Here is a 121896-nt window from a genome sequence, read left to right on the forward strand (position 1 = left end):
CATTCTGATTGATTGAGTATAATATTGATTGATTGACTGATGATAATTAATAAATGTAATAAATAAATATAAAGATGCATATTTATCATAAATAAATATAAAGGTGTATTTATAAATATTGCTTATAAAGATCGTAAGTATGAAGATTGATCGACTATAACTGAACGCTTATAAGATTGATTAGATTAGAAGGCAAGCTGCAAGGTCCCCTTATTGGTGAAAGGGACACCACAATCTGGCTGCCAAGAGTTGTGGGTGCTCCATCACTGGAGGCTGTCAAGAACAGAGAAATGGAGAACCATTTCACCGGGGCCATGTAAAGTCTCCTGCCTTGAGCAGAGGGTTGGACTAGAAGACCTCCGAGGTCCCTTCCATTCTGTTATTTTTGCATCTCTTTAAGTTCAGCCCTTGGGCTGATTTTTGTGAATCTCTTTCACATTCACACCCAAGAATAAGGAAATTAATTAGTTGAAGTCCCTGTGGGGACATTAACCCCAGTCACCTTAGCTGCGTCTTGCATTCTTAATTACTGTTTAGGCCATTAAATGGGTCGTGCCGTTTGGGAGGGGGCAGCAGAGTAAAGCCTGCATGCTTATTCTGCAAGAACATGGAGTCAGGGGGACCCGGCTGTTATGGGCATCCAACTGGGGGGGGGAGTTCCTCTCTGGTCGATTTCCACTTTCAAAGTCCCAAACCTCTTGGCTGAATTTCCAGCTTTGGAAAAAGGAGACATTCAACTGAGTCAGGGAAAGACCCATTGGCTTCATTCATGCCCCGCTGAGTCGGTTTAATGTACTAGGCAATAAACTGGATGAGTGAGTCACCACGTTAAGCAAGTCATCCAAATGTGCCGGCTGGATTCGTTTCGCGGGCTCAGCCACGAGTGAGCGGCCACATCTGCACAACATACGATACTTGTTTTGTCCCAAAGGTGGTGTTTTTTTTTTCCACAAGGCAACCGGACGTTCTTGTTTTTCTTTGAAGGCGTTTCGCTTCTCATTTATTTATTTTATTTATTTTATTTTATTTAACTTATATACCGCCCTATTTCCATAGGACTCAGGGCGGTTTACAGGGCAATTAAAACCATACAATACAAAAGTTAAAATAAATTTAAAACAATTAATAATAATAATAATAATAATAATAATAATAATAATAATAATAATAATAATAATAATAATAATAATAATAATATAAAGTTGGAGGGGACCTTGGAGGTCATCTAGTCCAACCCCCTGCTCAAGCAGGAAACACTATACCATTTCAGGCAAATGGCTGTCCAGTCTCTTCTTAAAAACCTCCAGTGTTAAAGCCCAAAAGTTAAAAATTAAAACTTTAAAACCCAGCTAAAAACCCCTCAGTCTAGGCCAGACAGCTCAAAGAGCCAAGTTTTTAGGTCCCGGCGAAATGAGCAGAGGTCGGAGGCAGTCCTGAGTTCCATAGGAAGTTGGTTCCAAAGGGCAGGCGCACCCACAGAGAAGGCCCTCCCTCTGGGAGTCACCCGCCGGCAATCCTTCACCGGCGGTACCCTAAGAAGGCCCTCCCTGTGGGAGCGCACAGGACGATGGGAAGTTGACGCCGGCAGCAGGTGTTCCCTCAGATATCCCGGACCCAAGCCATTTAGGGCTTTGTAGGTCATCACCAGCACCTTGAATCTCACCCAGAGGGCAACTGGAAGCCAATGCAGCTCACGGAGAAGAGGTGTTACACGGGAGTATCGGGAAACTCCCATCACAACTCGCGCAGCCGCATTCTGCACCAGCTGAAGCCTCCGAGTGGTCCTCAAGGGCAGCCCCATGTAGAGAGCATTGCAGTAGTCTAGGTGGGAGGTCACAAGTGCATGGGTGACTGTGTGTAGGGCATCTCGGTCCAGATAGGGCCGTAACTGGTGCACCAGGCGAACCTGGGCAAAAGCCCCCCTGGTCACGGCTCCTATATGATCTTCCAAACTGAGCCGTGAATCCAGGAGGATGCCCAAGTTGCGAGCCCTGTCAACAGCCCTCATCCCAGAAGCTTCTTCGGCTCCGTACCGGATGGTGGGGGAAACGGAAAGATTTAGACTCCTTGCAGAGAGCCGGTCATTTGCATCCTTCTAGAGAGTCGTTGAGGCCACCTGGAGGTCTTATCTGTGTCCTCGGGGTCACCTGAGTGGTGAAAATGGGTGTGGAGCCTTCTTGGAGCTGCTAAAAGGACCGTGTGGTAGACCGGAGGTAGATAATGTCGTATCCCTCCCCCTCTGTTGAGGGAGGGGTGTTCAGTTTGGAGATAGATGGAATCTTGGACCCCTCTTTCAAACCAGCGGTCCTCTCAATCCAAAGTGTGGGCTTTGCTGCTGTGGGAAGTAACCCCCCACCCCCCACCCTAGAGAAAGAAATATTTTGGAAATATTAAAAGGCAGAATATTATATTTCCTCAAAGGATCTTAAAGGCAGGAACTCCCCCCTCCCCCAAACAGAAACCAGGTCTGCAGAAACGTAGATGTGAAAATCTTGTCAGAAAGATGGGAATCAGGAAGTTTGGATTAGAAAGACAAAGATCCCTAGAATCAACCATTCCTCACTCCAAAAAATCCGACAGTCATCAATCCACAGCCCCGAGGAAGCAGGATAGGACCCTTGGGACATAATAGGATTAACCCACCACCATCAGAATACCAGAAAGGCCCGCTCAGACTCAGGTCAAAGTTCACGACACAGGAACAACTCCAAACACAAAAGCCCAAGGAGGTATAAAAACCCACCACTCCCTACTACATGTGGTCCGTTTTTTCCCCCAGAGCCCTCTTCCTGTCTGGCTCTCCTCTTCAATAAACTGCAACCATTTTTCTAAAGCAGTCTCCATGTTTTGATCATTCCCAGCTTGGCCTGGATCCTGTCAAAGATTTTTCTCTTAGCACTGCCTTCAGAAGAGCAGCCTTTATCTTTTCAAGGCAGATGGGCTGCTGACTCTTGACCTGATGGGTTTGTTCTTATGTTGTGCTTTGCGTTTGTGAAGTGGTTGTTGTGTTTCCCCAATGTACAGGTCTGCACATGGCTCACTGCATATGCCACTTTAAACCCAAGTTTGTGTTTTATCCTTTATCCTGAAATCAATTTCACCAGTAGCATCACCATTTTACTGACTCCTGAATTTTTTTTTCAGGAATGCTTCAAGATTTGGGTGCCCATCTTTGAAACCATGTCAGTCTTAGCTCCGAGAACATGAAGAAGTCCATTCTCTTGGGGGATTTTTTTTTACTGAATTCAACCAGATGCTGGTTAATAATGTATAATCTGGTTATTGAATTAACTTTTCTACTGTTGCCACAATGGACTGGACCAGGGGTAGGCAACCTTGGCTCTTTTATGACTCGTGGACTTCAACTCCCAGAATTCCTGAGCCAGTCATGCTGAGGGGAAAGGGAGAGGCTTCCAAGCTGAGCCATGCTGGCTGAGGAATTCTGGGAGTCGAAGTCCACCAGTCATGAAGAGGCCATAGTTCTCCCATGCTGGCTGAGGAATTCTGGGAGTTGAAGTCTACCAGTCATGGAGGGGCCATAGTTCTCCCATGCTGGCTGAGGAATTCTGGGAGTTGAAGTCCATGAGTCATGAAGGGGCCATAGTTCCCCCATGCTGGCTCAGGAATTCTGGGAGTTGAAGTCCACGAGTCATAAAAGAGCCAAGGTGGCCTACCCTGGCTTAGGCCTAGGCTGCTTTATGACTCATGGACTTCACCTCCCAGAATTCCTGAGCCAGCCATGCTGAGGGGAAAGGGAGAGGCTTCCAAGCTGAGCCATGCTGGCTCAGGAATTCTGGGAGTTGAAGTCCACGAGTCATAAAAGAGCCGAGGTTGCCTAGCCCTGGACTGGGCCAATGAAACACCTTAACCACAAGGAGCTGTTTCTCAAAGCTTGCTAAATGTTCAAAATTCTTAACCCAAAGTAAGAGACCTCAAACTTAGCAGGGATAAAGGTACATCAGCTGGGACCAATTAAATGTGTTGTGTAAACCATATCATAATGTAATTAAGCAAGCATTGGGTAAATTGTGACTAAGGAGGAACAACTTACACCAATGTTTCTCAACCTCGTCTCTGGAGAGTCTTCATCATCCGTGGCTGCCCCAAAGGGCTTTTTTTTTTCCAAAAGGCAACTGGACTTTCGTGGTTTTTCCTTTGAAAACATGTCGCTTCTCATCCAAGAAGCTTTTTTAGGTTATTTTGGACAAGAAGTGAAATATTTTCAAAGAAACAAACCAACTAATTCTAGTTGCCTTGTGGAAAAAAAGCACCTCTGGGATGTTTCTCAACCTTGGCAACTTGAAGTTGTGTGGACCATCTCCCAGAAGCCTCCAAACAGTGCGTGGGGACTTCTGGGAATTGTCAAGGTTGAGACACACTGGCTTAGACTAATGTACAGCTAGTCCTCAACTTTCCACAGCTTGTTTAGTGACCATTTGAAGTTAGAACATCACTGAAAAAGTGACTTATGACCATTTTTCACCTTACAACCATTACAGCATCCCCCCACGTGATCAAAATTCACAATCCTTGACAACTGACTCCTATTTATGACAGATGCGGAGTCCCGGGGTCACGTGATCCCCTTTTGCAACTTTCCGAGAAGCAAACTCAATGGGGGTAGCCAAATTCACTTAACAATCCTGTTATTAATGTTGAAGGGGGGCAAAAAATCTTCATCAGGGTCCGGTCCAAGCCGGGAATAAACAAACATGGAGACTGCTTTAGAAAAAAGGTTGTAGTTTATTGAAGAGGAGAGCCAGACAGGAAGATGGCTCTGGAAGAAAAGAGAGAGAGCACATGTAGTAGGGAGTGGCTTTTTATACCTCCTTGGGCTTTGTGTTTGGAGTTGTTCCTGTGTCATGAACTTTGACTTGAGTCACTATGTCATGAACTTTGACCTGAGTGTGCCTTTCTGGTATTCTGATGGTGGTGGGTTAATCCTATTATGTCCTGTCTTAGAGTTTGGGTGGGGTATGTAGATCTTAGGGGTCTTTGTCTTCCTAATCTCTTCAGCGTCTAGCTGGAGGTCTCCAACCTTCCTGAATGGATTATCACATCTGCATTTCTAAAAGCTGGTTTCTGCTGAGATGCCTGGCTCTGTGTGTGTGTGTGTGTGTGTGTGTGTGTGTGTGTGTGTGTGTGTGTGTTTGTGTGTAGAAGTTTCTGCCTTTTTAAAGATCTTCTCCATTATTCTTTTGGGGAAATATATTCTGCCTTTTTAATCTTTCCAAAAATATTTCTTTCTCTGGATTGTCCCCCCTCTAATTTAGCACGTGCAGTGATTTACTTAGCCACTGTGGCAGGGAAGGTCGTAAAACGGGGCAAAAGCTCACTTAACAAGTGTCTCACTTAGCCACCGAAAATTTGGGCTTGGTTTTTGTCGCATTTTCAGCACGGAAAAATAAAAATAATAAAATACAGCCTCCACTTTTTACTTTTACATATTCACGCAGCAGTCACTTATATAACAAAAAAACCTTATCCAATCAATAAACCCCAAAATTAGAATTTTACTTTTGTTTTCCGTCTCAAGCCCAAAGTCCAGAAGCAGTTTCCAAGGAGAAACAGACCCAGATATATTCTTTCCTTTAAATTAATTTAATTTAAGCCGTCAATTTGGCCATCTCTCTCTGTCTCTCTGTCTCTGTCTCTCTCTCTCTCTCTCTCTCTCTGTCTCTCTCTCTCTCTCTCTCTCACACACACACACAAACACACACAGTCACACCTTCAGTGCTGTGCAATAGGCAGACTGCCTTCCTTTTCCATGGCAGGTATTTGCTGAGCCGTTTGTGGCTGCTCCTGAGCGGAGATGTTTCTCTGATCTTCTCCTGCAAGTGGAGGCTCCCATATTAAATCCAGATGCTCCAGATGTGGACATCTCCCGCTGCTAAAACTGCGGCAACCAGGCAGAAACATCCCCAGAGGTGGTCTGGGGTCCCCAGAACTGGCCAGCGAGAGGCACAATTCCCTTGGCACAACCTGCAAAATATATAGCGAGGACCCGGAGTTATTTCCTTGCCTCCGCAGCAAAGGTTGCCGTGATTCAGTTGTCACTCGGGACTTTTGCCCTCTCCCATCCCTTTCCCACTTTGAGGGCCCAAGACTGCCCAGTGGGCAGCTTAAGGAGCAAGGCTCGGACTTCAAACCCCGCAACAGAAGAAAGGAGGGGAAAAGCGATGGAGTGAGCGGAGAGGGCAACCGCCACGGTTTTGATTTGAGATAAGAACATCCCCAGCTTTCTTTCTGCTAGGAAACCTCTTCTGGACTCTGTGCTGGAAAAATAGCCAGCTACTGACGGAGGGTTTTGCTGATTAATCTGGTTTCTTGTTATCGGAACGGCAAGTCCTTGCAAAGTTGGTGAAGCAAAAAGCTGAGGTGGTAATTTCATTTGGTATTTTACCACGCTGAAAAAAGTTGGGAGTTGAAGCTTTCCCATTGTTTCCGCTCGTACCTACACGCCTCCCCCCCCCCCCTCCGTCTTCTTTATCCCCTTTCTCTTCACTTCTGCTTTATATTATTACTTTAATAAAATTCTTTTTGGAAGGAAGGAAGGAAGGAAGGAAGGAAGGAAGGAAGGAAGGAAGGAAGGAAGGAAGGAAGGAAGGAAGGACGGAAGGAAAGAAGGAAGGAAGGAAGGAAGGAAGGAAGGAAGGAAGGAAGGAAGGAAGGAAGGAAGGAAAGAAAGGATCGAAGGGAGGGGGAAGGAAGGATGGAAGGAAGGAAGGAAAGAAGGAAAGGAAGGAAGGAAGGAAGGAAGGAAGGAAGGAAGGAAGGAAGGAAGGAAGGAAGGAAGGAAGGAAGGTGCAGAGAGCCACAACTGAAACCGCACTACACCACGCTCACCCAGAGCTGGAAAACAAAACAGGAGATGCAGGACACAACAAGCAAACAAATGTTCTGGGTCACACAAAACTATTTTGTGGCCTCATCTTGCAGCACTGTGCTGACAGGACCCCGAGGGCTGCACCCCGTGGGAAGGGAGCGAGGGTCCCTGGCTGGCAAAGGGCACAGCCTTCATTCCCACTGCTCCGCCTGGTCCCAGGGCGCTCTGTCTGTGCTCAGAGGCTCTCTGAGCATGTACAAAATGCAACCCGGAGGCCAAAGCCAGCGGACTTGAAGACGCAAGGTGTGGCAAGGTTGCCTCTCGTGGTGTGTGTGTGTGTGTGTGTGTGTTTGTGTGTCTCTGGAGAGGGGAGCCAGCCCAGCCTCCTGGCAGAGCCGTGTTGCAAAGGCCTCGGGGGGGACCCCACTTTCTTCCCCTGGTTTTTAATTAATGCAACGGAGAGCCCGGCGTGGGGGGCTCGGAGGGAGGCGGCGAGGGGAAATTGCCCCTCCGAGGGACACACACTGACAACCTTGTCATCGCCGATTAGCGGGTAATGACCTCGCTGACATACGCTGTTATTAATCAAATTAATAAAAGCGTGGCTGCGATTCCCTGCCGATGGGCTGACTCAGCGTCAAAGGGGGTCCCTGGGGGGGGACAGGGAGGGATGGGGGAGCCGGGGGGGGGATTGCAGCTGAAGGAAGGGCCATTCCCCAGCCCTCTCCTGCTTGGGGGGGTTGCTAATTAAAACACATGTTTACAAACAGCTGCACTTGCCGCACAGAAACACAACCCCTGCATGGGGGGAGGGGGGGAGGCATCAGGAATTTTCAGGGGAGGGGGGGCAGAATTAAACTGTTGGCATCGCACCAAGCAGGAATGAGTTTAAACAGGCCCAGGATCAACAGGCGTCCATTCTCCCCCCCCCTCCTCCAAACCGAAATTAAAAATGAAAAAAACAAATCAAATATGAACACAATCGGCAAATTGAAAAGAGAAGAGAAAGAGGGACGGTTGTTAAGCGAGTTTTCTGACCCGTTTTCTGACCTTTCCTGGCCACGGTCGTTAAGTGAATCACTGCAGTCGTTAAGCTAGTCACGCTGATGTTCAGTGAACCCGGTGCGCCGCCTGCCCCCCTCCCTTTGACGTCGCTCGTCGGAAGGTCGCGAAAGGGGATCACGTGAGCCTGGGGACGCCGCCACCGTCATAAATCCGAGTCGGTTGCCAAGGGTCTGAATTTCGGCCGCGTGACCAAGGGGGACGCTGCCACGGTCGTAAGTGTGAAAAACGATTGTGAGTCCCTTTTTCCCCAGGGCGGTTGTAACTTTGGACGGTCACAAAACGAACTGTCAAGAATTATCTGTGTTGTGGCAGGAGAGCGTAGAGATGAGAGGGGGGAAAGAGGCTGGGGGGGGTCCCGTGGGCATCCAGGCCCCTGACTTTGCAGGGTGAATCCCAGCGGGAGGGCTTCCCCAGAAGAGGGGCCGGGGGGGCTTCCCTCGCTCAGACCGCCATCGGCCGGCTGACTGACAGGCCGCGAGAAGAGCGTGGACTGCAGCCCAACGGGTGGAGAATTCAGCCCATTAAGATACGTCTTCCTGCATCTCAGGGCTAATCCTATTTGACTGACAGGAGAGGCACCTTAGGCCCCTCTTGGTCTGAAACCCAGGGGAGGGGGAGGGGAAGGAGGAAGTAGGGGGGGAGGGAATAGGGGAGGGAAAGGGAAGGGAAGGGAAGGGAAGGGAAGGGAAGGGAAGGGAAGGGAAGGAAAGGAAAGGAAAGGAAAGGAAAGGAAAGGAAAGGAAAGGAAAGGAAAGGAAAGGAAAGGAAAGGAAAGGAAAGGAAAGGAAAGGAAAGGAAAGGGAAGGGAAGGGAAGGGAAGGGAAGGGAAGGGAAGGAAAGGAAAGGAAAGGAAGCAAATGGATGGGAAATGAAAGGAAAGGAAAGGAAAGGAAAGGAAAGGAAAGGAAAGGAAAGGAAAGGAAAGGAAAGGGAAGGGAAGGGAAGGGAAGGGAAGGGAAGGGAAGGGAAGGGAAGGAAAGGAAAGGAAAGGAAAGGAAAGGAAAGGAAAGGAAAGGAAAGGAAGCAAATGGATGGGAAATGAAAGGAAAGGAAAGGAAAGGGGATAGGGAAGGGATGGAGAGGAAATAGGGAAGAGAAGGGGAAGAAATAGGGGAAGGAAAGGAAAGGAGGAGAAGGAAAGGAAGAAAGGTATAAGGAAGGGAAGGGGAGGAAATAGGGATTGGAGGGGAGGAAATAGGGAAAAGAAAGGAAAGAAATGGGAAGGAAATAGAGATGGGAAGGAGAGGAAATAGGGGAGGGGAGGGGAGGAAATAGGGAAGAGAAAGGAAAGGAAAGGAAAAGGGAATAGCGGAGGGAAGGAAATAGGGAAGGGGAGGCGAGGGAAAGGAAAGGAAGAAGGGAAGAGAAGGGGAGGAAATAGGGGAAGGGAGGGAAGGGAAAAGAAAAAGAAAGAGAGAGAGAGAAGAAAAAGAGAAGAGAGAAGAGAGACGTAGGAATGAGGGCTGGATCATCACAGATGTTCTTAGCGTGGGCCTTTCCAGTGTATCTTAATAGATTGCATGTTTTAAAACAGGCTGTCTTCGTTCTCTCGTGATCCGCTCGTTTATGATCTCCCCCCCCCCGCTTTCTAACTTCTTTCCAGCCGCTTCACGTTCACAACAGGCAGACTGCCCACCCTGGAGAGGCCAACGCAACACGCTCGCCGCCAACTGCACGCACACCACACTCTTAACCTGGTTTCTCAATTAACCCATGGCCCGACTTTGTGCAACAGATCCACACTGAGAACTAACCCAACAGGTAACACTTTGCACAAAACGCCACGCGGAGCCAGATTAGCTCAGTCTGAAACAAACCGAGTTTGGCATCTTCGGCAAACCACGGAGAGGAGCTCTCTCTCTCTCTCCAGCTTGTTCGATTTCAGGTGAACGCAGCTAATGTGTTCCAAACTGCGCACAGCGGATCTAACCAGAATTGTGGGAAGCTTTGCACCTGCTCTTTCCCCATGGATCTGCAGGAATGGGAAAAGAAATGATTTCGTCTCACTATGGCTATCTCGCGTCTGTAATCTGCGTTTGCGTCAGGGACTAATTCATGCAACTGTGGGAATCGTGGACACGGATGGGATGTACCGAAGGAGGGAATAAGGGACTCTGCAGGGATAATTGGTGTCTTTCTTAGATGGTAAGGACTCTGTTGTCGGATTTTCATTGGCTGACAAAGTTTACAAAGCAGTGCCGCTAACCTCCTAAGGTGTGGCACTTCTGAAGGCAACTGCTGCCAGTGTTCGGATGGCGTTCCCACCCAGGACTCATTTTGATCGGAAACAAAGTGCCGTGCCTTTAAGAAGCTTCTGCTTTTGTTCTCACGACTGGATTCTTACGGTTTCTCAGATCTAAGTAAGGGAGAGTGACCTTACACATTTCAATGGTATTATGTCGTGGGCTCTGATGAGCAGGAATGAAGACGCGCAGCTGAGTACAGAGAAACTCATTCTTTTATTAAGCTGGAACTGTACTGAGGACTTGGGTGCACCCTGCCAGAATATATAGCCAGACCCTCTGGTAGCAACCAATCGGATTAAACCCATGCTTGCCGCCCAAAGTTGACCAATTGCAGGACTGGAGACGTCCTGTCTGGGTTGCTGGAGAACCGTTAGTTCTCCAGCAACGCACGTGGAGAGGTACCACAAGCCCAGTACATAACAAATGGGGCTAAGCATTGGAATGGCAGCAAAATTATCCAATTATAAACCAACTAGAAAAGCTCCTTCTCCATCTGATGTAGGACCGCACCAGATGGGTCTGTAGCTGGCTGGCAAACCGTACTCAGCGAGTAGCCCTTAATGGGACTACAACCCCCACGGAGAGAAGTAAGCAGTGGGGTACCACAAGGCTCCGTCTTAGGCCCAGAACTCTTCAATATCTTCATTAATGACTTAGGTGAGGGAATTGAAGAGGAACTCGTCAAATTTGCAGATGACACCAAGCTAACAGGAGTAGCAAATGCCCCCCCCCCAGAAGACAAGTTCAGGATGCAAAAAGATCTTGACAGACTCAAACAATGGGCCTTATCCAGCAAAATGAGTTTCAACGTGGAGAAAAGCAAAGTCTTACATTTAGGCAGGAAAAACCAAAGGCACAAAGACAGATTGGGTGAGACAGCAACTGTGAGAGGGACCCTGAAGTCACAGTGGACGATCACTTGACAATAATAATAATAATAATAATAATAATAATAATAATAATAATAATAATAATAAGAAGAAGAAGAAGAAGAAGAAGAAGAAGAAGAAGAAGAAGAAGAAGAAGAAGAAGAAGAAGAAGAAGAAGAAGAAGAAGAAGAAGAAGAAGAAGAAGAAGAAGAAGTTGGAAGGGACCTTGGAGGTCATCTAGTCCAACCCCTGCTCAGGCAGGAAACCCTATACCATTTCAGGCAAATGGCTGTCCAGTCTCTTCTTAAAAACCTCCAGTGTTGGAGCATTCACCACCTCTGGAGGCAGGTTGTTCCACTGGTTAATTGTTCTGACTGTCAGGAAGTTTCTCCTTAGTTCCAGGTTGCTTCTCTCCTTGATTAGTTCCCATCCGTGGCTTCTTGTCCTGCCTTCAGGTGCTCTGGAGAATAGCTTGGCCAGCCGTGTGCAGCAGCAGCCGCCAAAAAAGCTAACACAATCCCCGGTTATATAAACAGAGGCATAGAATCAAGATCACGCAAAGACTTAGTACCGCTTTATAAAGCCTTAGTAAAGTTTGCATTATAGTGGCAAACATCTGTAGCTCTGGTGTAGGATGAAGTACATCCCCCAAGCTTGTGGGCTGGTTTCCGAACATTTCATAACCGGGCTAGGTAACATCTTAAACAGAGTTTAGAGGATGCCTGGGTCGGTGTGCTTCTGCCTATAAGGCCGTCAGGTGTGGGTGTGTCGAGTGAGGGTCTTGTGAGGGGTCAGGTGTGGGTCACCAGTGAGTCTTGTGATGGGCCTCGTGATCGCCTGAGTAAGGCCACACCTGGAAGACTGCATCCAGTTTTGATCAACACGTTACCCATTACAGAAGAGAGGTTGAGATTGGGTTCCAAAGAGCAACTGAGATTATTAAAGGCAGGAGATCAAAATATAGGAAGAACGGTTGCAGGAATCGGGAATGGCCAGTCTAGAGCAAAGGAGGCCGAGGGGGTCACCTGATAGCGGTCTTCCAATATTTGAGGGGCTGCCACAAGAAGAAGAGGGGTGGGTCCACCTATTCTCCAAAGCCCCTGAAGGCAGGAGAAGAAGCGACGGATGGAAACTAATCAAGGAGAGAAGCAACCTGGAATTAAGGAGAAACTTCCTGACAGTGAGGACAATGAACCAGTTACGTTGTGGGTGCTCCATCACCGGAGGTTTTTAAGAAGAGACTGGACAACCATTTGTCTGGAACGGCATAAGGCAGGGCTGTCCAACCTTGAGGATTTTAAGATTTGTGGAATTCTGGGAGTTGAAATCCACAAGTCTTAAAGGTCCCAAAATTGGACAGCCCTGGTGTCGAGTCTCCCACTTGAGCAGGGGGTTGGACTAGATGACCTCCAAGGCCTTCTCTGTTATTCTGTAGCCTATAACTCCCAGCCATCGTCTGGGGAACCCCACTAGCTGGGGAAAACGTTGTAAACAGAGCCGAGCAAAATAGGCCAAACTGCCTTCATTTGTCTGTTTTTCTGTTTATTGGATTTTTTCCGACGGCCACAATCTGACGTCTCTCAGAGGCTTAAGGGAAATAGCCCGGCCTCAGTAGAGCAATAGAAGGAATGCAGCGGAAAGGGAGAAAAACACGAGCGTTAATTTCAAATTAAAACCATATTCAAAGAAGCATTTGCATTTCGAATGGCGCTGCGTTAATTAATTTATTTCGAAATCCCCGTGGATCGGCTCCGTTGTGACCAGGGCACAGCACAGCCCCCGTGCCAGGCCTGCGTGCGCAGAAGTGAACCCCAAGTGAACACGGGGCTCCCCCCCCCCGGGGCTGCCACGAGCAACACGGCAGGGAAGGAAAAGAAGGAAATGGATGGAGGGGAGGGAAGAAGGGAGGGAAGAGGGAAGGGAAGGGAAGAGGGAAGGGAAGAGGGAAGCAAAGAGGAAAGGGAAGAGGGAAGGGAATGGGGGAGGGAAGAAGGAAGGGAAGAGGGAAGGGAAGGGAAGAGGGAAGGGAAGGAAAGGAAAGAGGGAAGGGAAGGGGGAGGGGGAGGGGGGAGGGAAGAGGGAAGGGAAGGAAAGGAAAGGAAAGAGGGAAGGGAAGGGGGAGGGGGAGGGAAGAGGGAAGAGGGAAGGGAAGGAAAGGAAAGAGGGAAGGGAAGGGGGAGGGGGAGGGAAGAGGGAAGGGAAGAGGGAAGGGAAGGGGGAGGGGGGAGGGAAGAGGGAAGGGAAGAGGGAAGGGAAGAAGAAAGGAAAAAAAAAGGAAGGGAAGGGAAGAGGAAAGGGAAGGGAAAGGGAAGGGAAAGGGAAGAGGGAAGGGGGGAGGGAAGAGGGAAGGGAAGAAGAAAGGAAAGGGAAAAAAGAAAAGGAAGGGAAGGGGAAAGGAAAAGAGAAAGGGAAGAGGAAGAGGAAGGGAAGGAAAAAGTTCCCTAACATTGTCTGGTGCCTGACATATGGCCTCACAGGGAGACACACACACACACACACACACGTGTGCAAAGATAATTGTCTCCGTGTGTGTGTGTGCGTGTGTCCTTGTCCCAGACCCCCCCTGCGCCAGTCCCAGCGCCCCTTCCCCCTTTTTCCCCAGGGAGAGGCGAAAGGCAGCCGGGCCCCCCTTCGTGCCTCCCCTGGGGGGTGACCTCTCTGCTCCCCCCCCCGTCTCTCTCCCGCAGATGCGCCTCAATTAAATTCGGAAATACATTTTTTAATACGACTTTCACCTCAGCTCCCTCTCGGGCTATTAAACCCATTACGGCAGAGTTAAGTAAAGAACATGCTTTTCTGGGGGGGGGGAGGAAGAGGGGGGGCAGCGAGATGGGGAGATGGGCTGGCAGTTGTCAGCTCGTGTTTATGGCCCCGCCAATGTTGCCTCGATTAAAGATTCAAGAGCCATTTCCGACCGGCTGGACGGCTCAGAGCTGTCCATTAGAGACCGGGCACCGGCGAGGGTGGGGGAGGCTGGGGAGGGGGCTGGCCAGTTACCGTCTTGCTTTGTGGGGGGGGGAAGCCTGGCAGCACCCACAGCCCTTGGCCACGAAACCCCGTGGGGCACAAAAGGGTGGCTAAACCCTCGGAAGGCCAGCAGGCACGGGAGGAAAAGGGACCTCACGGAGATTTTCCTGGAAGGCAGGGCAGGTTACGTCCTCGCTTTACGACCGCAACGGAGCCCCAAATTTCCGTTCGCTAAAGGGGACAGCGGTCGGGTGGGTTTTGCCTCCGCTGACAATCTTTCTTGCCGCAGCTGTTAAATGAATGGCTGCCGTTGTTAAGTCAGACGCACAGACGTTAAATGAACCTGGCCTTCCCCCGTTGACGCTGACCGTGAGAAGGTCGCAAAAGGGGGATCGCGTGAAGCCCGGGGGTGTGGGGGGTGTGTGGAAACCGTCATCAAAGTGAGTCGGTGAGTCAGTTGCCAAGCCTCTTGAGTTTTGACCATCTAACCCTGGGGAGGCGGCAACGGTCGTAAATGTAAACCACATTCGTAAGTCACTTTTTCAGCGCCATTGTAAAGTCGGACAGTCACTAAACGAATGGTTGTAAGTCAAGGACCACCTGTGCTTTGGAGGAAAGACGGGAGGAGGGGAGACTTTTGGCAGTTTGCTTTAAAATGGTTCAAAGCAGGGGTGTAGCAAGCGCACCGAGCCTTACACACCGCTTCACAGTGCTTGACAGCCCTCTCTAAGGGGTTCACAGAGTCAGCCTGTTGCACCCCCAACAATCCAGGTTCTCATTTAACCCACCTCAGAAGGGTGGAAGGCAGAGTCAGCCTTGAGCCAGTCAGGATCGAACTGCTGGCTGTGGGCAAAATTAGCCTGCAATGCTGCGTTCTGGCCACTGCGCCACCTTGACTCTTTCTAGAGTCTCAACATCTTTTTTACATCTTGGTGACCAAAACCGGATGCAGTATTCCAGGTGTGGCCTTACCAAGGCCTTGTAAAGTGGTATTAACACTTCACGTGATCTTGATTCCGTCCCTCTGTTAATGCAGCCTAAGGACTGTGTTGGCTTTTTTGGCAGCTGCAGCACACGGCTGGCTCCTATTTAAGGGATTGTCCATTGTGACTCCGAGATCGCTCTCACAGTTGCTACTATTGAGCAAGGTACCATACTATACCTGTGCATTTGGTTTTTCCTGCCTAAATGTAGAACCTTACTTTTTTCACCATTGAATTTCATTTTGTTAGATAGCGCCCAGTGTTCGAGTCTGTCCAGATCCTTCTGTATCTTAAGCCTATCTTCTGGAGTATTGGCTATTCCTGCCAGCTTGGTGTCATCTGCAAATTTGATGAGTTCCCCATCTATCCCCTCATCCAAATGGTTGATGAAGATGTTGAAGAGCCCTGGGCCTAAGACAAAGCCTTGGGGCACCCCACTTCATATTCCAAGTATGGTCTGACCAGTGCAGTATAAAGTGCTCCTAATGTTTCATGTGAATTCTTAATTCTAGGAGAGCCTAAAGTCCAGAAGAACTCAACAAACCCAGGACCTCAAATTTGCTCTTTCCCTCCTATCAACCCCAGCCGAAACAAGCCATGGAGATACCAGGAGTACTTCCAGAACAGTGTCCCATGTATCTTCTGAAACTCTTTCCAGACCGTTATGAAGGTTTGGATCAGGGATATTTTTTCTCTCTGACATGTCAATCTTTCAGTGAATGACATCTACAAACATTGTAGATGAATTTCTGGGCACTGGATTTATTTCATCCTACGGACAGAAGACCATAAGACCATAAGAAAGGCTGAGCGCCAAAGAATGGAGGCCTTTGAACTCTGGTGCTGGAGAAGACTCCTGCGAGTCCCTTGGACTGCAAGGCGATCAAACCGGTCGGGCCTAGAGGAGATCAACCCTGACTGCTCTTTAGAAGGCCAGATCCTGAAGCTGAAACTCAAATACTTTGGCCACCTAATGAGAAGGAAGAACTCACTGGAGAAGAGCCTAATGCTGGGAAAGGTTGAGGGCAAGAGAAGAAGGGGACGACAGAGAAGGAGGTGGCTGGATGGAGTCACTGAAGCAGGAGGCATGAGCCTAAATGGACTCCAGAAGATGGTAGAGGACAGGAAGGCCTGGAGGAATGTTGTCCATGGGGTCGTGATGGGTCGGACATGACTTTGCAGATTATCTGTCTATCTTATCTATCTGTCTGTCTGCCTGCCTGCCTGCCTGCCTGACTGCCTGTCCGTCCGTCCATCCATCCATCATCCATCCATCCGTCCGTCCATCCATCCATCCATCTATCTATCTATCTATCTATCTATCTATCTATCTATCTATCTATCTATCTATCTATCTATCTATCTATCTATCTGAGGAGATTAACCCTGACTGCTCTGTAGAAGGCCAGATCCTGAACTGGAAACTCAAATCCTTTGGCCACCTAAGGAGAAGGAAGGACTCACTGGAGAAGAGCCTCATGCTGGGAAAGGTTGAGGGCAAGAGAAGAAGGGGACGACAGAGAACGAGGTGGCTGGATGGAGTCACTGAAGCAGGAGGCCTGAGCCTAAATGGACTCCAGAAGAGGACAGGAAGGCCTGGAGGAATGTTGTCCATGGGGTCACGATGGGCCAGACACGACTCTGCAACTAACAACAACAACATAAACCATTTCAAAGACCTTCTCCCTTCCCTGAACGTAGCTGCATGATGGCCACCACCTCTAGGCTGCAAAAACCCAGGTGATCACTAGATCCAGTTTTCTGGAGGTTTTCCCTGGAACAACTAGCGTACAGTGGCAAAACACAACCGTGAAGACCAACTAGCAGGCAGAAGAATTGATGGAAAGACTTTAATTTCACAACATATGGCCAGACTTAATCATAGTTTCAACTGGGAGACGGTGACCATCCTAGACCAAGCCAAGTCGAAAAGCACCAAGGAGTTTCTAGAAGCCTGGCGCTCTGACAAGCCACCAGTACACACCATAGACATGGACAATATCTACACACTGTGCAAAAGAGACAATCGACAAGCCCAAAGGGGAACAAAAAGACCAAAACACCTCCCAGATGAGCAAAGGTTAACTCCCAGATTAACATCAGACCTATAATCAAGAAGTAAACAATACCCCAATCAAGGAACAGCCGAACAAGCCAACAGCAAACACCCCAAACAAAGAATCTGTAAGACCACCCCCAGGGCACGAGAATATGAACTGAGAGCAGACCCCATTCCTTACTAGCACTGATGAGGTTCCCTAGTTGGGTCATGAAGCGTCTGCAAGAAAACCACCCAGCTCAGGGAGCACCAAAGACTCCACAGTCCTTCTTTCTTCCTTCCTTCCTTCCTTCCTTCCTTCCTTCCTTCCTTCCTTCCTTCCTTCCTTCCTTCCTTCCTTCCTTCCTTCCTTCCTTCCCCACTCTAGCACTAATGAAGTTATGTACCTTCCTCTCTGCAAAGCCCACTTCCTTTTAGCACTGATGATGTTACCTACTTGGGTCATGAAACGTCTACAAGAAAACAAACGAGCTCAGAGAGCCCCAAGGACTTCACATCTCTTCTCCTTCTCCTTCTCCTCTCTGCGAGCTGCATTGGCTGCCAGTTGCCCTCCGGGTGAGATTCAAGGTGCTGGTGATGACCTACAAAGCCCTACATGGCATGGGTCCGGATTACCTACAGCAGCACCTGCTGCCGGCGTCAACCTCCCTCCGCCCAGTGCGCTCCCACAGAGAGGGCCTCCTCAGGGTGCCACCGGTCAGAGAATGTCGACTGCTGGCCCCCAGGGGGAGGGCGTTCTCTGTGGGCGCACCAGACCTGTGGAACCGCTTACCGGTTGAGCTCCAGATGGCGCCCAACCTTCGCTCCTTCTGGTGCAATTTAAAAACTTATCTATTTGAACAATCTGGCCTGGTCTGATGGGTTTAGGGTTGGATCTAATTTTAACATAGTTTTAATTATTGTATTATATTGGGCATAATTATTTAATTCTTTTTAACCTCTTTTTTAACTTTTGTATTTATATTCTGGCAGAAAGTGAAGAGGAACTAAAGAGCCTCTTGTTGCAAGTGAAGAAGGAGAGTGCAAAACTTGGGATGAAACTAAACATTAAGAAAACCAAGATCATGGCATCTGGCCCTCTCAATTCCTGGCAAATAGATGGGGAAGAAATGGAGGTAGTGACAGATTTTATTTTCCTGGGCTCCAAGATCACCGCAGATGGGGACTGTAGCCAAGAAATTAAAAGACGCTTGCTCCTGGGGAGGAAAGCCATGGCAAATCTAGACCGCACACTAAAAAGCAGAGACATCACCCTGTCAACAAAAGTGCGTATAGTCAAGGCTATGGTCTTCCCAGTTGCAATGTATGGCAGTGAAAGCTGGACCATAAGAAAGGCTGAGCGCCAAAGAATTGAGGCCTTTGAACTCTGGTGCTGGAGAAGACTCCTGCGAGTCCCTTGGACCGCAAGGCGATCAAACCGGTCAGTCCTAGAGGAGATCAACCCTGACTGCTCTTTAGAAGGCCAGATCCTGAAGTGGAAACTCAAACACTTTGGCCACCTAAGGAAAAGGAAGGACTCACTGGAGAAGAGCCTAACGCTGGGAAAGATTGAGGGCAAGAGAAGGGGACGAGAGAGAAGGAGGTGGCTGGATGGAGTCACTGAAACAGGAGATGTGAGCTTAAATGTACTCCAGAAGATGGTGGAGGAGAGGAAGGCCTGGAGGAACATTGTCCATAGGGTCGCGATGGGTCGGACACGACTTCGCAGCTAACAACAACAACAACATTTATATTCTGATATTTATTGCCCTGTACACCGACCTGAGCCCTTCGGGAGAAGGGCGGTATAAAAATTTAATAAATAAATAAATAAATAAACTTCCCCTCCCTTCTAGCATTGATGATGCTACCTAGCTGGGTCATGAATTTAATTTGTTTTAATTGTTTTTATTTTTTGTATTCATGGTTTTAACTGCCCTGTAAACCGCCCTGAGTCCTATGGGAATAGGGCGGTATACAAATCCAATAAAATAAATAAATAAAATAAATAAATGAAACATCTGCAACAAAACCCACCAAGCTCAGAGAGCACCAAGGACTCCATAGTCCTCCTTCTTCTCCTCCTCCTCCTCCTCCTCCTCCTCCTCCTCCTCCTCCTCCTCCTCCTTGCAACCCCCGCCCCCTTCTTGCACTGATGATGCTACCTAGCTGGCTTATGAAACATCTTCCAGAAGACCACCCAGCTCCGAGAGCACCTGAGCTACAAAGATTCTCCTTGACTGATGACCAGCTGAGTTTCCAGCAGCCCAAAGTTGATAATCAAACTTCTGTTATTTCATGACATACAAGTGAAGCCTGCGCATCGTACGGAATACTTAGTTTTCCCCCTCCCTTTTCTTTCTGTTATCTTCTCAAAGGAAAAAAAATGGGTCCGCTCGTCAAGAACGAAACAATAGATTTGGCCGGGCAAAATGGAAGTCGAACCAAAGAAATGAATGTGCAGCTTTAATGGGCAATAATAATGTTGCGCCGAGGTTTTTCTCGGCGTGCTCAGATTTGAAGGGAGCTTTGCATTTTATTTCCAGGGAAATCAAACGCAAATCAATACTGCTTAGAGCTGAAACAGGAGCTAAAGAAATTCCCCACTGCCTCAAAATTTGATTCTAGCTTCTAGGGCTTGAAATATTTGTCCACTTCTGCGCCAGGTGGACTCTAAAAGTCTCCAATGTTATTTTCTCTGCCCGGGTTAGGCGCCCTGAGAGGCTGGATTGCTCGATTCACATGGAGGGGGGGGACGCAGATTTTCTCCCCCCCCCCCAGCCACTATCATTTAGAAGAGCCGTGAAGGCTTGGCTCTTCACTCAGGACTTTGGCTACGAGGGAGAAGGAGAACCCTTGCTTCATTTCATCAAGCTCTCCATCTTTTATCGTTGTCTTTTGCAGATTTTATTGCAATTCGTTTGTTTAATTGTTATGAGCCACCCAACGTGGCCGACAGTCGGACAGCAGGCTAAAAGGGACGGATGGGCTTAGCAAAAGCCACCCTCTGCGTTCACCCAAGAAGGTTAAGCTTGGCTAGCTTGGCTATTGGTTAGCTCAAGAGCACCCTTGCTCACAGCGTAAGAGTTGTGGAGGGTCCCTGGGGCCTCCGAAGATCTCCAGGCCGCAGAAGAGAATATTGGTAGCTCAAATGAGGGGTCCTCGACGTTCTCTGAGCGGGACTGTTTTCTTGCAGCCGTTTTGTGACCCAACTAGGCAACTTCATCAGTGCTAGAGGGGAGTGGGGTTTGCAGAATAGAGAAGGGTAAAGAAGGAAGGAAGGAAGGAAGGAAGGAAGGAAGGAAGGAAGGAAGGAAGGAAGGAAGGAAGGAAGGAAGGAAGGACTGTGGAGTTCTTGGTGCTTCCTGAGCTGGGTGGTTTTCTTGCAAACGTTTCATGACCCAACTAGGTAGCATCATCAGTGCTAGAAGGAGAAAGAGGAGGAGGAGGAGGAGGAGGAGGACTGTGGGGTCCTGGGTGCTCTCTGAGCTGGGTGCTTTTCATGCAGACGTTTCATGATCCAACTAGGTCACATCACCAGTGCTAGGAGAGAGAGAGAGAGAGAGAGAGAGAGAGAGAGAGAGAGAGAGAGAGAGAGAGAGAGAGAGAGAGAGAGAGAGAGAGAGGACTGTGGGGTCCTTGGTGCTCTCTGAGCTGGGTGGTTCTCTTGCAGACCTTTCAGGACCCAACTAGGCAACAAGGGCGTGGCGTTTGCTCCGTTTCTATACAAGTGGGCTGCCCTGTCAGTCTTGGTGGCGCCTCCTTAACAAGCCTGATCACCCCCTTTTTATTCTCACTCAAACTTTCCAAACCCGAAGGGAGTCTCCAGCTGACCAGCTTCAATGCCTCGAGTTGAACTTTGGAAGCTCACGCACCTCAATCCGGAGCCTGGAGGCCAACGCCAGGCTTCCTCCAGGAGGCCCACCTTACAGACTCTCAAGGCCCATCTTCGCAGGAGGAGGAGGAGGAGGAGGAGGAAGAGGAGGAGGAGACCCCTGACTGGAGGCCACCTTCCACGCAGCAGCTACAAGACGCAAGTCCCCAGCAACGTGCAATTGCCGGCATGCCCTTGTCTTGCAGCTGCAAGGCCAGGGGAGCCAGCGGTTCCTTCCCTGGGAGAGATCCAGAAAGTGATGCGGAAGCAGATGTTGTGGCGGGGGGGGGGGGGGAACGCCTGGCTGAGGTTTGCCTCCCTGCAGGAAAGGACCCTCTCCAAAGCAAGGCTCTGCTGCCCTCTAGAGGCCGCTGCTGGCGTCATGGCTGTATGGCCAGCAGTGAAGGGGAGACCAGCAGATGGCACAACCTAGGACAGGCGTCTTCAAACGTGGCCCTTTTATGACCTGGGGACTTCAACTCCCAGAATTCCTCAGCCAGGATGCTTCAAGACAGGGGACTTCAAACGGGGCCCTTTTATGACCTGGGGACTTCGACTCCCAGAATTCCTCAGCCAGGTTGCTTCAAGACAGGGGTCTTCAAACGTGGCCCTTTTATGACCTGGGGACTTCAACACCCAGAATTCCTCAGCCAGGATGCTTCAAGACAGGGGACTTCAAACGTGGCCCTTTTATGACCTGGGGACTTCAACTCCCAGAATTCCTCAGCCAGGATGCTTCAAGACAGGGGACTTCAAACGTGGCCCTTTAATGACCTGGGGACTTCGACTCCCAGAACTCCTCAGCCAGGATGCTTCAAGACAGGGGACTTCAAACGGGGCCGTTTTATGACCTGGGGACTTCAACTCCCAGAACTCCTCAGCCAGGATGCTTCAAGACAGGGGACTTCAAACGGGGCCCTTTTATGACCTGGGGACTTCGACTCCCAGAATTCCTCAGCCAGGTTGCTTCAAGACAGGGGTCTTCAAACGTGGCCCTTTTATGACTTGTGGACTTCGACTCCCAGAACTCCTCAGCCAGGATGCTTCAAGACAGGGGACTTCAAACGGGGCCGTTTTATGACCTGGGGACTTCAACTCCCAGAATTCCTCAGCCAGGATGCTTCAAGACAGGGCTCTTCAAATGTGGCCCTTTTATGACCTGGGGACTTCGACTCCCAGAACTCCTCAGCCAGGATGCTTCAAGACAGGGGACTTCAAACGTGGCCCTTTTATGACCTGGGGACTTCGACTCCCAGAACTCCTCAGCCAGGATGCTTCAAGACAGGGGACTTCAAACGTGGCCCTTTTATGACCTGGGGACTTCGACTCCCAGAACTCCTCAGCCAGGATGCTTCAAGACAGGGGACTTCAAACGGGGCCGTTTTATGACCTGGGGACTTCGACTCCCAGAACTCCTCAGCCAGGATGCTTCAAGACAGGGGACTTCAAACGGGGCCCTTTTATGACCTGGGGACTTCGACTCCCAGAATTCCTCAGCCAGGTTGCTTCAAGACAGGGGTCTTCAAACGTGGCCCTTTTATGACCTGGGGACTTCAACACCCAGAATTCCTCAGCCAGGATGCTTCAAGACAGGGGACTTCAAACGGGGCCCTTTTATGACCTGGGGACTTCAACTCCCAGAATTCCTCAGCCAGGATGCTTCAAGACAGGGGACTTCAAACGGGGCCCTTTTATGACCTGGGGACTTCGACTCCCAGAATTCCTCAGCCAGGATGCTTCAAGACAGGGGTCTTCAAACGTGGCCCTTTTATGACCTGGGGACTTCGACTCCCAGAATTCCTCAGCCAGGATGCTTCAAGACAGGGGTCTTCAAATGTGGCCCTTTTATGACCTGGGGACTTCAACTCCCAGAATTCCTCAGCCAGGCATGCTGAGTGGGAGTTGAAGTCCACAAGTCATAAAAGGGCCACGTTTGAAGACCCCTGACCCAGGAGAGCAAACCCATCAGGACAAGATTCAGCACCTCCATCTGCCTTTCGAAGATGAAGGCCACTCTTTCAAGGACCGCTGGTTTGAAAGAGGGACCAAAGAGGCCATCCATCTCCAAATGGAACAGCCCTCCCTCAACTGAGGGGGAGGGATAGGACATCCTTTTTTATTGAAAAGTTTTACAATACATTTTTGAATACAAAAAAAACCCCTCCTCCCCCTCCCTTCCCCCTCCCCTCCCCCCTCCCCGACTTCCCAGAGCTGAATACAGGGTATAATAATACAAACAAGCATAATCTAAAATATGCTAACAACAATAATAAAACATTAAATTCTATCACACTTTAACTCTCCATAGTCAAAATATTAATAAAATAACTACTAACTAATTATACGTCATAAAAATCCGCTACTTATTCAAATGCTAAATGAAACTTTTTAGTCCCATATTTATTCTGAATATATTCAATCCATCTTCTCCATTCCACAATGTATCTCTGTTGCGATTGATCTTTCAAATATGCTGAAATCTTTGCCATCTCCGCCAAGTTAGAAACTTTCAAAGTCCATTCTTCTATAGTCGGCAGTTCTTCCTTCTTCCAATATTGCGCTACTAAAAGTCTCACTGCCGTAATTAGATTCAACATCAACTTTGTATCTATAGGGAGGGATAGGACATCCTGTATCTCCAGTGTACCACATGGTCCTTTCAGCAGTTCCAAGAAGGCTCCACACCCATTTGCACCACTCAGGCGACCCTGAGGACACAGGTAAAACCTCCAAGTAGCCTCAACGACCCTCTGAAAGATTGCAAATGACCAGCTGTCTGCAAGGAGTATAAATCCTTCCCTTCCCCACCATTCAGTCGGAGCTGAAGAAGCTTCTGGGATGAGAAGCGAAACGTCTTCAAAGGAAAAACAAGGAAGTCCGGTTGCCTCGTGAAAAAGCGGGATTACTAGGAACCGGATGGTGGAGAATCTCCATAGAGAGCCCGCCAGATTCCTCCTTGGGTGGGGAGACCAGGGAATCCCAGGGCGAGGGACTAGGTCAGAAAATCCAAAAAGGATCTCAGAACAGGCGGCGCCGACTGCATTTACGCTACCCAGACGCTGAGCATTAGCCAAAGAAAAAAGCTAATTCAGTCCTGGGTTGCGTAAGCAGAGGCACAGAATCGAAATCACGTCAAGGGTGAGTAAGGTAAAAGGTAAAGGTTCCCCCGCACATGCGTGCTAGTCGTTTCCGACTCTAGGGGCCGGTGCTCATCTCCGTTTCAAAGCCGAAGAGCCAGCGCTTGTCCGAGGACGTCTCCGTGGTCATGTGGACGGCATAACTGGACGCCAAAGGCTCACGGAACGCTGTTACCTTCCCACCGTAGTGGTCCCTATTTTTCTACTTGCACTTTTACGTGCTTTCGAACTGCTAGGTTGGCAGAAGCTGGGAGGAGTAACAGGCGCTCACTCTGCTACGCGGCACTCGGGATTCGACCCGCCAAACTGCCGACCTTCTGATCGACAAGCTCAGCGTCCTAACCCACTGAGCCACCGCGTCCCTTCAAGTGTGAGTACCGCTTTGTAAATCCTTAGTAAGGCCACACCTGGAATGCGGCATCCAGTTTTGGTCACCACGTTACAAAAAAAAAGAGGTTGAGGCTTTGGAAAAAAGTGCAGAGAAGAGCAAGCAGGATGATGAAAGGCCTGGAGGCTAAAACATATGAAGAGAGCTTCTCGCGCCCCCCGTGCCCCCCCCAAAAAATGCACGACCCCTGTTATCATCAGCCTGTTACTCCTTTAGCTGAACTGGGGTCTCTCTTGCTCCGGTTTGTGTCTTGCTGCCCTCTTCTGGTCCTTTGCCAACCTCACCGTCCCATCCTGACCCTCGCCCAGCAGTTCCCATCCCCAAACCAGGTCAAGCCCCCATCTGGCTGGACCCAACAGGCACCAGCATCAGTCCGGGCCTCCGACAAAGAAGGCTGTCCGTCACAGGGCATCGTGCCAGGACAGCATTCTGTTTTTTATTTTATTTTATTGCCATTGGCATCTTCTGCGTGAATTCAAGGGGCTGGTGACCTCAGGAAAGAAAGAAAACTAAGCCAGGCTGGGTTTGGATGATATTTGGATGGGAGGCACAACTGTTCTCCAAACAGACTTGTGGACTTCAGCTCCCAGAATTCCCCAGCCAGCAAGTTTGTTCCACGGGTTACGGTAATTGTCCCCACAGTGAGGATGTTTCTCCTTAGTTCCGGGTTTGGTTTTCTCCTGGATGAGTTTCCATCCGTTGCGTCTTGTCCTGCCTTCGGGTGCTTTGGAAAATAAATTCTCTCTCTCTCTCTCTCTCTCACACACACACACACACCTCTTCTTTGTGGCAGCCCCTGAAATATAAGAAGACTGTTATCGTGTCGCCCTACTCCTTCTTATGTCTTCAGACAGAATTTAGACAGGCACACCCAAAAGCCAGGGTTATAACTAACCGATGGTAGCCTGTTGTAAATGTGCAATTGCTAGATCTATAAGAAAGCCATCTGGTTTTGGGAACACAACCAGCAACTATACCGGTAGTCGTTCTCAAGCAGTCAGATTAAAAACCTCACAGGCATATTAATCTTGGTTGCTGTTAACCCCAGGAAGGACAGCTCCATAGCAAGGACCCATTTAGGGCAGGGGTCTTCAAGCTTGGCCCTTTGATGACTTGTGGACTTCAACTCCCAGAATTCCTCAGTTGGCCATTTTGATGAACCTGCAGACTTGGATCCAGACCAGGGGTCTTCAAGCTTGGCCCTTTGATGACTTGCGGACTTGAACTCCGAGTTCCTCAGCCAGGCACACGTGCCTGGCTGAGGAATTCTGGGAGTTGAAGTCCACAAGTCATCAAAGGGCCAAGCTCGAAGACCCCTGATTTAGGGTCTCTAGCCTATACCAGACAGGTGGGTGTCCAATCTCTTCTTGAAAGCTTCCAGTGTTGGAGCACCCACAACTTCTGGAGGCAAGGAGTTCCACTGGTTAATTGCTCTGTTGTCCTAAGTTCTAGATTGCTTCTCTCCTTGATGAGTTTCCATCCATTGCTTCTTCTCCTGCCTTCAGGTGCTTTGGACAATAGCTTGATTGCCTCTTCTTTGGGGCAGCCCCTGAGATACTGGAAGACTGCTATCATGTCCCCCCCCCCCCGTCTTCTTTTCTCCAGACTGGCCAAAAGTCAGAAGGTCGTAAAAGGGGATCACCTCTCTCTCTCTCTCTCTCTCTCTCTCTCTCTCTCTCTCTCTCTCTCTCTCACACACACACACACACACACACACACACACAGGGACACTGCGACCGTCACAAATATGAGTCAGTTGCCGAGCGTCTGAATTGTGATCACGTGACCAAAAGGGGAGGCTGCAACGGTGTGAAAAACGGTCATAAGTCACAATTTTCAGTGCCACTGTAACTTTGAACGGTCACTAAACAGACTGCTGTAAGTTGAGAATTTATTTTTTTGTCTGGAATTGCCCCGCAGAGGGTTAAAAATCTCCCCTTCCCCAAACAAGTGTGCATCTTTCTGCTTTCTTCTCCCGGAGCGCCCTGCAACGCGGATCAGCAGTCAGCAAAACCTAACAAGGAAATAAGCCTCCTCGTTATTCCCTAACTGCCACATCAGCAAAAAGTTCATAGAACCCGTTTCTTTTTTAAAGTTCTTTTTAAAACCCTTTTTATTTATCCGAGGGTGCGCAGGCACCCGGCGTTCGCACAAACAACCCAATAAAAGCGCTTTGCCCCACTTTAAAAGAGGGCACCCAACACGCCACGTAAAAACATGTCCGAGAGACATTTTCAAATACTTCGAATAGGTAATTTTTTTTTTTAAGTCACTGACTCCGGGGGCAACGCCAAATGTTGACAAGTTGCTGTCGTATTTGTGCAAAAGAGGAAAAACAGGAGTTGTAGCAATGCTGCTCTTTTGAACCAACACACATCCCCAGTTGTTTGATTCGCACGCACACACACACACACACACACAGAGACACAGACACACCCTCCCTTCCAAACAGATTGTTTCCAGGCTTAGACTTCAGCTGGCATGGAACCAAATAATTTTTGACTTCTTATATCCTAGAATAGGAAGGGGGGAAACAATAGCTTTTGTGACTTGCACATGGCTTTTATGGCTTGTGGACTTCAACTCCCAGAATTCCTTGCTGACTCAGGAATTCTGGGAGTTGAAGTCCACAAGTCATAAAGGGGGCCATCGTTCCCCACCTCTGTTCTAGAGCAATGTTTCCCCCTTTTCCAGATGTGTGGGCTTCAATTCCCAGCACACTCTAATCCATTGGGAAACATTCAGATGAGTGGACTTCAGCTCCCAGAATTCCTTGCTGACTCAGGAATTCTGGGAGTTGAAGTTCGCAAGTCATAAAGGGGGGCATCGTTCCCCACCTCTGTTCTAGAGCAATGTTTCCCCCTTTTCCAGATGTGTGGGCTTCAATTCCCAGCATCCTCCAATGAACTGGTAAACTTTCAGGTGAGTGGATGTCAACTCCCAGAAGTCCCCCGTCAGCTTTGCTGGCTGTGGCATTCTGGGACTTGAAGTCCACTCATCTGAAAGTTGTCACAGTTGAGATGTTCCAGACATCTGATAAGTAACAAGCAGAGAATTTGCCCCCAAATAGCCAGTTCTGGCTTTTCCAGACCGTGGCACTTTTAAAATGAGAGGTAGACACCAACTCTCCTGTCCGAAAAATTAAAATTTGCAAACAAAAGCCCCCTCCCCAGGCGAGAAAAATCTCGGCCCCTCTTCACCTGACCTCCACGGGCCTGTCCCGCCGGGAGCCCCAATCTCCCACTGCCAACCGATTCAGCCACAGAGACGCCAGAAGCACTAAAAAAACCCCGACAGGTGTAAAAAAAACAAACAGGATTTGTGCGCTGGAGCTGAAAAAACCTTTTCCAGAGGCTAAAACTGCTACCTGCGGGCATTCTTTCCGTCTTACCTGGGGGGGAAAAAAGGCATTTGGTGAACACTGTTAAACAGTCCCTGAAGGAGTAAGGGCAACAGGTAAGAGGCACCCCCTTCGGCGTGCACCTTTCTCGCCTGGTGTAAGCGGCAGGTGAGGCACGCCGGAGCGTGCCAGGCTTGCAAATCCCTCGGGTGCAAGTCAAAGAGTTATTCCGGGGTGAATTGTGTCCCTTTCACATTCTCAACATGAAAAAAAAAATTCCAGCAGGAGAAGAAGACCAGAGTCCAGGCCAAAGCGAGGGCAGCGCCGTGATGCCAGTCTGGACAGCTTCAGCTCCGTCCTCAGCTGCCCGCTTGGTCGCTGGGCCTGGGCAGATCCGGGCAGCTGGAGGACGAGAGATCCTTGATCATCTTCTGCTTCTTCCTCTGGATGAGCTTCCCTCCCGTGAAGCCCAGCACGCCGCCGCCCAGCGCCGCCGCCAGTCCAGCCACTTTAAAGCCGGCCAGGAGCCCGATCGGCCCCCCCACGATTCCCCCCAGGAGGGCGCCGGCCACCGGAAGAGCAGCCAGCTTGTAGGTGGCAGCCTGGAAAAAAGAGAGGGGCAGAAAAGAGGGTCACTTGAAGAGCATCCTCAGACAATCTCACCCTCTGCCCGGCTCCAACGGCTTTGCAGGAATTGGGAGACGAGAGAGGAAATCAGCGGCTGGTCACCTCCGAACGCGGGAACGAAGCGGACAGAGGACAGAGGGGTCTCCAATTGTTCCTACAGGCCAGCAACACCCTTTGACTCAGAGGAGTCCTGACTACAGCCCCAAAGAGGGAAGAGATCAAGCGAAGAGAATATTCGTAGCTCGGGGATGAACTGCGGGCGTCCCGGGTGCCCTCTGAGCTGGGTGCTTTTCATGCAGACGTTTCATAACTAGGGAATGTCATCGGTGCTAGAAGGGAATGGGGTTTGCAGAAGAGAGACAGAGAGAGAGAGAAGAGGAGGAGGAGGAGGAGGAGGAGGGAGGAGAACTGTGGGGTCCTTGGTGCTCTCTGAGCTGGGTGCTTTTCATGCAGACATTTCATAACTAGGGAATGTCATCAGTGCTAGAAGGGAGTGGGGTTTGCAGAAGAGAGAGAGAGAAAGAGAGAGAGAGAGAAGAGGAGGAGGAAGAGGAGGAGGAGGAGGAGGAGGAGGAGGAGGAGGAGGAGGAGGAGGAGGAGGAGGAGAACTGTGGGGTCCTTGGTGCTTTCTGAGCTGGGTGGTTCTCTTGCAGACGTTTCATAACTAGGGAATGTCATCGGTGCTAGAAGGGAGTGGGGTTTGCAGAAAAGAGAGAGAGAGAGAGAAAGAGAGAGAGAGAAGAGGAGGAGGAGGAGAACTGTGGGGTCCTTGGTGCTCTCTGAGCTGGGTGGTTTTCATGCAGACGTTTCATGACTCAACTAGGTACCATCATCGGTGCTAGAAGGGAGTAGGGTTTGCAAGAAAGAGAGAGAGAGAGAGAGAGGGAGGAGGAGGAGGAGGAGGAGGAGGAGGACTGTAAGGCGAGGACTGTCTGCAGTCCGTTTGGCTTGCCAAGGAGTCTCCGGGTGAGCGATATGAATCCATGACTGGTTTTTAAAATGATTTGATGTGTTTTTTTGATCTTTGATTGGCAGCCACTTATAACACTGAAAAATGGGCGGCTACACGAATGTTTTACATAAATAAATGAATAAAACAGGTATCCGCGAGCAGGCCTGGGGCAGAAGTGGGCTGGCGATGCTCATGGATGCGCTGGCCCAAACGCGCCAAGACCGATTGGGTCCTGTTAGGAGGAGTAGCTGACTGTGGAAGATGGGTGGCTGAGTCCTCCCAGCTCGCAACCGGAGAGCAGATGGTGCAGACGCACCTTGGATAAGTTCCTGGTCCCCTCTTCCACGTTGGCGACGGCACTGCAGACGTTCTCTTCGATCCGGTCCACCTTCTCCTGCTGGGTCTACAAGCAAAGCACGGACTCATTTATTTATTGAGCATATGGCACATAATAATAGTGACAATTATGATGATGATGATAGTAAAGTTGGAAGGACCTTGAAGGTCATCTAGTCCAACCCCCTGCTGAGGCAGGAAACCTAATACCATTTCAGACAAATGGCTGTCCAGTCTCTTCTTTAAAACTTCCAGTGTTGGAGCATTCACCACCTCTGGAGGCAGATTGTTCCACTGGTTAATTGTCCTCATTGTCAGGAAGTTTCTCCTTAATTCCAGGCTGCTTCTCTCCTTGGTTAGTTTCCATCCGTCGTTTCTTGTCCTGCCTTCAGGTGCTCTGGAGAAATCATACGTTTCATCTGTGGACTTGCAATACACAGGTCATCCTTGACGTATGACCACCAGGCAGCCCAGAATTTCTGTCGGTCAGTGAGTCGCTTGTTAAGTTAGCTTTGCCCCACTTTACTGTTCAGTGAATCACTGCAATTGTTAAGTTAGTAACACAGTCATTAAGTGAATCTGGCTTCCCCATTGACTCTGCTTGTCAGAAGGTCACAAAAGGGGATTGCGTGCCCCCCACCCCGGGATGCTGCAACAGTCATAAATATGAGTCAATTGCCCAGGGTCCCAAAATTTGATTACGTGGCCCTGGGGATGTGAACAATGGTCGTAAGCGTGAAAAATGGTCATAAGTCACTTTTTTCTTTTAACTTCGGTCACTGAATGAACTGTTGTAAGTCCAGGACTACCTGTATGTCAACATTTCGCCTAGATTTTAAAAAATCACAGTAAAATAGGAACGTTATGAAGACCTGTAGTCAGATACCCCCGCCGAGGCCATCCAAGCATTGAAGCACAGCATCTTTCATGTGAAAAATAATAACATGCTGGACCAGTAGATGTCCTCAGCTTACAGCCAGTCACGATGTGATGTACACAACGAACTACACAATCTAGGAGTGACTTGTTCGTAATTTTTCTCCATTCTCTCACTACCAGAGCTGGTGGCGCTAGATGGCTGAGGACGGGAATCTGGCAAGTCAGAGTGGATTTAATACATCCCCTCCTGGTGTTGACTGGCATCAAACTTACTGTAGGGACAGCAGACTTGGCCCCAAATTTTCCGTTGCTAAGTGAGACAATTGTTAAAGAACAGTTGCTAGAATTGGGGATGTCTGGTTTCAAGAAGAGAAGGACGAGGGGGGACAGGATAGCAGTCTTCCAATATCTCAGGGGCTGCCCCAAAGAAGAGGCAGTCAAGCTATTCTCCAAAGCACCAGAGGGAAGGGCAAGAAACAACGGATGGAAACTAGTCAAGGAGAGAAGCAACCTAAAACTAAGGAGAAATTTCCTGACAGTTGGAATAACCAGTGGAACCACCTGCCTCCAGAAGCGGTGAATGCTCCAACACTGGAAGCTTTTAAGAAGAGACTGGACAGCCGTTTGTCTGAAATGTTATAGGGTTTCCTGCCTGAGCAGGAGTTGGACTAGATGACTTCTAAGATCCCTTCCAATTCTCTTCTTCTTCTTCTTCTTCTTCTTCTTCTTCTTCTTCTTCTTCTTCTTCTTCTTCTTCTTCTTCTTCTTCTTCTTCTTCTCCTCCTCCTCCTCCTCCTCCTCCTCCTCCTCCTCCTCCTCCTTTTTAAGAAGAGACTGGACAGCCATTGGTCTGAAAGTGTATAGGGCAGGGGTAGGCAACCTCGGCTCTTTTATGACCAGTGGACTTCAACTCCCAGAATTCCTGAGCCAGCATGGCTAAGCATGGAAGCCTCTCCCTTCCCCTCAGCGTGGCTGGCTCAGGAATTGTGGGAGTTGAAGTCCACCAGTCATAAAAGAGCCGAGGTGACCTACCCCTGGCCTAGCCAGCAAAAGGATCATGGAATTACTGTATGCAAACTGCAAACATTACTGCGATGTCTACATTTTCCCCTTTAAATTATCATTTTACCTGGCAGAGAATATTAAAGCTTTTGGGGAGCCTGGTAGAAAACCAGTTAAGATTCTGGTTCTCTTCTGGTAGAATCCAGAGTAAAATAAGAGAAACAATCTTTGCTCTACTTACATGAACAAGCAGGGAGAACTCTGTCACCAGAGTGCTAAGTTCAATCAGGTCCTAAAGAAAACACCAAAATGTTACTCGGGTTTGTTTTTCTTTTATTCTATTTTTTTTTAGTTTATCAAAATATAATATAAATACAAAGTACAAAAGAAAATAATGGGGGGGGAGAGAAGGGGAGGAGAAGTAAGAGAGAAAAATGTGTAGGATAAAAGGGAAAAAGAAACAACATTAACTTCTTTTTAAAAGTGCAGTAGAATAAGATAATAAGATACCACCTCAACTTTTTACTTTTACATAAATAATAATATAGGCTAGCCATTTTTATAACAACAAACCTGTTTAATCAGCAAAACCAAAATTTCATTTTTTCCCCCACCAAAAGCAGTTTCCAAACAGAAACAAAATCAATTGTATTTTTTTTTCTTTTATCAAAGCAATCCGTTTATCCCTCTCTGCTAACTCCATCGACTTTTGCAGCCCTTCATCTGTTGTGGGAACAGAAGCGTCCTTCCATTTTTGTCCGTAAAGTAATATTGCTACCGTCAACATATATAACATCAAAATCCCATTTTTCCCCCCAAGTCTTTTTCCATTATAATAAACCCCCCCCAAAAAGTCTCTGCTTTTATCTTTATATTTACTTTGTGAATCTTCTGTATTAAGATCTGAATCCTACTACGATATTTCTTTCCTTTGTCCAACATAAATGATACAAGGACCCTTCTTTACATTTGCATTTCCACCATTCAGTTAACATAACATTCACTTAAAATCACATTCAGTTAAAATAACATTCAGTTAGTATAGGTTCTCCTGCTCGAGCGGGGGGCTGGACTAGAAGACCTCCAAGGTCCCTTCCAGCTCTATTCTATTCTATTCCATTCCATTCTATTCCATTCCATATTTTCTATTCTATTCTATTCTATTCCATTCCATTCCATATTTTCTATTCTATTCTATTCTATTCCATTCCATTCCATATTTTCTATTCTATTCTATTCTATTCTATTCTATTCTATTCTATTCTATTCTATTCTATTCTATTCTATTCTATTCTATTCTATTCTATTATTTCTATTCTATTCTATTCTATTCTATTCCAAAATAACATGCATTCTTGACAACATATCCGGTGTTAAATACCAACGATACATCATTGCTTTAAATTATAATTTAGTGCAAATTTTAGATCTTTCGTTCAGCAAAATGTCACTTGTCCTAATAAGACATTTTAAAACGAACATTGTATTTGAAAAGAAAATTATTATAGGATGTGCTAATTACCTCTTCTAATACCTCCCAGGATTCCGCAGCGTTTTGATCCTGGGGGATTTCTGGTAACGGAGCAAAAATCTGGCTAAGGGAATTTTCTCCATCTTCCGCATTAGAGAAGGTTTCTGAAGGAAAAGAACGCGCGGTCAGTGAGCGCGCTATCAACACTGCAAGACAGGAAATAAATGTACACACAGACACAACCACATCTAAAACCATTACACAACTACAGCTCTGGACAATGGATTTTATAAAGCACCCTCGCCCCAAGGAATAATAAATACTGTCTCCCTCTTTCTCTTTCTTTCTTTCTTTCTTTCTTTCTTTCTTTCTTTCTTTCTTTCTTTCTTTCTTTCTTTCTTTCCTTCCTTCCTTCCTTCCTTCCTTCCTTCCTTCCTTCCTTCCTTCCCTTCTTCTTCTTCCTTCTTCTGCCATATCCATAATCGGACATTGGCAATCATGTTTTTATCAGCCGCCGCACAAAAATGTGATGCTGATTTTTGTCCAGAACAGTCCCTTAGATTTTGTTTTGATGATTTCCCTTGGCTTTCCCAGGCGGCTTATCACCCCCTCATTTCTGATCTTGTCATCCCAGCTTCTACGTAACAGCCGCCTGTAAATCCACATTTCAAATGCTTCTAATCTCTTCGGGTGGCCTTCTGTCAAAGACCAACTCTTTACTCCATACAGCAGGACAGAAAAAATATAACATCTGACAAGCCTGATTTTCAATCTTCTTTTCTTGAGACTGGCCAAACCCAAGTCCCGTAGCTGTTCTTCGTATGCTTTAGTCTCCAGGACTTGGATCATCTTACTTGCTCTTCTCTGAATTTTCTCCAAACTCTCAACATCTTTTATGTGATATGGTGAGCAAAATTGGCTGCAGCATTCCAGGTGTGGCCTCACTAGGGTTTTATAAAGCGGTAATAATAACTCGCGTGATCTTGATTCTATGCCTCTGTTTATACAAGTATACTTATACACTTATACATACCCTTTTTCTATAATACTTAGAGAATTCTCTTTATTATATACAATAATAGTTACTGCTGGCTGGAGAATTCTGGGAGTTGAAGTGCATGCACCTTAAAGTAGCCAAAGCTGGAAAAACCTGAAAATACAGGTAGTTCTCAACTTACGACCACAAATGAGCTCAAAATTTCTGACAGTTGTTAAATAATAATAATAAACCCAGGATTAAAAAAATGAATACATAAATAAACAGTACCTGCTCCGATGGTGGTAGAGCGGGTGAAAGCAGCCGACGAGGAGGCCTCCTGCTCTCTGAATTGTCTTTTCAGCACTTCGGCGGACTCCGAATGCAGCTGTAAAAATTCTTTTACGGCCAAGGAAGCCTCCTCTTTCACGGGATCAATCATTCTCTGCAAAGTCAGAATATCTTCCTTCCGGACTCGGGAACAAAGGTTTTCCATCTCTCGGATATTTGCTCGCAGCTGCTGTAATATTTGAAAAAAAAGACTCGTCCGTTTTACTTCGGTTAGGCCTCCATTGCAAATCAGGCTAGGTACAACCCCGCCCCCAGAATTCTATTTGTTATGTCTATAATAATAGTTACTGCTGACTGGGGAATTCTGGGAGTTGAAGTCCATGCATCTTACACTAGCCCAGGCATAGGCAACCTTGGCTCTTTTATGACTTGTGGACTTCAACTCCCAGAATTCCTGAGCCAGCATGGGGGAACTATGGCCCCCTTGACGAATTCTGGACTTCAAATCTCCCAGAATTCCTGAGCCAGCATGGGGGAACTATGACCCCTTCATGACTTGTGGACTTCAACTCCCAGAATTCCTGAGCCAGCATGGCTGGGTTCAGGAATTCTGGGTATTAAAGTCCACAAGTCATCAAAGAGCCAAGGTTCCCTACGCCTCCACTAGCCAAAGTTGGGGAACCCTGAAATACAGGTCGTCCTCAACTTACAAACACAGCTCCGCTGAAGTTGTTAAGCGGGTTTTGCCCCATTTTACACCTTTCTTGCACAGCCATTAAGTGAATCACTGCAGTTATGTTAGTAACCCGGTTGTTAAGTGAATCTGGCTTCCTCCATTGATTTTGCTTGTCAGAAGGTCTCAAAAGAGGATCACGTGACCCTGGGACGCTGTGACCATCGTAAATATGAACCAGGTGCAAAGTGTCTGAATTTTGATCATGTGGAGGATGCTGCAACCGTCGTAAGTCACTTTTTTCTGTGCTGTTGTAACGTCAGTCACCCAACGAATGGTTGTAAATCCAGGACTACTTAACAGTGCTGGCTGGGGAATGCTGGGAGTTGAAGTCCATGGGTCTTAAAAGTGGCTAAAGTTGGAAAGTCCTGAAATAGACTAAAAAGGACCCAAAAAGCGTTGCTCTTAAGCCCAGATGGAGGAACCCCTTGCTAGAGCAGTGTTCCCCAAACTTGGCAACTTTTAAGAAGCGTGGACTTTAATTCCCAGAATTCCCCCAGATAGGCCAAAGCTCTTAAAGTTGCTGAGGTTGCCTCAAGACTCGGGAACGAGGCGGTTCATATGTCTTTTAAAGAAATCCACCCAATGGATAACACGGGGGCACGTTCCCACAGCTCTGCTTTCCCCAGAAAAAGATTACCGAGGGGTTCATTTTCCCAGCATGCTGTCTTCTCCAGCGGACGTCTACGGCCGTCGTCTCCTTACCTGAACGGTACGACCGGCATTGATGTGTTCTTCGTGCAGTTTGTCCCACAGCCTGCACCTCTGATACTGCAAACGACAGAGAGCAGAGGGGATGGGGTCTCAGAAACATGGCGTCTCAATTGGCACGGAGTCAAACCACCCAAGGATTTGCCTCCTCCCTTGTGCAAAATGGGGACGCTCTAAAGAAAAAGGTGTCAAATTTAATGAAGAGTTTAATGAAGAGAAGGACCAAGGGATGAGAGGATAGCAGCGTTCCGGTATCTCAGGGGTTGCTCCAAAGAAGAAGAGGGGGTCAGATTATTCTCCAGAGCTCCTGAAGGCAGGACAAGAAGCAATGGAGGGAAACTAACCAAGGAGAGAAGCAACCTAGAACTAAGGAGAAACTTCCAGACAGTTAGAACAATTAACCAGTGGAACAACTTGCCTCTAGAGGTTGTGAATGCTCCAACACTGGAAGTTTTTAAGAAGAGACTGGACAGCCGTTTGTGTGAGATGGTATAGGGTTTCCTGCCTGAGCAGGGGGGTTGGACTGGATGACCTCCAAGGTCCCTTCCAACTCTATTCTATTCTAAATTACATCCAAGACATTTTTCCCTGGAAAGAGCATGGCAGGGTTTCTTATGTTCACCCACACTATTTCAGCTTGGTTTTGATCAAGCAGAGCGCAAAGGGATGTTTTTCAGCCGAGGTGTAAAAATATTTCTTTCTTTAATCACAGTGCCCATCTCAGTGACTCTGAATAGCCTACACCAGGGTAGGCAACCTTGGCTCTTTTATGACTTGTGGACCTCAACTCCCAGAATTCCTGAGCCAGCATGGGGGAACTATGGCCCCTTCATGACTCGAGGACTTCAACTCCCAGAATTCCTCACCCAACATGGGGGAACTTTGGCCCCATCATGACTCGAGGACTTCAACTCCCAGAATTCCTGAACCACCATGAGGGAACTATGGCCCCTTCGTGACTTGTGGACTTCAACTCCCAGATTTCCTGAGTCAGCATGGCTCAGCTTGGAAACCTCTCTCTTTCCCCTCAGGATGGCTGGCTCAGGAATTCTGGGAGTTGAAGTCCACGAGTCATAAAAGAGCCAAGGTTTCCTACCCGTGGCCTACACAGTAATAACCAAGGATATATAAAAACCATTGAAACAACTAATTTAAATTAATAGATTAAAAAAACGGCAAGATATAAACATGCCATTAGCTGTCCTACCACTGGCTAAGGCGTTGCTCTATTAAGGGGTCCCCAAACTAGTTGACAAGCCATTATTTAAGGAACCCCAGCAGGGTTGGGCCCAGACCCACCTCGAGGGAGTGGATGTTCCACAGGGTAGGGCCCCAACACAGGTAGTCCTTATCTTACAACCACAATGGAATGCCAATTTCCATACCTAAACGAGGCATTCTGAGTTTTGCCCTGTTTTACAACCTTCCTCCCTACGGTTGTTAAGTGAATTCCTGCATCTGTCGTTAGTCACAAGGTTGCTAAGAGAACCTGGCTTCCCCATTGGCTTCCCCATGGTCGGAAGGTCGTAAAAGGGTTAGAATGCAGGACTTTGGCTGACCGGCAGCTGCCAGCAGTTCGGCAGTTCGAATCTCACCACCTCAAGGCCGACTCGGCCTTCCCTCCTTCCGAGGTTGGTAAAATGAGGTCCCAGATTGTTGGGGGGCAAATAGGCTGACTCTGTAAACCACTCAGAATAAAGTGCTGTGAAGCAGTATATAAGTCTAAGTGCTATTGCTTGGGAAGGAAGGAAGGAAGGAAGGAAGGAAGGAAGGAAGGAAGGAAGGAAGGAAGGAAGGAAGGAAGGAAGGAAGGAAGGAAGGAAGGAAGGAGGGAGGGAGGGAGGGAGGGAGGGAGGGAGGGAGGGAGGGAGGGAGGGAGGGAGGGAAGGAAGGAAGGAAGGAAGGAAGGAAGGAAGGAAGGAAGGAAGGAAGGAAGCCGTGGTGATACACAGGAGTTCAATGTTGACGAAGTTCAATGTTGACTCAGCCTTCCGTCCTTCCAAGGTCGGTAAAATGAGGACCCGGATTGTTGGGGGTGCAACAGGCTGACTCTGTAAACCCCTTAGAGAGGGCTTTACAAGCGCTGTGAAGCAGTATAGAAGTCTAAGGGCTGTCATTGCTATTGCTATCGCATGACCCCGGGGCACTGCAACTGTCATAAATACGAGCCAGTTGCCAAGCAGCTGAATTTTGATGACCTGATCCTGGGGATGCTGCAATGGTCGTTAAGGGCAAAAACTGGTCAAAAGTCCCTTTTTTTCACTGCCGTTGCAACTTCAAACGGTCGCTAAACAAATGGCTGTGAGTCAAGGACACACACACACCCCGTACAAAACTGTTCCTCTTAGGTCCTCTGACAACATTCCCCCGTTTATGGGACCCGCAATATGAGTCTCCTGCCAGACCTTCTTAAGATTAACATTTTTTTTTAAAAAAAAAGGAAAAAAAATAACCTTCTCAATATTTATCTGATGTTTTCTTAACCGCTCCAGATCTGTGGGAATGGCAACTTTAATAAACTTCTGGATGGCAGGCTCCAGGCGACGCAAGTTAACTTTTTCTTCATCCTTAGACATGGTGGGTGGTTTAATCCAGCACGGAGTAGCGCTTTTGTTACCTAGACACAATTTGAAGGATGATTTAAAGATTAGTACAGTAGGAAATCACAGAATCGGTTAAGTACCTCAGAGATTATCTAGTCCAGGGGTCTTCAAACGTGGCCCTTTGATGACTTGCGGACTTCAACTCCCAGAATTCCTCAGCCAGGCACACGTGCCTGGCTGAGGAATTCTGGGAGTTGAAGTCCGCAAGTCATCAAAGGGCCACGTTTGAAGACCCCTGATCTAGTCCAACTCCATTCGGTGCAGGACCTGTTAAACGCATTTTAGATGGAGGGCTATTCAATCTGGACCCTATTCTCCAAAGTACAAGAAGCAATTGATGGAAATTAATCAAGGAGAGAAACAACCTAGGAATTTCTTAAAACAGGTAATCCTCAACTTACAATAGTTTAGTGACCGTTTCAAAGTTACAACGGCATTGAAAAAAGGGACTTACAAATGTTTTTCGCGCTTACGGTTGTGACAGCCCTGTGGTCATGTGATCAAAAATCGGGCACTTGTCAACTGACTCATATTTATGACGGCCACACCGTTCCGGGGTCGCATGATCCCCTTTTGCGACCTCCCGACAAGCAAAGTCATCGGGGGGGGGAGGCCAGATTCACTTAACGACCGTGTGACTAGCTTTATCACTGCAGTGATTCCCATAGCAACTGTGGCCAGGAAGGTCGTAAAATGGGGGAGAAATTAACTGAAAATCAAAATTCAATTAACTGTGTTGTTAACCGCTGCAGCGATTCGCTTAACAAACGCGTGGCAAGAAAAGTTGCATAAGGGGACAAACAAATTTCTCATTGAACCACGGAAATTTGGAGCTCAACTGTGATGGTAAATTGAGGATAACCTGTGGCGATCCAAACGTGCTTTTCCAAAAGGCAACTGGGCTTGCCTTGTTTTTCTCTTTGGAAACATTTCGCTTCTCATCCAAGAACTTTCTCCAGTGCTGAACTTAAGAAGTGGAGAAGCTTCTTGGATGAGAAGCGAAACATTTTCAAAGAAGAAAAAAAAACCCATCAAAGTCCAGTTGCCTTTGGAAGAATACCGTGGGAAGGATGACTGAGAATCTCCACAGACATTCCTGATGGTGAGAATGATAAGCCACTGGAAGCCTCCAGAAGTGGTGGACGTTCTATCACTGGAGATTTTTAAGAAGAGACCGGACAGCCATTTGTCTGGAATGGCATAGGGCTTCCTGCTGGAACAGTGGGTTGGACTAGATGGCCTCCATGGTCCCTTTCCAGCACTGTTATTCTATTATTCTGTCCTGAGTCCTCCAGTGAAGTAAAACATGAAATTTTGTGGGGTATCTATTCCACTAGTTCTCACCTGAAGGAAATTCCCCCTGACGTCTACTACTGCCGTTTCAGCCCCTTGTTCCATGCCCTCCCAGATAAGTACAGAACTAGTCCACACTCTCCTCTCCTTGGCAACCATTTAAAGGTAAAGGTTCCCCCGCACATGCATGTTAGTCGTTTCCGACTCTAGGGGCCGGTGCTCATCTCCCTTTCAAAGCCGAAGAGCCAGCGCTTGACCGAGGACGTCTCCGTGGTCACGTGGCCGGCATGACTAGACGCCAAAGGCGCACGGAACGCTGTGACCTTCCCACCATAGTGGTCCCTATTTTTCTACTTGAATTTTTACGTGCTTTCGAACTGCTAGGTTGGCAGAAGCTGGGACGAGGAATAGGCGCTCACTCTGTTACGCAGCACTCGGGATTCGACCCGCCAAACTGCCGACCTTCTGATCGACAAGCTCAGCGTCCTAACCCACTGAGCCACCGCGTCCCTGGCAACCATTTAGATATCCCCAAACTGCCAACGTCTCTCCCCAAAACGTCCCTTCCGCAGCTAACCTACCCAGGTCTTTTCACTTTTCTTCAAAGGACCCGTTTCCAGGCCCTTCCCGCTCTTGAGGACTTTCTCTGAACTCCCTCCAGTTGGTCAGCGTCCTTTCTGCCCTGCGGTGTCCGGGATTCCGAGTAAAAAACCTGGCCCAAAGAGAGCAGAATGGGACAATTATTCCAAAGATCTGGACTCTATCTTTCCTCTTCACAGATCCTTAAATAACACTTGAAAGATCCACTGCATGGTAGGCTCACTAGAGCTGGTTCAGACTCATCCCCCAAATTTCATGGCAAGATTTTTGACAATAAGAAAGAAGCAACGGACAAGGGTTATTTGTAACTCAGGGTGGAACCGTGGGGTCCTTGGTGCTCTCGGAGCTTGTCTGGTTTCTTGCAGATATTTCATTACCCAAACTAGATCATATCATCGGGGGGGAGGGGGACGAGGAAGAGGAAGACTATGGGGGTCCTAGGTGCCCTCTAAGCTGGGTGGTTTTCTTGCAGACGTTTCATGACCCAACTAGGTAACACTATCCGGGCTGGAAAGGAGTGAGAGGAGGAGGAGGAGACAATAAAGTCCTTGCTGTTGAGCTGGGTTGTTTTTTTGCAGATGTTTTATGAACCAACTAGGTAACATTATCAGCGCTAGAATGGAGGGGGGGGTTGCGTAAGGGAGGACTCTGGGCTCCCTGATGCTCTCCGAGCCTTGGCGGTTTTCTTGCAGACATTTCCTGACCCATCGAGAGATCATCAGAGCTAGAAGGGAAATAGATTGGGGAGGAGGAGGAGGAGGAGGAGGAGGAGGAGGAGAAGGAGGAGGAGGAGGAGGAGGAGGAGGAGGAGGAGGAGGAAGAAGACTGTGGGGTCCTTGGTGGCTATTTGCTGGCAGACGTCTCATGACCCAACTAGGTAACATCATCAGTGGCAGGAGCGGGTGTTGTGGGAGGGGAGAAGGAAGGAGACGACTTTGGCCTCACTGATGCTCTCCGAGCTTGCCTGTTTTCTTCCAGATGTTTAGCAAAGCTACAGTAGATTAAATGGACTCTCCGGCTGTGACTATTATTTTATGTTTCGCTCCATTTTTAATTGTGGTTTGTTGTGGGTGGTTGCCTGGGTGTTTGGGTTTTTTTAACTCTTATTTGTTGTGAGCTGCCCAGAAGAAATGGTGAATACATCAAATAAAGCAAAAAAAACATCAGAAATCAAACAGCTAAAGCCCCCACCGGGCAAGGGCTGCTGTAGCGCCCGGGCCTCTTTCTGCCTGCCGGCTCCACCCTGGGATCTCCTGGTGGTCTCCCTTCCCAGCCCAGATTATCTTCGTGCCCGGCCAAGGGGAACCGGCGGGGGGGGACTCCCTGTCCCACGGCACACCGGCCGCCTCCCCCTAAGAGGGGGAAGTACAAATCCTCCCCCAACCCCTCCCCCTGGGTGAGGGTGATGGGAGTTGTAGTCCCACACCTCTTGGGTGGGTGAAGCTCCCCTTCCCTCGCCGGACTCACCTCGCCTCCGCCTCCGCGTTCTTCCCCCGGCGGCCCCTCCGGCTGCGGCCCCGCTTCGCCTCCCACTCCCCAAATTGCCCCGAACCCGGAAGAAAGAGAGGAAGTAAACAGGAAAAGGCGACGGCCCCCCCCTCGGACCATAGAAATCGCCAGAGCGTCGCTCCCACCAGCCGGAGGCGGGATTTCCGGTGCGCGTGAGCTGCGCCGCCCCCTCGCCTGAGCACGTGACCCTCAGCTGGGAAGATGAAGACGTAAAAGGAATGGATGGTAAAGCTGGATAAAGGATAGATGCATAATGAAGGAAAGAAGGAATGGAGAGACAGATACAGAGATAGTTACGGAGATATGGATAGGTGGACAAAAAATAGATAATAAAGCTAGATAAGGGATATATTAGATTAGGGGTCTTCAAACTTGGCCCTTTTATGACTTGTGGACTTCAACTCCCAGAATTCCTCAGCCAGCATGCCTGGCTGAGGAATTCTGGGAGTTGAAGTCCACAAGTCATAAAAGGGCCAAGTTTGAAGACCCCAATTAGATAATGAATGAATGAATGATACAGATTGTTAGAGATATGGATGGATGGACATAAAGGGATAGATAATAAAGCTGGATAAAGGATATATTAGGTAATTGAAAAGAGGTAGATGCAGAGATACAGAGATGGATGGATGGATAAAGATAGATAATAAAGCTAGATAAAGGATGGATAGATAGATGATGAATGAATGAATGAAAGAGATAGATATAGTTACAGATATACGGATGGTTGGATAGATGGACATAAAGGGATAGATAATAAAGCTAGATAAAGGATATATTAGATCATGAATGAATTTTATTTTTATTTTTATTTTTATTTTAATTCCATTTATATCCCGCCCTTCTCTGAAGACTCAGGGCGGCTTACAAGCTTAGCAGTAGCCTTCATTCTATGTATATGCCTGCTTATTAGGGCTTTCACACACACACCCCAAGCGGCATTATTACAAAGTCAGCTTAATTGCCCCCAACAATCTGGGTCCTCATTTTACCTACCTCGGAAGGATGGAAGGCTGAGTCAACCTTGAGCCTGGTGGGATGCGAACCTGCACTAATGGCAGGCAGCTGGTGTTACTTAAGGAGGCATTATTTTATTTTATTTATTTATTTATTTTAATCCCATTTATATCCCGCCCTTCTCCGAAGACTCAGGGCGGCTTACAGTTTAAGCACAAACCAATGTGCTTAGCAATAGCCTTCATTCTATGTATATGCCTGCTTATTAGGGCTTATTAGCCCCCCCCCCCAAGCGGCATTATTACAAAGTCAGCTTAATTGCCCCCAACAATCTGGGTCCTCATTTTACCTACCTCGGAAGGATGGAAGGCTGAGTCAACCTTGAGCCTGGTGGGACTCGAACCTGCACTAATTGCAGGCAGCTGGTAGCATTAGCCTAATGCTAATTGCAGGCAGCTGGTAGCATTAGCCTACTGCTCCACCAATGATACATACAGATAGTTACAGAGATAGATGATTGGATAGATGGACATAAAGGGATAAATAATAAAGCTGGATAATGAATGAATGAATGATAGATACAGATAGTTACAGAGATATGGATGGATGGATAGACAAAAGGGATAGGTAAAGCTAGATAAAGGATATATTAGATAATAGAATGAATGAATGAAGAGAGATGCAGAGATACAGAGTTACAGAGATATAGATGGAAAGATAATAAAGCTAGATAAAGGATATATTAGATAATAGATGAATGAATGAATGGAAAAAGATCAGAGATGCAGAAATATAGAGATAGTTACAGAAATATAGATGGATGGACAAAGAGATAGATAATAAAGCTAGATAAAGGATATATTACATAGATAATGAATGATATAGATAAGTTACAGAGATATGGATGATTGGATGGACATAAAGGGATAGATAATAAAGCTGGATAAAGGATATATTAGATGAAGGAAGGAAGGAAGGAAGGAAGGAAGGAAGGAAGGAAGGAAGGAAGGAAGGAAGGAATGATACAGAGATACCAGTAGTTAAGGATATGGATGGATGGACATAAACGGATAATGAAGCTAGATGACATCGCCAGGGCTCGCTGCCTTGGAAGAGTGAGGAAGATCCTCAGGGATGACTCACACCCTGGACGGTATCTCTTTACTCTCCTACCATCCGGTAGGAGATATAGGAATATAGCCAGCCGTACCAACAGGCTGAAAAATAGCTTTTATCCGTGGGCTGTTAGGCTTTTAAATGGGACATAATCTTATGCAGAATTGACTTGGGAGGCCGGTGTGTGGTGTAGTTGGTTCACATGGTGTGGTGGGATGGAGGGTTTGTTGTCACTGTGTGTTGGGGGGAGAGAGCACAGGGGGAGGCTCAGCTAATCTCAATGTACACATGTTGTACTTTGAAAATAAAGGTTTATTATTATTATTATTATTATTATTATAAAGGATATATGAGATATATAACAGATGGATAAGAGAGACAGAAAGAGTGTGCAAAGACGATAAATGATAGCTCGAGAGATCATATATTGCCCATAATCTCCAGGGACTTTCCTTGGCTAGAAAAGGAGTTGAAACAGACCCTCCCCACCCCAATCCTTATCCAGCACCTTCACCTCTGCCTTGCTGAAGCAAAGCCGGACAAGGAGGAACGATCAGCAATGGAGAAACCCCGAAAGAGCTGAGAACCACCTCAGAACAGAGGAAGAACACACCCAAAGGTGCTTTTTTTTCAAACGGCAACTGGACTTTCTTGGTTCTTCCTTGAAGACGTTTTGCTCCTCATCCAGGAAGCTTCTTCAGTTCTGAAGTTGCATATATTCTGAAGACCTGGATGAGAAGCAAAACATTTACAAGGAGAAAACCAAGGAAGTCCAGTTGCCTTTTGGAAAAAGCACCTTGGGGAACGACCCTGGCCTGGAGGACGGAGAATCTCCAGAGTCACGAGGAAGAAAACTAACTGGGAACAGCAAGGTGGAACCGTTAAAATGGCCTTGGCAGGGCAAGGTTGCAGATGGACGCTCATGTGGTCAGTGTTTCTCTACCTCAGCAACTTTAGGCTGGGTGGACTTCAACTCCCAGATGTCATGGTTCCGACAGATGAAACTCTTCGAAAGAACTTGGAGGCATTGTTTTACCTTAAAGGATCTTTTATTCGAGTAGCATATCGGCACTTACATAATCAAGGCCAAAAACTGAATTCCCCTCCCCTGGGCACATAGTATCCAAGCACAATTCCCTCCTCCAATTAACAGTCATAAATCACATTCCCCAATTAGCTTGAAGCCCGGGCTTCCCCTCCAGCTCTCCAATTCTTTATCGGCTCTGGGCTCAGTAACCTTGATTCTCATGCTAGGTTTAGTGTTGTTATGTCTAGCTAGAGACTCTCATCCACACACACCCCTCCCAGCATCATCTAACTCTAAAAGCAAAAGGGGAAAGATGGCTGCATTTCTGTCTGTTGTCAATGGAAAACAAGCGACGTTAGCAGCCTTGACACCAGAGTTCCCCAACCAGCAATTCTGGGAGCTGATATCCACACAGTTTAAACCTGTGGAAACTGAGCAACACTATATCACAAGGCCAAATTGTGCAGCAGCGGTCCTAAACCAGGGTTAGGGAGATGGTACAAACACCATCCCTTGGGCTTCACAGACAATCACATTATTACAGGTTGTCCTCGGCTTACGGCCACAATTGAGGCCGTTTCTGTCGCTAAACAAGACATTCCTTAAGTGAATATGGCCCCATCTTACGACCTGCCTTGCCACGCTTCTTAAGGGAATCACTGCAGCTGTTAAGTAACTCGGTTGAGTTACTTACGTGGATCCGGCATCCCTCGTTGACTTGGCTTGTTGGAAGGTCGCAAAAGGGGATCACATCACACACACACACACACACACACACACAGAGGACACTGCAACTGTCACAGTCGGTTGTCAAGCATACACACACACACACACACACACACACACGACACTGCGACTGTCACAAATACGAGTCGGTTGCCAAGCATCTGAATTTTGATCATGGTGACCAAAAGGGGAGGCTGCAACGGTCCTAAGTGTGAAAAGCCATCACAAGTCACTTTTTCCTCTTATAACTTTGGACAGTCGCTAAATGAACTGTTGTAAGTTTAGTTTAGTTTAGTTTAGTTTATTAGACTTATATACCGCCCTTCTCCCATAGGACTTGGGGCGGTTCACAAGGTTTTTAAAAGAAACAATACTACAATTACAAAAGTTAAAACAATTAAAATGATTATATTAAACCTTGAATATAAAAAACCCTAGTTAAAAACCAGTTAAAACCCCAATTAATACCCTCAGTCCAGGCCAGAGAGCTCAAAGAGCCAGGTCTTCAGGTCCCGGCAGAATGAGCGAAGGTCAGGGGAAGTCCTAAGCTCTACAGGCAGCTGGTTCCAGAGGGCAGGCACACCCACAGAGAAGGCCTTCCCCCTGGGTATTGTCCGCTGGCAATCTCTTACCGGCGGCACCCTGAGAAGACCCTCCCTGTGGGAGCGCACTGGACGAAGGGAACTTGATGCCGGCAGCAGGTGTTCCCTCAGATATCCCGGACCCAAGCCATGTAGGGCTTTATAGGTCATCACCAGCACCTTGAATCTCACCCGGAGGGCAACCGGAAGCCAATGCAGCTCACAGAGTAGAGGTGTTACATGGGAGTGTCGGGAAGCCCCCATCACGACTCGCGCGGCCGCATTCTGCACCAGCTGAAGCCTCCGAGTGGTCCTCAAGGGCAGCCCCATGTAGAGCGTTGCAGTAGTCCAATTGGGAGGTCACGAGCGCATGAGTGACTGTGCGCAGGGAATCTCGGTCCAGGTAGGGCCGCAACTGGCGCACCAGGTGAACCTGGGCAGAGGCCCCCCTGGTCACGGCTCCTATGTGGTCTTCAAAACTGAGCCGTGAATCCAGGACACCCAAGTTGCGTGCCCTATCGACGGGGGGCAACACCTCACCCCCCATCATTAAAGATGGAATAGGCTGGTTAGTCCGAGATGCCGGTATGCACAGCCACTCAGTCTTGGCAGGATTGAGTCTGAGCCTGTTTCTCCCCATCCAGACCCAGACCGCTTCCAGGCAACGGGACATCACGTCGAGGGCATCACTGGGTTGGTTCGGGGTGGAGAAAAAAAGTTGGGTATCATCAGCGTACTGATGATACCCCACCCTGAAACCACGAATGATCTCGCCCAGCGGCTTCATATAGATGTTGAACAGGAGGGGCGAGAGAACCGACCCCTGAGGAACTCCACAAATGAGAGGCCTCGGGGCGGACCTCTGCCTTCCCGTCAACACCGACTGCGAGTGGCCCAGGAGATAGGAGGAGAACCACTGCAAGACAGTGCCTCCCAACCCCCTGAGACGCCGCAATAGGATACCATGATCGATGGTATCAAAAGTTGAGAACTACCTGTAGCTCAGAGCTCTGGCAGGGTTGTTACTGAATGCATTCAACGTGCGTTCAGGTGCATTCTGGATATATATATATATATTAACTTCTACCTAACAGGGGTAGGCAACCGTGGCTATTTTATGACTCGTGGACTTCAACTCCCAGAATTCCTGAGCCAGCACGGCTCAGCTTGGAAACCTCTCCCTTTTCCCTCAGCATGGCTGGCTCAGGAATTCTGGGAGTTGAAGTCCATGACTCATAAAAGAGCGAAGGTTGCCAGCCCAAGACAATCAAGAGCATACAATGGGGGGGGAGGGTATGCATTCCCCTTGACTGCCTTCAATATGTTGAATAAGCCAGCATCACCACTAATATGGAAATATGGGGGCTTATAGTCCAATGCCAAACCCTGATTTGTTTGCAGAGGGAAAACTATGGTGTGATGCGTTTTCTCCTTTCTTTCCCCCCTTTACTGTATTGTAACGGAATAACAGAGCTGGAAGGTACCTTGGAGGTCATCTAGTCCAACCCCCTGCTCAGGCAGGAAAAACCCTCTCCCATTTCAGACAAGTGACTGTCCAATCTCTTCTTAAAAACCTCCAGTGTTGTATCATTTTTGCTTTTTTATTTTTGCAATTTGAATACCTCATATTTTAAACCGAGTAGTTTTTCCAAACATTGTACCTAAGATTTGCTTTTTTAATTTTATTAAACTCATGCAAAATTCAATGACAATGTAAAATATTAGCAGTCCTGCGTTTTTAGAAATGAGGCCTTTGGATTTATTAATATTTTTTAAAAACCGAATCGTGAGAAATATGGAAGTTATAAGGTTGTTTCTGGCTTTGGGGCGGGGCATTACGAGATTTAGAAGCGCAGGCTAAAAGTGAAAACATTTGATATTTGCATATACTCTCTTTTTTTTCTTCCAAAGCTCCCAGTTGCATTAAAGATATCCTAATTGTTCCCATTTATCTACAGCTTTTTATTCTCGATATATTTTACAGGAACCGCAGAATCGGCTTATTCAATATCTTCTGGTCTGACAGGATGTGGTAACGGTATAATTGATTTCTTCTCTTTATCTCTTGACAGGGCTTTCCTCATGTCTGTAAAAAAAAAAGGGAACAAAACACAAATTAGTAACACAACCTGCAATTTAAAGTCCAGGGCAGCTGCAACTGCTATCAACCCTCTGGAATGAGATTTTCCACAAACATCCACACAATTTCCAACCGGAGGAGGTTCAGGGAGTTATTAAGGAACCTGACCCCGGGGTAGTCCCCGACTTACGACCACACTGAGCTTAAAATTCCTGCTGCTAAGCAAAATTCGAGATACGTTTGCCCCGCTTTATGACTTTTCTTGCCACAGTTAAGTGCAGTTAAGTTAGTGACGTGGTTGTTAAGCGGATCTGACTCCCCCCCCCCTTGACTTTGCTCGTCAGAAGGTCGCAAAAGGGGATCACGTGATCGCCTGGGACGCTGCAACCCGTCATAAATATGAGTCGGTTGCCAAACGTCTGAATTTTGACCAGAGGGATACTGCCATGGTTGTAAGGGTGAAAACCTAAGTCCTGTTTTTCCAGTGCTGTTGTAACTTTGAATGGTCGCTAAATGGACTGTTGTAAGTCAGGGACTACCTCTATGTCTTACTACTTGTGGGTTCCATGAAGTTACAGGAGTGGTGCTCAAAACTCAACATCTGGAGTAAAATTGGATATGGCGTGATATTATTAACCGTTTCCCGCCAATTCTGCGCTGGTCTGACAAGCTCATTTTCTTTCTGTGTCTGTTCCGTCCCTCAGCTGCCATTTTGATTTATCTTTCTGGAAATTTGGATTACAGATAAATGTGTACATACGGAACTCGCCTGTGCTAACTTTAGGCCAGGGGTCTCCAAGCTTGGCAACTTTAAGACTGGTGGACTTCAACTCCCAGAATTCCCCAGCCACCATGGAACATTCACCGCTTCTGGAAGCAAGGAGTTCCACTAGTTAATTGTTCTGACTGTCAGGAAATTTCTCCTTAGTTCTAGGTTGCTTCTCTCCTTGATTAGTTTCCATCCGTTGCTCCTTGTCCTGCCTTCAGGCACTTTGGAGAATAGCTTGACTCCCTCTTCTTTGGGGCAGCCCCTGGAAGGCTGCTATCCTGTCACCCCTGGTCCTTCTCTTCATTAAACTAGACATACCCAATTCCAGCAACCGATCCTTGTATGTTTTAGCCTCCAGACCCCTAATCATCTTTGTTGCTCTTCTCTGCACTCTAGTCTCAACATCTTTTTTAGTTCTTCACATTTGACATCATGTTTATCCCAAAGACCCTTTAGCACTAAAAATCCACACACTTACCATACGCATCTTCGTCCGGTTCACCACTGCTGGCTGAGTAGTATTCTAACACCGTTCTGTATACGCTGTAGCCCAGTTGCTTGTACATGTTCACCGCAACCTGATTGGACACCCTCACAAAGAGATCCACAAAAAATCCACCCTTTCTTCACCAAGAAAGAAAACGGAAGGGTAAGGAGACCGTCAGAGCAACATTAAGATTACACGACGTTATTGTGAAAAAAAGTACAGTGCTACGTCAATGTCAAAATGGATCTGCTTTTGTGCAGGTAAGAATTGGAGGGGATTCCCTCACGAGAAAACGATTGGATTAATGTTCTCATATTTTTTTCTTTTCTTTTTTTCTTTCATCGGGGTGACTGAGTGGAGCTGAGCATTTACTGGCCGGGTGCCCTTCCTGACGCCTATTCGGAGTTTGCAGCAGATATTTTCTCGTTGCACCCAGAGAGAAACATCTGTCGCTGCCTGAGACTGAATTCTCAACCTTCCGAGTGGGAGGCGAGCATCTTCACCTCTAGGCCACTGCTGCTCACAATTAATGTTTTAATTAATGTTCTCCTATATTCTGGCTTAAAAGAAAATACAAGGAAGAATTAAGAGCACTCACGTTACAATGAGAAGTAATATATGTCTGCACGTTTCACACAAATATGTTTCTTTTATTACAATTAGCTCTTATCATGAACTGTCATATTTCTTATTGCTATAAAATCCACCCATAAATGCAAAGATTCACTAGCTTTTACACTTAAAAGCACTTTGGCCTAGTGTATTATTTAAACTTGCTTTCTGCAACTATGTAATTGTTTAAATGAATTGAAAATGCTTTATCTACCTACCTACCTATATTTCTATCTCTATCTCTCTCTAATCTATCTATCTATCTATCTATCTATCTATCTATCTATCTATCTATCTATCTATCTATCTATCTATCTATCTATCTATCATCTATCTATCTATCTATCTATCTCTCTAATCTATCTGTATCTCTAATCTCTATTATATTTCTGTCTCTCTAATCTATCTGTATCTCTCTCTAATCTATATCTGTCTCTCTAATCTCTATTTCTCTCTCTCTAATCTATCTATCTGTCAGAATCCATTTATATCACATTCATAAATGTATGTTTAAAACATTATCCCCCCCTGGATTCTGCCATCTCCCGAGGAAGGAGGAGCGCATGTGGATTCAGCCTGCCTTAGGTTATTTCAAAGACCAAGGGAACCTTTTGAACTGGGGGAACAAAAGGGAGGGTTAGGGAAGAAGGCATCTGGCCTGTGTCTCCATTTGAATCTGTAAAGGAAGAAGGCAATAACCGTAAAGATCCGAAGTTCTCTTTTTCCCACGAAAGGGATGACATGAAGTAAAATGATGGGGGGCTGACCAAATGGGGTTGAGGGAAGGGGGGGTTGAACCGGGAACCCTTTATAAAGTTTCAATTTGTAAAACAATACCAAGTCCTGTCTTTTATTCCCACAACCAAGCATGTCCTAGTAAAGATTCCTTTTGGACTAGAACTGACTCCAAGAGTTTTTGTTTTCCTAAGACGTGGATTGGGGTGGGTCCTGACACTATCTATCTATCTATCTATCTATCTATCTATCTATCTATCTATCTATCTATCTATCTATCTATCTAATCTACCTATATCTGAATCTCTAATCTATCTATATTTCTGTCTCTCTAATCTATCTGTATCTCTCTCTAATCTACATCTGTATCTCTAATCTCTATATTTCTGACTCGCTAATCTATCTATCTATCTGTATCTCTCTCTATATATATATCTGTATCTCTAATCTATTATATTTCTGTGTCTCTATCTATCTCTATGTCTATATATCTGTATCCTTCTCTCTCTCTCTCTCTCTCTCTCTCTCTCTCTCTCTCTCTCTCTCTCTCTCTATATATATATATATATATATATATATATATATATATATAATCCCTCTATCTCTAATCTATCTATATATCTGTATCTCTCTGATATCTATCCATCTATCTATCTTTATGCCATCAACTATTTTATTTATTTCCCTAAACTGAACGTTGGCAATGAGGATTTTTACCTAGCCAACCCTTCCCTGAGGATCCAGCCTGTTATGTTTGCTCACAAAATCATCCCTACCTTTCGGATATTTCCTCCAGCAGCTCCATCAGTTTAGCAGCCAGGCCCAAGCGGCGAAACTCGGGGGCCACCGAGAGCGCGGTGACGTGGCCGTGCCACTCTTCCCTGGCCACGGATCCTTCGGCTTTTCCCATGACTGCAAAGAAAAGATCATCTGACAGAAAAGCTGCGGCCGATCTTTAATTCGGAGCAGTTCTTTAGCAGTTTCTTAATCCAGCAGAGAGAAGAAAAAAACACGTTTCACTGCAGAGGCGCCCTAATGAAACATATCTCAAGTTCACAGCCAAAGCTCAAATGATGCAGCTAGTCCTCAATTTACAACAGTTCACTTACTGATGGTTCAAAGTTATAGCGGCACTAAAAAAGGGACTTTTGACCATTTTTGACATGTATGACCTTTGCGGTCTCCACGATCGTGTGACCAAAATTCAGACACTTGGCAACTGGCATGTACAGTTGCAGAGTCACGTGATCCTCTCCTGGGACCTTCTGACAAGCAGAGTTAGTGGGGAAGCCAAATTCCCTCAACAACCGTGCCACTAATTTAACTGCAGTGATTCACTTAACAATGGTGGCAAGGAGCAAAATTCACTTAAATTGTCTTGCTTAGCCACAGAAATTTGGGCCTCAACTGTGGTCGTAAGTTAAGGACAGCCTATAAAACATTATTGTTTTAAAATGTTCGTAAAATTTCAGTCCATGTCGTCAGTGGGATCTTTGTAACTGATCCAAAGCTTCAGTTATCGCCAGCCTATGGCTTAGTCCTCGACTTACAACCCATTGCTTAGCAACCATGCAAAATTAGGGCAGGCCCCCAAAATGGGAATTTTGACCTGGATTTAAAGTCCTAATGTCCATTTCCCCTTGTGTGTGCTTAGCAACCAGCCTGGATTTGCAGCATCCTGGGGTCACGTGACCACAATTGAGGACATTTTTTTTTCCTGACACTGGCACTTGCTTCCAGTTTCTGGCAAATGCTTCCCCTTAATGACCACTTTACAATCGCCAGGTTCACTTAACAACTGCCCCCCCAAAAAAATGTTATAAAATCAGGCACAGTCATGACTTACAACCCATATCATAGGCTTGCTCCGTTGGTCAAGGACAGGGGTAGGCAGCCTTGGCCCTTTTATGACTCGTGGACTTCAACTCCCAGAATTCCTAAGCCAGCATGGCTCAGCTTGGAAACCTCTCCCTTTCCCCTCAGCATGGCTGGCTCAGGAATTCTGGGAGTTGAAGTCCATGAGTCATAAAGCGGCCTAGGCCTAGCCAGGGGTAGGCCACCTTGGCTCTTTTATGACTCATGGACTTCAACTCCCAGAATTCCTGAGCCAGCATTGGGGAACTATGGCCCCCTCATGACTCATGGACCTCAACTCCCAGAATTCCTGAGCCAGCATGGGGGAACTATGGCCCCCTCATGACTCATGGACTTCAACTCCCAGAATTCCTGAGCCAGCCTGGCTCAGCTAGGAAACCTTTCCCTTTCCCCTCAGCATGGCTGGCTCAGGAATTCTGGGAGTTGAAGTCCACCAGTCATAAAAGAGCCAAGGTTGCCTAACCCTGGCCAAGGAATACCTGTATGTTCAGGTCTGAACAGTCCAGATTAAAAAAAAGGGAGACACTCTACTCACTGTAGCCCATCAGCTCTCCCCCGGGGGCTTCTGCCACAATAAAGTACTCTGGCCAGTGAGCCAAGTATTGCAAGTAAAATGGAATTCCATACTGTGAAGGGTTTTAGGTTAAGGAAAGTTCATCTCGACCAATGGGCATTCAAGGACAAACTATGCATCAACAAAAAAAACCTGCCTGCAGAAGCTGTGAATGCTCCAACACTGGAAGTTTTTAAGAGGAGACTGGACAGCCATTTGTCTGAAATGATAGAGGGTTTCCTGCCTGAGCAGAGGGTTGGACTAGATGACCTCCAAGATCCCTTTCAACTTCATCATCATCATCATCATCATCATCGCACAGTCAGCCAGATGTTCAGACTGGATTGGGCATTTTCGTCTACCTATGGAGTCCTTACCAAGGACCTAGGATAGGCAGATGTGGATGTTTGATGGTATCACAGATCTCGTCGCAGGATGGAAGCAGTTCCTAGTAAGGCCGCCTTTTGCAATTGACTAATGGCGAATTTGTCAATGCCGATGATGGTGCTCAAGTGGTGCTCCAGTTGTTTTGGGATTGCACCCAAGGCGCCTATGACTATTGGTACTACCCTTGCTTGCCTTTGCCACAGTCTATTTCTATTTCTAGGTCTCTGTATAATAATAATAATAATAATAATAATAACAATAACAATAATAATAATAATAATAATAACAACAACAACAATAAAAAATAATAACAATAATAATAATAGAATCAATCCACAACTCCACTAGTTTTGCCTGTTAGCAACACCCTCGTGAACAATCTATGAAAGAAGTCATTGCATTCCAGAATATTAAATATTCTTTTCCGGGTAGGAAACTACAGACTAAGCTGCTGTTGTTCCCATAGTAGGTGTGCTTCTTCCATGCTTTCCCTATTACAGTATATTCCCACGATCAAAATCCAGAGAGAGAAACCCGTGCTAGGTGTTGGGCAAACACATAATGTACGCAAAGATCGTGGCTAGGAACATTAATGTCTTCAACCCGAAGACTTAAAAAGATACAGTCTCTGTCAGGGGATCCAAGTTGCTGTGGAAAACAAGAACAAGAATATCAATTAGAAAGACCAGGGGTGACACGAGAGCAGTATTTCAGTATCTGAGGGGCTGCCCCAAAGAAGAGGGAGTCAAGCTCTTCTCCAAAGCCCTTGAAGGCAGGACAAGAAGCAACGGAGGGAAACTCATCAAGGAGAGAAGCAACCTAGAACTAAGGAGGAATTTCCTCACAGTGGGAACAATTAACCAGTGGAACAACCTGCCTCCAGAACTTGTGGGTGCTCCATCACTGGAGGTTTTTAAGAAGAGACTGGACAGTCAGATGTTTGAAATGGTCTAGGGCGGGGTGGGCAACTTGGCTCTTTTATGACTTGTGGACTTCAACTCCCAGAATTCCTGAGCCAGCACCTAGTCTAGGGTCTCCCGCCTGAGCAGGGGGTTGGACTAGAAGACCTCCGAGGTCCCTTCCAGCTTTATTCTGATTGATTGATTGAAATATTGAGAGAAGGACAAGGCACCATTCAAGCTGAACATTTCTTAGCCCTGCTCTTCCAACCCACGGAAAAATTCCCAGACTAGAACTGCCATTTTGGCCAACGTCACAGCAACAGAAAGCAAATTCCAGCCCTCCAGATTTGATTGACAGAACGCTTAAACCCTTCTGAGCGGCAGGTTCACCAATTACGGGTAGTCCTCTACTTACGACAATTGACCTCAACATTCCTGTGGCTAAGTGAATCAGTCAAGCGGGTTTTGCACCCATTTTACCATCTTCCTTGCCGCGGGGGTTAAGCGAATCACTGCAGTCGGTAAATGAGTACCACGGTTGTTAAGTGAGTCCGGCTTCCCTTTTCAGAAGGTTGCAAAAGGGGACCGCAGGACACCAGGGACACTGCGACCGTCCTAAGTATGAATCAGTTGCCAAGCACCTGGATTTGGATCGCTTGACCCCGGGGATGCTGCAGTGTGAAAAACAGTCATAAGTCTCTTTTTTTTTCAGTGACCAACTTGATCTCTGCAGGAATGTTGTTGCACAGAGAGGGACCCACCACGGAGAAGGCCCTTCTTCTGGATCCCACCGAATGGATCTCCTTCGGAGAAGGGACCCATGGCATTCCTTGCTCCCCCCCCCCCACTCTCAGGTCAGGCAGACAGAACACAGTCCTCAATTAATGGGAACCTTTTATGATGGGTGGACTTCAACTCCCAGAATTCCTCAGCCAGACACGCGTGCCTGGCTGAGGAATTCTGGGAGTTGAAATCCACAAGTCATAAAAGGGCCAAGTTTGAAGACCCCTGCTCTATGGAGACTCGCCGTCATCCAGGTCCTGGTTATCCCAAAGGTGCTTTTTTTCCCAGGAGGCAACTGGACTTCCTCGTTTCTCTTTGAAGACCTTTCGCTTCTCACCCAAGAAGCTTCTTCGGTTCTGACTGGATGGTGGGGGATGGAAGGACAACCAAGATCTGGATGTTGGAGGGACCATCAAATGTCTTTTTCTTACGTAGCAACACAGCAATAATTCATTCTGCTACCTCTGCAAGATGCAAGAAATTAGCAGGGGGCGCTTTGCTTAAGAAAAAGAGAGCCAGTTTGGTGGAGCGCAGACCTTTTTTATACCCCTAGAACGCTTTTGATAAGTTCTCACACCCTTACAAGAGTTCAGAACGAATTATGCACACGCACTGTAATTTTGAAACCTCTAAACCCAAGTTTTCGAACCCCCGGTTGGGAACTCCCAGTGTAGTGGTTAAAGTGCTGGCCAAGAAACCAGGAGACGGTGAGTTCTAATCCCGCCTTGGGCATGAAAGCCGGCTGGTTGACTTTGGGTCAGTCCTTCTCTCAACCCAACCCACCTCGCAGGGTTGTTGCTGCGGGGAAAAAGAGGAAGAGGAAGGAGCATTAGGTATGTCCGCTGCCTTGAGCTACTTATAAACTAATCAAGGCAGCATAAAAAATTACATAAATGAAATAGAAACAAAAGATTGCTTCTTTTTCTGGTGCTGCTCCTATGCCTGGTTTTTGCGTGTGTCTATTGTGCGTGCAAATACATAAATTAAAAAAGGAACATCTTCCGGATGACATAATTCTCTCAAGGTTTTCAAGAAGCAGCCAGATGGCCACCTCTCCTGGATGGTTTAACTGGTCTTTCTGCAGAATGCAGAGGGTTGGACTAGACTAGATGATCTCACGTTCCTCTCCAACTCCATCATTCTAGGATTGCATTGTAGCCAACAACAGGGAGGGGGTTTGCAAAAGCTTTTTTTTTTTGTTAAAGCAAAAACCAGAAGAGCCACAGGTGCGGTTCCCTTCTCCTCCCTTCCGTCCACCCACACCCTCCTCAAAAGCTGACATAACTCCATGAGATTATAGCTATTCAAGAAATTAAAAGGCACTGTGTCATATATTCAAACTCCTCTCTGGGAAACAAGACAAGTGAGTTGAAGAGTGGAAAGTCTCCTTCACACTTCAAGAAGCAAGCCGTGAGCCATTCAAGGGAACACCGCACACCTGTCACAAGCAAGAGTCAGTTGATAGGGGCAAAGCATGTAAATTTAACCAATCAATAAGGAAAAAATAAAGCAGGCCCTTCTTTCATTCTAGAAGGTTCCCCATAGAAACATAGTAACCTGAGGGGAGAACAAGGCTATTGCTAAGCCCATTGATTTGTGCTTCTTAGATTGTAAGCCACCCTGAGTCTTCGGAGAAGGGCGGGATATAAATGGGATTTTTTTTCCAAAAAAAAAAGGCCTGGGGGGGGTCCATGGAAACTCCCCTTGGAGTTTGTTGGTTGTCTTTTTAATGTATTGATTTATAATTGTTATTTTTATACTTTATATATGTATAGTATATATTTATGCTTATAAATATAAAGGTAAATATACTATATGAACACAAATGTGTGTGTGTGTACGTGTGTATTCATTTAGTGACGTTCAAAGTTAAAACAGCACTGAAAAAAGAGACTTGGCCACTTTTCACAGTTACAATCTTGCAGCACCCCCACGATCATGGGATCAAAATTCGGACGCTTGGCAATTGGCTCACACATACGACCACGGCTGTGTCCCAAGGTCACGTGATCCGCTTTTGGCAAGCAAAGCCCATGGGGGAAGCCAGATTCACTTAACGGCCGGATTGCTAACTTATCAAGTGCAGCGATTCACTTAACAACGGTGGCAAAGGAAGGTCCTAAAGTGGGGCAACCCCTGCTTAACAAATGCAAATGAAATTTTGGGCTCGGCTGCGGTCGTACGTCGAGGACGACCTGTATTAGTCGTTATCTAACACGCATAGCTATCGTTCTCGGGGCTGTCCCTCTGATATTTGGCCTTGATAAAGCCAAGCAGAATCGGAGCCAGTTGGGATTGGGATAGGAGACCACCAAGAGATCCAGACCACCTCAAGAAACACCCTGAGAGGAGGACCCAGCAGGCCTCTCTTCCGCAGCCACGGCTTTGGCATCAGCAGCCCAGTCCTTCCAGTCACCGGCTCAGCTGGGGAGTTGCTGGAGAGGTGACCACCAGGTGATGCCAGGGCCAGGCTGGGATGGGGAAGCCGGGCTGGGAAGCGGGGAAACACCGAAGCAGCAGCCCAGGGGAGGCCCGCCACGAGCTCGAGGGCTCCGTACGCAGGAATAAGGAAAGAGAAACGGGGCGCCAAGCGCGTGATCAGCGGGAAGGGTCCCCTTGAGGTCATTCAGTCCACCCCCGCTGAGCGCAGGACCCGCCTTCCGCCCCTCCCCCCTTCCAATCCCTCCTCCATGGGCTCTGCTCTTTCCTTAGAAGCCCCTTCCCAGGCGCGGCCCCCTCCCTTCTCCCAGTTCCGCAGCGAGGGGGGCCCTCGAGGTCATGGAGACCACCCCCGCCCGGCGGAGGGCCCGGGGCCTCACATGTTGTTGAAGCGGAAGAGGTCGTTGCAAGTGAACGCCCGCAGAGAAGTCATGCCTGTCTCCAGGGCAGCCGACCCGGAAGCCGCCGCTCCGTGACCCCGAGCGTTTCCGCTCCGTCGCCCGGCAACGGAGCCGCCGAAGCCCCGCCCCTCCGAGCGTAGGAGACGCGACCCGATTCCAGAGACGGCGAAGCCACGCCCATTCGAGCGTAAGATCCGGGCCGGTCCCAGAATCTCCGAAGCCCCGCCCATAAGAACGTAGAGAGAAGTAGTAGAGGCGCGCTGATGCCTTCACAGCAGTCACTTCCGGGTTCGCGTCATGTAAATGGGCCCTGGAGATAGTCTCTTCTCCAATCGTACTACCTCGCAGGGCTGTCGTGTTGGAAAGAGGGCTATAAAACACAATGCAACCACCTCCTTTCTGATCATTGGGGGGGGGGTGTCCTGATTAGAACCCTTACAGCTGTGTTCCTCTCCTTTGGCAACTTTAAGAGGTGGACTTCAACTCCCAGAATTCCCTAGCCAGCCAAGATGACTGGGGAATTCTGGGAATTGAAGTCCACCTCTCTTAAAGTTGCCAAAGGATAAATGCCAACTTAATTTTGCATCATGCACTCATGATGTCACACACAAAATCACACAAAGACACCATTCCCACAACGCATAAAAATATATCCATCCATCTGAATACCTTTAAAACACAATCCTGACTCTTAAAAGACCATTATCACGTTAGAATTTCTACTGAAAACATTTGTTTGCAACTGTAGGTTTCAGCAACATTCAAATAAAATTCCAGGAATCCATATCTCATCTTAACAGCTTTGTTGATGTAATACTTTATTTTCTTATATCCATACAGGGTATATTCAGAGTGGACAGAGGTTGTGGGGAAAGTATCTATAAAACCCCAAAGCCTTACAAACATTCTATTCCATGAACCAAATTTTGAATCGAATTTGTTCATGGGAGAGAATCGATCTGTTTGCCACTGCAGAACAACCACTTCCTCAAATTCTCCTTGTGGGATCCTTGTCTAGTCTTGAATAAACAATCACCAGCCAAAACTTTCAAGAGTAAACAATTTGTATTACTTTGCTAAGAGGGTGCATCGTGTACACACAGGTACAGTGGACGCACCTTAAATCATCGATATAATTTCCTTATATTCCCTATCGCTTTTGCAAATTTACCTCCCACCTTTCCCTGATTGGCTGAGTACTCAGATTGTCACAATCTATCCGAAGCGCCTAAAGTGAGTACATTATTCCCCACCTTTAATTACATCTCCCATTCTTTATCTTTATCTTTATTAGACTTATATTCCTCTAATTCCATCCTGCCCTTATTTACAAATGATCTTTTATGGCTACTGATTCCTAGGGCTTCTCTCTGGAGCAGGGGTCTTCAAACTTGACCCTTTTATGACTTGTGGACTTCAACTCCCAGAATTCCTCAGCCAGCGCTGGCTGAGGAATTCTGGGAGTTGAAGTCCACAAGTCATAAAAGGGCCAAGTTTGAAGACCCCTGCTCTGGAGCAACTATCACATCAGCAAATTCTGGTTTAAGGCCGGTATTTTAGCACAGCCAGGCCTCTGATCCCAGGTCCTACGTACAGTTCCCAAGCTTCAGCCAAGCTCATGAGATTAGAAATATATTCAATGTATTTTCTTCAGAGGCTAGCATGCCTTCTTACAGTTTCTGCAACAACAATAGGCTGTTTTTCCCCCACGTCCTCAACCGTTAACTCTTTCCAGAGCAACTTTATTTCCGGCGTCCATTCATTCGACTCGATGCCGCTCAGATCCACACGACTTCGTAGCCTGAAGAAGCAAGCCGACTTACAACGGCTTCAATTTCCTGGAGCTGCATTCTGGACGGTAGTGAGAAATCATCTGAACCAGGATCGCGCAGTTGATGGACAGGAACCCTAAACCTCCCAGCCAGAGGAGCAGAAACGTATTCTGACCTTGAAACTCGAGGAAATAAGCCGGGAGAAGCCAGAGACCCTGTCCCAGGAGCCACAGCCCCATCAACAATGCCCCCCGTGCCCAGGATATCTGCAGGAAAGGCAGCACCAGGGGCAGAAGGCAGAGGTACCACAAGAAATACTGAGAGGTGCAGACTTTGTTAAAGCTCACGAAAACCGCCGTGTGCAAGAAGCAGCAGAAGGCCAGGTCCCGGTAGTAGACGAAGGACAGGGCGAGAAGCAGCAGTAGCTGGGGCAGGAAGGCAGCCAGCCCCAGGGCCAAACTCCAGCGGCTTTCGGCAGTCAAATAAAACAGGTAGAAGTAGGGTGAGAAATTATGGCGGGTGTCTCTCCGAACCAAATGGTAGAGGTAGGTGTGCTGCAGGAATTCCCAGCCATAGTAGGCATAGAAGGAGAGAGCCAGGATGGCAAAGGTGCCCGCGGAGACCGTGGCAAAAAGAAGGACCTCCCGCGTGAACCAGCTCGAGGGCAGCCCGAGGCAAGATGCCTTCCCCTTTGGTTTGTCCCGTTCTGCTCCGGCGCGGCTTTGCAAATAGAGAACAAAGGGCAACGCGTAAGTCACGGGATAGATCTTCATATGTACGGCGAGGCCGTAAAGCACAGCCGCCTTCACTAGGTGTCTCCTGGCCAGGTAATAGAGGGTGCCCAGGACCAAGCTGGCCACGAGGGATTCGGCGTTGCCTCGGCTGGAGACGGTCATGGGGAGAGGGTTGAACAGCCAGAAGGCGCAGCACCCGTAAGCGGTCCGGCTGTCCAGCCCTCGGAGGAGCAAGATCCGGTAAATCAGGAAGGCAGCCACCAGGTCCCCGCTCACAAAAAGGATCTTGCCAAACAGGTCGCTGACATAAATGTTGGGGGTTAACATCCAGGCCAGGAGCGGAGTGTAGCGGTAGGTGGCCCGCTGGTAAGGGGACTTTCCTTCCGTGACGTATCTAGCCGCATCGGTGAAGACCTGGTAATCAATGTCGGTGTATTTCACCAGCATTGTTCGGTCCTGGTAGACCCCGTAAAAAGTCAGGCCCAGCCTGATTAGCAAAGCGCTGCTGAATAAAACATTTCTCCGGAGGAACCCTTGGAGAATCCGCTGCCCTGCACTCAGAGGGGGATCCGGACACGGGTCTCCCAGACTGGGATCACGTTGAGAAGCCGATCCAGGGACCAGTCCGGATTTAAGGCCTCCTGTCATTATATTTGCCGAAGGGACAAGAGGTCAAGCTTAAAGGGTCTCCTCCACGCTCTTCGGAACTCCGATTTAGCAGGCATTCCTGATTAAAAAAAATATAGCCATAGTAAAAAAATAAAAAAATAGATGGAATTTTAAAAGTGGACAGCCAGGCCGCCGCCTTCCTTACTCATATGCTAACCCATATTGGTTTATATTTAAATATATATAAAGTATAAATATAACGGAGCAGCAAAGATGATTAGGGGACTGGAGGCTAAGCCATACGAAGAAGAAGGAAAGTTGCAGGAATTGGGTATGTCTAATTGAATGAAAAGGAGGACTAGGGGAAGCATGATAGCAGTCTTGGAATACTTGCGGGGCTGCCACAAAGAAAAGGGGGTCAATCAATCAGAATAGAGTTGGAGGGGACCTTGGAGGCTTTCTAGTCCACCCCCCTGCTCAAGTAGATGACCCTATCCCATTTCAAACAAGTGGCTGTCCAGTCTTTACTTAAAAACCTCCAGTGTTGGAGCACCCATAACTTCTGGTGGCAAGCTGTTCCACTGGTTAATTGTCCTCACTGTTAGGAAGTTTCTCCTTAATTCCAGGCTGCTTTTCTCCTTGATTAGTTTCCATCCGTTGCTTCTTCTCCTCTGCTGCTCTGGAAAATAAATCGACCCCCTCCTCTTTTTGGCAGCCCCTCAAATACTGGAAAATTCCTACCAGTATTATGTCAAGCTATTCTCCAAAGCCCCTGAAGGCAGGACAAGAAGCAACGGATGGAAACTAATCAAGGAGTGATCCAGCCTAGAATTAAGGAGAAACTTCCTGACAGTGAGAACAACCAGTGGAACAGCTTCCCTCCAGGAGTTGTGAATGCTCCAACACGGGAAGTTTTAAAGAAGAAATTGGACAATCATCCGTCTGAAATGTCGCAAGGTTTCCTGCCTGAGCAGGGGGTTGGACCAGAAGACCTCCAAGGTCCCTTGCAACTTCTGTTATTCTGTTATATTTATTTGTTAAATTTATTTGACGCCCATCCCATTGTGGGACTGCTCTGGGAGCAGCTTATAAAAGTAAGATGGAAAAACAAAACAGTAAAACAGGAATTCTGGGAGTTGAAGTCCACTGGTCCACTGCCAAGTTGGACACCCTTGCAAAATAATACGGGATTCTTCATTACTGGAAGCTTTCGAGAAGAGACTGGACTGCCATCTGTCAGAAATGCTGTAGAGCAGACATGTCAAACACAAGGCCCGGGGGGCCAGATCCGGCCCGTGAAGTGGTTTCATGCGGCCCGCGAAGCCATCCTGGAAACAGTGAGGGAACGGCCCCCACTGCCTTGGCCCTGGCCCAGAGACCCTCAGATCTGTCCCACTCCTGCCCAGGCCCCCATAGGCACCCTTGATGCCAACGATGTAGAGCTGGCCACGCCCACCCAGTAGGACATACGCACTCTAGCCACGCCCGCCCAGTAGGCCACGCCCACCCAGGCCACACCCACCCGGCCCCCTGAGGGCAACCGCAATGCTGATGCGGCCCTCCATGAAATTGAGTTTGACACCCCTGCTGTAGAGTCTCCTGCTTGGGCGGGGGGTTGGGCTAGATGACCTCCAAGGTCCCTTCCAACTCACGTTATTCTGTTCTGTTGGTTTAATTTTTCCTCATTTCCTTTGGCAAAGAAGCCAAAACCTCAACAGACATTAGCAGCTGCCCAAAGAGAGCTTGTTTTTTCCTAGAACAGACCCAGAGACCATTTCCCCCCAAAGATCAACTTCTTCCACCAATGAAGGAAAAAGTAAAGTTTTGCAATAACTTCAATTGCTACAAGACCAGAATTAAAAAGTTGTTAAATGTGTAAATTGCAGAAAATGAACTGCAGGATTCTCCCCCTTTTTTTTCTTCATGACTTTTGCTAATGGAATGGCGTTGCTGGCAGGCACTGGAAATTTTATGTACGTATGTATCTACGACTGCACGCCGCACACATGGAAAGAACAACCCCAGCTAACCCCATCAAACTGCTCTTTGTCATGCGACGTTCATTGGAATAATTATCGACTGTAATTAAAAAGACAACAATTAACTCTGGAAAGGCATTTAAAGGGACTGAGACCCCAATATCCCTTCTGCTACAGGCCAGGGGTTTCTATTTCAAGGGTAACTTTGAAATAAAATGCAAAGGCACTTTTAAGAGCCCTTTTACTACATTAAACCTCCAAAGCCAAAATAAACTATGAAGCCAGGGAGAAATGATAGCGCTGGCAGTCTTGCATGAAACAATTTCTCCTTTTGCTGACACCAACACAGTTTGCAAAAGAAGTAAACACAGATAAGAAGAGCGTCAGGGTAAAAAAAGCAAAACGGGGAAAAAAGCTGTATGGACTCAGCGAGAGAACTGTTCTAACTTTTTCCTACGGAGCAGCGTGGCCCAAAACCTATTTTCAAATTTCATCCCAATTCTTTTGAGAAGTACATCTTAAAGGAAGGAAACTGAACTGGAGTTTCCCACAGGTATCTCAAAGATGATTAGGGGACTGGAGGCTAAAACATATGTATAAGGAACCGTTGCTGGAATTGGGTCTGTCTAGTCTAATGAGGAGAAGGACGAGGGGGGACATGATAGCAGTCTTGCAATTTCTCAAGGGATGCCCCAAAGAAGAGGGAGTCAAGCTATTCTCCAAAGCACCTGAAGGCAGGACAAGAAGCAAAGGATGGAAACTCGTCAAGGAGAGAAGCAACCTGGAACTCAGAAGAAACTTCCTGACAATTAGAACAATTAACCAGTGGAACCACCTGCCTCCAGAAACTGTGAATGCTCCAACACTGGAGGTTTTTAAGAAGTGACTGGACAGCCATTTGTCCAAAATGGTATAGAGTTTCCTGCCTAAGCAGGAGGTTGGACTAGATGACCTCCAAGGTCCCTTCCAACTCTATATTATTATTATTATTATTATTATTGTTGTTGTTGTTGTTGTTGTTGTTGTTGTTGTTCTGTTGTTGTTATTGTTGTTATTATTATTATTATTATTATTATTTAAAACTTTTATTCATAAAACATGAAAGTCAGTCAACTGAACACTCAAATGGACTGGCACTAATGGTTGAGACTGGTTGCTGCCAGCATCCTAGGTGTCAACCAGGTCTCTCCTTAAAATGTAAAATGTTCCGAGTAGCGCAGTTTTTTGTAGCTTTGCTGGAGTTATTGCAGGAAGCTGCAATTTCTTGAAGTATTTTGCAAAGTTTTTTTATTATTTTATTTTATATTATTATTATTATTATTATTATTATTATTATCATTAACATTATAATCATCATCATCTAACTAGACTGGTTTTTACTTGTAGAAAAAGACATTTCGCTTCTCATCCAAGAAGCTTCATCAGTTCACGGTGAAGTGATGAAGCTTCTCGGACGAGAAGCGAAACATCCTCTTCTTCTTCCTCAAGGAAAAAACAGTCCAGCTGCCTCTCCAAAAAACATCTTCGAGACCACTATGACCTGGATGACGGAGAATCTCTACAGAGTTTCACACAAAGCTTTTCTCTGCCACCACCTCTTGATTTAGAGCAGAGGTACCTTGGAACTATAAGTCTTCCAGACTGTATGGATGTACCGTATAAAGGCAAAGGTTGGCCTCTTTTTACTGCCAAAGTAACCTCGAACCGTTGCTAAATGGATGGCTGTAAGCTGAGGACTCCCTATGCAGTTTTCCTGGGGGGAATGGGCTACACAGTGATATAAGAAGAAGGAAGAAAATTTTTCTCTTTCTGGACTCCAAGAGGGGAAGAAAGAACAGAGGAGGAGGAGGAGGAGGAGGAGGAGGAGGAGAAAGATGACTGTGGGGTCCTTGGTGCTCTCTGAGTTTGGTGGTTTCCTTGCAGACATTTCATGACCCAACTAGGGAACATCATCAGGGCTAGAAAGGTTTGTAGAGAAGAGGAGGAGGAGGAGGAGGAAGAGGAGGAAGAAGAAGAGGAGGAGGAGGAGGAGGAGGAGGAGGACAACGACTGTGGGACCCTCGGTGCTCTCTGAGCTTGGCGGTTTCCTTGCAGACGTTTCATGACCCAGCTAGGGAACATCAGGAGGAGAAGGAGGAGGAAGTAATGGAAGAAGAACAGATAACACTCAGGAAGGAGGAGGAGAGGAGGGAGGAGGAGAAGAAAAGGGAAGGAGAAGAAAAGGAGGAGGAAGAGATGCAGAAAGAAAAAGGGGGAAGGAAGTGTTGTAGAAGACAAGGAAGAACATGCATGCTCAAGAAGGAGGAGGAGAGCAAGACGGAGGAGGAAAGAAGAAAGGGGGAAGGAGGAGAAGGAAGTGGTGGTGGTGGCGATAGGAGATGAAGAACAGACGCCTGCTCTAGAAGGAGATGAAAGAGAAAGAGAACAAAAGAGGAAGAGAAGGAGAAGGAAAAAGGAGAGGAGGAGGAGGAGGGGAGGGGAAGAGGAAGGAAGAAAAGGCACATTTCCCCTTCTCTGATGGAGGAGGAGGAGGAGGAGGAACAGCCCCGGCAGCCTCTTTCTCCTCTGAAATGATTCTGATTCCTGCTCTTCCTGGGGCTCGGGGTCCCCCTCTTGAGGCTCCGCTGGGTCCCCCCGCTTAGCCCAGGCGCCCCTCCGGCTGCAAAGACCTGCAGGCGTCCACCGGGGGCGCCCGAGAGCAGCGGGGGAGGGGGCTACTCACGCGGTCTCCGGCGGGAGCAGCAGCGCCGACCGGACTCCGCTCTCGGGCCGCCCGGCGAGAGACGTTCCAGTCCCGGCCAGCAGGGGTCGCACCGCTGGAGGAACCTTTCTGCCGGCCCCGCGCGCCGGGGGGAGCGCTTCCGTCGGCGTACGGGTCCCCCATAGCGCTTCCGGTAGAGCGGCGCCGGCCTACCAACCGGGTTCTCCTCTCCGCCGCGGGCCAGCCCGCCAGACGGGAGCCGGGATGCGGCTGCTGCGGGGCGGGCTGGGCTTCCTGCTGCGCCCGGGGATCCGTCGCGGGCCCGGACAGCCTCTCTACCAGCAAGGCCAGAGCCCCTCGCCGCGCACCCGCGAGTATTTCTACTACGTCGACCACCAGGGGCAGGTAGGGGCGGGGTGAACAATAGTGGAGGGGAGGTCGTCGGGTCAACCGGATCCGCCCTGCAACTGGAAAAGGTCATTTCCGGCTGGGGGGCAAGGGACCAAGTCTGGAAAGGGACCCCCTAAGTCAGTGGGGCAGGGGAAGTTTGTATTGCAGGTAGTCCTCGACTTACGACCACAGTTGAGCCCCAAATTTCTGTGGCGACACAGTTGTTAAGTGGATTCTGCCCCGTATTACCACCTTTCTTGCCACGGTTGTTAAGGGAATCGTGCGGTTGTTAAGTGAATTTTTGGCTTCCCCATGGACTTTGCTTCTCAGCAGGTTGCAGAAAAGGACCACGGGACACGGCAACCATCATGAGCTTCCTGACAATTAGAACAATTAACCAGTGGAACGGCTTGTCACCAGAAGTTGTGGGTGCTCCATCACTGGAGGTTTTTAAGAAGAGACTGGACAGGCATTTGTCCAGAATGGTGTAGGGCAGGGATAGGCAACCTTGGCTCTTTTATGACTGGTGGACTTCAACTCCCAGAATTCCTGAGCCAGCCATGGCTCAGCTTGGAAACCTTTCCCTTTCCTCTCAGCATGGCTGGCTCAGGAATTCTGGGAGTTGAAGTCCACCAGTCTTAAGAGAGCCAAGGTTGCCTACCCCTGGACTCTAGGGCAGGGGTGTCAAAACTGCCAGCCTGCGGGCCAGACGCGTCACGCGGAAGCCGTGCCCACCCCATTGCCGGCAATGGCAAAACAGTCCCGATACATTGCGCAACGTCACGTGACGTTCCAAGTTAGACATGTCTGGTCTAGGGTCTCCTGCTTGAGCAGGGGGTTAGACTAGAAGACCTCTGTTTGGAATGTGGCTCAATATCCCAAAACAAACAAATTCACTTGGAATTCCAGTAACAAAGTTTTTATTTAAAAAGAAGCACTTGCAAAGGCTTGGTGAGCTGACACCCACGCAGGAGTTCAGTCACACCTTAAACAGCTTTTTGACACATTTTTATATCCTATCCCCAACGCAGATTCCCCCCTCCCCTATCGCACTCAACACCCCTTCCCTAATCATCCAAAAACTACTCCGAACCGCCTAAAACCACTGCCCCCTCCCTAACCCTTTTCCAAGAAGCCCCCTTTGTGCACATCCTATCTATCACCATCTACTATTCTATGAACAAAGCTTGCTTTTTAACTGTCTGCGGTTATGTATTGAGCTCTAAACTTACAGGTGTTATTTTTCCACTACTTGTGGTTTTAATTAGCTAGCGATTTCAGCTTGTCACATTTGTATTTGTCAACTTTTAGATGAGATGAGACAACCGTTATTACTTAGGATTTTCAGGTGGCTTCTTCTAATGTCCTTTAGACTCATTAGAAATTTCTGAATAATATTTTATTCCTTTCACCTCCACGGTCCCTTCTCGCTCTAGTCTCATTGATTGATACTATTCTCCAAAGCACCAGGACAAGAAACAATGGATGGAAACTAACCAAGGAGAGAACCAATCTAGAGCAAAGGAAAAACTTCCTGACAGTGAGGACCAGTAACCAGTGGAACAAATGTTGCCTCTGGAAGTTGTTGCTCCATCTCTGGAGATTTGGACAGCCACTTGTCCCAAATTGTATAGGGCAGACATGTCAAACACAAGGCCCGGGGGCCGGATCTGGCCCGCGAAGTGGTGATGACCTATAAAGCCCTAAATGGCTTGGGTCCGGGATATTTGAGGGAACACCTCCTGCCAGCATCAAACTCCCTTCGTCCAGTGCGCTCACACAGGGAGGGTCTTCTCAGGGTACCGCCGGTAAAAGATTGCCGGCGGATAACACCCAGGGGGAGGGCCCTCTCTGTGGGTGCGCCTGCCCTCTGGAACCAGCTGCCTGTGGAGCTTAGGACCGCCCCTGACCTTCGTTCATTCCGCCGGAACCTGAAGACCTGGCTCTTTGAGCTCTCCAGCCCAGGCTGAGAATTTTTAACTGAGGTTTTTAGTTAAGGGATAATTTAATCTTTTTTAATTCTTTTTTAACTTTTGTATTTTGTACTGTTTGATTTTAAATACCCTGTAAACCACCCTGAGTCCTTCGGGAAAGGGCGGTATATAAATTTAATAAAATTAAAATTAATTAAATTCATGTGGCCCGCGAAGCCATCCTGGAAACAGGGAGGGAACGGCCCCCACTGCCTTGGCCCTGGCCCAGAGACCCCCAGATCTGTCCCACTCCTGCCCAGGCCCCCATAGGCACCCTTGATGCAAACGATGTAGAGCTGGCCACGCCCACGCAGTAGGCCATACGCACTCTAGCCACGCCCACCCAGTAGGCCACGCCCACCCTGGTTGCCCCCTAAGGGCAACCGCAATGCTGATGCGGCCCTCAATGAAATTGAGTTTGACACCCCTGGTATAGGGTCTCCTGCTTGAGCAGGGGGTTAGGTTAGAAGACCTCCAAGGTCCCTTCCAGCTCTGTTCTGAATTGAATTGAAACAAGACTTCAGACTAGCTACTTTATTGTTCCCTGCCAATAATACAGGAATCTCCCCCAGACTGGCAACTCTCACCTGGGAAAGACTAGATAAGCATTTGGCAGAGGGCCAGACCTTGCCTGCTTGTGTTTACATAGTGAATCCAGGCTGATTCCCCATTTGATCCTTCCTCCTGACTGGGTCAGTTGTTCTCCAACAAGGAGTAAATCCTCACCCGGCCACTTGCCTATCGAGTATGGAAACCTGGTCAGTTGTAGTACCATGATTGATCGATTTGTGAGGTGATCTCACGATGGATCGTTAAAGGTGCTTCCAAGTAAAAGCATCACGCAGAGATGCAATCATATTAGCTTTATTCAATGATAGATCAAAGAGAAACAAATACTTGGCATGAAAGCATTCATGCCTGCATGTGAGAGAGAAATAAAATAAAAGCAAGCTAGCATTACATAACTAAAACAGAAGAAGGACTAGGAGCTAGGAGTAGAGGTAGAACTGGAAGAGAACAAGAAGTGGAACTGGAACTAGGACAAAGAGCAGCCCCTCGTGCAGAGGTATTTATGGGGGGTCTTGGTCCCTCCCTGACCATAAAACTCTCTTGCCAATGGGGCTGTTGGGTCTGAGACCCTTGGCTCATCAGTGGAAGCAAAGAAGCCTCTTTGCTCCCATCTGATGATCTTTTTGGGGAACTGCCATGGCTGGCACAAAACATCTAACACGATTGATTGATTGCCCGCTATTAGTATTATCAATTACAGGTAGATTTCCCCCAGAACAGTCTTCCCTAATGTGGTCCTTCAGGTCTTGCCACCATAAATGAGTCCGCCCTCTTTGCTACTGGCCGTCCTCTTCTGCTTTTTCATTCTGCCTTTCCCAACATCAGAGCCTTGTGTCAAGAGCTGGGTTTTTCTGTGACTGACTAACTGATTCATTATGTGCCTTCAAGCCAATGTTGGCTCCTGGCGAGCATATACTGTAGATAAGTTCTCCATGACGATTGGTCCTCAACCTGCAATGGTTGCAAGTGTGAAAAATGGTCCTGTCAATGCCCTTGTAACTTTGAATGCTCACTAAATGCACGGTTGTAAGTCTAGAAGTGCCTCTACCTCCAGTTTCCAGAGACTGTTTCCCTCTGCAAAAGAATAGAGTAGAGCTGGAAGGGACCTTGGAGGTCTTCTAGTCCAGCCCTCTGCTCAAGCAGGAGAACAGTCTCAGTGACTGTCCAGTCTCTTCTTAAAGACCTCCAGTGATGGAGCACCCAGGATTTCTGGAGGCAACTTCTATTTCACTGGTTGATTGTCCTCACTGTCAGGAAGTTTCTCCTCAATTCCAGGTTGCTTCTCTCTTTGGTCAGTTTCCAACCATTGTTTCTCGTCCTTCCCTCTGGTGCTTTGGAGAATAATGTGACCCCCTCTTCTTTGTGGCAGCCCCTCAAATACTGGAACGCTGCTATCGTGTCTCCCCTATTTCTTCCTTTCTGTAGACTAGCCAAATGCAAGTCCTGCAGCCGTTTTTCGTATGTTTTGGTCTCCAGGCCTTGGATCATCTTAGTTGCTGTTCTCTGATTTTTTTCTCCCAAACTCTCAACATCTTTTTTGTGATACGGTGACCAAAAATTGGCTTCAGTATTCCAGGTGTGATCTCACTAGGGCTTTGTAAAGCTAAAAAAAAATAAAGCTAAAATCTGTTTCTCCTCTAGTTCAGAAGGAATCCAAATGACATAAGGAGGAGGCTGGCAATGTCAGATTCAAAGCTAAATCTTAATGGAGACCTTCAGGGCAAAACGAAAAGCAGCGAAGTGGCAGATTTGGGCTCAGGAAGAGATGCTCGCTTCATTCCAGCGCTGGGGGCCGCTAGGAGCTCTTTTGAATCCATTAGTCTCAGCTGCTGACTCATGTTATTGCCTCTGCTGTGGCGTATCTAATTGGCTCTGAATTAAACATTACAGGGGAAATGAGTTGGGGTCGGTAGGAAAAGAAAAACTGGACGGTAATTTCTAAGGCCCTGTTTCTCGACCGTGGCATGTTTTAAGAGGGGTGGACTTCAACTCCCAGAATCCCGCAGCCTTTTGCGACCTTCTGACCTGAGGAAGCCAACAGCAGCGATTCTCTTAACCGCTGCAGCAAGCATGGTCGTAAAATGGGGCAAAGCTTACTTAACAACTGTCTCCCAGCATCAGAAATTTTAAACATTATCGTTGTCATATTGCCGAGTACAAGAATCTAATCCAGAGGTGTCAAACTGGCGGCCCGTGGGCTGGGTGAGTCACAGACAGGCCACGCCCACCCCGGTTCCGTGAAGGCCAAAAATGTCACGATACATCAGGTGACGTGATCGAGTTTGACACCCGTGATCTAGTCAGCTAATGGTCAAGGCCAGGGATAGGCAACCTTGGCTCTTTTATGACTCGTGGACCTCAGCTCCCAGAATTCCTGAGTCAGCATGGCTCAGCTTGGAAACCTCTCCTTTTCCCCTCAGCATAGCTGACTCAGGAATTCTGGGAGTTGAAGTCCACCAATCATAAAAGAACCAGGGTTGCCTACCCCTAGTCAAGGCTAAATTGGAACTAGATAAGGGTCAATGGAATTCACAAAGGACTGGAGTTGAGTCTTTTGTGACAATGCAACCATTCCGAACTGATGACATGTTTAACCCCGCTGTCCAGCCCAGCCTCTTCTCCTACATAAGCTTCACACATGGACTGACTCAAGGCTGGCCTGTGCGAGCGAAGAGATCATTCTTCTCCTCCAAGATGGTGGAGCAGTGGCCTCCATTTCCGAGGCAATAGGTCTTGTCTTTCACTCTCTCCGCATATTCTGTATTTTTCAGGAAAAGGAGCCTCCAGTTTGCTCATTTTTTTTCCATGTTTTTCTTCCCCACCATGCCTTCCCAACCCCATCCGATCCTGACCACATTTGATAGCTTTTCCTGGATGACACCAAAGTCAAGAACTTCATCACTTGTTTCAAAGGTAATATTCCGCTTATTCCACCCAGATTATAAACACTTTGAGGGGGATATTCTCCTTATTCCACCCAGATTATAAACGCTTGAGGGGGATATTCTCCTTATTCCACCCAGATTATAAATGCTTTGAGGGGGATATTCTACTTATTTCACCCAGATTATAGACACTTTGAGGGGGATATTCTACTTATTACACCCAGATTATAGAAACTTTGAGGGGGATATTCTACTTATTGCACCCAGATTATAGACACTTTGAGGGGGATATTCTACTTATTGCACCCAGATTATAGACACTTTGAGGGGGATATTCTACTTATTTCACCCAGATTATAGAAACTTTGAGGGGGATATTCTACTTATTGCACCCAGATTATAGACACTTTGAGGGGGATATTCTACTTATTTCACCCAGATTATAGACACTTTGAGGGGGATATTCTACTTATTGCACCCAGATTATAGACACTTTGAGGGGGATATTCTACTTATTTCACCCAGATTATAGACACTTTGAGGGGGATATTCTATTTATTCCACCCAGATTATGGACACTTTGAGGGGGATATTCTACTTATTGCACCCAGATTATAGACACTTTGAGGGGGATATTCTACTTATTTCACCCAGATTATAGACACTTTGAGGGGTATTCTATTTATTCCACCCAGATTATAGACACTTTGAGGGGGATATTCTACTTATTTCACCCAGATTATAGACACTTTGAGGGGGATATTCTATTTATTCCACCACCCAGATTATGGACACTTTGAGGGGGATATTCTACTTATTGCACACAGATTATGGACACTTTGAGGGGGATATTCTACTTATTCCACCCAGATTATAGATACTTTGAGGGGGATATTCTACTTATTTCACCCAGATTATAGACACTTTGAGAGGGATATTCTACTTATTACACCCAGATTATAGACACTTTGAGGGGGATATTCTACTTATTACACCCAGATTATAGAAACTTTGAGGGGGATATTCTACTTATTACACCCAGATTATAGACACTTTGAGGGGGATATTCTACTTATTACACCCAGATTATGGACACTGAGGTAGGGTCATGGGGGATAATAGAATAACAGAACCACAGAGTTGAAAGGGACCTTAGAGGTCTTCTAGTCCAACCCCTTGCCCAAGGCAGGAGACCTTAGACAAATGATTGCCTAATCTCGTCTTGAAAACCTCCAGTGACTGAACGCCCATAACATGTGAAGGCAACTTCTGTTCCACTCATCAGTTAGTCTCACTACCAGGAAAATTCTTAGTTCTAGGTTGCTTCTCTCCTTGATAACCTTCCATCTGTTGCTTCTTGTACTGTGCTCAACGTATGTTTTAGAGACGATAGAATAACAGAATAATTGAGTTGGAAGGAAACTTGGAGGTCATCTAGTCCAACCCCCTGCTCAGGCAGGAAACCCTAGACCATTTCAGACAAATGGTTGTTCAGTCTCTTCTTGAAACCCCCCCAATGTTGGAGCATTCACAACTTCTGGAGGCAGGTTGTTCCACTGATTAATTGTTCTCACTGTCAGGAAATTCCTCCTTAGTTCCAGGTTGCTTCTCTCCTTGATGAGTTTCCATCCGTTGCTTCTTGTCCTGCCTTCAGGGGCTATGGAGAACAGCTTGACTCCCTCTTCTTTGGGACAGCCCCTCAAATATTGGAACTCTGTTATCATGTCACCCTGTTCCTTCTTTTCTCTAAACCAGACATGCCCAATTCCTGCAACTGTTCTTTATTCCAGACAAAAGACTGTCCAGTCTCTTCTTAAAAACTTCCAGTGTTGGAGCATTCACAGCTTCTGGAGGCAGGTGGTTCCACTGGTTAATTGTTCTAACTGTCAAGAAATTTCTCCTTAATTCCAGGTTGGTTCTCTCTAGCTTGGCTTGTAGGCCATTATGGGAGCGCTGGTTTAAGTCAGCCTCAAAATGCTCCTGGACAGAGATGACCAACTGGGAGAACCAGTGGGGCCTTCACTGTCCAGCTCCTGACCATCTTTTCAGCCTTTGGAGCAATTCTTCTTCCATGCTGGCTAGAGAATTCTGGGAGTTGAAGTCCAGACACACCAAGGTTGGGAAGCACTGCCTCAGACTGTATTTTTTCTTCTTCTGAAGAACAGCAGATTCTTTCCTCAAGAAACAATTTGGTTAACACAAATTGCCAGCAGAATAAAACTTTCTGGGTATAGGCCAGGGATAGGCAACCTTGGCTCTTTTGTGACTTGTGGACTTCAACTCTCAGAATTCCTGAGCCAGCCATGCTGAGGAGAAATGGAGAGTTTCCCAAGCTGAGCCATGCTGGCTCAGGAATTCTGGGAGTTGAAGTCCATCAGTCATGAAGGGGCCAAGGTTGCCTACCCCTGGTATAGGTAATCCTCGACGTACAGCCACAATTGAGCCAAAATTTCCATTTCTAAGCAAGACGGTTCTTAAGTAAATTTTGCTCCATTTTTGCGACCTTTCTTGCCATGGTGGTTAAGTGAATCACTGCGGTTGTTAAGTGAATCACACGGTTGCTAAGTGAATCCGGTTTCCCCATTGACTTGGCTGTCAGAAGATTTCTATTCTATTCTATTCCATATTTTCTATTCTGCTCAAATTCTATTCTGTTCTATTCTATTCTATTCTATTCCATTTTCTATTCTATTCCATATTTTCTATTCTGCTTAAATTCAATTCAATTCAATTCTATTCTATTCTATTCCATTTTCTATTCTATTCTATTCTACTCTACTCTACTCTGTTCTGTTCTATTCCATTTTCTATTCTATTCCATATTTTCTATTCTGCTCAAATTCTATTCTATTCTATTCTATTCTATTCTATCCTATCCTATTCTATTCCATTTTCTATTCTATTCCATATTTTCTATTCTGCTTAAATTCTATTCAATTCAATTCTATTCTATTCTATTCCATTTTCTATTCTATTCTATTCTACTCTATTCTATTCTGTTCTGTTCTATTCTATTCCATTTTCTATTCTATTCCATATTTTCTATTCTGCTCAAATTCTATTCTATTCTATTCCATTCCATTCCATTCCATTCCATTCCATATTTTATATTCTGCTCAAATTCTATTCTATTCTATTCCATTCCATTCCATTCCATATTTTAACTTCTGCTCAAATTCTATTCTATTCTATTCTATTCTATTCTATTCTATTCTATTCTATTCTATTCTATTCTATTCTATTCTATTCTATTCTATTCTATTCTATTCTATTGGAATTAAGCAGAGGGGAACCTGCAGCCACTAAATAACATGTAAAAAAAATCCCACCCTTAGCTTTCTCCTCTGCTGTCTTCTCCCTCAAGCACGAACCTTGTGTTGTCTTTGCCCACGCTTGCCTTAACAGACCCATACGGATTTTGCCCTTGTTGCATAATGCTCCGAACTGGGGAACTGGCCTTTCGCCAGCAGCCTCTCGCTTGACTTCCCACCCACCCACCCGGCTCCCAGCAAAAGCAAACAGGGTGCTTTTCTGCATCTTGATTCCCGCTTGCCAATTACGAGGCTGCAGCTGCGCTGCGAATAATTCAAATTTATGACTCGTGTCCCTGCTGGTGCTTGTAAACGCCACGGAATGGGTGGCTTCGGGCCAGGGATGCTTGGCAGGCTGCCAGCACCAAGGAGAACAGCCAGAGTGAATTCCAAGAAAAAGGAAAACGTACAGGGGGAGGGTCTTCCCGGGTGCTCAGAGTCAGAGGTGCTGATCAAGAAGGCTGATAGAAAAGAGCATTTCTAGCTCAGGATTGAAATGAGGGGTCCTTGGTGCTCTCTGAGCTTGGTGGTTCCTTGCAGACGTTTCATGACCCAGCTAGGGAACATCATCAGTGCTAGAAGGGAGGGGGGTTTGCAGGGGGGAGGAGGAGGAGGAGGAGAACTGTGAGGTCCTTGGTGCTCTCTGAGCTTGGTTGTTTTCTTGCAGAAGTTTCATGACCCTACTAGGTAACATCATCAGTGCAAAAAGGGATGGGGGTAGCATAGAGGACGAGGAGGAGGAGGGGTCCTGGAGAAGAAGACCAGAGGTGCGGGGTCCTTGGTGCTCTCTGAGCTTGGTGACTTTCTTGCAGATGTTTCATGACCCAACTAGGTAAGATCCATCAGTGCTAGAAGGTGCAAACCCCCTCGCTTCTACCACAAATTATGTTACGCAGTTGGGTAATGGAACAGCTGCAAGAAAATAACCAAGAGAGCTCCAAAGACCCCACAATTGTCCTCCTCCTCTTCTTCTTCTTCCTCTTCCTCTTCCTCTTCCTCCTCTTTGTCCTCTTCCTCCTCTTCTTCCTCCTCTTTGTCCTCCTCCTCCTCCTCTTCCTCCTCCTCCTTCAGGGTGGGGGCCAACTGTATCTCCCGAGGAATGATGTTGCATTGGGAAGGGGTCACTACCGAGAAAGCCCTTTATTGGGACGGGGGTGTCCCACCAGATGGACAGGTAACCCTCGACTTACAAGCACAATTGAGACCCAAAATTTCCACTGCTAAGCAAGGCAGCTGTTAAGCGAATTTTGCCCCATTTTATGACCTTTTTTTGCCCCAATTGTTAAATGAACCATGCTGTCATTAACCAACCCTGGCTTCCCCCGTTGACCTGGCTTGTCAGAGGCCGGCTGGGAAGGTAACAAATGACGATTCCCATGACCCTGGGACACTGCAAAGGTTGCAAATACATACATGCCAGTTGCCAAGTGTCCGAATTTTGATCACATGACTCTGAGGATGCTGCAATGGGTCATAGCAATAGCCGAAACCGGGGGTGCTCCCATCGCTGAAGGTTTTTAAGAAGAGACTGGACAGTCACTTGTCTGAGATGGTATAGGTTCTCCTGCTTGAGCGGGGGGTTGGACTAGAAGACCTCCAAGGTCCCTTCCACTTCTATTCTATTCTATTCTATTCTATTCTATTCTATTCTATTCTATTCTATTCTATTCTATTCTATTCTATTCTATTCTATTCTATTCTATTCTATTCTACAATCTATCCTATCCTATTCTACAATCTATTCTATTCTACTCTATTCTCTATTCTATTCTATTCTATTCTACAATCTATTCTATTCTACTCTATTCTCTATTATTCTCTATTCTCTATTATTCTCTGTTCTGTTCTGTTCTATTCTATTCTATTCTATTCTATTCTATTCTATTCTACAATCTATCCTATCCTATTCTACAATCTATTCTACTCTATTCTCTATTCTATTCTATTCTATTCTACAATCTATTCTATTCTACTCTATTCTCTATTATTCTCTATTCTCTATTATTCTCTGTTCTGTTCTATTCTATTCTATTCTATTCTATTCTATTCTATTCTATTCTATTCTATTCTATTCTATTCTACAATCTATCCTATCCTATTCTACAATCTATTCTACTCTATTCTCTATTCTATTCTATTCTATTCTACAATCTATTCTATTCTACTCTATTCTCTATTATTCTCTATTCTCTATTATTCTCTGTTCTGTTCTGTTCTGTTCTATTCTATTCTATTCTATTCTATTCTATCCTATCCTATTCTACAATCTATTCTATTCTACTCTATTCTCTATTATTCTCTATTCTCTATTATTCTCTGTTCTGTTCTGTTCTGTTCTATTCTATTCTATTCTATTCTATTCTATTCTATTCTATTCTACAATCTATTCTATTCTACTCGACCTGGTGTTCCTGTCTGGACAGTGGTTGGATGATCTGGGAGGGGGTTCCCCATCCATCACCCCTCTGTCATGGTCAGATCATCACCTCCTGAGGCTGGTTTTCCGTCATGCCATCCCCCGCCGCTGGGCGGCGGAACCGACCAGGTGGTTCCGCCCCAGGCGCCTAATGGACCCGGACCGGTTCCAGAGGGCGCTTGGGCCTATACCTATCACCCTTACCCACAGCCCAGTCGATGCTCTGGTGGAGGCCTGGGAAACGGCTGCCACCAGGGCACTCGACTGCGTTGTACCCTCGCGACCTCTGACTCGGCGCAGATCCCGTTGGGCCCCATGGTTCTCTGTGGAGCTCCGGGAGATGAAGCGTCGGAGACGAGGTCTAGAGAGCGGTTGGAGATCCAGCCGATCCGAATCCGACCGATTGCAGTTAAGAACCTTTATAAGGTCTTATCTTGCGGCGATAAGGACGGCAAAGTCTAACTACTTTGCCTCCCTTATCGCGTCCGCAGATAATCGCCCGGCCGCCCTGTTTAGGGTGACTCGCTCCCTCCTTAACCAGGAGGTGAGAGAGGATCCCTTGCAGGGACGAGCCGAAGAGTTTAGTCATCATCTGGCGGACAAAATCGCTCTGATCCGGACCGGCTTGGACTCTGACTGGGCAGAGTCTGACGTGGAGGAATCAGGCGGTCTTGAGCATGTTATCTGGACTGAGTTCGACCCTGTTTCCCCTGATGATGTGGACAGGATCATGGGGAGACTGAGCACCACCACCTGTTTGTTGGATCCGTGCCCCTCCTGGCTAGCTTATGCGGCTCGGGAGGGAACACGAGGCTGGTTCCATGCAGTAATAACTGCTTCTTTGAAGGAGGGTGTCTTCCCTGCCGCCTTGAAGGAGGCGGTGGTGAGGCCCCTTCTCAAGAAGCCTGCTTTGGACCCGGCTGTTTTAAACAACTATCGTCCAGTCTCCAACCTTCGCTTTCTGGCGAAGGTTGTTGAGAGTGTGGTGGCGCATCAGCTCCCTCTGTTCCTGGAGGAAACTGATTATCTGGACCCGTACCAATCGGGCTTCAGGCCCGGATACAGCACGGAGACGGCATTGGTCGCGCTGGTGAATGATCTCTGGAGGGCTAGGGACAGGGGTTGTTCCTCTGTCCTGGTCCTATTAGATCTCTCAGCGGCTTTCGATACCATCGACCATGGTATCCTGCTGCGGCGTCTCAGGGGGTTGGGAGTGGGAGGCACCGTTTTACGGTGGTTCTCCTCCTACCTCCAGGGCCGCTCGCAGTCGGTGTTGACAGGAGGGCAGAGATCCACCCCGAGGTCTCTCATTTGTGGAGTTCCTCAGGGGTCGGTCCTCTCACCTCTCCTGTTCAACATCTATATGAAGCCGCTGGGCGAGATCATTCGTGGTTTCGGGGTGGGGTATCACCAGTACGCTGATGATACCCAACTTTTTCTTTCCACCCCGAACCAACCCAGCGATGCCCTCTCCGTGATGTCCCGGTGCCTGGAGGCGGTTCAGGTCTGGATGGGGAGAAACAGGCTTCGTCTCAATCCCGCCAAGACTGAGTGGCTGTGCATATCGGCATCTCGGGTTAACCAAGTTATTCCACCTCTAACGATGGGGGGTGAGGTGTTACCCCCCGTTGATAGGGCTCGCAACTTGGGCGTCCTCCTGGATTCACGGCTCAATTTTGAAGACCACATAGGAGCCGTGACCAGGGGGGCTTTTGCACAGGTTCGCCTGGTGCGCCAGTTGCGTCCCTATCTGGACCGAGACGCCCTACGCACAGTTACTCATGCGCTTGTGACCTCCCGTTTGGACTACTGTAACGCTCTCTACATGGGGCTGCCCTTGAAGACCACTCGGAGGCTTCAACTGGTGCAGAATGCGGCCGCGCGAGTTGTAATGGGGGTTTCCCGATACTCCCATGTAACACCTCTACTCCGCGAGCTGCATTGGCTTCCGGTTGCCCTCCGGGTGAAATTCAAGGTGCTGGTTATTACCTATAAAGCCCTACATGGCCTGGGTCCGGGCTATTTGAGGGAACACCTGCTGCCGGCATCAAACGCCCTTCGCCCAGTGCGCTCCCACAGGGAGGGTCTGCTCAGGGTGCCGCCGGTGAGAGATTGCCGGCGGGTGACACCCAGGGATAGGGCCTTCTCTGTGGGAGCGCCTGCCCTCTGGAACCAGCTGCCGGTGGAGCTGAGGACTGCCCCCGACCTCCGATCATTCCGCCGGGGCCTGAAGACCTGGCTCTTTGAGCTCTCAGGCCCAGGCTGAGGAGAAATTTTTAATTCGGGTTTTAATGTATACAGGGTAATTTAATATCTTTTAATTGGTTTTTTAACTTTTGTATGGTGGATTTTTAATTCCCTGTAAACCGCCCTGAGTCCTCAGGGAATAGGGCGGTATATAAATGCAAATAAATAAATAAATAAATAAATAAAATACTCTATTCTCTATTATTCTCTATTCTCTATTATTCTCTGTTCTATTCTATTCTATTCTATTCTATTCTATTCTATTCTATTCTATTCTATTCTATTCTATTCTATTCTACAATCTATCCTGTTCTATTCTACAGTTTATTCTATTCTACTCTATTCTCTATTATTCTCTATTCTCTATTGTTCTCTATTCTATTCTATTCTATTCTATTCTATTCTATTCCATTCCATTCCATTCCTATTCCTATTCCTATTCCTATTCCTATTCCTATTCCTTATTCTGTTCTGTTCTATTCTATTCTATTCTATTCCATTCCATTCCATTCCATTCCACTGCTATACCAGCAGAGGGAGCCATTGTGTTGCAGGGCCCCGCCGGCGTCCAAAGTCAATGGGCCTGGCTGTGCCCCACTGACCGGCCTCTGCTTTCCCTCCCTCCCGCAGACAAGCAGTTCCTGGTCTTCTTCTTCAAGCAGCTGAAGCTGAACCAAAGCGGCCGCTACGAGGACTCCTTTCCTTACCTGTCGCCCTGCGGCCGGGAGCACAACTACCTGCGTTGCGACGACCGGCCCGTCGTCTTCACCCACCTCTTGGAAGGGCCCTCGGGCCAGCCGTTGCTCTCCTTCTGCGGGGGCGCCGACCGCCTGGCCGTGCCCTTCCAGCCGGAGAAGCTGGTCATGCTGCCCGAGAACGGGCGGGTCTATCACCCGGGGCCGGAAAAGGCTGGCGGGGTGGGACTGGTCAAGTCCTCCTTAGCCTTTGAGCTCAGCCCTGGCTTCGAGTACCAGGACGGAGCCGGTCGGCCGCCCACTCATTTCCGCTGGCAGGAGAAGAGGTACGCTCTCACCAATGAGCTGCTGCCGCTGATCTGAGGCCGTCGCAAAGCGAGGAATCCCTGCCAATGCCTGGAGGTCTTCTCGGGACCCTCTTGAACATCCTTGGCTTGACCGCCACCCGAACCACGTCCGTCCTGCTGTTCCGGGCGCCTGGGCTTTATCCAAGGAGACCATCTCAAGAAGATAGCTGGAAGCCTATCCAGTTGGGCAAGGATCCTGGACAAGGTCTCTGGGAATGAAATTGTTCTATGGCTTGTGCGCAGGACTGCTGTGTGTCCAGGCGGTTGTGTGGCTTAAGTGCCTGGTTTTCTGACTTCCTCAAGCTTGCTCCCTGCACAACCAACAGCTGCTTTCAGCGGTGAGACGGGCGGAGTGTAAATTTTAATACAAAAACAAATTAACAAATTAAAGCCAAACTTGGCTTAGCGGCAGGAAACTCAGTCGGCTGATGAGTAGATTCCTCAAATGTGGGTATGGGGCAGTCCTCCTTTGTCTTGGGATCTTTGCCTTTCACTCTCCTGAACAAATTCGCCATCATTATCTTAGAATCCCAGGATGGGAAGGGACCTTGGAGGTCTTCAACCCGTGACCTAGGCAGGAAGACCTTAATTCCATCCTGGACAAATGGATATCCAGTCTTTTTCTTGACAACCTCCAGGGATGGAGCACTCACAACTCCTAGAGGCAAGGTCTTCCACTGATGGATCATTCTCACGATTGGGAAATTCGTCCTTATTTCCAGGTTGGATCCATTACTTCCTGTCTTTGCTTCAGGTGCTTTGGAGAATAGATTGTCCCCTTCTTCTCTAGGAGAGCCTCTCAAGTATTGGAAGGCGCTGTCACGTCTCCCCTTCTCTTCATTAAGCTAAACATACCTAGTTCCCCTTAGCCGTTCATCATTTGATTTACCTTAATTAAAAATATGGTTGTCCTGGCTTTCAGTTCTGTTAGAAATGCAGTTTTCAGGATGTCCATTCAGCTTGGCCAAAGCCCTTTGACAGCCTGGCAAAAGCACAGACACCTCCCCCCCAAGTCAGCAAACTGTGGTGCTGTTGGTAGGGAGCAGTTTAAGGAAAGTCTGTCTCATTTACCGATCTTGAGCTAAAGTTTTCCTGGATGTCGAGTTCCCTGGAATAGTTTGTAGCAGGGATCTTCAACCTTGGCAACTTAAACGCCTGTGGACTTCAACTCCCAGAATTCCTGAGGGAGGGAGGAAGGAAGGAAGGAAATGGGTGGGTAGGTGGGCAGCGGGTGGATAAGGAAAGGAAAGATGGAGAATGGATGAGGAAGGAAGGAAGGAAATGGGTGGGTAGGTGGGCAGTGGGTTGATAAGGAAAGGAAGGATGGAGAAAGGAGGAAGGAAGGAAATGGGTGGGGGGTAGGTGGGCAGCGGGTGGATAAGGAAAGGAAGCATGGAGAAAGGATGAGGAAGGAAGGAAATGGGTAGGTGGGCAGCGGGTGGATAAGGAAAGGAAGGATGGAGAATGGATGAAGGAAGGAAGGAAATGGGTGGGTAGGTGGGCAGTGGGTGTATAAGGAAAGGAAGGATGGAGAAAGGATGAGGGAAGGAAATGGGTGGGGGGTAGATGGGCAGCGGGTGGATAAGGAAAGGAAGGATGGAGAAAGGATGAGGAAGGAAGGAAATGGGTGGGGGGTAGGTGGGCAGCGGGTGGATAAGGAAAGGAAGGATGGAGAAAGGATGAGGAAGGAAATGGGTGGGTGGATGGCAATGGATGGATGGATTGGTGGGTGGGTGGATAAGGAAAGGAAGGATGGAAGGAAATGATGGAGGAGGGAGGGAGAGAAGGAAGGAAATGGATGGATGGATGGATGGATGAGGAAAGGAAGGATGGAAGGAAATGGTGAATGGATGAGGGAGGGAAGGAAGGACACCTTTTTACTGGTTGCACACAGGTAAAGAATTCATGGGTTTTGCAAAGCTCCATACTGGGAGGGACTGGGTTCAGGCTACCCACTTGACCGGCTTCAATGGTGTCAGGTTCAGGATGGTGGAGATTATTGCCAAAACCGAGCAATTCATTTCAATCAGAGCCTTTCAAACTTGGCAACTTTGAAGATGTCTGGAGTTCAACTCCCAGAATTCCCCAGGCAGCCTGGTACATAGATTTGCTCGGGCTGAGATGTTTGAGGGACTCAGCGCTTTAATTAACACAGCAGTGAAGCTGGATCGAGTGAAGCCCAAACTACACCAAGAGCAAAACGGGATGCCGGAGAGGCATTCCGCAAACATGCCTAGTGCCCTGGGTCTGTTTACCTCCAACCCCATCCCGCACGCACGTCTGAATAAGGGACGTCTACTCCTCGCCTCGACACAAGATCTCCAGGAAAGGGAAAGCGGTGCCAGGCAACCTTGGCGTGCCAGCTGCTCCTTGGCACGCCTCCAAAACAAACTACGGCTTGGCTCAGTGCAAAGGCTTAGAAATGAACGATGCAAGGAGAAGCTCCGTTTGTGCGCCAGGCTTAGAATTCCTTGGGTGGTCAGGCGTCCAGCCACCTTAACCGGGGACGCGATGGGAGGAAACACCCAAGGGTGCTTTTTCACGAGGCAACGGGATTTTAAGTTGGCTTTCCAAAATCCCTCCAGGACGAGCAATGCACTTTTTAAATTCTTTACAAATTCATTCACTCACTTATTATATTTCTGGACCGGCATGTCCTGCTCCTCTGGCTCGGCTCTCGGATCTAACGTGCGCCAAAGAGGGAATTTTTCTCAAGTGGAGGGATTGTGCCAGAGTGACCCTGTGGAGAGAGGAATCAAAGTGATGTGACAACACAGCTACGATAGAGACAGAATCGAGCAAGGCCCTCCTTGCTCTTTGGAATCCAGAGGACAAACGGACAATCAGAAGTCTGATCCTCTGAACCAGCTGCCTTCAAACGCTGGACTTCAGTCGGGGCTTTTGTGCGGGAAAAACAGCCTGGTGCGATGGTCGTTTTTCACAAAAGAGTTGTTCAAAACAGCTTCCAGTAAAAAAGAAAAAACGTACATTCATTGGAAGCCAAATGAATCGATCCAGAGGCTTTTTTGTTTCCCCTGGACACAAGTACCAATAGTCCTTGAACGTAGGTCCACAAGCTAGAATCAAGATCACGTGAAGTGTTAGTACCGCTTTACAAGGCCTTGGTAAGGCCACACTTGGAGTCCTGCATGGTGTTTTGGTCACCACAATGTAAAAAAGATGTTGAGACGCTAGAAAGAGTGCAGAGAAGAGCAACAAAGATGATCAGGGGACCGGAGGCTGAAAGATATAGGGAACGGTTGCTGGAATTGGGTATGTGTAGTTTAACGAAGAGAAGGATAAGAGGGAACATGATTGCTGAGTTCCAGTATCTCAGGGGCTGCCCCAAAGAAGAGGGAGTCAAGCTATTCTCCAAAGCACTTGAAGGCAGGAGAAGAAGCAACGGATGGAAACTCATCAAGGAGAGAAGCAACCTGGAACTAAGGAGAAACTTCCTGACAGTTAGAACAATTCACCAGTGGAACAACTTGCCTCCAAAAGCGGTGAATGCTCCAACACTGGAAGTTTTTAAGAAGAGACTGGACAGCCATTTGTCTGAAATAATAATAATAATAATAATAATAATAATAATAATAATAATAATAATAATAATAAGAAGAAGAAGAAGAAGAAGAAGAAGAAGAAGAAGAAGAAGAAGAAGAAGAAGAAGAAGAAGAAGAAGATGGAAGGGACCTTGGAGGTCATCTAGTCCAACCCCCTGCTAAGGCAGGAAACCCTATACCATTTCAGACAAACGGCTGTCCAGTCTCTTCTTAAAAACCTCCAGTGATGGAGCATTCACCACTTCTGGAGGCAGGTTGTTCCACTGATTAATTGTTCTAACTGTCAGGAAGTTTCTCCTTAGTTCTAGGTTGCTTCTCTCCTTGACTACTTTCCATCCATTGCTTCTTGTCCTGCCTTCGGGTGCTTTGGAGAATAGCTTGACTCCCTCTTCTTTGGGGCAGCCCCTCAGATATTGGAACACTGCTATCATGTCACCCCTCACCCTTCTCTTCGTTAAACTAGACCTACCCAATTCCAGCAACCGTTCCCTATATGTTTTAGCCTCCAGTCCCCTGATCATCTTTGTTGCTCTTCTCTGTACCCTTTCTAGAGTCTCGACATCTTTTTTACATTGTGGTGACCAAAACTGGATGCAGTATTCCAGGTGTGGCCTTACCAAGGCCTTGTAAAGTGGTATTAGTACTTCACGTGATCTTGATTCTATCCCTCTGTTAATGCAGCCTAGCACTGTGTTGGCTTTTTTGGCAGCTGCAGCACACGGCGGGCTCATATTTAAGTGATTGTCCACTAGGACTTCGAGATCCCTCTCACAGTTACTACTATTGAGCAAGGTACCACCTATACTATACCTGTGCATTTGATTTTTTCCTGCCTAAATGTAGAACCTTACTTTTTTCACCATTGAATTTCATTTTGTTAGATAGCGCCCAGTGTTCGAGTCTGTCCAGATCCTTCTGTATCTTAAGCCTGTCTTCTGGAGTATTGGCTATTCCTGCCAGCTTGGTGTCGTCTGCAAATTTGATGAGTTCCCCATCTATCCCCTCATCCAAATCGTTGATGAAGATGTTGAAGAGCACTGGGCCCAGGACAGAGCCCTGGGGCACCCCACTACACACTTCCTTCCATGTAGATGCGGTTCCATTGAGGACCACACGCTGAGTACGCCCTGTCAGCCAGCTACGAATCCATCTGGTGGTGATGCTATCTAACCCACATTTTTCTATCTTATCAAGTAGTAGGTTGTGATCTACTTTATCAAATGCCTTACTGAAGTCCAAGTAAATTATATCTACAGCATTCCTCTGGTCCACTAGTTTTGTCACAAATGTTGTAGGGTTTCCTGCCTGAGCAGGGGTTTGGACTAGATGACCTCCAAGGTCCCTTCCAACTTCATCATCATCATCATCACCATTATTATTCAGCCCAAGATTTCTTAAGTGAGACATTGGTTAAGTGAGTTTTGCTCCATTTGGCGACCTTCCTCGCCTTGGTTGTTAAGTGAATCACTGCAGTTGATAAGTTAGTAACCAAGTTGTTAAGTGAATCTGGCCTCCCCCATTGACTTTGCCTGCCAGAAGATCGCCAAAGGAGATCATGTGACCCCGGGACACGACAACCGGCATAAGTACATGCCAGTTGCCGAGCATTCGAATTTTGATCACGTGACCATGGGCATGCTGCAAAGGTTGTAAGTGTGAAAAATGAACGGTTATAAGTCAAGGACGACCGGCATATGGGCTCCTATGGCAACCACTTTTTGCTTCTATCCCTAGTTTTATTTCCATGCGCATCTGAAAAAAATAGAGGGAGAGAAAGAAATGAAAGATAAAGCTTGAATGACCCCGGGGCTCCACCGGCAATCTGTCCATTCTTCTCTGGGGAAATTGTTCCAATAAAAATAGCATCCATCTCAAGAGAAGCTTTATTAACAAAATTGATCCAGGCGCTGATGAGGCCTTCGGCCCTGATGGCAGCGTATCTGAGCGGATTTTTCCGTGGTGCGCTGTTGATCAATTCACAGTGCAGAAAACACTGCCAAATGTTTGGGTGCTCCATGGTACACGTGAGTACAGAATAACAGATGTGGAAGAGAACCTCGGAGGTCTTCTAGTCCAGCCCCCTGCTCAAGCAGGAGAACCTCCTATTCCAGGGGTAGGCAACCTTGGCTCTTTTATGACTCGTGGACTTCAACTCCCAGAATTCCTGAACCAGCCACGCTGAGGGGAAAGGGAGAGGTTTCCAAGCTGAGCTATGCTGGCTGAGGAATTCTGGGAGTAGAAGTCCACCAGTAATGAAGGAGCCATAGTTCCCCCATGCTGACTGAGGAATTCTGGGAGTTGAAGTCCACAAGTCATAAAAGAGCCAAGGTTGCCTACCCCTGTCCTATACCATCTCAGACAAATGGCTGTCCAGTCTCTTCTTAAAAACCTCCAGTGATGGAGCACCCATAGCTTCTGGAGGCAACTTGTGTTCCACTGATTAATTGATCTGGGGTTATAGAATAACAGAATAACAGAGCTGGAAGGGACCTCAGAGGTCTTCTAGTCTAACCCCCTGCTCAGGCAGGAAACCCTATACCATTTCAGACAAATGGCTGGCCAGTCTCTTCTTAAAAACCTCCAGTGTTGGAGCATTCACCACCTCTGGAGGCAGGTTGTTCCACTGGTTAATTGTTCTGACTGTCAGGAAGTTTCTCCTTAGTTCTAGGTTGCTTCTCTCCTTGATTAGTTTCCATCCGTTGCTTCTTGTCATGCCTTCAGGTGCTTTGGAGAAGAGCTTGACTCCCTCTTCTTTCGGGCAGCCCCTGAGATACTGGAAGACTGCTATCGTGTCACCCCTCACCCTTCTCTTCGTTAAACTGGACTTACCCAATTCCAGCAACCGTTCCCTATATGTTTTAGCCTCCAGTCCCCCAATCATCTTTGTTGCTCTTCTCTGTACTCTTTCTAGAGTCTCAACATATATATTTTTTTGCATTGTGGTGATCAAAAATGAATGCAGTCCAAAGACACACACCACAGGGGACCATCTGGGCCCTCTCTTAGTTGTGCAGTTCAGGGTTTGCTTGTTTTCTATCATCTCATCCCCAACATCAGCACCACAAGAAGGAAATTAATGCGGCAATCTGCAGATGTGCAAAGAAGAGAGAAAATACATCACCGTGGTAACAGACGAAGCTGTATTTGACCATACAACTTACAACAGCTCGTTTAGTAACCATTCAACGTTACAACAGCTGCAGAAAAAAAGGGAGATTTATGACTGTTTTCCCTACTTTAACAACTGTGGCAGCATCCTCATGTCACGTGATCAAAATTCAGAGCCTTGGCAGTTGACTCAGATTTACGACGTTTGCAATGTCTGGGTGTGTGTGTGTGTGTGTGTGTGTCACGTGATCCCCTTTTGCGACCTTCTGACAAGCAAAGTCAACGGGGGGAAGCCAGATTCACTTAACGACCGTGTGACTAACTTAACTGCAGTGATTCACTTAACAACTGGGGCAAGGAAGGTCGTAAAATGGGGCAAAGTTCACTTAACCAATGTCTCACTTAGAAAGATAAATTTGGGGCTCAGTTGTGGTTGTGAGTCAAGGCCAGGGCGACCTGTACTAAGTCCGAAAACGCTAGAGAAATCCTGGAACACTCCCAGGGCAAATCCCCCGGTATATAAACAAAGAGCAAATCCCCCCTCCCTTCTAGCACTGATGACGTTCCCTAGTTGGTTCATGAAACGTCTGCAAGAAAACAACCAAGCTCAGAGAGCACCAAGGGTCCCACAGTCCTCCTCCTCCTCCTCCTCCTCCTCCTGCTCCTCTTCCTCTTCCTCCTCCTCCTCCTCCTCCTCCCTTTCTCCTCCTCCCCAACCCCCCTCCCTTCTAGCACTGATGACATTCCCTAGTTGGGTCATGAGATGTCTGCAAGAAAACAACCAAGCTCAGAGAGCACCAAGGACCAGTCCTTTCCTCCTCCTCCTCCTCCTCCTCCTCCTCCTCTTACTCCTCCTCCTCCTCCTCCCTTTCTCCTCCTCCCCAACCCCCCTCCCTCCTAACACTGATGACGTTCCCTAGTTGGGTCATGAGATGTCTGCAAGAAAACAACCAAGCTCAGAGAGCACCAAGGACCAGTCCTTTCCTCCTCCTCCCCCTCCTCCTCCTCCTCCTCTTACTCCTCCTCCCTTTCTCCTCCTCCCCAACCCCCCTCCCTTCTAGCACTGATGATGTTCCCTAGTTGGGTCATGAGATGTCTGCAAGAAAACCATCAAGCTCAGAGAGCACCAAGAACCCCAGTTGTCTTCCTCCTCCTCCTCCTCCTCCTCCCTTTCTCCTCCTCCTCCTCCTAAACCCCCCTCCCTTCTAGCACTGATGATGTTCCCTAGTTGGGTCATGAGATGTCTGCAAGAAAACAACCAAGCTCAGAGAGCACCAGGGACCCCACAGTCCTCCTCCTCTTCCTCCTCTTCCTCCCCTCGTCCCCCCTCCCTCCTTCCCTTTTTTCCACATTTCCTCTCCCCCCTTCTCTCCTTTCCAGCCTCCTCCTCCTCTTCCTCCCCTCATCCCCCTCCCTCTTTCCCCTTTTCGCTTTTTTTCTGCATTTCCCCTCCTCCTTCTCTCCCTTCCAGCCTCCTCCTCCTCCTCCACCTGGAGTTGAAGTCTGCACATCTTAAAGTTGTTTAGCTTGCTATGGTAGCTAAACAAAATCAGCATTTCCTCACCAAAGGTTCACCTTTGAATAAAATTGATCACTTGAAAAAAGGTACACCCCGACTCCTCCTGATTTTTTTCTTCCCCTCCCATCAAGTGATCCTCTTTGGGATGGCGACGCTGGCAGGAATCTCTTAAGATCAGCTAATCCAACCATATATTGCCTTTAAGCTGCAATTCTCAAATACCAGCTCCGGGGTCAAGCAGGAAATATATTACAGTATACTATTCACCTTCCTTGGGTGAAAAGCAATAGTTTTTTTTAGAGAGGCTGCCGTCCCCATATGTACGTCGTCTGGCTGATTATAAAAATATAACGAGAATAAAAAAAATTGAATATGCACACATAGCATTAGCAAGATTCTGCTGGGTGTTAAAAATATATATATATATATACTATTTAATATCTTCTGCATTTTGCTCTGTGGTCTCTTTGGCTTCTGGGCCCGTGGGACTACAAAACCCAGTGACATTCAGTCAGCTAATGTACAGTCACAAGCCTAAAGTGCTTTCTAAGCATAAGCCTGTTTTATTTTTGCAATTCGATTGCTGAGCCCCTGACTTCTGCGGGGGGCGGGGGGGCACTGTGTGTGTATAAATTCTGGAGTGCATGCTAAGCACTCCCTTATAATGGCTGCTATAGAAAGACAGCGGCTTGCTTGATGGGTTAAGAGGCTGGGAAAACAGCTGAATTGGTTTCCCCCGCACATTGCAGAGGGTGGAGCTAGATGACCCTTGGGGGTCCCTGACAGGTGAAACTCCACAGTTTTCCATGGTATAAAAAAAAACCAAGAAGATGGAATCAGGGTACCTGGACTCAGAAAGCAAACAGGTGAGGGTGAAAGAAACCGACCTAGTTAGACCGTAGCTTCTCAACCTGGCCAACTTTAAGATGGGTGGACTTCAACTCCCAGAATTCCCCAGCCAGCACAGCTTGAATTCTGGGAACTGAAGTCCACCCATCTTGAAGTTGCTAAGGTTGAGACCCGCTGAACGATGCAGTTTCGTTTAACAGCCGTGCTGCTAACTGAACAACTGCAGCGATTCAACTTAACAACGGTGGGAAGAAAAGCCGTAAGAAAAGGACAAACTCATTTAACAACTGTCTCACTTAGGAACAGACATTTTGGGCTCAAGGATGGTCGTAAATCAGTGACTACCTGTATAATCCAGATGGCCAGCCTTACAAAGAGAGTCCCTGTTCAGTCAGCTTGGCGGTTTTCTTCCAGACACAGTCAATAAAAGAGTAATAACATTTTCCCATATATTTAAGTATAGGTTAGACTGACTTTTATTCTTTTGTTGCTTTCCCTACTTTCACTTTTTTTCTTTCCTAGACCCCTGCCCAAAGTTCTGTCGGGCCCACCACTGTGCCTAAAACCCCTCCCTCCCTCCCTCCCTCCCTCCCTCCATGCAGTCATTTATCTATCCCTCCATCATCCATCTGCCCACCCACTTGGGCACCTCCATCTGTCCATGAATTCATGTATCCACCCATCCACCCTAACCCTTCCATCCATCATCCATAGGTCCATCCACCCGTCCACCTGTGCACCTGTCCCTCTCTCCCTCCCTCCCTCCGTGCCTTTATTTATCTGTCCATCCATCCATCCATCTGCCCATCCGTCCACCTATCCACCTGTCCCTCCCTCATTCTCTCCATCCTCCCCTCCCTCCCTCCCTCCCTCCCTCCCTCCTGGAATTCATTTATCCATCCTTCCATCTGCCCGTCCACCTGTGCACCTGTCTCTCCCTCCCTCCTTCCATTCATCCTTCCCTCCTTCCCTCCCTCCCTCCCTCCAGCTGCCCATCCGTCCACCTGTCCACCGTGCAGCTGTCCCTCCCTCATTCCCTCCCTCCCTCCCTCCATCCTTCCATCCATCCATCTGCCCGTCCATCCATCCATCCATCCGTCCATCTGCCCGTCCACCTGTGCACCTGTCTCTCCCTCCCTCCATTCATCCCTCCCTCCCTCCACCTGCCCATCCGTCCACCTATCCACCCGTGCAGCTGTCCCTCCCTCATTCTCTCCCTCCTTCCCTCCCTCCCTCCACCCGTGCACCTGTCTCTCCCTCCCTCCATTCATCCCTCCCTCCCTCCACCTGCCCATCCGTCCACCTATCCACCCGTGCAGCTGTCCCTCCCTCATTCTCTCCATCCTTCCCTCCCTCCCTCCCTCCACCCGTGCACCTGTCTCTCCCTCCCTCCATTCATCCCTCCCTCCCTCCACCTGCCCATCCCTCCACCTATCCACCCGTGCAGCTGTCCCTCCCTCCTTCTCTCCATCCTTCCCTCCCTCCCTCCCTCCACCCGTGCACCTGTCTCTCCCTCCCTCCATTCATCCCTCCCTCCCTCCAGCTGCCCATCTGTCCACCCGTCCACCGTGCAGCTGTCCCTCCCTCATTCCCTCCCTCCCTCCCTCCTTCCATCCATCCATCTGCCCGTCCATCCATCCATCCGTCCATCTGCCCGTCCACCCGTGCACCTGTCTCTCCCTCCCTCCCTCCATTCATCCCTCCCTCCCTCCCTCCATCCGTCCACCTATCCACCCGTGCAGCTGTCCCTCCCTCATTCTCTCCATCCTTCCCTCCCTCCCTCCTTCCCTCCTTCCATCCCTCCATCCACCCGTGCAGCTGTCCCTCCCTCACTCTCTCCCTCCTTCCCTCCCTCCATCCACCCGTGCACCTGCCCGCTTCCCCACGACCAGCGCTCCCCGCAAGCCGCGCGTCCCCGGCGGGGGGGCCAGGAGGGGGGGCGCTGACGTCATCGGGGCGGGGCGGGGGGGGGAGGTCCCCGGCTGGCGGAGGCAGAGAGCGAGCGGCGCACTGGCGGCTGCCCAGGCGAGCCGGGCGGGCATCGCAGCCGCGCCAGCCGGAGCCAGGCCGCCGATGCCATGGAGAGCCGGGCGGGGCAGGTGAGCGGGGGCCGCGGCGGGGCCGCTCCCGGAGCCGGGCGGGCGGGGGGGCCGGGATGGGTCGTCTGCCCTTGGCGGGGAAGCCCCCTCTGCCCCCGTCCCCGGACTCCTCCCGGCCCCCTGGAAGCCCAGCCTGGCCCATCATCCCCAGCCAAGGGAGCCCATCTCCTAGAATAGCAGGCTCCCCGATGAAAGAAGTAACAGATTGACCAAGAGTTGGAAGGCAACCCTGGAGGTCGTCTAGTCCAGGGGTAGGCAACCTCGGCTCTTTTAGGACTCATGGACTTCAACTCCCAGAATTCCTGAGCCAGCTTGGCTGGCTCAGGAATTCTGGGAGTTGAAGTCCATGAGTCATAAAAGAGCCGAGGTTGCCTACCCCTGGTCTAGTCCAACCCCCTGCTCGGGCAGGAAACATTTCGGGCACTCGCTTGCAAAAAAAGCGGTGGTATCTTCATCTCGTGGCGGGGAGTTCCACTGCTTCGCTGTGCCCTAAAAGCCATCCTGGGAGGCTTCTGGGAGCCCAGCGCTGCTCTCGGGCCCCTTCTGGGCCCGCTCCCTTCCTAAGAACGGGGGTGGGTGGGGAAGAGCCGGGTTCAAGGCATCCGGAAGGAGAAGGTCCCGGTCCAGAGGCCCATCCTGAAGACACCCCCGAGGACGGTCCCCAAGAGGGCATGCCCTCAAAGGGGGCACCTCTGCCATCCAGGCTTCTTTTGGGCACTGGAGACGGATGGGATTCGGTACAGGTACTCCTGACTTACGGTCATTTGTTTAGTGACCGTTCAAAGTTACAACAGCACCGGAAACGGTGACTTATGACCGTTTTTCACACTTAGAACTGTTGCAGCAGCCCAGTGGTCACGTGATTAAAATTCAGATGCTTGGCAACTGGCATGTACTTATGATGGTTGCACTGCCCTAAAGATCATGTGATCGCATGTGCAAAAGAATGTGCAAAAATCTGGAACTAGGGTCTCCTGCCTGAGCAGGGGGCTGGACTAGAAGACCTCCAAGGTCCCTTCCAGGTCTGTTATTCTGCAAGGGTCTCCTGCTTGGCCAGGGGGTGGACTAGATGACCTCCAAGGTCCCTTTCAACTCTGGTGTTCTGTTATTCTATTTACAATCTTCCCAGCCAGTTTCTGACATGCAAATTCAATAGGGGAAGCCAGATCCGCTTAACAGCCCCATGATTCCCTTAGCAACTGCAGTGATCCGCTTAACAACTGGGGCAAGCCAGGTCGTAAAATGGGGCGCAACTCACTTAATAGCTGCTTCGCTTAGCAAATGGAAATTGTGGGTCCCACGGGGCTTGTGGAACCCAACACAGAAGCTTTTGTGTTGAAAGGCTGGGCGAGCTTCCTTTAAATCAGCTTGTAAGTTTTTACCGCGGCATCTGAAAGAAGTAAAAACTTGGTGAAATAAGAAGGGAAGTTTTACTTTAAGTGAAGACTTCGGGTCTGGGGTGTGTGAACTCGGCACCGCAGTTGGTTAAGCCGAGGTTTGAGGTTCAGCAGGTCTTGCACACTCCAACAATTGTGATGTGCAGAATAAACTGTGTTTCTTGTGTTCTGCTGGGGTGTTTTTTCACAATATGGGCCTCCAACTGTGGTTCACGCATAAATCATCCTTTGTGGTATTGACGTTCGCGGAAATCAAAATGGTGGAGGATAATGATGATGATGATGATGTTGGAAGGCACCTTGGAGGTCATCTAGTCCAACCCCCTGCTCAGGCAGGAAACCCTATACCATTTCAGACAAACGGCTGTCTGGTCTCTTCTTTGTAAAGATTTCTGTTGATTGTTTCAAAAAGGATTGCTTAGAGTTTCTTTGCCATAGGAACTCTGGTGGAGTGTGCGTTAAAGCTTTAAGATAAATCAAATTAAATGGAGTTAAATTAAATTCATACTTCTGGAAGTTCCCAAGTTGGAGATGGGACGGAGGGGATACTAATTTGCAGGCCCAAAAATTGTAAAGGGAGACGTGGCTCCTTTGCTTTAGGTAGGACAACATTTCTCAACCTCAACAACTTCAGGTTGTGTGGACTTCAACTCCCAGAATTCCCCAGTCAGCAAAAGAAGGGAGTGTGGAAAGAAAGAGATGGAGAAAGAGGACTGTGGGGTCCCGTGTGCCCTCTGAGCTGGGTGGTTTTCTTCCAGACGTTTCATTACCCAACTAGGTAACAGCATCAGTGGGGTTTGTGGAAGGGGGGGAGGAGGAGGAAGAAGAAGAAGAAGAAGAAGAAGAAGAAGAAGAAGAAGAAGAAGAAGAAGAAGAAGAAGAAGAAGAAGAAGAAGAAGAAGAAGAAAAAAAAGACGACTGTGGGGTCTTTGATGCTCTCTGAGCTGGGTGGTTTTCTTCCAGACGTTTCATTACCCAACTAGGTAACAGCATCAGTGCTAGAAGGGAGTGGGGTTTGTGGAAGGGGGGAAGAAGAAGAGGAAGAGGAAGAAGAAGAAGAAGAAGAAGAAGAAGAAGAAGAAGAAGAAGAAGAAGAAGAAGAAGAAGAAGAAGAAGAAGAAGAAGAAGAAGAAGAAGACTGTGGGGTCCTTGATGCTCTCTGAGCTGGGTGGTTTTCTTCCAGACGTTTCATTACCCAACTAGATAACATCATCAGTGCTAGAAGGGAGTGCAGTTTGCAGGGAGGAGGAGGAGGAGGAGGAGGAGGACGACTGTGGGGCCTTGGCAGTGTCTGAGCTTGGTCATTTGCTTGGGGACATTTCATGAAAACTAGCTGACCGCATCTGTGCTATCATGATGAAACCTCACTCCCTTCTAACACTGATGGTGTTATCTAGTTGGGTCTTCCCAGAAAACAACCACGCTCGTGGACCCCAAAGTAACTTTTGCTTATCTGGGACCTGTCCTCCGTGCAAAGCCAAAATCTCTCATTTTAGTTTGTGAATAAGATATGTTTCATTCAGCTTTCCAAAAGCCACATTATAGTTTTAAGACGAAGGAGGCCTTGCTTAAATGTTTTTAGGAGTTGAATTTGCTGGCCTGGCTTGGTGCGAGCTGCCTACCACGTGAATCGCTAGAGCTGGGAAGCTGCCAGAGTTGTGCTGCGGTTGAAAATGTGTGGATTGCCTAAACGTGTTTCACAAGTTTTAAAGTGTCTGGCTGGGCAATTCTGGGAGTTGAAGTCCAGAGATCTTAAGATAGCCATCTTAAGATTAAAGCCGCAGTCTCCAAACTTGGCCCCTTTAAGACTTGTGGACTTCAACTCCCAGAATTCCTCAGCCAGCCATGAGGCCACCTCTCCTGGCTGGGGAATTCTGGGAGTTGAAGTCCACAAGTCTTAAAGGGGCCAAGTTTGGAGACCCCTGCCGCAAAGATTAAGCTTCTTGGCCCGAGCTTATCCTTCTGGCTCTGCCTTCTCCTGCTCTACAGCCCATAATTTGGGGGGCTTAAATACTCTCCTGCAGTTCACCTGGGCTGCATCTTGGCCTCTGCAGAGGAGGCTCCAGGTAGACCAGGCCGTTTGTGCCTCAGGAAAATGCCAGCCAAACGTTTCTTGACAAAACCCATCTTGATTTTCTGCCCAAACTTTTGTTAAAAGGGTTTTTTTTTTGTGTCCTCCTGCATTTGCATTCTGACAAGAGCGTTGCGTATCAGAGGCGGCTGCCGTCAGAGGCAACTGGGTCCCCTGATCCTGGTTAACGAAATGCAGGCAGTCCTGAAGTTACGACGACAATTCAGCCCAGAATTTAGGTTGCTAAGTGAAACATTTGCTAAGTGGAGCTTGCCCTGTTTTACAACCTTTCTCGCCACCGTTGCTAAGGGAATCCCTGCAGCTGTTAAGTTATAGTCAGGCGGTCGCTAAGTGAAGCTGGCTTCCCCTGTTGACTTTGCTGGTCAGAAGATTGCAAAAGCGGATCACGTGACACACACACCCCCGGGGACACTGCGATCGTCATAAAGACGAATCGGTTGCCAAGGGTCTGAATTCTGATCACGTGACCCTGGGGATGCTGCCACGGTCGTAAGTGTGAAAAACGGTCATAAGTCACTTTTTTCAGTGCCGTTGTAACACTGTTCTGTCACTAAATGAACCGCTGTAAATCGGGGACTTCTTGTAAGCCATTTTTCAGCTTTGCACAAAACTTTAAAGCAGACTTTCTCAGCTTAAGACCAGTGGACTGCAACTCCCAGAATTCCCCAGCCAGAATGCTGGGAGTTGCAGTCCACTAGTCTAAACGAGAGAAAAACAGACTTGGTGAGCAGCCCACCTTGGTCAAACGCGGCTGTTTAACCACAGATCTGGTTAAGTATGTGTGAACTCCACCTGAGAGTTCATTCATGGAAAGGTAGAGTCAGCTAGGGCGGGGGATCCCCAACCTCAGCAACTTGAAGACTTGTGAACTTCAACTCCCAGAATCCCCCAGCCAGCCACGCTGCAGTGATTCGCTTAACCGTGTGGCTGACTTACCAACTGCAGCGATTCGCTTAACAACCGCCGTGGCTAGGAAAGCTGTAAACAAATTTCTCACTTAGTAACATAAACTTTGGACACAGTTGTGGTCGTTAAATCGAGGATTACCTACAAGAAGTTGTTAAGTGAATCTGGCTTCGCCCTTTGACTTTGCTGGTCAGAAGGCCACCAGAGTGGATCACGTAACCCATGTGTGTGTGTGTGTGTGTGTGTGTGTGTGTGTGTGTGTGTTTGTGTGTGTGTGTGTGTGTGTGTGTGTGTGTGTGCTGCGCGTGTGCTGCACCCATCATAAATGCGAGTCCGTTGCCAAGCACCCAAATTTTGATCATGTGACCACGGGACACTGCTTGCAACGGTTGTAAGCATGAAAAACATTCCCAGGTCACTTTTTTTTCAGGGCCGTAGTAACTTTGAGCAGTCACTAAATGAATGGTTGTAAATCGAGGACTACCTGGAGACCTGAACGGACTTGTTGCGTCTTTGTTTAATCTGAAGATTAGGGTGGCAAAAAAGGTGAATTCTCTTTACGGACATCTGCAGTTGGTCTTTATGGAAAATGGGGCGAGGGCTGTTTCTTCCTGCTCTGTGTGCGTGTGTGTGTGTGTGTTTGTGTGTGTGTGTGCGCCAAGGACTGCACTGAAACTATTGTGGGTCACATTTTCTCCTTTCACTGTGGAAAAGTAATATACCATGGCAGCTGTGGAGCGTGCCTTAAATTATGGCAGTTTCTGCCTGAAAACTATCCCAGATTTGCAGCCTTAACCCGTGGGAGACGGGAGCCAGAGGCTTCCTCTTCCCATCCAAACAGCCAGAAAATTTAGGGCTCTCCCCGATCCTAACGCTGGCATCCAGCCTGACCCACCGAGACCCTTCTGCATTGTAGCTCGAACGGGCGGCAGCGGCTGCCACATTTAAACCCAGAGTGTGCATCTGTGTGTCCCTCTGGCAAGGAAATGTCACATCAGGTGAAGAAATGCTTGCATGCTCAAATGAGGAATGACATTTCCAGCCCTTCCCTTTCAATTTAACACACACACACACACACACACACACACACACACACACACACACACTTCCTTAGGTCTGCTCGCCCTAATATTGTGCAAGGAAGGAATACAGCTCTTTTATAGCCAGTTTGGTCTAGTGGTTAAGGCACCAGGCTAGAAAGCAGAAGACTGAGTTTTTAGTTTCGCTTTAAGCATGAAAGCTGGCTGGGTGACTCTGGCCCATCACTAGGAGACAGTGAGTTCTAGTCCCGCCTTAAGCATGAAAGCAGGCTGGGTGACTTTGGGCCAATCACCAGGAGACGGTGAGTTCTAGTTCCGCCTTAAGCATGAAAGCCGGCTGAGTGATTTTGGGCCAATCACCAGGAGACGGTGAGTTCTAGTCCCACCTTATTGCATGAAAGCTATCTGGGTGACTTTGGGCCAATCACCAGGAGACGGTGAGTTCTAGTCCCTCCTTAGGCATGAAAGCCGGCTGTGTGACTTTGGGCCAATCACCAGGAGACGGTGAGTTCTAGTTCCGCCTTAAGCATGAAAGCCGGCTGAGTGATTTTGGGCCAATCACCAGGAGACAGTGAGTTCTAGTTCCGCCTTAAGCATGAAAGCGGGCTGGGTGACTTTGGGCCAATAGCCAGGAGACGGTGAATTCTAGTCCCGCCTTAGGCATGAAAGCCGGCTGGGTGACTTTGGGCCAATCACCAGGAGACGGTGAGTTCTAGTTCCGCCTTAAGCATGAAAGCGGGCTGGGTGACTTTGGGCCAATAGCCAGGAGACGGTGCGTTCTAGTCCCGCCTTAGGCATGAAAGCCGGCTGGGTGACTTTGGGCCAATCACCAGGAGACGGTGAGTTCTAGTTCCGCCTTAAGCATGAAAGCGGGCTGGGTGACTTTGGGCCAATAAACCAGGAGATGGTGAGTTCTAGTTCCGCCTTAAGCATGAAAGCGGGCTGGGTGACTTTGGGCCAATCGCCAGGAGATGGTGAGTTCTAGTCCCACCTTAGGCATGAAAGCGGGCTGGGTGACTTTGAGCTAATCAATCTCTCTCAGCCCAGCCCACCTCACAGGGTTGCTGTTGTGGGGAAAATCAAAGGGGGAAGGTGTGCTTGAATATGTTGTCACTTGGATTGTTTGTAAAAATAATAAAGGCGGGATATAGGTAGTCCTCGACTTACAACTGTTCATTTAGTGACTAAGGTTCCAACAGCACTGAAAAGAATGAGTTTTGACCGTTTTTCACACTTACAACCGTTGCAACATTCTACCCCCCCCCCCGGTCACATGATCAAAATTCAGACGCTTCGCAACCGGCTCACACTTACGACGGTTTCAGTCTCTTGGGGGTCACGCGATCCCCATTTGCAACCTTCTGACAAGCGAAGTCAACGGGGGAAGCCGGATTCACTTAACGACCGTGTCACTGACTTATGAACTGCGGTGACCGACTTAAGAAGTGTGGTAAGAAAGGTGCAGAAATGGGGCAAAACCACTGATTCACTTAGCAGTGGACCTTCTGGGCTCAGTTGTGGTCGAGGACTAGCTGCATAGGGTTTCTCCCGCCTGAGCAGGGGGCTGGACTAGATGACCTCCAGGGTCCCTTCCACTCTGTTATTCTGCAAGGGTCTCCTGCTTGGCCAGGGGGTGGACTAGAGGACCTCCAGGGTCCCTTCCAGCTCCGTTATTCTGTAAGGGTCTCCTGCCTGAGCTGGGGGCTGGACTAGAGGACCTCCAGGGTCCCTTCCAACTCTGTTATTCTGCAAGGATCTCCTGCTTGGGGAGGGGGCTAGACTAAATGACCTCCAAGGTCCCTTCCAGCTCTGTTACTCTGCAAGGGTCTCCTGCTTGGGCAGGGGGCTGGACTAGATGACCTCCAAGGTCCCTTCCAACTCTGTTCTTCTGCAAGGGTCTCCCGCTTGGGCAGGGGGCTGGACTAGAAGACCTCCAGGGTCCCTTCCAACTCTGTTGCTCTGCAAGGGTCTCCCGCCTGAGCAGGGGGCTGGACTAGAGGACCTCCAGGGTCCCTTCCAGCTCTGTTATTCTGCAAGGGTCTCCCGCCTGAGTAGGGGGCTGGACTGGAGGACCTCCAGGGTCCCTTCCAACTGTGTTATTCCGTACTCTGTAAGGAAACCAAGCAGAAGATGCTTCATTCTTTTCTTTGGCTGAGAAGGAGACGCTCCCGAAAGGCCGCCGGGCTGTTGTGGAAGAGCCCTTTAAATATTCTCTTGGAAAAATGGAGTTGCAGCTTCCCCTGGGAGCTTAGCTTGCAGATGCTTTCCCCACCACCACCACCTTTCCCCCCCCCCACACACACACACGTCTGCCCAGCAGGCAAGCTAGAAACCCCCACCCCCTTTGGGGGGTCTGCGTGGTGTCTGTGTGGGGGGGAACGGAGATCCCTGCCGACCAGATTTCTCCCATAATTCCACCACCGGCTTTTCAAGCTAAAGGTCGCACTGGATATTTTCCCCCGTGACCGAGTTTTTCTAATGACCCGTCAGGCTTGATCCACTGTAATCTCAGGGGAATATTCTTTATTACGAGCCCCTGGGATTAAGAGGCTGGTTGTTTCTCACGTCATCCCTGCCCTCTCCGTGGAGGATCGGAGTGGATCACAAATCTGGCGTCTCTCCTTTTGCAAGGGCGACCAAGTGCCCTGCTTGCCGTTTGGTCTTTAGAGCCTCTGAACTCCACGGGAAGTCCTTCGGGAAGCCTCGTGTTACTCGAGCTTTAAAGTGGGGAAACTGAGGCAGAGGGAGCCCAGGTCGGTGCCCGTAGGGCAGTAAATGAAAATATTGCTTTTCTTGGTGCTTGTGGAGTCCTCTGAGCTTGGTGGGTTTTTTTTGCTTGCAGACGTTTCATGACCCAACTAGGTAACATCATCCATGCTAGATGGGAGGGGGTGTTTGGAGAGGAGGAGGAGGAGGAGGAGGAGGAGGAGGAGGAGAATGACTGTGGGGTCCTTGGTGCTGTCTGAGCTGGGTGGTTTTCTTGCAGACGTTTCATGACCCAACTAGGTAACATCATCCATGCTAGATGGGAGGGGGTGTTTGGAGTGGAGGAGGAGGAGGAGGAGGAGGAGGAGGAGGACTGTAAGGTCCTTGTTGCTGTCTAATCTTGGTGGTTTTCTTGCAAATGTTTCATGACCCAACTAGGGAACCTCATCTGTGCTAGAAGGGAGGGGGGTTTGTGGAGAGGAGGAGGAGGAGGAGGATTGTCTTTTCTGCGTAGTCTATAGATGTTGTTGAGGGGGGGGGGTTGTACAAGTTTTATTAATTTTTTAATTTTACATTTAGGTATTTATGAAGCAATACGGTGGTTGGGTAATCAAGTTACGTCAACAAAGATTCCCTCTTCGATTCTCTTAGTTATAACATAATCAAATTAACCGAAGTAATACATTTCTAATTGTGACATAATCCGTTAGAAGAAATTTCAATACATTTTCACTTAGGCATATCCATGTCCTGTTTCTAAGTTTTACCTAATTGCAATAGAATATTCTAGAATAGCCTGTAATATATAAAAGAAAACTTAATTTTTGGGTAACCCACATTTCCCTATTTCATTAAAAAGTAATTATCCTGTCTACAGTGCTTACATTGTTCATTTCAATACATTCTTATTTTTTACAAGTAAATTCTATCCATCACCATAATAATAATAATAATAATAATAATAATAATAATAATAATAATAATAATAATAATAATAATAATAATAATTTGGAAGGGACCTTGGAGGTCATCTAGTCCAACCCCCTGCTCAGGCAGGAAAGCCTATACCATTTCGGACAAATGGCTGTCCAGTCGCTTCTTAAAAACCTCCAGTGTTGGAGCATTCACCACTTCTGGAGGCAGGTTGTTCCACCGGTTAATTGTTCTAACTGTCAGGAAGTTTCTCCTTAGTTCTAGGTTGCTTCTCCTCCTTGATGAGTTTCCATCCGTTGCTTCTTGTCCTGCCTTCAGGCGCTTTGGAGAACAGCTTGACTCCCTCTTCTTTGGGGCAGCCCCTCAGATACTGGAACACTGCTATCATGTCACCCCTCGTCCTTCTCTTCATTAAACTAGACATACCCAATTCCAGCAACCGTTCCCTATATGTTTTAACCTCCAGTCCCCCGATCCTCTTTGTTGCTCTTCTCTGTACTCTTTCTAGAGTCTCAACATCTTTTTTACATCGTGGTGACCAAAACTGGATGCAGTATTCCAGGTGTGGCCTTACCAAGGCATTGTAAAGTGGTATTAATACTTCACGTGATCTTGATTCTATCCCTCTGTTAATGCAGCCTAGCACTGTGTTGGCTTTTTTGGCAGCTGCAGCACACGGCTGGCTCATGTTTAAGTGATTGTCCACTAGGACTCTGAGGTCCTAGTTATTAGAAAAATATCTTTTGTTATATTCTTCCAAATTCTATAATATAAATAGATGTTGTTAATGTCTATGTATCCATTGATGGCTGATGAGCTGGGCTTGTATAAATTCCCTACTGCCCCCCCCCCCCGCCAGACAGGCAAATATATGCACCACTATATAAACTGACAGGGACGCGGTGGCTCAGTGGGTTAGGACGCTGAGCTTGTCGATCAGAAGGTCGGCAGTTTGGCGGGTCGAATCCCGAGTGCCGCGTAGCAGAGTGAGCGCCTGTTACTCGTCCCAGCTCCTGCCAACCTAGCAGTTCGAAAGCACGTAAAAATGCAAGTAGAAAAATAGGGACCGCTCCGGTGGGAAGGGAACAGCGTTCCGTGCGCCTTTGGCATCTAGTCATGCCGGCCATATGACCACGGAGACGTCCTCGGACAAGCGCTGGCTCTTCGGCTTTGAAACGGAGATGAGCACCGGCCCCTAGAGCTGACAGCAAAGAGCACTCCATTGTAGCACTGATGATGCTACCTAGTTGGGTCATGAAATGCCTGCAAAAAAAACAAGCCAGCTCAGAGAGCACCCAGGACTCCTGAGTCCAACATTTCCATGGCTACACCAGGCAGCTGTTTGTTCCCAGTTGCGACCTTTTTGCCACAGTTGTCAAGCGAAACACTGAAGTTATTAAGTGAATCATACGGTCGTCAAGCGAATCCGGCTTCCCCCGTTAACTTGGCTTGTTGGAAGCCGGCTTGGAAGGTTACAAGTGGTGGATCACGTGATCCCAGAGTGCCGCAACAGTCCTTAGCACCTGCCAGTTGCACAAGTCCACGAGGGTGCTGTGACGGCCGTTAAGTGTGAAAAACAGTCCTTGGTCCCTTTTTCCCAGTGCCGTTGTAATTTCAAATGGTCACTAAAAAAAATGGTCGTAAGTTGAGGACTACCTGTGCAGGTAGTCCTTGACTTATAATAATTCGCTTAGTGACAATTCAAAGTGACTTATGACCATGTTTCACACTTATGACCATTATATCATCCTCGTGGAGGTGTGATCAAAATTCAGACGATTGGCAAATGACTCGTATTTATGACAGTCGCAGTGTCCCCGGGCTCACATGATCCCCCTTTTGGCACCTGCTGACAAAGTCCACAGGGAAGCTGGGTTCACTGAAGAACTATTGTTACTAACTTAACAACTGCAGTGATTCACTTAACGACTGCAAGAAAAGTCGTAAAACGGGACAAAACTCGTTTAACAACTGTCTCGCTTAGCAACATAAACGTTGGGCTCAATTGTGGTTGAACGTTGAGGGCTACCTGTACACGACAGGATGGGGTTGAAATCAAAGACTACCTGTAGAAAGTGCCCAGTTGGGCACTCTTGAGATCATGTTAATGATCCTCGTCATCACCAGACTGCCAAAGGGTCCCATCCGGCCATCTTGGGGTGACCTGCCTCAATCTCTCCAGTGTTGGGAGCCCTTTTGCAATTCTCTCTCTCTCCCTCTCTCCCTCCCTCTTTCTCTCCCTTCCTCCTCTCCCTCCCTCTCCCCCTCTTTCTCTCCCTCCCTCTTTCTCTTCCTCCCTCTCCCTCTCTCCCTCCCTTTCTCTCCCTCTCTTTCTCTTCCTCTCTCCCTCTCCCTCTCTCCCTGCCTCTTTCTCTCCCTTCCTCCTCTCCCTCCCTCTCCCCTCTCCCTCCCTCTCCCCTCTTTCTCTCCCTCCCTCTTTCTCTCCCTCTCCCTCTCCCTCTCTTTCTCTCCCTCCCTCTCTTTCTCTCCCTCCCTCTTTCTCTTCCTCCCTCTCCCTCTCCCTCCCTCTTTCTCTCCCTCCCTTTCTCTCCCTCTCTTTCTCTTCCTCTCTCCCTCTCCCTCTCTCCCTGCCTCTTTCTCTCCCTTCCTCCTCTCCCTCCCTCTCCCCTCTCCCTCCCTCTCCCCTCTTTCTCTCCCTCCCTCTTTCTCTCCCTCTCCCTCTCGTTCTCTCCCTCCCTCTCTTTCTCTCCCTCCCTCTTTCTCTTCCTCCCTCTCCCTCTCCCTCCCTCCCTCTTTCTTTCCCTTCCTCCTCTCCCTCCCTCTCCCCCCTCTTTCTCTCCCTCCCTCTTTCTCTCCCTCTCCCTCTCTCCCTCCCTCTCTTTCTCTCCCTCCCTCTTTCTCTTCCTCCCTCTCCCTCTCTCCCTCCCTCTTTCTCTCCCTCCCTTTCTCTCCCTCTCTTTCTCTTCCTCTCTCCCTCTCCCTCTCTCCCTCCCTCTTTCTCTCCCTTCCTCCTCTCCCTCCCTCTCCCCTCTTTCTCTCCCTCCCTCTTTCTCTCCCTCTCCCTCTCTTTCTCTCCCTCCCTCTCTTTCTCTCCCTCCCTCTCTTTCTCTTCCTCCCTCTCCCTCTCTCCCTCCCTCTTTCTTTTCCTTCCTCCTCTCCCTCCCTCCCCCCTCCCTCCCTCTCCCCCTCTTTCTCTCCCTCCCCCTCTCTTTCTCTTCCTCCCTCTCCCTCCCTCTCCCTCTCCCCCCTCCCTCCCTCCTCCCCCTTGGTCTCTCCCTCTCTCTTTCCTGCAGCTGGTCTAGGATGGCCCCGGCGAAGGCCCCACTGGTCTGCCTCCTGCTGCTCGGGCTCCTGGTGTTCCAGGCGCACGTCTGCCCTGTGCCTTGCCGCTGCTACAGCCTGACGGTGGAGTGTGGCTCTTTGGGGCTGAAGGACATTCCAGGGGGCATCTCCCCCGCCACCCAGGTGAGGCCACCAGTGCCCCCCCTCCTCTTCCCCCACCGGCAGGGTGAGGTTCTTCAGTCCCTCCCGAAGCAGCTTTTCCAAGGCGGCTTCTCACCCAAGAGGCTTCCTCAGTTCTGACCAAATGGCAAATGAGTGTAGAGCTTCAATGACTCTCAAGACAGCTAAGGAGCCGCCCAAGAGGAGAAGACCCTTAGCACGGGGAGAAGGACCCCACAGCTCTCCTCCTCCTCCTCCTCTCCCTAAACCCCATTCCTTCTAGCACTGAGGATGCTACCTGGCTGCCTCATGAAATCTCTGCAAGGAAACCACCCAGCTCAGAGAGCACCAGGGACCCCACAGTCCTCCTCCTCCTCCTCCTCCTCCTCCTCCTCCTCCTCCTCTCTGCAAACCCCACTCCCTTCTGGCCCTGATGATGTTACCAAGTTGGGTCTTGAAACATCTGCAAGAAACACCACCAAGCTCAGAGAGCACCAAGGACCCCACAGTCCTTTCCTCCTCCTCCTCCTCCTCTTCCTCCTCCTCCTCCTCCTCCTCCTCCTCCTCCTCCTCCTCCTCCCTTTTTCCTCCTCCCCAACCCCCCTCCCTTCTTCCACTGATGATGTTCCCTAGTTAGGTAACGAAACGCCTGCAAGGAAACCACCCAGCTCAGAGGGCACCAGGCACCCCAGGCTGTAATTTGTGTAACAAAGGACCTGTGTGCCACCATTTTACTGAATCTGGGCTTTGTCTCCCCCCCCTTCCCCCCACCCCGGCTTGGCAGACCATTTTCCTGCAGGACAACAGCATCACCCAGATCCGGCAACAAGAGCTGGCCTCTCTCCTGGATCTCCAGTACCTCTACATGCAGAACAACACCATTTCCGCCCTGGAGCCCGGCGCCTTCCACCACCAGAACCGGCTGCTGGAGCTGGCGCTGAACGGCAACCGCATCCATCTGATCAACAGCAGCATCTTCAAGGGTCTGGAGCACCTACGAGTCCTTTACCTCTCGGGCAACCAGATCACCCGCCTGCCGGATTTCACCTTTTGCGACTTGGAGGTGAGGCTCCCTGGGGGTCCCGGGGGCGGGGGGGGGGGAAGAGGCTGGAGATTCTCCAGCCTCCACTAAAGGCAGCACATGGCGATTAGAATTGGAATTAGAATTAGAATTGGAATCAGAATTGGAATTGGAATTAGAATCAGGGTTAGAATTAGAATTAGAATAATTAGAATTAGAATTAGGGTTAGTATTAGAATTAGAATTAGAGTTATTAGAATTAGAATTATTAGAATTAGAATTATTAGAATCAGAATTAGAATTATTAGAATTAGAATTATTAGAATTAGAATTAGAATTATTAGAATTAGAATTAGAATTAGAATTATTAGAATTAGAATTGGAATTAGAATTAAAATTAAAATTATAATCAGAATTAGGGTTAGAATTAGAATTACAATTATTAGAATTAGAATTATTAGAATTAGAATTACTAGAATTAGAATAAGAATTAGAATTAATTAGAGTTAGAATTATAAGGAACGGCTGCTGGAATTGGGAATGTCCAGTTTAACGAAGAGAAGGACGAGGGGGGACATGATGGCAGTGTTCCAGTATCTCAGGGGCTGCCCCAAAGAAGAGGGAGTCAAGCTGTTCTCCAAAGCGCCTGAAGGCAGGACCAGAAGCAACCGATGGAAACTAGTCAAGGAGAGAAGCAACCTGGAAATAAGGAGAAACTTCCTGACAGTGAGAACAATTAACCAGTGGAACAACCTGCCTCCAGAAGCTGTGAATGCTCCAACACTGGAGGTTTTTAAGAAGAGACTGGACAGCCATTTGTCTGAAATGGTATAGGGTTTCCTGCCTGAGCAGGGGGTTGGACCTCCAAGGTCCCTTCCAACTTTATTATTATTATTATTATTATTATTATTATTATTATTATTATTATTATTATTATTATTATTGAATCACAGAGTTGGAAGGGATCTTGGAGGTCATCTAGTCCAACCCCCACCCAAGCGGGAGACCCTACACCATTTCTGACAGAAGGCAGCCCAGTCACTTCTTGAAAGCCTCCAGGGATGAAGCTTCTTCTGAAGGCAACTTCTGTTCCATTGGTTGACACTGCCAGGAAATTTCTCCTTATTTCCAGGTTGAATCTCTCCTTGATCAATTTATAATCCCTGTTTTGGGGAACTGAGGCCGAGTTTAGGTTTATGCATTGAACTAAGCCTTCTATTGTATAAATCAACATTCAATAGACCCTAATGGGCTACGTTCCTTTATGCTGTTTTATACTGGGCTGGTGAAGCCACACGTGGAATATTGCATCCCATTTTGATTTCCACAATATAATAAAAGATATTGAGATGCTAGAAAAAGGGCAGAGAAGAGCAACAAAGATGATGAGGGGAATGGACGCTAAAACAGATGAAGAACGGTTGCAGGAACTGGGCACGGCTAGTCTAGTGAGGAGAAGGACCAGGGGTGACATGATAGCAATGCTCCAGTATCTCAGGGGCTGCCCCAAAGAAGAGGGAGTCAAGCTGTTCTCCAAAGCACCTGAAGGCAGGACAAGAAGCAACGGATGGAAACGTATCAAGGAGAGAACAAGCCTAGAAATAAAGAGAACTTTTCCTGACAATTAGAACAATCAATCAGTGGAACCATTTGCCTTCAGACGTTATGGGTGCTCCGACACTGGAGGCTTTTAAGAAAGAAATGGAGAACCATTTACCCAGAATGGTCTAGTAGGGCAGGGATAGGCCACCTCGGTTCCTTTATGACTCATGGACTTCAACTCCCAGAATTCCTGAGCCAGCCGTGCTGAGGGGAAAGGGAGAGGTTTCCAAGCTGAGCCACGCTGGCTCAGGAATTCTGGGAGTTGAAGTCCACCAGTCATAAAAGAGCCAAGGTTGCCTACCCCTGGCCTAGGCCGCTTTTTGACTTGTGGACTTCAACTCCCAGAATTCCTGAGCCAGCCACGCTGAGGAGATAGGGAGAGGTTTCCAAGCTGAGCCATGCTGGCTTAGGAATTCTGGGAGTTGAAGTCCACGAGTCATAAAAGGGCCGAGGTTGCCTACCCCTGGCCTAGGCCTAGGCCGCTTTATGACTAGTGGACTTTAACTCCCAGGATTCCTGAGCCAGCCGTGCTGAGGGGAAAGGGAGAGGTTTCCAAGCTGAGCCATGCTGGCTCAGGAATTCTGGGAGTTGAAGTCCACCAGTCATAAAAGAGCCAAGGTTGCCTACCCCTGGCCTAGGCCGCTTTATGACTGGTGGACTTCAACTCCCAGAATTCCTGAGCCAGCCGTGCTGAGGGGAAAGGGAGAGGTTTCCAAGCTGAGCCATGCTGGCTCAGGAATTCTGGGAGTTGAAGTCCACCAGTCATAAAAGAGCCAAAGTTGCCTACCCCTGGTCTAGGGTCTCCTGCTTCAGCAGGGGGTTGGACTAGATGACCTCAAAGGTCCTTTCCAGCCCTATAGTTCTATGTTCTAAGACAGGGCTCTCCAAACTTGGCCACTTTTAAGATATTGTGGACTTCAACTCCCAGAACGCTGTCTGGGGAATTCTGGGGAGTTGACGTCCACAAGGCCCAGAGTGGTCAGGTTTGGAGAGCCCTGTTTGAAGACACACAGCGTCAGGACTGGGACAGCTGGAGGTTTTTCTGCTCAGTCTGAAGCTCTGCTCTTGCTTTCCCTCTGCAGAGGCTGCAGGAACTTCACCTGCAAGAGAATAGCATTGAGATCCTGGAGGAGCAGGCGCTGACCGGGCTGACCTCGCTAGCCCTGCTGGACCTCAGCAAGAACAACCTGCGCACCATCAGCCGGGTGACTTTGAGGCCCCTCATCAGTCTGCAAGTGCTGAGGCTGACAGGTGTGTCCAAGGGGACCTTGGGAAGTCCTTCCTTTCTCCTGCGTGAAAGAAAAGCTGGGGCAAAGAGAAGCCCTTGAGTCAGGCGTGGAGATCGTCGGTAGGAAGAAGTCCGGAACCTCTGAGAACTTGGACCCAGTCAATGTTCCGTCACGGCAGGGACCGTACAGGGTGGGAAGACCTGGCTTCGTGGATTTTGGGGAGCGGGGCCCCGGCATGATAGTGTTCGGGTCTAACCCAGCAATCGGACTCAGCTTTAGCAAGACAATCGAGCTGGACCGAAAGCCTAGGAGGCTGATCAAAGAACTCTTGGTAGCTCCCCAGAATTGTAGTTGTCAGGCTTTCAGGGGTAGGGTTAGGGTTAATGTCACAACGGCTTTCAGTTGCGTAAGAGATGGGACTGAACTGCCAGTGAGAGAATAAGTGTCAATGATGACGTTATCTAGTTGGGTAATGAAACGTCTGCAAGAAAACCACCAAGCTCAGAGATCACAAGGATGGATGGATAGGGAAGGGAAGGGGAGGGAGGGAGGGAGGGAGGAAGACCACTGATGGTGTTACCTAGTTGGCTAATGAAACATCTGCAAGCAAACAACTAAGGTCGGAGAGCACCAAGGACAAAGAAGGGAGGGGAGGGAGGGAGAAAGGAAGGAAACAAGCAAGCTTAGAGAGCAACTCCATAGCTCAGGGCTAGGCCACCTCGGCTCTTTTATGACTCATGGACTTCAACTCCCAGAATTCCTGAGCCAGCCGTGCTGAGGGAAAAAGAAGAGGTTTCCTAGTTGAGCCATGCTGGCTCAGGAATTCTGGGAGTTGAAGTCCACAAGTCATGAAGGAGCCGAGGTTGCCTACCCCTGCCTTATACCGTTCCAGACAAGTGGCGGCCCAGCCTTCTCTTGAAAGACCTGCAGTGAACTATGATTGACAGGATCCTGGTTTTTTTTCCCCCGGCAGAGAATCCATGGCGGTGCGACTGCGCTCTGCACTGGCTCAGCAGCTGGATCCGCGAGGAAGGCCAGAGGCTTCTGAGCCCCCTGGACAAGAAGATCGAGTGTTCGGAGCCACCACGCCTGGCCTACCAAAGCCTAGCAGAGGTTTCCGGCAACAGCTTGATCTGCATCCCTCCGGTCGTACAAGTGCAGCCGCTCGAAGTCATGGCCCGGCTGGGCGACGACCTGCGCATCTCCTGTCAGGCCTCGGGCTACCCACAGCCACTCGTGACCTGGCGTAAACTGGCCCACTGGCGGGCCGGGGGCTCCAGGGGAAGCCGGACCCGGCTGCCCAGTGGAAGCTTTGAGCTGAGAGAGCGCAGCGTCGGGGAGCGCTTTGAGCAGTCGGACACCGGCAGCGGGATGCTGTTCCTTAACAACGTGACGGTGTCCCATGCCGGGAAATACGAATGCGAGGCCTCCAATCCCGGCGGGATGGCCCGCGTGGTCTTCCACCTCATGGTCAACCTCTCGCAGCACCAGCAGCAATCGCAGGGCTACCCGGCGTCGGTAGACATCAGCCAGGAGCCCCTGTACGACATGGAGAGCATGGACTTCCACGCCCTGGGCATGGCCACGCAGACGGCCATTGCTGTGGCCATCTCCCTGCTGGCCCTGGTGGCCCTTCTGTTGGTGATCATGATCTACCGGAAACACCGCAAGCGGAAAAAGGCGAAGAAGGAGGAGAACATTTTGTACGTCAACGACTACTCCGACGGGCCCACCACTTTCGCGCAGCTGGAGGAGTACCGAGACGAGAGGGGCCACGAAATGTTTGTGATCGACCGCAACAAGCCCCTCTTTGCCACCTATAAGGACCCCGAAGGCCTGGCAGGGGTCTTCCCGGAGCAGCTGCAAGACCAAGCGACTCAGACTCTGGAAGGAGAAGAGGAGGGTCCCCAAGAAGGCAGCGAGGTCTTCTCCAACCAGGGAGTAATGCTCCAGCCTCAGATAGCGTACGAAATCCACTGCTGAGTGGAGCTATGGAAGTTGGGGTGAATGGACACCCTCCCCCTCCCCAATGGAGCTGTTTTCTTGACCTCCTCCTACCATTGTCTGGGGCCTTCAGTGGAGGAACCTGTGGGGGTGGACCATCCCACAGGTTGCAGAGAGGACTCGTGTATGTTCAACGAGAGCCATCACCCTGTGGTTACTCCTGGGTCATGTTTGGCCCTCACCGTGTTGATCATCCCCATCCCGCTGTCCAATGTTCTCTGGAAAGGTCGTGGAGCAATTCACGGGGGTCCTTCAAGTTCACCTTCAAATCTGAAAGCGTAGGACACCAGAATAGCTTTGCTAGAAAAGTCACCTTAGGCCAGCATTTTGCTTCTCACTGTGATCCATCAGATTCCTCCAGGACGCTCACAAGCAAAAGAGGAATCCACACCACCACCTCCTCTTCCTCCTCCCGAGGTTGTTCCTCAAGACACAAGACTTGGAGGCACCTTACCCACCAGGCTGGACATCTTCAAATGATAGACCTGTCAAAAGCGTGATAGGACGGCTGATGGACAGCAATGGGTTTTGACCCCTGAACTTTCCCCAGCCATCAGTTGTGACCCTCCCCGGGCATTCTGCAACTGGACGTAAGGACCTTGCGCACAAAGCTTTTGGTCACAGTCAGCAGAGAAAGTGCAGCTCGGGGAAAAAACTCACCGAAGGCTGAATAAGAGGTTCACTGTGCAAATTTGACCCAAACTGAGCAAATTTGACCAAGACTTCAGTGACGATGGAACGACGTTTACAGTCCCTCACGCAGGCTGAGTGGGACGCTCAGGTTTTTTGGAGGGGGCTTGCCTGTCATTTTGTTTTAAAAGGATAAAAATAATGTCACAGTCCTGAGCTGCACAGCGGCATTTGTAGAATGAACGGAAAAAAACACTCCTTACCTCCACCTTACAGGCGTTCGGTCCTTGACTTATGACCACAGTTGAGCCCAAAATTTCTGTGGCTAAGCAGGACAGTTCTTAAGTAGTTTTTGCCCCCATTTTGTAAACTTGCTTGCCACCGTTGTTAATGACTCACTGGCTTCCCCATTGACTTTAGCTTGTCAGAAGGTCACAAAATGTGATCACTTGAGCCCGGGACACGATGACCGTCATAAATGTGACTCCGTTGCCATGTGTCAGAATTTTGATCACGTGACCGGGGCAAAGCTACAACGGTGGTTAGTGTGAAAACCCCTCATAAGTCACTTTTTCAGTGCTATTGTAACTTTGAATGGCTACTAAATGAATGGTTGTTAGGTCAAGGATTACTTGTACGCTGCTCTGCCAGTGTTAATGTGACGGCTCCTTCTCCCCACCTAACCCCAAACCATGAAATCAGCTGTGCCCCCAAAGCACAGACAACAGCATAGCAGTGTAGTTGCGCCAGGAACAAAATGGCTGCGTGCGAGGTTTTTTCCCCAAGCAAAGAAGCCAATAAAATATAACCAGCGTCTCCTTGGTGTTGAGGCTGTGTTGTCTTCTTTTAGGGAACGGGGCAGGGGATAATGGGGAAGAGAATCTTGATTTTGCTGAAGGATTCCTGCTGACTGAAACGTTTTCTTGCCGTTGGGCTGCACGGGCATGGATGCTGGGAAGGTGTCTACTTATGTGGTGGCATCTCTCTAACCAACATAGTTTATTCATTTTATTACATTTATACGTCACTCGTCTCACTGTCAAATGACTCTGGCTGGCTTACATATACGCTAAAAACAGGTACAAACATTGGAGCATGAAATTTTAAATCATTAAACAAATTGCAGCCCAAATGATTTTGCTGCTCAACATGTTTCTCTCTTTTTTTTGGGTAATCGTATTGTTGTATTTCTCGTTTATTCTCTTTCATTGTTTATTTTATCGTTCCGCTACCTTTTTGTTCTTTCCTATGGCTAAGCGAGAGAGTCGTTTTGCAACCTTTCTTGCCACAGTTGTTAAGTGAGTAACAGGATTCCCCATGGACTTTGCTTGCCGGAACGCCGTAAAAAAGGGATGACCCAGGGACACTGCAACCTGTCGTAAGTGCACATCAGTTGCCAAGCGTCCAAATTTTGAACACGGTGACCACACGGATGCGGCAACGGCTGTAGGTGTGAAAAGCAGCCCTAAGCCATTGTGTTAGTGCCATTTTAACTTCAGGTGGTCACTAAACAAAGTGAAGGACTTCCTATAAGCAAAACTTGAGAAGCATTCATAATTAGGCTCAATTTATTAAAATGCAAGCATCCTTGTTCGAGGAGGCCGGGAGACAGAGGCTGAAATGGGTGTTCTCCTTTGAGCCGCCTCTTCCCCCCCCTCCCAGTTCCAAGAGGACCAGTCCCCTGAGCATGTTTTAATCCGGATCCCCTTCACTGAGGATTCCCACCTCCATCAGGTAAGCTCTGGTTCGGTAACCCCGATAGGCGGATTGGATCTTGATCGCTGCTTCTTCCTGGAGACGCAACGTTTGCCTGACCCTCCAGCCCCGCCAGAAGGCCTGGATCAGAGTGGCTGCACGCACCACATGCCACATCTGCTTCCTGGTCTTGAACACGCGCCTCTGGCCTTCGCCCATCCGGCGGGCACCGTAGTTTTCGTACAACCAGTCGGAGGTGCCCTGGGAAGGCATGCCTTGCTGTTGCAGTTGCTGCCGCTGGACACTGGTGGAGGAGAGACTCCGGCTGCTGCCGCGCTCCCGTGTCAGCCGTAGGGAGGTTTGTGTGCTGGGGGCCACACGCTGGCTGATGACTGTGCTGGGTTCCCGACTCTGCCTCCGTGGCTGCTCATCGGCAGCTGCCTGGTAGCTTTTTGAAGGCCCCTGATAGGAGAAGCGTGGCCCGTAACGGCGTGGCTGCCTGTACGCTGGTCCCTCCTGCCTGGAGGTGTAGGACATCCTTCGGGCATTCCTGGGCGGGGAGATACTTGCGTGCCCTTCGCATTCACTGTCCTCCACTTCCGATTCTGATGGCGGCCCTTTGCCCACGCCCACAAGCACACGGATGCTGGTGCACCTCCCGCAGCGCGGACAGGTCTTGGGCTGGGAGGGCTTGGGGTCCTCTTGTTGGACCAGGAAGGATGGGGATCGTGGCACCTTGCTTTTCCACTCCTCAGGGTCTCCCACAAGGCACTTGCGCCAGTGTTTCCTGGGGTACGGGCCCACCCAGGAGGAGCTTCCAGGCATGTAGCTGGGATGGCCATAGTAGGTCCCTGTTGGAAACCTTGGGGGACTGTAGTAGGTCCTCTGTGGACGTCCAGGGTGGTAAGTGTGGCTTCCTGCTTGGGCCATGTCCCGTCGGGTACGGTATCCGCGCCAGTGAGCTTGGATGGTGGTGGCTGCCTGCTGGCATTCGGCGAGGGCCTGGCGAGTCATGTAGCCCCGATAGTGCGCCTGAATGATCTGGGCAGCTCTCTCCCTGTCCATCCTGGGGTACCCCCAGGATTCTCTTCCCCTCCCAAAGGAGGAAATGGAGGATGTTCTTCGGTGCCTGTAGACCTGCGCCGAAGGCTCCTGCTGCCGTTGCAGAGCATGGTACTCACGAGTGATGTATCGCCTCCAAGCGGCCTGGATGGTGGTGGCCGCAGCCTGCTCCGTCATGAGCTGCTTGCGGGTCAGGTGGCCTCGCCACGTGGCCTGAATGGTGGTGGCCGCCTTGTCCATCAGCATGTCAAGCTCATCCACCAGGAAGGAGGATCGGTGGCGGGATCGGCTGTTACTCCGAGCTCTGATCTTGGCCAGCTGCCGGTCACGGCCGTGGATTTCTTCATCGGTCATCTCCTCTTCCCCACTTGTATGGCTGTAGGAGCACCAGGGGTGATCCTCGTACGTCTCCATCTGGGGAGGGGGGAGGCGAAACAGCAGGCGTCAGCAACGAGGTACTGATGTCTATGGGTCAAATGTGGCTTCTAGATAAGCCCCTTGGCCTGCTAGATCCCAATTCTGACACCAAGACAAGGAAGATCATTTGATTTACGGTTTAATTTGAAGTGCTTCAGTGACAAAGCAGTCTCTCTTTTATTCATTTCACTGGAGAAAAAAAAACAAAGGGAGAAATCACACCTTCCCCTTTATAGATTGCCCTGTTACTCATCCCAGCTTCTGCCAACCTAGCAGTTCGAAAGCACGTAAAAATGCAAGTAGAAAAATAGGGACCACTCCGGTGGGAAGGTAACAGCGTTCCGTGCGCCTTTGGCGTCTAGTCATGCCGGCCACATGACCACGGAGACGTCCTCGGACAAGCGCTGGCTCTTCGGCTTTGAAACGGAGATGAGCACCGGCCCCTAGAGTCGGAAACGACTAGCACGCGTGTGCGGGGGAACCTTTACCTTTAATAAGAAGGAGGAATGTTCTGAATTGTTCCCCTTATTAAAGGGAAAGGTAACAAAAGCGAATGCAAAAAAAAAGAAAGAAAAAACCCAGAGAATTTGTTAAAAGGGGGTCTAGGACAGCTCATCACAGCCATCTCGCCACAGTCAATTCGCCGTGGTCAATTTGCCTGAGCCAACTAGCTGCGGGACAAAATGTACACTAATATCAAAGAAAGGATGCCGAAGGAGGGACAAAATCAAATGTGAATTGCAAAACTTAAAATATTTTTAGAAACTATTTTAAATTATTAAACTGAATCGTCGAGTTGTCCCGCAGAGAGTTGTCAAGTTATACCAAGGGTCCCCAATCCCCGCTCCATGGACCAGTAACAGGACGCAGCACGCCCGCAACCGGTCTGCACAAGCAAGCAAAGTCCCATCATCCGTAGGATGCAGCCAGTACACAAAACCACACACCCTCCGATCTGCAAAAAAAACCTTTCTCCACAGAACCAGTCCCTGGTGGCCAAAAGGTTGGGGACCTCTTAAGTTATCCACTTCTAGTTGGAGGGCTTTGGCACCTGGCTGGCTGAAATTGGGAGCCTGTGCAGAGGAGGGGATCAAAGAAATCACAACGGCACCACGACTTTGCGATGGAGTGAGCTTCGGGACATGCCTTGATCCTGTAGTTGTCAGTGACACCTTGAGTTTTTTGACACATTCAAACAACCAGCTGAGTTAGGGATGTGGGGTTGACACAGATTCATAGATTCTCAGTCGCCCTCTGTAAGTGGGACAAAATACCCCCATCAAATTGTGACTGTGGGACCGAAAAACAAACTATCCAACATGGTGGCAGGGTGACAAAACAGCCTATGCAAGTGGTCCTCGACTTACAGTGTTAGAAGTTACGACAACACTGGAAAAGGTGACCTAGGACTGATTTTCACTTACGACCTTGGCAGCGTCCTCAGGGTCCCCTGATCAAAGTTCAGATGGTTGCAGACTGACTCATATTTACAACGGCCGCAGCATCCCAGGGTCACATGATCCCCTTTTGCGAACCTTGTGACAGGCGAAGGCCATGAGGAAGCCAGATTCACTTAAGAACAGTGTGACTAATTTAACAATTGTGGTGGTTCACGTAACTTCATTCTGGCGAGAGGGTCGTAAAAGGGGGCCAAGCTCATTGAACAAACGTCTCACTTAGCGACAGGAAACTGGGGCTCAGTTGTGGCCGTACGTCGAGGACTACCTGTAATGGAGATCCCTCTGATTTCCCGATTGCAACAAATGAAGTAAATACTGTATATATATATATTTGAAAGTTAGATGTACGTTTGTAATCTTCCTCTTAAGATTACAGATCTTATAGTCTATGTTTTGTATTTTGTCGCTGCGTACCTTTTTACTGAAGTATGATGTCAATGTGCCATACGTAGATAAATATAAGTAAATAAACGAACAGAATCCGAGGGCTGAAAGGGACCTTGGAGGTCTTCTAGTCCAACCCCCTGCTCAGGTCGGGAGACCTTATAGTACCCTCCCAAATGGCTGTCCATTCTATTTTGGAAAACGAACCGGGTTTGGGTTGTAGGGTAAGTTTTGGAAAGCAGCCACCTTAAAGAAGCTGAGACTTCTTTCAATGAGGGTTTAGCCCTGGTTAGTCTAAGATCCGAACCCCTTGTCTTCAGCCAAACCTACTGGAAACGTCACAAGCAAAGCCGCGCCGACTGATGGGAAGCGCAAAACAGCAGGACGGGCTACCTGGATGTTTTTCTCCGTGGCCAATATCTGAAAGGTTGGCCTGCGTTGCTACGTGTTGGTCTGTGACCTGGCGAAGAGAAAAGAAGAGGGTGAGTGGGCAGAGGACGGTGCTCCTGCCCTCCGGAAGTTTCCTGCATTATTGGCAAAGCCAACTTAGCACCGTTATCTGTCCCAGCAGGGCACGCTCACACCCACCCTGTTTTTATTTCTGCCTGTAAGGCCTTCCAGCCAATTCTTTCTTAGGCCGAGAATTCTGGCCAGCCCGTGACCTCAAGGGGTGATGTCACCGCCATTGTGGCATCATGGCCTATGCGCAGCCAAGCCTGAGTTGCTGGGGGAACGTTGCGACAGCTGGTATTTGGAAAAGAGCACCCATCTTCAACGTAGGCTTCACAGGTAGGATGTCACAGGGTGCGATACAATGTAGGACAGGGGTAGGCAACCTTGGCTCTTTTATGACTCCTGGACTTCAACTCCCAGAATTCCTGAGCCAGCATGGCTCAATATGGAAACCTCTCCCTTTCCCCTCAGCATGGCTGGCTCAGGAATTCTGGGAGTTGAAGTCCACGAGTCATAAAAGAACCAAAGTTGCCTACCCCTGGCATAGGATCAGACCTTGGAGGTCTTCTAGTCCCGAGGTCCCCAACCTTTTGGGCACCAGGGACTGGTTACATGGAGAGAGGATTTTTCATGGACCGGAGGGTGCGTGGTTTTGTGTGCTGCCTGCATCCCGTGGATGGGGTTTTGCTTGTTTGTGCGGTCCGGTTGCTGGCATGTTGCGGTCTGGTGCTGGTCCACGGACCGGGGGTTGGGGACCCCTGTTCTAGTCCAATGGTTCTCAAACTTTTCTTCACCGTGAGTTCCCTTTAAATACCTTTTGTGGCCACAGACCAAGACTTAACTCAAGAATTAAATCAATAATAATAATAACAACAATAACAATAACAACAATAACAATAACAACAATAACAACAATAACAACAACAACAACAACAACAACAATAATAATAATAATAATAATAATAATAATAATAATAATAATAATAATAATAATAATAATAATAATAATAATAATTTGGAAGGGACCTTGGAGGTCATCTAGTCCAACCCCCTGCTCAAGCCAGGAGACCGTGTACCATTTCAGACAAATGGTTGTCCAGTCTCTTCTTAAAAACTTCCAGTGTTAGAGCATTCACAAATTCTGGAGGCAGGTTGTTCCACTGGTTAATTGTTCTGTCAGGAAATTTCTCCTTATTTCCAGGTTGCTCCTCTCCTTGATTAGTTTCCATCCATTGCTTCTTGTCCTGCTATCAGGCGCTTTGGAGAATAGCTTGACTCCCTCTTCTTTGTGGCAGCCCCTGAGATACTGGAAGACTACTATCATGTCCCACCTCGTACTTCTCTTCATTAAACTGGACATACCCAATTCCAGCAACCATTCCCTATGTTTTAGCCTCCAGTCCCCTGATCATCTTTGTTGCTCTTCTCTGCACTCTTTCTAGAGTCTCGACATCTTTTTTACATTGTGGTGACCAAAACTGGATGCAGTATTCCAGGTGTGGCCTTACCAAGGCCTTGTAAAGTGGTATTAGTACTTCACGTGATCTCGATTCTATCCCTCTGTTAATGCAGCCTAGCACTGTGTTGGCTTTTTTGGCAGCTGCAGCACACGGCTGGCTCATATTGAAGTGATTGTCTACTAAGACTCCGAGATCCCTCTCACAGTTACTACTATTGAGCAAGGTACCACCTGTGCATTTGATTTTTCCTGCCTAAATGCAGAACCTTACTTTTTTCACAATTGAATTTCATTTTGTTAGATAGTGCCCAGTGTTCAAGTCTGTCCAGATCCTGTATCTTAAGCCTGTCCTCTGGAGTGTTGGCTATTCCTTGCAGCTTGGTGTCGTCTGCAGATTTGATGTGTTCTTTGTGAACCCTGTATGTCATCACATTCCCCCCCCCAGGAGTCTGCAGACCACAGGTTGAGAACCACTGTTCTACTCCAACCTTTAACCCCCTAAAGTCTCTTTAAAAACTTCCAGTGTTGGAGCATTCACAGCTTCTGGAGGCAGGTTGTTCCACTGGTTAATTGTTCTAACTGTCAGGAAGTTTCTCCTTAGTTCTAGGTTGCTTCTCTCCTTGATGAGTTTCTTTTTTTTATTTTTATTTAAAAAGTTTTACAATACATTTTGACTTTAATCCCCCCCTCCCCCACCCCTCTCCCTCTCCCCCACTCCCTCGTCCCCCCCCCCACTTCCCAGAGCTAAATACAGGGCATAAAATCAAAAAACAAACATAAACACCCCTATGTTATCAACAATAAACTATAAATTCTATCTCTCTCTAGCTCATATAAAATGAGTACAAACAATATTAATATTAATATTACAAATAAAGTAGAAAAGAAAAAGAGGAAAACAGAAAAAGATCTTTACTCAAAATAAATTTTCTTAATCCCAGTCCTTATTCATATTACCAGTAATTTCAAAAAAAAAAAAAGGAAAAGAAAAAAAAGACTTTCACCTGCTATTTGCATTCTCCCACCTTTCTCTAATTTCCAAACAAATTCTCAGTTACGCGCCAAAAGCGCTTATCTCTGTTAATCTTAATAATCTCCGACCAAACTAAACTATAATTAAAAATAGTTCTTGCATGTATCACACCAAATGTCTCACAGTTCCAAATCATCCTTAAGTTCAAATAATAGTTCAAATAAAAAGAGTATATATATAAAAAAAAAATTTTAGGCAATCTCTAAGACAACTTATTGTTAATTAGGAGCTTACATACCCACTCTTAATTCAGCACATACTTTAAGTCCATAACCCTAATATACTTTTCTAGCAAGCAAATAACATCAATCTTAAATTGTGTAAAATATTAAAAAAAAGAAAAAAAAACTTTCTTTCTCCTCCATAATAATTTACTCCATTGACATTCTAATCTAAAAATTTAATCAGCAATCTTAACGCCCCAAAACTTTTGGAGCACCTCTGTCATGACCCCCAAAACTTCTTTGGACCGCTCTCCTCCTACATCTTCACTGTAAGCACACTTTGAAGATTCCATAACTTTCTGCTGGTCTTGCTCTTGCTCTCGTCTCGCTCTTCTTAGGGCGGCACGCGTCATCTTCTGGCCTCCTGCAGCAACCGATGAGACTGTGACTTGATCCCCTCCAACACCATTGTCCTCTGTCTGTCTATCTGCAACATCTTGAAGCTTTCCCACACCGTATCCTTTTGCAGCTTCCAGAAATGATAGGGGGGTTGCTTTTAACACATTACTATAAAAATCACGTGCCTGAGCCACAGTAACCAAACGATGTCTTTTACCTTCGTGCGTCGCCACCAACCCAACTGGAATCTCCCATCTGAACTTAATATCACGTTTCTTAAGTTCCTGTACTAGAAATGCAAAATCTTTCCTTCTCCTTAGGATCTTCGGAGGGATCTCTTTTAAAACCAAAACTTCTTGCTCAGCCACTACCAAATTAGTATCATAAGCAGCTTGAATGACTTCATCTCTAATTACTCTCTTTGTAAAATAGACCACCACATCTCTGGGTAACTTCCTCTGTCTTGCAATCCATGAATTTACACGAAAAACTTTGTCCATATTTCCCTCAATTTCAGATGCTGACTGGCCCAGTACCCCTTCCAGAGCCTCAGAAATCAGCTGCTTTAAATCTTCTTTACCATTCTCCTTTAAACCCCTAATTCATACTGCATCTGATTATACTGAACAAGGCTCAATTCTTCGTCCATTTTATCCCTTATATCTTCATTTTCTAATACCTTTGCTTCTAATATAGAGTTCTTTTGACTGAGATCCTCCACTTTTACATCCAGCTGTTGCACACATTCAGCTACGGATTCAACCATAGACAAGATGTCCACCCTCATTGCTCTCAGCTTCTCTTCCATCTTCTTCTCCAATTTCTCCATTTTCTCCTCCAATTTCTCCTCCAGCTTTTTCAACTTTTCATCCATCATATCAGACATCAGTTGTGCATGCTTTCCAAGAACGTCTTGTAAATCCTTAAGCGTCAATACCGGGGGAGATGCAGGAGGAAGCAAAGCTTGCAGTGAGGTCTCTTGCACCAGGGAAGACCCCGCATTCCGGAGAGCTTTAGAAGTTTTAGCCGCCATCTTCCCCCACTTTCACTTATTACGCACTTTCACTTTAAAGCTATAAAATCCATTGAGCTAGAGAGTAAAAATAAAGAGTCCACTTCACCTTGACCTCCTGTACCGCTCTGCCTGCATCTTGATAATCAAAAGTATTTCCTTTTGGCAGGGGTGGTTGCTAACGCCTGGCTCTGCTCCAAGAATCCCAGAGCAGAGGCGCTGCGCAGCTCGGAGCAACCCAGGCTTCGGGGGGGGCTCATCCTTCAGCCGCCCAAGCTCTCAGCTCAGGCGGCCCCGGAGAGCTCAACCCCTGCCTGGGGCCTCACCCCCTCCTCTTCTCCCGAGGAGGGGGCTTCAAATCCAGCTAAACAGCTGATCGGCGCTGTTTACGATGGAAAAACACAGCTGCGGAGCGGGCAGCCCGAAAACGGCTGTCTTTTGACGTCGCGTCGCCACCGGAAGTTCCTTGATGAGTTTCTATCCGTTGCTTCTCGTCCTGCCTTCGGGCGCTTTGGAGAATAGCTTGACTCCCTCTTCTTTGGGGCAGCCCCTGAGATACTGGAAGAGTTGCTATCATGTTACCCCTCACCCTTCTCTTCATTAAACTAGACCTACCCAATTCCTGCAACTGTTCTTCGTATGTTTTAGCCTCTAGCATCCCAATTATCTTTGATGCTCTTCTCTGCACCCTTTCCAGATTCTCAACATCTTTTTTTGTATCATGACGACCAGAACTGGAGGCCGTATTCCAAGTGCGGCCTCACTAGTGCAGGATAGAGTGGTACTATCACTTCACGTGATAATCTCCATTCCAGGGCTGTTGCCGGGATAAAAATAGAGATCCTTTTGCACGTCACCTTGAGCTTCTGGCAGGAAAGCAAGATATAAATGCAACAAATACAGGTCTGTCTTTCCCCCAAAATTGCAATCCGTTGTAGCAGCCAGCAAACCATTCTCAATGTTCCTGCTGGACTTTCTTGAACAAAACTAGGGATGTTTGTATCTTAGTGGTAACAGCTCATGATAAACAAATTATATTGCATCAGTCTTTGGGGCGGCATAACGCAGAAAAGCTGTTCACATTATTCAGTGTTTTGGTTCTAAAAACTGCCTCATTCTGAAAGCCAGTTTCATCTAATGGTGAAGGCAACAGGCTAGAGACTGGGAGACTGGGAGTTCTAGTCCCAGTTTAGGCATGAAAGCCGGCTGGGTGACTTTGGGCCAATCACCAGGAGAGGGTGAGTTCTAGTCCCGCCTTAGGCCTGAAAGTTGGTAGGATGATTTTGGGCCAATCACCAGGGGAGGGTGAGTTCTAGTTCCACCTTAGGCATGAAAGCCGGCTCGGTGACTTTGGGCCAATCACCAGGAGACGGTGAGTTCTAGTCCTGCCTTAGGCCTGAAAGCCAGTTGGGTAACTTTGGGCCAATCACCAGGAGACAGTGAGTTCTAGTCCCGCCTTAGGCCTGAAAGCCGGCTGGGCGAC

The 121896-nt window shown here is 48.2% G+C and overlaps 6 protein-coding genes across 11 annotated transcripts; 2 read left to right on the plus strand and 4 right to left on the minus strand.

Annotated features, from left to right (window-relative positions):
• Positions 1-26270: 26270 nt before the first annotated feature.
• On the minus strand, positions 26271-41754 carry STX17 (syntaxin 17). 3 transcript variants are annotated; one of them, XR_014025848.1, is made up of 9 exons: positions 40189-40440; positions 38165-38328; positions 35706-35771; positions 34268-34496; positions 33052-33164; positions 31771-31821; positions 29629-29715; positions 27785-28335; positions 26271-26407 (listed from the first exon to the last, which is right to left on the minus strand). XR_014025848.1 is itself a non-coding variant. In XM_081323069.1 (9 exons), the coding sequence occupies exons 3-9, from the start codon at positions 38285-38287 to the stop codon at positions 28093-28095; spliced, it is 912 nt and encodes a 303-aa protein (XP_081179195.1). In that variant the 5' UTR covers positions 38288-38328; positions 40189-40319; positions 41675-41754; the 3' UTR covers positions 26271-28092. The 3 variants fall into 3 exon arrangements, 2 of the variants coding, with proteins under 2 accessions (XP_081179195.1, XP_081179196.1); XM_081323069.1 differs by adding an exon at positions 41675-41754 and having other exon boundaries at positions 26271-28335; positions 40189-40319; XM_081323070.1 differs by lacking the exon at positions 40189-40440 and having other exon boundaries at positions 26271-28335; positions 35641-35771; positions 38165-38319.
• Positions 41755-48064: 6310 nt separating this feature from the next.
• On the minus strand, positions 48065-58232 carry NAA20 (N-alpha-acetyltransferase 20, NatB catalytic subunit). The gene is made up of 6 exons (XM_081323013.1): positions 58126-58232; positions 54245-54269; positions 53217-53307; positions 51583-51718; positions 49451-49596; positions 48065-48209 (listed from the first exon to the last, which is right to left on the minus strand). The coding sequence occupies exons 1-6, from the start codon at positions 58176-58178 to the stop codon at positions 48124-48126; spliced, it is 537 nt and encodes a 178-aa protein (XP_081179139.1). The 5' UTR covers positions 58179-58232; the 3' UTR covers positions 48065-48123.
• Positions 58233-58962: 730 nt separating this feature from the next.
• Positions 58963-66007, minus strand: PIGM (phosphatidylinositol glycan anchor biosynthesis class M). Of its 2 annotated transcripts, XR_014025847.1 has the most exons (3): positions 65963-66007; positions 59650-61379; positions 58963-59509 (listed from the first exon to the last, which is right to left on the minus strand). XR_014025847.1 is itself a non-coding variant. In XM_081323062.1 (2 exons), exon 2 carries the CDS (start codon positions 61298-61300, stop codon positions 59966-59968), a length of 1335 nt encoding a protein of 444 aa, XP_081179188.1. In that variant the 5' UTR covers positions 61301-61379; positions 65963-66007; the 3' UTR covers positions 58963-59965. The 2 variants fall into 2 exon arrangements, 1 of the variants encoding a protein (XP_081179188.1); XM_081323062.1 differs by having other exon boundaries at positions 58963-61379.
• A 102-nt stretch (positions 66008-66109) lies between these two features.
• Positions 66110-82301, plus strand: LOC308665266 (UPF0598 protein C8orf82). Its single transcript, XM_081323073.1, has 3 exons — positions 66110-66346; positions 71739-71787; positions 80364-82301. Exons 1-3 carry the CDS (start codon positions 66206-66208, stop codon positions 80789-80791), a joined length of 618 nt encoding a protein of 205 aa, XP_081179199.1. The 5' UTR covers positions 66110-66205; the 3' UTR covers positions 80792-82301.
• LRRC24 (leucine rich repeat containing 24) lies at positions 66273-110375 on the plus strand. The gene is made up of 5 exons (XM_081323055.1): positions 66273-66346; positions 104242-104413; positions 105174-105452; positions 108095-108263; positions 109215-110375. Exons 2-5 carry the CDS (start codon positions 104252-104254, stop codon positions 110222-110224), a joined length of 1620 nt encoding a protein of 539 aa, XP_081179181.1. The 5' UTR covers positions 66273-66346; positions 104242-104251; the 3' UTR covers positions 110225-110375.
• Positions 110376-111774: 1399 nt separating this feature from the next.
• Positions 111775-118484, minus strand: LOC308665258 (uncharacterized protein). Of its 3 annotated transcripts, none has more exons than XM_081323058.1 (4): positions 116482-118484; positions 116287-116353; positions 115196-115303; positions 111775-114046 (listed from the first exon to the last, which is right to left on the minus strand). In XM_081323058.1, the coding sequence occupies exons 3-4, from the start codon at positions 115238-115240 to the stop codon at positions 112568-112570; spliced, it is 1524 nt and encodes a 507-aa protein (XP_081179184.1). In that variant the 5' UTR covers positions 115241-115303; positions 116287-116353; positions 116482-118484; the 3' UTR covers positions 111775-112567. The 3 variants fall into 3 exon arrangements, with proteins under 3 accessions (XP_081179184.1, XP_081179185.1, XP_081179186.1); XM_081323060.1 differs by having other exon boundaries at positions 111777-114238; positions 115101-115303; XM_081323059.1 differs by lacking the exon at positions 116482-118484 and having other exon boundaries at positions 116287-116465.
• Between the last annotated feature and the right edge of the window lie 3412 nt (positions 118485-121896).

Source organism: Vipera berus, assembly GCF_964194415.1.
Source record: "Vipera berus genome assembly, chromosome: 3".
Taxonomy (NCBI): domain Eukaryota; kingdom Metazoa; phylum Chordata; class Lepidosauria; order Squamata; family Viperidae; genus Vipera; species Vipera berus.

Excerpts from the sequence above, each read along its gene's own strand:
- STX17 (XM_081323069.1), bottom strand. The coding sequence starts at position 38,287 with ATGTCTAAGGATGAAGAAAAAGTTAACTTGCGTCGCCTGGAGCCTGCC. Across the intron at positions 34,497-35,705 it reads ATGCCGGTCGTACCGTTCAG|CAGCTGCGAGCAAATATCCG; the intron begins GTAAGGAGACGA and ends CAAATATTACAG. Across the intron at positions 29,716-31,770 it reads AGTTCTCCCTGCTTGTTCAT|ACCCAGCAGGAGAAGGTGGA; the intron begins GTAAGTAGAGCA and ends CTTTGCTTGTAG.
- NAA20 (XM_081323013.1), bottom strand. The coding sequence starts at position 58,178 with ATGACTTCTCTGCGGGCGTTCACTTGCAACGACCTCTTCCGCTTCAAC. Across the intron at positions 53,308-54,244 it reads TGGATCCCCTGACAGAGACT|TATGGAATTCCATTTTACTT; the intron begins GTATCTTTTTAA and ends AACCCTTCACAG. Across the intron at positions 49,597-51,582 it reads CTGGAGGAAATATCCGAAAG|AAAGGGTGGATTTTTTGTGG; the intron begins GTAGGGATGATT and ends TTCTTGGTGAAG.
- PIGM (XM_081323062.1), bottom strand. The coding sequence starts at position 61,300 with ATGACAGGAGGCCTTAAATCCGGACTGGTCCCTGGATCGGCTTCTCAA.
- LOC308665266 (XM_081323073.1), top strand. The coding sequence starts at position 66,206 with ATGCGGCTGCTGCGGGGCGGGCTGGGCTTCCTGCTGCGCCCGGGGATC. Across the intron at positions 66,347-71,738 it reads ACGTCGACCACCAGGGGCAG|CTTTTCCTGGATGACACCAA; the intron begins GTAGGGGCGGGG and ends CACATTTGATAG. Across the intron at positions 71,788-80,363 it reads CTTCATCACTTGTTTCAAAG|ACAAGCAGTTCCTGGTCTTC; the intron begins GTAATATTCCGC and ends TCCCTCCCGCAG.
- LRRC24 (XM_081323055.1), top strand. The coding sequence starts at position 104,252 with ATGGCCCCGGCGAAGGCCCCACTGGTCTGCCTCCTGCTGCTCGGGCTC. Across the intron at positions 104,414-105,173 it reads GCATCTCCCCCGCCACCCAG|ACCATTTTCCTGCAGGACAA; the intron begins GTGAGGCCACCA and ends CCGGCTTGGCAG. Across the intron at positions 108,264-109,214 it reads GCAAGTGCTGAGGCTGACAG|AGAATCCATGGCGGTGCGAC; the intron begins GTGTGTCCAAGG and ends TTCCCCCGGCAG.
- LOC308665258 (XM_081323058.1), bottom strand. The coding sequence starts at position 115,240 with ATGTGTCAAAAAACTCAAGGTGTCACTGACAACTACAGGATCAAG. Across the intron at positions 114,047-115,195 it reads CTGACAACTACAGGATCAAG|ATGGAGACGTACGAGGATCA; the intron begins GCATGTCCCGAA and ends CCCCCTCCCCAG.